The following is a 144,179-nucleotide window of genomic DNA, read 5'->3' as shown; positions in this document are numbered from 1 at the left end:
GAAGTCTTAATGTTTGACCTAGGCTTGATACCGAGCTTAATAAGCTTTAGAGGATGTGTTCTAGACCCTCTTGGTGACTGATTAGTCTAGATTTAGTGTAGATATCTTTTATTGAGCTCGGTCATCTTGTTTTTGTTTGGTATTTTTTTTATGGATGTTCTTTCTCTTAATAACGCTTAGAGTATATGGGAGTTGGTTAACCTAAATTGCCCATTTGTCACAAAAGTGAAATCGTAAAGCATGTTTTCTGGTACTGCCAAATTAGCCTTGACTCAAGTTTCTAACTTTTGTGGTTAGTTCCTCCCCGATCAAATTACTTAGCAATTTTCCTTCCTTGGTGACCAACAACCATGGGCCACCAAGTTTCATGCAACATGGAAATTTGCTTGAATCAACATGGAATTTTGCTTGAATATAAAAGTTATCGTTTACTTTCTTAAAAACAAAACAGACATGTCTTTAAAAGTCGAAAATCCACTCATTTCACCTAGTATGATGGCAATCTAATATGTAATATTTTATAATTGTAAATTTAGATTTAGGTTGAGAAGGTTGCTTTGGAGCTAACATGTCTCTAGTGGTTGGTGGAGTCTTAAGGCTGAGGCCTTTACACCATGAGTCTTGAACCACCTCACGATGCAGGTGGATAGGAAAATTTATAGAAACCATATAAGCCCATAGTAAACTATCACTGTATACAGAACCAAAACACTTACTTAATGAGAAGATCAAACACGACAATCAATCTCCCTTGTTCATTTTGAGCTTTAGAACTTCTCCTTCTTTCCAGGCCAATGGATACAGCATTAGCGGGAAACATATTAAATTGAAACGAAATGGAATGAGAAAAAACTATACTAGATTAAATAGTTGTGTTCTCTTAAAGTAGTTGAACAGGTTGGGAATACCATATTCGAAAGTAGGTAGAGTTTGTAGTCGAAGGTAGTTAGGAACATGCATTATGGACTTAGGTACGCCAGCTAGGGTGGAGTTGTCAATGTTGATTAGGACAAGTAGAATATAGATAAAATGATGGGTTAGAGGAATAGTTTGTGAGAAATTGGGGAGCATCTTAGGTATAGGTAGAAAAAGTAGGCATACCTAAACCAAAATTTTGATCTTAAAGCCTACCTATAATATGTTCCAAGAAATTGATTGGAATTCACTTGCTTCACCCCCATAACTTGCTCACCTTCCCCTCGTCTAGCTACTTGATGTGCTTAAGTTCGCTAATGCGATGAGTAGCTCTGAACAAACGTCAATATGCTGCACCAGAAGTAGTTCACTCTACCCACATTGTTGTTGATCATCTGTCATGAATCCAATCCATCCCCTCTTGAATATAACAAGTTGAATGCTCCTCCCATATGCAAAAATAGATCCATGTTATATACATCACAACACCTTGAATAACCAAATGAACAAGAATGTTTAAAAGGGGAGGAATACAAAAACTAGAAAACTTGGGGTGGTGATCGAAAACACATGCTTGGTATTAGTACCACTATGAAGGATCAACTTAATCTTAAGAAGCTCCTGTTGGAGACATGCTACGAGTAAGATTAGAACGTATCGAGAAGAAGAAGCCCCCTCGCCATACTGGTTTGGCAATAGCATAAGCTCAGACCATATACCAAATGCCAAATCTCGGATACCAGATCGACAGATGGGTGATTATTTTGTCTAAGGGCCCTATCTCTCTATCTATCTAACATTGGACATTGATACCAACCCACTCATTCGGTTACTGGACAGTGGAATGTGGACACAACCAAGAAGGTGTTATCTATATAACTAGTTTCCTACCAAACACCAGAAAGATATAGCCGATAGGGTACCCCATATATATAGAAATCACATCCTTTACTTGCTCAGTCTCCTCGTAGCCAGTAACTCATAATGGCTCTAGTGCCAGCGTAATTACATATATAATATCAACATTATCATTTGAAGAAGCATGTTTTCAATTTATCTCTCTTTACCAAAATTAACTAGTATTTAATGGGCACTCGTACGATTTTGGATTTATAAAACAAGCCCCATTTTATAAAGAAAAATGAGTTATATGACATTCAGAAGAAGAAAACAGTGAACAGGTAAAAAAAAGAGATAATAAGAAGGTGCTTAATGAATAATATTGAAGAGAAAATATAGAAAGATAAGCTACAACTTAAGCTAAGGAGAGAAGGTAGAACCACAACTAAGGAAGGGTTGAATGACAACTTGAAATAAGCAAATGAAGGCAGGCTATAAAGTGCTTATTCTTGTTTACTGAAGGAAGAGAAATTATATGTGCTGCAAGGTTTAAAAACAAGGTAGCTAGCTAGTTCAATGGGCACCACTACTTGTAGTTGTTCTACATCCACTTGTACTTGTGTCGGTTCTGGCCCGTATGGATCTATTTTTGTAGGGTATGATCCTGCTATTGAATCTACTATTGCACTTGTCTTTGCTTATATATATGCACCTGCCCTTGCTTATAGTTTTACATGCATTTGATTATGGGTAAACAACTAAAACTACTCCTGGGTATGGAACTACTTGTTATGGAATTGCTCGTGCTATAACTACCTCTACTTCTCCTGTTGGTGGATCTAGTACTAGACTTGGAACTCAATTGAGTGAAATTGTTCTATATGTATATATTTACTAAACCTATGCCTCTAGATATGCTTACTCTTTTACTGGATATGCTATGTGGTATGCTACTGAATCACTTAGATCATTGTTTAGAAAATCTTCGGCAAAATCACATAACCAATCTTTTGTCGACGCGTTTCGAACCAACTAGTGTGGTTCATCGTCAGGACAAGTTGAAGAACCAATCCGGCTTAAAGAACCAATCTAGATGTTCTGAAAATGAGACATCTAGATCATATGTAATGGCATAATCAATTGGACCAATAGAATACATGGCTTAAGCGTAGTCAACAAAAGTGATTGCCTCATCTGCTTCATCAACAAGATCTACTTTTGTACCGACTGCTCTATCTTGATCTGGTGGATTTGTACCTGGATGAGATGTTGTCTTCTTTGCTAGATAAGTTGCTAGTGGGTCTCTCCTCGTACTTCTCTAGCTACTTTTGCTTCTTTAATTGTCTCCATGTTTGGAACTGCTCCTACACCTGGTACCTCTTCCTTAGTTGTTGGATCATGAACAAGCTTAGCTTTATGCCTTGGGCTTGCTGGCTCTCTGAACCTGGTCCTAGCTGGCTAGGTGGTGTGTGTGGTAGTATTGTTGTTGGATCATAAACATCAAACTTTGGCTTAGATGGGGGTAGCTAACTGGATGGGATTAGATGGCTATGTGTTTTGTTACTTTCTTGTTTATGGTTAATAGTATGAGGATCAACCTATATTTCTTTCTCTGTCATGAATTGTAAGTCTCTCAACATAGCATCCCCTGGATGTAAGGATTTATCCTACTCAAGCTCTTTTTCATTGTTGGATTCAAGCCATTTTTAGGAAGCATATAACCAACCCCTGTGAGTAAGGAAGCATTCAATCCGTAGGTTGTTAGTAAGGTTGGATGTAAAGGTGTGATTCAAAGCCTTCCAATCATGGTAGGAGTGAAATTTTTGTGTGAGTTGAAGGTAGCATTGAATGGCTATTGTTGGCCCGTGTAGTGGGAGAAATTATCCCAATGCAGGGTTCGGTAATAACTCCTCGCATGTGTGTTTGTCGCATATGTGGGAGGAAGGCCCCATCCCATGGGTGGGATGTGTGTGTGTGTTTGTGGGGTGTCCCCTCCCCAATGATTTCCTTATATATATTGCTTCGCATACATACATAAATTTCCCAATCAAACCTAGGTTGACAAAGTTTGTTGTGTATGGGATAAAGTGTGTGTTTGTTTGTCCTTCCATCAATTAATAGAATAAATCGGAATACAACTGTATTTTTGTGCATAGTTGATTAGATAAATCAATCAGTCAACCCTAAGAAATATTATATTGCTGGAGAAATATTATTTCTAGTATACCCTGGGGAAGAGTTGATGCCACCTTCATGAGCATCAGCCTATCCCAGGAGTATGTCAATAACTGACACAACTAATTTCCCTCCAAGTTGAAAAACTCTATCTTGGGGAATATATATATATATATATATAACCTCAATATCTAATTTTCTATTTATGGTATATGACTTTACATTATCATAAATAGAAAAATATATATTGAGGTTACTTTTGAAGAAGGAGGAACCTATAAATGGTATTACTATGATGGAGGTAAGAGAGCATATTATACCGCATCGCCACGAAGGTAAGGTTACAACACATGTAGATAAATGGATAGGTATTGTGACTAGCTCAAATCTTGAACTACTTATGCTTCTTTAACTATCTCCTTGTTTGGAACTGCTCCTGCTCCTAGTACCTCTGCCTTATTTGTTGGATCATGAACAAGCTTAGATTTATGCCTTAGGCTTGCTGGATATCTGAACCTGGTCCTAAATGGCTAGGTGGCGTGTGTGGTAGTATTGTTGTGGGTCACAAACCATCAAACTTTGGCTTAAATTGGGGTAGCTAACTAGATGGGCTTAGATGGCTATGTGTTTTCTTTCTTTCTTGTTTATGGTTAGCAGTATGAGGATCAATCTGTATTTCTTACTCTATCGTGAATTATAAATCTCTCAACATAGCATCCCCTGGATGTAAGGTTTTATCCTACTCAAGCTCTCTTTTCATTGTTGGATTCAAGCCGTTTTAGGAAGCATATAACCAACCCCTGTGAGTATGGAAGCATTCAATCCCTAGGTTGTTAGTAATTCTATATGTAAAGGTGTGATTAAAATCCCTCGAATCATGGTATGAGTGAATGTCTTGTTTGGGTTGAAGGTAGCATTGAATGGCTATTGTTGGTCGGTGTAGTGGGAGAAATCATCCCAATGCAGGACTCAGTAGTATCTCCTTGCATGCGTGTTTGTCACGTGTGTGGGAGGAAGGCCTCATCCTATGGGTGGGATGTGTGTGTGTGTTTGTGGGGTGTCCCCCCCGGTGATTTCATTATATATATTGTCTAGCATACACACATAAATTTCCCAATCAATCCTAGGTTGACAAAGTTTGTTATGTGTGGCATAAAGTGTGTTTGTTTATCCTTCCATTAGTTAAAAGAATAAACCATAATACAGTTATATTCGATGTTGTATCACTCCCTGAAGTTAAGGATCTAAATCGTGCTATTCTAAGCACCAAACCTCGAGGAGTTTCTTCACGGGGTTTAACACTTATATGCCATATGATCAAGTGGCGTATAAACCAACCTTAGGTGTTAAGACTCATCTAGGTCTTTGTAAGCATAAAAATACATATAAAGGAAAGCTCTTAAAGGATAGTGGTTATAAAATGGTTTGGATGGATCCTCATTTTCCTGATGAGATCTCAAACATCACTCGTCCTAGTTGTTGGTATCATAAGAATCCTGACCTTGCTATGTGAAATCGTCTTCCGCCATATGTACCGAGTTCAAATAGCTCGAAACACATGGTCAAAAGCCTTACAGTGGAAGTGGTAGCTAGTTAGATTATAAAGTGTTTGCTAGTTATAATAGTGGAAGCTAACTGGTAGAAACAAAACATCGTGATTCTCCATATACGATAGACATATATCGTGATCTATGTGCCATCTATTACTACATTTTGCTTACTTGATCAGTCTTCTAGTCTTATATGTGGTGTTATTGTTTTTCGATCTTACACGTGGTGCTATGGTTGAGCAGGGGACAAGACACTCTTAATCTTCATCCCCTACCCTACCCATCATTCTTTTTACTACCGACCAACTTTCATTTTACACCATCAGCATAGATGGGATTAGCCAACATATATGAGTTTGATTAATAATGTAGTTATCATAGGAAGTCAGAGCTCTTCTAGGTAAGTCATAGCAAATCATAATACTAAACATGGGTGTAAAGGGTATCAAGCTATCTAAGAATGGTATCAAGTTATCTAAGAATATCTCTTCGTTGGTTGTAGCTAGTAGTCATACTTAGATTAGGAGGGATTGTTTTCCCAGTAAGAAACCTTTCAAAGGACAAGCTAGCAATCTCTTGATCAATTGACAAGCTATTATAAAGGAAGAATCAAACTAGCAATACAAACTCTTCTCCTTTGCAAACTTGTCATTCTCCTCCTTCGTTCATAGCGTAATAAATCTCAATAGTGATACTTGGGTTGAAGTGTGATAAATTTTAATAGTCATACTTAGTTTTTCATGCTCATACTTATTCCTTCATGATTGACCAACCCATTAGCTGTTCCTACCAACCAACTATGATAATTCCAATGTTGTATATAAATGCGATGATTAAAAAGAATTTCCATGTGTATCAATCACTTCTCCTTCTCTTCTCATGCTACACCCCACTCTTCTCTTCCACCGTGTTAATAAATATCTATTGTTCTTCATTGTTCATAGCATAATAAATATATAGTGCTCATAATTTCATAACATAACATATAACTAAGTATTTAATTACTAGTATTAATCTCATGAGGATCCAATATTAATATCATAAGGCTATCAAAAGTTCATTGAAGAAGACTAGTAGTCTCGAATGATGAGGGAAGTGAACGTTGATAATCTATTGGTTGCGCTTACTTGGTAAAGTTACTGATCTCTTGCATCGACTTATTGATCTCTTGCTTGGTCAACTTACTGATCTATGGTGATGATCTTTGCTTTAGGCTCTTTATCCAAGAAAGAATCTTGGTTATCCAATAAATAACTTATGGCCATGTTCCTGGGTTAGTATAGGCTATCGAATAAATAATCCATAGTAGTAATCTCCACTACTGACTTTTGATAGGCCACCCTACAAGCTACTAGAAATTATCATGGTTCATAAACTAAATGTATCATGGTTCATAAACTAAATGTATCATGGCTCATCACAAGGCGCATATATCATAGTGCTTTCAGTAATGATGGATAGTCAATTCGATATTTCATATATTGTTGAGGAATGAAATCTCATTTGAGGCAAAACAAATTTTAGAGACATGACATAGACGAAAGAACTCCAACCTTAGGGAGGATGGTTGAGCCCACCTAGAGTGAGGTGAAAGGGACTATAACTAAGAATATCATAAACTACTACTGAGGAGATATAGAGAATCATGGCGATGTATATGTCATTAATAATCTTATGAAAGGTGGGGATCACCTTTTTAGGTGCATACAAAAACCAAAATATCACCATACCGACGATCCTCTTATGAGATGGAAAAGAGTGCTCATTACTCCTAAGAGTTAGAAATATTGAGTTGAGAAAAGGCCAGTGCATGAATTACTAAAGAAATGGGTAGTGACATCTCCATAACCAACTTTGATAGTTCGGTCGCAATACAAGTGCAAGGGAAACAAACTCTAATTTGACCTGACTCGGGCTAGGGTTTTTCCTCTCTCTGCGACTAACCTAATATGAAAATGAAAGTCCCTATGTTTGGTTGAAAGGATGTGACAATTGAAAGTCCCTCTGGTAGGTAGGATGTGAGCGGGAAAGCACTAATAGTAATTTGAGCAGTGACCATAATTACCAAGGACAAGGAGAATACATAATCTATGTCGAGTTAAGAAAGTTATTTGTCCCATAACAGTAATTGGGCTTGTCAGATGGTTAGTTTAGTGAGCTATTAGGTGAGTCTAGTGAGAATAGTAAAATATTAATTGATGCTTCATTCTCCCGTCTCTCTCCAGGTAAATTCGTGTTGTACACCTATAATGAGATATAAAATGGTAACCCAATTTCCCTGTAAAAGCTCACTGCCCTTATAGATTGGTTTCTTTTCATCGACCTAGTATTAGTTCATGCTTAGGATAGGGGCCTAGTTTGGGAGCACAATAAATAATGGAGTTAGAGCTCAAGTTGAGAGCACCATAATTCACCACCTATTATGTAACCCTTAAATGCATGTTTATCCAATTGGACATCCATTTTGATAGAGAAGTGACTAGAATCGTAGATGGCCGATGGATGATATGTCACCAAGGCCATCAAGGGTCCACCATTTAATGGGTGGACCCCAAAACTCAATGATCACCACCTACCATCTCTTAATCCTAGGTCCACTACAACCATCTTATTTTGTGTTGATCTTTATTGTGGCCATTTGGCTCCAATAGTTGTCGTTGTGTTTATGTTGTCTAGTCTAAGGCCATAGAATTATGTACTCTGATAGCCCTTTGCAACTTAGATTCTTATTTTTTGTGATATTATTGTGGGGTGATCTTGGGTTTTGTAAGGCCCATAAAGCAATATTAGTTTTTTTGCGAGATAACAATGATTACGACCCATTTTTTTAATAATAAAATGCATGTAAATATGGTTTATTACTAGAGTTTATTTGTTTGTTTTTTATTTTTACAATCATGATAATATTTGTATTAATTGCAAAATTTGTGCACATATCGTAACTGCACATCGAGAGTTACATTATGATTTTTTTCCATCTTTAATATCATTTACATACTCCTTAACCAAAAATATCCTCCAAAGAGGAATACAATTGATACTATGCATATATAGGTCTTTGGAGGTGAATACCTTCCAATAGATCCCCAAAATTAAACTCAAATTTCAATACATATAGACTACTTGAAAATATAATCCTTGACTTCAACACATTTCTCTGGATCGACGTTGACTAGAAGACGCCCTGGTTTTTTTTTTTATATTTGAACATATGGTTCATGCTTAATCCACTAAGAGATGCAAGATGGTCTTAATTGACCATTAACCATCAACTCTCCAAACTTTAAATTGCAACCCTAGTTGTCACATTGATATACTTCCCGGTTATTATCCCTTAAAATGTGCTTGAAACTCATCTTTGGGATACCTTTTGATACCTTCTTAATATGATTAAAGAGATTATCTTGAACTTTGACTATAGGGGAAGATGCTTTGACCAAATGTTCAATTATTAAAAGGGAGTTACCCAACATAATGAGGGAAGAGACTTGAAATTCTTTGGTGAGAAGAATACCTTGGAGTAAACCATAGGCTTTTGCTTGATTACCTGTCATCTTCCCGAAGCCACATTAATACTCTAAAACTTTGATTTCTCTGGGGCCATAAAGGACCCCCCTCTTACCACCCCTCATTTATTACTAGAGTCGAAGGAAGCATTTTTTTTTAACAAAGTTGGATATTTGATATTCATTCCAAAAAAAGGGGGAAGCAACACTTCCCATTACAAAAGTGTTGAAGAGGCCAAGGAAGAAGAGGAAAACAAAATCCTTGAACCTTCTTTTCCAACTTTTGAGTTAACTTCAAAAGTTCCTAATTTGCCTACATCATCTAACTTATAGATCTTAACAAACAAACTGTCATAGCAACAATTTACATTTACAACTCATAACTAGATATGAAGATCATATAGGTGTCTAAAGTAGAAAATTCCTTTTGGTTGGCAGCAAAAATGGTTCTGTTGCACCAGATTTTGGATTCTTGTTATTCCTAGTTGACTGTATTCTTCTCTTTTAGTTGATTTCGCAGCTATGATCCAAGGTGTTGAAGCTTTCCCCAGGCTTCTTTTCAATGAGATCTCACAGAAAGGTGACAATGTTCTCCAGATGAGCACATTTTTTATTGACCTTTTCAAATTCTTCACGATGTTTGTTGAGTTGTTGTAGAATGAAAATGTTCTCCGACCTGGTCTGGATTCACAGTTGTTCATGCATGGATAGGAAATGATCCAACACAACTTTGTGCGACTTACAATGAGATCAGGGCTGAATCTTTTAGAAGCTTTCCAAAGGATCCTTTTGGGAAGAAGGATGAGGGTAGAGGGAGAACACCCAACAAGTACGACGAAGGAGAAGAGAACATGGGATGAGGGACACAACACAAGGGGAAGAGGAGTAAGGGAGCACAGAGCAGGGGAAAGCACCACACAAAAGGAAAGTGCAACACAAGAGGAGAGGGACGAAGCACCGGGGGGAAGATCAGCATGAAAGGAGGATACACAACACTGGGAGATGAGAGGAGGCAGGATAAAATAGAGAGGAGGGTCAAACGAGAAGCCCAAGGTTGGGAAGCAGCGGGAGGAGAGGAATACAAACAAGAATAAAAGTTGATCGATTTGGAGAAGAGAGCTAAGGCAAAAAGAGATTGCATTGGGGTAATGGAGATGATAGAGGCAAGGAGGTACAAGTTTATGAGGGATATTTCCCATAACACAAGGAAGATAATCAGGGGAAGATAAAGACTGGAGGATTTAGGGAATTATTTGATCGGAGACTTCATTATCTATTTTTATTTCTCCCTAGGGACGAGTTGTTGCATTGCTTGCATATCTATTAGCAACCTTATTGTTTTCTCTCAGTAGGTGATAAAAGGTGACATTTCCCAGATTTTTTACTTGGAGATGGATTCTGGATGTAATTTGTCCAAGGCCAACATTTTTCAGCCTTGAATTCTTTATCATTTATTGGATAAGGATTGAGGAGTCTCAAAAGATGACAAGATTCAAATAATTTTTTCTATTTAGGATTTGAGATACCAAAAGAAAGTGAAAAGCTTCAACTTTGTTGTTGGATTCTGCAACAAGACCCCATTCAAAGACTGTCACATTTTTCTTTTCTTGATCCATTACATAGCCACCAACACTTGCTCTGCCAAGATTAGATTTTGAAGCACCATAAAAAAATAAGCATGGCCTCTTTAGAGTACTTAACCATAACAAAAACTCCTTTTTCTTTTAGGGGAATTTTCCAATCTTTGAATTTAATTGGTGCTATTCTGAGAGGACTTCTAAGGATCTGATGCCTATTAGAGACGAATCTCATCCACGTTTTTTCTTCATGTTGGAGGAGATTGTAATCTATATTTTTCGCTCCTTTTGCAAAAAGGAATTTAGCTGCTAGCCCCATAGTTTTGGTAAGAACTTTTCTAACCTCTAATTTGATATTTTGAAAATTTTGATTATTTTTGGCAAGCCAAATTTGCCAACATAAAAAAGAGGCAAGGCTGATCCATAACCTCTTTATCAAGTTCTTGTTTTTTAAGGAGTACAAGTAATTGTCTTTCCAATTTAAATAGAATTCAATGATGGTGAGATTGAGATTAATGGTTGCTTCAATTGGGAAGACCAACAAGGACCATCATTCTTCAACAACTTTGTAGCCTAAAAAGATTTTGAATACTTTCTTCTTCTTCTCGGCATAAGGAGCAACGAGAGGGATCGAGAATGCCTTTTTTCTTAAGATTTTATATTGTAAGAATGTTCCCTTTTAGCATGGTCAAAATGAATATTTTAATCTTTGGAAGACTCTCTATCTTCCATACTTCTTTCCAAATAGGCCAATCCCGATGATCTTGTTGTTCCCGAAGCTTCGTATACCTTGATTTTACAGTAAACTTTCCTCTTGTTGGATTCCATTTGAAGGAGTCCTGCTAACCATAACTAATAGGAGCCACACCTTTGAGATGAGACAAGGGAATGTCCCATTGAGGTTTGAGATGAGACAAGGGAATGTCCCATTGAGTTTTGAGATCTTGGGAGAAATCTGAAAGAAGCCAACATTCCCAAGAATTATCATTCTGATTCCATTATGATATTTGTTCCAAGGAGAAAATTCCCCTATTAATCATCCAAGCTTTAAGATCCTGAATTCCATGGAGATTTAAGAGAGGAGGACTGCCTGATGAGCCCCAATTTTTGGTACAATTTGGGCTCATTTGGCCTACTTGCTTTGCTCAAACCATTCATCTTTTATTGCTTATGCATTCATTTCTTGGTTTATTCGTGTTGTTTGTAGGAAGAAGGGTAGGCATTCTACCTACGTGACTAATACATGATGATTTCAGGTTTTTGGCATTAAAAGGGAGCAAAGACCACGAAAAAGGAGACAAGGAGACAGTAAGGTGGCACTGCTGGTTTTTAGGAGAGGATGTCCACAGTCTTGGGGACCTTCCTCGTGATTCCCACCATAGCTCTGAGCTCCAACCAATCTCCCCACCGAGCTTAGAGGCAGCCAACCGTTCTACAGGAACAGCAGTTACAACTGTTCTACAGGATCAGCAGTTTAACCTTCAGTTGGACAGTCGAGCTCCACAAATCAAGGAAACCTGTTGGATTATCATTTTGCATAAATACTAAGGCCGTAGCCTTTGATAGAAGCTTTTTGAACTTTTGCATTACTATTGTAATTTCGAAGTACGAGCTACAACTCGATGTTGGTTCTTTTTGTAAGCCAGTTTTGGCATGACATCAAATTTTTGGTTATGAATCAAGGCAGGCAGATTTTGATCTCATTCTGAGTTTCCAAGGGAGCTATAGCTCTCAGGTTAGGGCCCAACCTGAGAGCAATAGACCTCCTCTGTGTTGTAATGTTATTTGCCTTTCGTTCCAGCACTTCGTTTCTTTACTTTGACATGCAATTCGAATTTACAGTCTGCTGATTTAGTTTTTATGAGATTGAATAGGATTAGTTTATGGTGAGTTTGCTTCCAATTGCTTAGGTTAGAAGATGATAGTTATAATTCATTGGAGCTCCAGAAAAAGGTTGAAAGGACCTCACTGCCATCTCTGTTAGGGATTGGGGTGTAGTCTGAACCAACCACCAAAACCAAACGCAGTTCTTTTCACGTCCATGCAAGCTGCAACAGTTACTTTAGTCGTAGATCCATCCATGCACTTTGGTCTTGATCATTACTTCTTCATTCCACTTCCATGCACGAGTTTCTTTCACAAATTGCACTGCTGTTCATTGGTTCAAAATAGCACAGTTAACATAGGTTAAAGAGTTCTCGTTTTTGGTGACATTCATAGACAATTTGTTTCATCTACACTGCTCCACACCATTCCATTACCTTCCTCTTCTTGTCAACCACACCTAAAGCCACTCAACCGACCTCTGTTCAGCTCGTTTACCTTCCAGCTCTTCCATTACTCACGTAGCTCCATTTACTTAACCTTTCGTTGATCCCATCCTTCCAGCCATCAACCCACTGCATGCACTCTTTCTCCATCTGACTTCTCTGCTCCTGAGCCATCACCAGTTCCATCTCCACCTTACCTATCCACCCAAGCCGTTCCATCACTTCACCAACACACAAAACTTCCACCTACAGCACATCCTGTAGAAGGTAGCAGACTTCCTGTAGAAATTCCTTAGTTTCCTGTAGGATCCCCTGCAGACATCCTGTAGGAGCCTGCAAACTTGGTTGCCGAGCATCCGAACGTTGTAGACTTCTGTGGACCAATGCTAGGGACCCTCTGGGACCTCTCCTAGCCATCCTGACCTTGCCCATGCTTTCCTTCCATTCGAACCGCTCCTGCACAGTCAAACCCTAATCAAAAGCATTATCACAATAAATCCAACCACTTAATGAAAAAATAAAAAAAACATGTCTTTTCAGATGCAAGTAGCTTAGATGCATGTATTTCAGCTCACTGCAAGTAATGGCATCATTGGTAGAAGTTTCATTCACAGTTTTGCATTGTAAGGGCCTAGCTAGTCAAAGTAGGGTTTGCTAGGGTTTGTATTTCTTTTTGGCTTTCAGTTTCTTTTTGCAATTAGATTAGCTTCCTTCGAGTTAGCTTTCATCCATCAATTAAAAAGCTTCTTCTAAGAGCTCATAGAAGTTGGCTTGAGCCCCTAGCGGACTTGTGCCAACTGACCAAGTGACAGCTGCGGCAAGAGCTAGTACTTGTGCATACAGCACCGTCGCTTCCAAGTTTGTTACGAACTACCGGGTTGATAAAATTAAAGAAGGGAGTTCTAGGAGTTGTAGCATTATTGCTACAATACTGGAGCCCACCACTGCCCATGATACTATCACTCCAAAGGTTTATGTCCTGTCCACCCCCTAGGATTTGAGATGTGTTTTCTATGACAAGGGGGAGGGTTTTTGTTATTAATTTCCAAATTTGAGAGCAAGGTCTGGTGGGCATTTTCCTAGTGAAAAAGGATTGGTGAGGAGAGTTAAGAAATTTTGCTTCCAAAACTTGCTTCCACCAAGTGGAATCTCCTATTATAAATCTCCAAATGACCTTAGCTCTTAAGGCTATATTCATTAATCCAGGAAGGCGAATGGAGATTCCTCCTTTTTCAAATGGAGCAATTACTTGGTTCCATTTTACCAAACTGATTTTTTTTGTCTCATTCTTGCCTCCCTGCCATAAGAAGTTTATGATAATAAGTTCTATTTTCTTATGGACTCTAGAAGGGGCATGAATTGTAGCAAATTGGTAGAGAGGAAGAGCAGCTAATACATATTTGATCAACATTATCCTCCCAGAAAGGTTAATCCAAAGGATGCCCCAATTTTGAATTTTCTTCTTCATTTTTTCTATATAATTATACCATATTTCTGACTTCATAATTTCTTTTGTGATGGGCAATCCCAAGTACTTAAAATGATCCCAGTTTGCTTGGAAAGGAACTCCTAAGATTTTGGATATACACTGAAGAGTTCTTGCAGGAACATTCCAGCCATATATACTACTTTTTGAGTTGTTTAGGAGGCAACCAGAGACCTCCAAAAAACTATCTAGGATGCTTTTGAACCTTCTAGCCACAATACATGAAGCACCTCCTAAGAATAAGGTGTCATCAACAAATAAAGAGTGATTAATACTCTTGACACCTTTGCTGAAGAATAGTCCAGTGATAGAGCCATTCCTCCTACAATGTTCCAAGTTCCTGTTGAGAGATTCAACCATTAATATGTAGAGGAAAGGGGAGAGAGGGCAACCTTGTCTTAAGCCTCTTGAGCTTTAAAAAAGCATCCAGGACTTCCATGGATGAGGGGGGAAATGCAGGGGCCTATAATGTAAGCTTTTATAAGGTCTACGAATTCAGGAGCAAAGCCAGTTTTTTGTAGGACAACTGAGAGAAAGGAGAGATTGACTCTATCAAAAGCATTGGCCATATTAAGTTTCATTATGAAGCCTTGTTCTTTTTTGGCTAAGCTTGAATGGATAACTTCTTTAACGACCATTATATTAAACAAAGTCTTTCAGTAGAAATCACATGAGAGAATTTTTTAGGTCCTAGTGCTAAGAAAGATACCAAGGATCAATTTTCTGGTGTTCATCTTCCTTTTATCCAAGGGACCACTGACAAGATTGCAAAGATCCTAAGGAAACATAAGGTGGCTTCAACCTTTCGGCCTTTAAATACCATCCGGAGCTCCCTTAGATCTGTAAAAGGCCTAGTGGACCCAAGAATATGAAGGGTGTTTATGTTATCCCATGCTCTTGTGGGACTCCATACATTGGTGAGACTGGTCGCTCAATTAATCAAAGGATTCGTGAGCATCCTGCTAACATCAAGCATGGCAGGACCCACTCCTCTACTTTGGCGGAGCAAACAGATAAATCTAAGCATCACATCTGCATTGAGGAGGCCCAAGTCGTCGCTAAGGTTAGTTCTTTCCATCATCGTAAATTGAGGGAGGCCCTAGAAATTGAAAAAATACCCAATAATTTGAATAGAGATGATGGTTGGAATATTAGTAGAAGTTGAGTCACTGTCTTGTCCTCCTAGGGGTTTTTTTTTTTTAATCTATGTACGAATTGGCATCCTTTTTATAGTATTTGTTGTTGGTTTATTCTTCATTAGAGTTTATTTTTATGTATTTTATCATCATATTCGTTCTTAACTCCTTTTAGTATTTTTGTTATTTGTTTAATGGGCCTTAGCCCCATATTTTATTGTTGACCCCGTTTTATTTATTGATTATTTTTTCTTTGGATATATATATATATATATATGTTTTTGTTTTTATTTATTTATTTTTAATTTTATTTATTTATTTATAGATATATATTTATTTTGACTTGTGTATATTTTTGTTTTGTTTGATTTATTTTTCCATTAATTATTTTTAATTTATTTTATTCTATTTTCATTAGTTATTTTATTTATGAAATGATCTTGTCTCGATTAGGGTCTTCAATTGTTTTTATAACTTTTGACTCCCCTCCTTTAAAGTTTGGCTTTGATTATTTATTTATTTATTTTAAAAACTCGTTGTTTAATATAGCGATTACTTATTAATATTTGTTTTTAGTAAATTAATAAACTAATATCACGGTTTAAATATTATTTTTCAAAAACTAGCCGTTTAATATAGTCGTTACATATTAATATTTTAATAAATTAATAAACTAATATCATTATTTAAATATTATTTTAAAAAACTAGTAATATTTGGTTTTAATAAATTAATTTAAATAGTATTTTTCAAAAACTAGCCGTTTAATATAGCTGTTACCTATTAATATTTTTAATAAATTAATGAAATAATATCATTATTTAAATATTTTTTTCAAAAATTAGCCGTTTAATATAGTCGTTGCATATTAATATTTTAATAAATTAATAAACTAATATCATTATTTAAATATTATTTTTCAAGAACTAATAATATTTGGTTTTAATAAATTAATTTAAATATTATTTTTCAAAAACTAGTCGTTTAATATAGCCGTTACTTATTAATATTTTTAATAAATTAATGAAATAATATCATTATTTAAATATTTTTTCAAAAACTAGCCGTTTAATATAGTCGTTACTTAATAATATTTATTTTTAATATATTAATAAATTAATATTATAATTTAAACATTATTGTTCAAATATAGCCGTTACTTGAAATTATGTCTCTACATTGCTCTCTATTTAAGCCTTTGCCATGGTCTGCCTCTTCATCTGGTCCTGATGATGAACCACACTTGTTGGTTCGAAACGTGTCGGCCAAAAAAATATTTCATGTGATTTCTATTGAAAGACTTTGTTTAATTCATTATGGATCACAAAAGCTTGAATACAGAGACCGTTATATCGTCGATAATTTACTTGTTAGGGACAAAGCCTGCTTGATTTTTGGAAATCAAGTTGGGGAGAAGAGGTTTAATTCGATTGGATAAGATCTTGGATATAATTCTGTATGAGGAGTTGCAAAGAGATATGGGTCAAAAGCAGTGAAAGGAGGAGGGCTTCAATTCTTTAGGGATAAGGGCCAAATAGGTGGAGTTAGTGAAGCCACCTAATTTTTTTTTGTTTGAATACCCACTTGATCATCTTAAGAAGGTCTTTTTTAATAATTAACTAGAAGGATCGGTACAAAGCTATGGAAAACCCATTAGGACACAGAGCTTTATCTCATTGGAGATTCCATATAGCTGACTATAGTTCTTCTTCTTCCACTTCTTTTAAGATTTCTGAATTTGTCTCTTCAAAGATCTTTTTGGGAATATAACTTATAAATTCTTCATAACTTGGATTTACAGGATCAACTGATAGCAAACTTTTGTAATGCTGATGAACTTATTTTTTTTAGCTCCTATTGTCCCTTGATTTCTATCTCTCCTTCTCCTTTTATTGGTTCTATATGGTTTTTTATTTTTCTCATTTTTGTGGTGTTACGAAAAACGGTGTTTTAATCACCGGCATGAATGCACAAATTTCTGGATTTTAACCTCCATGTATCTTCCTATTTTCTGTTGTTTTTTATATATTTCCCAATGTAGTTCTTTCTCTTACAATTGATTTTCTTTTGTTACTCATCCTTCCTCTAAATTTTTTGCATTTGTTCAATCTCTCTCTACAACTCGATTTTCTTTTGATGAGGTTCTTTGTAGTGTGCTCTCGGCCAGATTTGTAAGTTTTTTTTGACATTTTTTTAGCTTTGTCTCACATACAAAATTTGAAGAACCATTTATACTTTGTTTCCATACTGATGTGACCATTAATATGACTTCTTCATGGGTGGCCCAAAGAGGACTATATCAGAAGGGAAGGGGACCCAAATTTTTACTTTCCCCAAGTTTGATTGCTATAGGCTTATGATCTAAATTTGTTGAAGAGATAATCTTTGAAATTATGGTGTTATTGTCTGATATGACACTATATTGGATAAGAAATCTATCTAGTCACTCTTTGATGTTTCCCGATCCTAACCCTTTGTTTTTTTTTTTTTTTTTACAGAAACGGATAGTGGATATATTAGATACTTGGCCTTAATGCCAAAGAACGGATTACAATAGGTGGATTTAATTCCAGAAGTATCGTACAACCTTGTAAGGCCGTGACATTTATGTTTATCTCACATCTCTTTTTAGCTGCTACTATGTGGTCAATATCAATGATTTTCCCAAGATAGTGGATACAAACAAACTGATTTAACAGTAGGCAATAAAACATGACAGCTTTCTAAATTAAGGAATTGGTTCCCATATTTCCTGTCCGCCTCTGAGCAGAGCTCCAGCCATAAGAAGGGCTGCTTTGTTAGCTTCAATGTCCGCCTCCTTATTATTGGCTCTCAACACATGGTAGAAATTCAAATTCTGGAAAGAGTCTCCAAGGTCTGTAATTCTGTGGATCAGCCTTGCAAGCTTTAGATCCGTTGGCTTAGAATGTGTCACCATAGTGTTAATGATAACCTGAGAGTCCCCGATAACATTAGCCTCCCTGATGTTCAACACTTTCAAAATCTTGAGTCCTTGAAAAAGAGCCAAAGCCTCAACTTGAATACTAGAAGCGATGCCCAAACCCCAGGCGAAACTGTGGATCCTAAAGCTAGCTGGATTCAAAATGACTCCTCCAGCACCAGCTCTTCCAAGATTGCCCTTTGCAGCCCCATCAAAAAATAGAAAGTGTCTCTGGTGGTTTGCAATCCATTGTTGGAACTCTTTTGTTGTAGCCCTTATTTGCCAAACTTTTGGGAGGGAGATACTCTTTGCGAATTTTTGGAACTGAAGATCGAGAGAAGAGCCCCAAATTATATCTTGCTGGCTGAGACTTAAGTCATCTTTATGGTCTCTCAAACACTCTTTTAATTGGCATTTTATTTTAACTACCACAAGCTTGGCATCCTGTTCGCAGTTTCTGAACATCCTTTTATTTTGCTCAAACCAAACCTGCCAACAAATTTTAGGGAGGGTAGCCCAAGTGGCTCTGATAATTTTGTTTTTTAGAGGAGGACCAGGAGACCTTTGCAGCCATTTATCAAAGAAATCATGAATGAAGGAAGGCAACACGAAGTTGGAACTCAAAGTTCCCAGCAGCTCGGCCCAAATCTACAATGTGAAGGTACATTCAAGCATCAGATGAGATACGGTTTCTTGGTTTACCTTACAAAGGTTGCACCTTGAAGGGCCATGGAAGCCTCGCTTCTAAAGATTATCATCTGTCAGGATTTTAGAGTGGCATAACAGTCAGTTGAAGAAGTCAATTTTTGGCAAGGAGGGATAATGCCATATCCCTTTCCACGGCTCTAGATTCGTGGCCACATGAGGGCACTTACACAGCTTGGCATATCCTTGAGCGACGATATATCCACTAGCCTGCACACCCCAACCTCTTGAGTCCCGCTTTCGAATTAGCATTGGAGCCAGTCTATGGAGCTTGGAGAGCAGGACCTCGCGCTCCATAAATAAATCTGGGGGCATTTCAAGATTCCAGCCAGCCCAGCGTGAATCCTGCCAGATGGATATGTCCCACAAGGACCGCAAACCGGCCTCATTCATCCATCTGCGCAGAGCTTGAAGAGAGCGACAGTCACCCAGCGGATCATTGTTCATAATTCTGTCTGTCCAAAGATTGATCCTTTTTCCATTTCCAGGGACCCAATAGGCATGAGCGTTAATAAGCGGACAGGTTTTGGTACATGTTATAGACATATTTGGGCACTGCAACCCCAATCACATATGTCCATAAACCAAGGGCTCCTAAACCCCTGAAAGTGTTGTTTCATACCCTAAAAGAACAAGGTCAATTGATTACATCATCTCCCAGAAGTTCTCCATGAAAAACTACTCAGAACTAGTCAAAACAGGACCATACAGACTACTCCATGCATAGGGTGCGATGCATCTCACCTATTACACATGGGGGGTGCAATGCATATTGGAATGCCCTTCTATAGGGTGCGATGAGCGAGAGCAGACAAATGGCAGAAGTAGTTTGCTAGGTGGAAACCCAGAGAATCTTCTGGAAACTGCTCATATGACACTTGCCTCTCTGAATTCGCCCAGGGATGAGTAAGAGATTTGAAATCTCCAAGTGGAACCAAGAACTATCAGTGAAATGACACTAATCAAAATCCCAGACGCTGACTCACTCTCCTGTAAACATATATATATTGATCCCTCATCCAAAAGATCCAGAGGTTGGAATTTTGTAATTTGCAAGGAAGTGTTGTTAGTTTCTCTTTGAAGACATTGTTGGGTGATCTTGCTTTGTATGAGGTGAAGAGGGTTTTCATGCTGGGAGGATGATGCTGGATGAGACAGCTTGGTTGTAATCCTCTCTTCTACTACTTCTATCAATAAAGCTATTTGAGTTTTCCTCCATATGTTTGTATATCTCTGAATCTTGTATTTGTATATGCATTTATATGGTTAATGTACATCTGATCCTACATTATTTATGGTTATAGATCTCTATGCTTTGATGGTATTTTGTTGCTTTGATTCTACAGGTGTTCTTTGAAGCGGGACAAGTGAGAAAGGAGTGGCTAAAGCTCTATCAAAGGAGAGAGAAAACAAGCAAGGAGACTAGCGAAATACTGAGGTTAGTACTCTCTGCTTCTCTCTCATCTATCTCTCATAAAGGAAAACACAAGTGACTTTAGTTTGTTTGTTTCTAAGATAGCTACCCTTCTTAGTGGGACTAGAAGCTCTGAATGGACACTAGTTTCCCTGATCACAAAATGGCGACTCCACTGGGGAGCGAATAGTTTTTTTGTTTTTTTACTGTTGTTTGTTTATAAACCACAGACGGAGCCTGACGTTAAGCTTGCTAGCCTTCGAATTGCTTTTGTTATGCAACTGCAAAGTAGATCAACGTTGCTTCAGTCAATCTCTGGGTTGGTTTATGAATTGAACATCTAGCTTGCAAACATCCTAAGTGCCCTGGTGGTAGCTCAAATAACCTCATTAGATCAGCCCTTATAACTTGTGTTTATTGACTATCATTAAATAAGCTTAAACCCCTGAACTTAGCTGCAAACTGTGAGTGAAAACCAAGCACAGTCTCGTCCCTGGACCATCGCACTGTCTCTTCTTGGCAACCTGGATGCATCGCACCTCCCGTGTGTTGCAGGTGAGATGCATCCCTGTTTCCCTGTGTTACAGGTGCGATGATTGACTACCACTGTTTCTACCTCCAGATTTTGGTTTTTTCTTCATTGTCTTTAGCTTTATTCAGTAGTTTTGTTGTCTGTGATCAATATATCTTTGTTGAAACCATCTTCCTTTGCATTATTCAGCCTCCATCAAAAGGAATTGTGAATGTTTTTTTTATGTATTTTTCATCATTTACAGTTCTCCTTTGCAAATAGTAGCTTAATCGAACTGTCGTCTTTTGATTTGAAAGTGTCGCAAGTGTTGTTTTCAGTCAAGAAAAAGAGTGTCACAAAGCATTCCTCTTTTAGATAGTTGATTACACTTTTTCCATTGTATTTGATTTGAATCATTAGTATTTCAAGTGTCGAAAGCAGTTTAAAATTCAAAATCGCAAAGTGTCGTCTTGACCTTACTTTCGTTTTTTGAAAAGAAAATTGTTAGTACTGTCGCTTTGAAAAAGACAGTTCAGATCTATACTTTGTTTTGTTTTTGTCATTCTCACATTAAGGAAACTGAAAAACAATACATGCATGTGCATTTGCATTAAGACTGCATGCTGAATTTCATTTAGGAAAAGTGCATCTAGTGTGTGCTCTCTGCTCTATGTTGAAAGAATTTCATTTCTCTTTCCCTAGTAGCTAGGATTTTCATTGTAAAAAGACAGTAAACAACTATTTATCATCTTAGATTGCATATTTAGGAATTGTATATCTACATCACGCGGTGAACCTTAAAGGCAAACTTCTTAAGAAAGGTCAACTATAAAATAAACTTCAATGAACATAAAAACACTTTGGAACCTAATGCACAACATTTAGAAGTCTAGGCTAGAGACGTGTTCTGACGTTGTAAAGCCTGGTAACTATCGCTTTCATTGTAGGTTGGGTGATTCCTCTTCTTTGAGACAACAAGTGCCAGTACGGACTTGTGCTCCCACGTATCGTCAAGTATATATTCGGAGATCACAATAGGCTACATCCTTTATCCTTAGGAAGCCATGTATGCCGCCCTATCGATCGCAATGCACTGAACACAGCGTTCGGGAAGATTGACTGTCGTACCGTAAAAAGTATTATGCAGTTTTGTGATTGGTTTGGTAATCCCTCTGTCTAGATTTCCAGAGTAATCACTTTCGTTCCTTTTCAGACTCCTTAAAAGAAAAGGTCCATCTGAGCACTTGTCACTTCAGGCTCATTAAAAATCGAAGGCGACTAGAGTCATCTTTAGCTTTTTCTCGACTCTTAAAAATTGAAAAAGCAAGTTGTGTCAAAGCGTCATAAAATTTATTTTAATCGGAATAACGTCACTATTCCCTCGTTGGTATTTAGGTTGAGAAATGGAGTCTACCAATCAAGGATTTCCCCTTGGAGGAAATCCTAGTCCTTTCTCTTCTTGGGGAGATGTTGGTGCTCCACATATGGCTACATTGTCCCTTCCAGGACTCACAATTGGCCTGCCCGTATGGCTTTTCTCGACCTCTGTCGTTCAAAACACCGCAATTCCTCAGCAATCCAATCAGCAACCAGATGAAGTTTCTCCCCAACCTTCTACTTCGTTTGTTTCTCCCTTTCCTTCTTCCTCTTCTCTTGGTGAATCTAGTAACGCTAAAAACCAAGTAACTGAGAAGAAGAAGAAAGGGAAGGAGAAGAAGAAGAAGAATCCAACCACGAAAGGGGGCAACCGTGCATCATCTGGCGAAAATCCACACACAGCACCTTCCAAACCTAAATCTCCATGTGTCATTTGCAAGGGAGACCACTATCATCGAGATTGTCCTTGCATCCCATGGATCTTAAGGGATTGGTCTCCCTGCTTGCACAATCCGGTGTCCTCAACCTCTGATGATCATGTTGAAAGTACACCGTCAACTAGTGAAAACAAAGTCAATGGACAAAAAGGAAGATCTAAATTTCCTTGCAAACTGTGTGAAGGCGATCATGCCCTCCACCGTTGTCCCTTCCTAGATGAAGCTAAAAGAGTCTTGGATAACCGTCCTGCGTCACCACAGCGACTTCCTCCTAGATACAAGAAACTCTTACCAAGTCCATCGCTAGTTGAAAATCCGACTGACACACCGTTGTTGTCGATCAAAGCACCTATAAATAAAGATAAACCCTCTGAGTCCATACCAGACCAAAGTCAACAAGTCAAGATGGCAGTCGACCCAATCTTGTCTTCAGAGGGTCCACCTTCAGATGATACTATCACCAAAGAGAATGAGAATGACATCGTTCAAATTTTCTTCGTAAACACAGACTCCGATGAACATGGGGGCAATCTACCTATTCCTTTACCGTAGGAAGGAAGTTCGTCAGAGATTTATCCGGTGTTTATTCGGTCCCACCTCCAAGCAACCTAGTCGTTTCCTTTGATTGGATTCTACTAGGCAGACCCCGCCTACCATCTAATGTACCATTCCAAATCATAGTACAGGCTTACAGAATGATTATGGTTGGTACTATTATAGATGAAGGGGCTTCTGTGAGCATCCTTTCCTCAACTACTTGGAAAGCGCTTGGTTCGCCATCGCTTCTACCTGAGATTCGAAATCTGACAGGCTTCAACAAAGGAACCAGTCGACCGTTAGGGATCCTTCCAAATTTTCTTATAACTTTGAGAAGGAAAATCGTTCATCTAAACGTGATGGTAGTCCAAGGACCTCTAGATTACAATCTACTCCTTGGGTGTGACTACATTTATAGCATGGGAGCTATTGTTTCCTCACTCTTTCGAGTGATGTGTTTTCCGCATGAAGGCAAAGTGGTCCAGCTCGTAGACCAGCTTTCACTCCCTAGTTCAAACACAGTTATTAGTCAAATGCCATCCCTAACTGGTCTTTTTGCACAAGAAATGTCTCATCAATCTCCAATTCGTCCACTTGATTGATCACAAGTGATTCAGTGATTGTGACTGAAACCCAGGAGGCATGCGCCCTGGTCTGCGTCGGCAGGAAAACCCCAATTATAAGGTAGGTTTCCGCGTAGGAATATGACTAGTCTGACTATCCTGTCTGTTTAGGAAAATGGATCAGACTGGAAAAGGATTCCCCCGTCAAAGGTTAGGTGATTGGAACTGGAATCACCTTTGTCCATCTTGATGGACAAAGCCAAGGAAGTGTTTTGTCTGCTACGCGGATGGAACAATCTTTCTAATGCAAGAACTTCCATATGGTAACCTGGAAACTCTACTTCGTTATACCGGGGGGCATGTAAACCTTTTTGCATGTAAGTGAAAAAGGACCATTTATTTTCTTAGTTTGTAGGCTCTTAACCCTTTAAACTCGTAGGTTGGTCATTCCTAGCTTGCATAACAAAAGGCTCTGAAGCAAAGTTTCGAATAGTGCAAGCTCCCTAAAAATGAACCTATTGATGAGGCATCCTTATTATATGACTGGCACGAGTAGTTTTACACAAAGTTCAAGCTCGTTAAAAAATAAACCTTGCCATGAGCAGTTTTACGTGAAGTTCAAGCTCGTCAAAAAAATAAACCTAGCAATGAGCAAGTGTTTCCATTGAGTTTAAGCTCATTAAAAAATGAACCTCGCCTCTAGTAAATAACCATTTTGATCACATGACTATCAGCTTTTGAACCTTGGTCGTGTTCTTACCATCACCTCCACTCTTTTTTAGCCGATCATACGCCTCCATTTGATTGTTTACCCTTTTGAGGAACAACTATGACGAGTGATTCTATTAGCCACCTTCTTTACACTGCCGTGATTGAAAAGTTCCAAACCTTACCTGGAACCAGTTGCTATCCAAAAACATCACTCATTCCTCAAAAAACGAGTCTCCTTTAAGCTCTTTTCATCTTACTCATAAAATATGAAAATATTGCCGAGCAATTGGCCTCTCCATCTCGTTAAAGCAACCAGAAGTGCCATCCCTCCTCTAGATTTTAATCTTTTTGGACCTGAGGGATTATTACACAAAAAGATCGAGCGCTTGTCTTGTTCAGCTCATTAAAACTATTGAAAAGTCATCCCTTTCATATTATTTTACACTTTTTTGGACTTAAGGGATTACATTACGAAAAAGGACCACTAGAGTTGCCTTTACGTCCCTTTTTAGACTCTCTAAAATTGAAAAGGACCGAGTTATCTTTGTCGTTAAACTCGTTAAAACAATAGCGACAAACTTGTCCATGCAGACAAGAGCGAGTTTCACTGTCGCTAGGCTCGTTAAAACATAGCGACAGGGTTGCCCGAAAGGAAAATTATAGAACAAGCATATGTCCTCCTCAAGCTTGACAAAAATAAAGAGGTACTGGTCAACAATGACTGAGGAAAAAGGGAAGAAAAATTGAATAGCTTCATTGGTAGCAGGTCGCTCTTGAACATGACACTTTCACTCCATCACCATGATTGAGTCGGGTTGGGTTATTCCGTTCACCGGTCATATCACCATTGGTCCACCGTACCATCCACCTTGGGGTTAACACTACAAATCCATTTCAGTATCGCCGATATGTTCAAGAGGAGTCGCTCAGAGAATTCACCAACCTAGCTAACGTCTCATTCGCTGCAATACCTTCACTCTCCATTTTTCGTGACCACCACCCTGAACCTTATATCATCAGATCATTTTCACCTCCACAAAATCATTTGCTCCATTCCATGTCGTAGATGTGGGATTCATTAAGGCCCTCCTACGACGGGTCACTTCTTGTCGACATCAACTCATTATCCAAGAAGTTGACTTAGGAACAACCTTTTCAGTACTTTGAAGTTTGCATGCCTCAATGGCAAGTTTCTCACTTCTGGCGACAGGTTTACGTCAATGGCCTTTGACAAAAAGATTTTACGTGGTGTTCGACATCAACTCATGTATTCACACCACGTGAATTGTACTGCAGTACCCTCGGGGTCATCATCATTATCGATGATTCCTCTTGCGCCTGTTAATAGCTCACATCATTCGCTAGTAATTAGGCGATGTCTTTCCATGTTCGACATCAGAACATCTTTTCACATGGATCGACTTGTACTTCGGGTGAAGATTGAACGAGTTTGAAGACCCCGGATCTAGTTTCATCCATCCGGGCTGCGATATATTCAGGAAAATAAAGACATCAAATGTACATCACAGCTGCACAGATAATTCATCAGTCTGCCACATAGATGATTGTCTGTCTTATGTACATAAGTATGAATTTATAAAGCTGAGCATGGGAATGCCTGCCTCAACTAGATCATGAAAATATTATGAAGATAATGTATTGTATTGTATCTTATTACAGGTCACCCTCCAGTTCGAAAAACCTCAGATCCTCATTATAAAGCATTTCACCCGACATCAAAAGGATATACGACCTCATGCTTTAGTGGGCAACTGTTATAGACATATTTGGGCACTGCAACCCCAATCACATATGTCCATAAACCAATGGCTCCTAAACCCCTAAAAGTTTTGTTTCATACCCTAAAGGAACAAGGTCAGCTAATTACATCATCTCCCAGAAGTTCTCCATGAAAAACTACTCAAAACTGGTCAAAACAAGACCATACAGACTGCTCCATGCATAGGGTGTGATGCATCTCACCTATTACATATGGGGGGTGCAATGCATACTGGAAAGCCCTTCTGTAGGATGCGATGAGCGAGAGCAGACAAATGGCAGAAGCAGTTTTCTAGGTGGAAACCCAGAGAATCTTCTAGAAACTGCTCATATGACACTTGCCTCTCTGAATTCGCCTAGGGATGAGTAAGAGATCTGAAATCTCCAAGTGGAACCAAGAACTATCAGTGAAATGACACTAATCAAAATCCCAGAAGCTGACTCACTCTCCTGCAAACATCTATATGTGTATCCCTCATCCCCTCTGGAATTTTGTAATTTGCAAGGAAGTGTTGTTGGTTTCTCTTTGAAGACATTGTTGGGTGATCTTGATTTGTATGAGGTGAAGAGGGATTTCATGCTGGGAGGATGATGCTGGATCAGACAACGTGGTTGTAATCCTCTCTTCTACTACTTCTATCAATAAAGCTATTTGAGTTTTCCTCCATATGTTTGTATATCTCTGAATCTTGTATTTGTATATGCATTTCTATGGTTAATGTACATTTGATCCTACATTATTTATGGTTATAGATCTCTATGCTTTTATGGTATTTTTCTGCTTTGATTCTACAGGTGTTCTTTGAAGCGGGACAAGTGAGAAAGGAGTGGCAAAAGCTCTATCAAAGGAGAGAGGAAACAAGCAAGGAGACTAGCGAAAGACTGAGGTTAGTACTCTCTGCTTCTCTCTCATCTATCTCTCATAAAGGAAAACACAAGTGACTTTAGTTTGTTTGTTTCTAAGATAGCTACCCATCTTAGTGGGACTAGTAGCTCTGAATGGACACTAGTTTTCCCGATAACAGTACAGAGCTTCAAAAAGGGTGAATATGGATGTGTTAGAGGGTGGTTGAGATAGCGGGAGCACCAACGTTTGAAGTATTTTTTTCCAGAGAACTAATTGCGCCCAGCCAAGATTATGTGCAATAATTCTCTAGATAAGCTTGGCTCCCGTTGCAATATTATGATAGCGAAGATTTTTGAAGTTCAAGCCTCCTTCCAATAGCGGTTTGGAGGTGGATTCCTAATTGACTAGCGGAATCTTTTTCTCATTTTGCTTGCCCCCCTTCCAAATTTTATTTCGAATGATCTCCTCCATTTTTCTAAGAATGCTAGTGGGAGCAAGTAGGATAGAAAATTGAAATAAGGGAAGACTGTTAAGGAGAACAAACTTACCAACAATGTTAAGCCAGGAAAAGCCCCAGGCAAGCAACTTGTTCTTGAATTTCTCCAATTGAGGGAGCTAATCTCTGCTGTAGGCTCTTTTGAGAAATACAGGAAGGCCTAAGTACTTGAAGGAAGACCAGTTTGAAGAGGCAGCGAAACCAAAGGTTCTGGAAATGGAGTTGAGCAAGCTGAAAGTGGTGTTCCAACAATAGATATGTAATTTTCCAATGTTTAGACTGCTTCCTGAAACCATACAAAATTCATCCAGAACTCCTTTAAATCAGGAGGCCACAAGCACAGAAGCAGCTCCCAGTAACAAGATATCATCCGCAAAGAGGGCATGATTTATATTTTTTACACCTCTAGCTATACAAAGCCCAACAATTTCCTGATCTGTCATTTTTTTTCTAAATAAAAACTGAGGACAGAGGCTTGAAGAACAAATAGACGGGGTGAGAGAGGGCACCCCTGCCTGAGACTTCTCGTGGCTTTGAAAAAATCAGTAGCTCTACCATTTACTAAAGGAGCTATCCAAGGTTCCGAAATGCAATCCCGAATCCAATTTATAATTTTCTCACCAAAACCAAGCTCATGTAAGACTTTCAGCAGAAAACTGTGCTTACCTCTATCGAAGGCATTTGCTAAATCAAGTTTGACAACCATACCTTTCTCATTTCGACGCAGACTTGAATGTATTGCCTCTCGGACCAGGATGAAATTGTCCACTATCTATCTACCTTCAATGAATCCTCCTTGGCTTTCCGAAATGATTTTGGGGAGGATGAGCTTCAGTCTGTTAGCGATGACTTTGGTAATCAGTTTGTAACCAATATTACACAGCGAGATTGGGCGAAACCTATTGAAGGAGTTGGCACCTTTCTCTTTAGGGATGAGAGAAAGAAAAGTAGAGTTCGTGCTGCCTCCAATTTTCTGGCAAGCTTGGGACTTAATAACCATTTTGTAAAGGTATTTTTCCACAATTTACCAGTAATTTTGGAGAAATCTAGCTGAGAATCCATCCGGCCCAGTGGCTTTGTCTGGGTCCATGGCAAAGAGGGCATCCTTGACTTCATTCTTGGTGACTTTAGCTTCAAGAAGATGGTTCATTTCAACAGTAATCAAGGAGGGGACCACATCCATCATATTTGGGTTTTGGTCCGAGTTAATATCTTCACTATATAGGCTTTTAAAATGAAGGGAGGCTGCTTTTTTGATGCTTGCATTGTTCTTGTGAATGACAGTGCCATCTTTGATTTCGGAAATGGAGTTGGTACATTTCCTTGCCCGAGCTTGTTTGTGAAAGAAGGAAGAGTTTTTGTCCCCTGCTTTAAGCCAAAGACTGCATGACTTAAGTCTCCAGTACTCTTCCTCAACTAGACAAGCCTAGTGATAGTTTTGTTGGAGCTGGGCTTCTTTATCTAGAATCTCTTTTGTTATGTCTGTTGTTTCAGCTTGGAGGTGATGAATTTCCAGAATGCGTTGGAGTTTTTTTCCTTTCATTGGCTGGATTGGGCAGAGATTTGGCCCAACTTTTCAAAGCCCTTTTCACTCTTCTGAGCTTCTCCTCCCAGACGAAAAAGGGGGAGCCTTTGACCGGCTGCATCCAGATGCCCTTAACTAATTGCATAAAGTTCGAATCCTTAGCCCAGAGCAGGCTAAATCTGAAGGGAATTGCTCCGAGGTCATGCTGAAACACCAGTTCCAGCTTGATGGGTTTATGATCAGAAGTACTGCATGGGAGAATATGGACTCTAGCCTCTAATCCAAGCAGAAGAAAGGAGCTTTGAAGAAAAAATCTGTCCAACCTGGCAGCAATGTGGCCAGGGCCAATTCTTTTATTAGTCCAAGTGTACTTACCAGAGATTGGCTTGATGTCCAGCAGATCCCAATCCTGCATAAGGTCCTCTGCCCATTCCCTTGCCAGATCTCAAACAATGCTGCCTCCTCTCTTGTTTGTTGATAAGAGAGTGAGGTTTAAGTCTCCTGCAATGATGATATTCTCAAGATTAACGCAGTCTGCTTGATATCTTATGGATTCCCAGCAGACCTTCTTTTCCCCAGCGTTCACAGGGACATACACGTTGAAGAGACTAATAATCTCTTTTGAATCTAAATGCTGCAATTTTAAGAACAGCCAGTGAGTGTTGAGGGTCTCAGAAATGACTGAGAATTTGCTAGCGTTCCAGAGAGTGCCCAGCCCCCTGGATGCCCCTCGGGCTAAGATTGCTTTCGCCTCACATTTGTTCCAAAGTTTCTTACTTGCCTGAAGGAAGACAGAATCTTCCAGTTTGGTCTCCTGGATGAGGAGTATGTCAGGAGCTTCTATTCTTATTAAACTTCTGATAGCTTCTTCTTTGATTTTTCTCCCCATACCTCTATGGTTCCAAGAGACAATCTTCATCATTTGTATTTCTGGTTGGCTCCCTTGGAGCCTTGGGGCTAGTTTCTTGCCATCTTAGGTTTTGTCGCTAATAGCTTCTCAAGAGTTGGTTGGCTGCCTTGGAGCTTGTCTTTGAAAGTTTCCAGCTCCCTTTTTTCCTGATCTGTTTTGCGGCCTCTTGTGGATCTCCTTGTCGAGGCTTGGGATTCTCCTATTTCACCTTCTTCCTCCGAGCCTTCAGATTCTTGCTCAACTTCCTCGACTTCTACAGTGTTTCCTTTGGAACTCTCAGCAAGGCTTGCCCCCTTGGGAGAAGAGGGGGTACCTTTTGTGAGGGGGGTTGATTTTTGGATGTCTGCTTCTTGAGTTTCCTCTATTTGTGAGCTTAGAGGGGCGAATTTATTTTCTTGCTCCATTCTGGAAGGGGGTTGCTGAGGAGGGGCCTGTTGAGGGCCTCTTTCAGTTGTACCAACATGCTTTTGGGTTTTCTTGGCACGCTTGACCTGATTCCAGCCTTCTTCTTTACCCTTGTCTGGTTCGGCATTGGTTGGGCATCCTCTAGAGAAGTGACCGTAGACATGGAATTTTCGGCACTTGAAGGGCAACTGCTCATAGTCAAGCTTCTGTAAATGAGTCCAGCTTCCTACTTTGATTTTGATAGCTTATGGGAGTCCCACCTCTAGATCTACTTCTACGCAGATTCGGGCATAGTCATATTGATCTTTATTGTTTCCCCGGTCTATGAATTTCCCAAGGGCGTTGCCAATGTGTTTCAACGAGTCCCAATTCCAACAATGCACTGGGAGATTTGGAAGCTTGACCCACACTGGAATAGTTGTAGGAACGTCGATTGTAGGGTCAAAATCCAGCGACCATTTGTTGAGATAGAGGCCCCGGGGGCCCGTGAAATAGGGGCCATTCTGGAAGATCAAATCCTTGTCTTCCTTAGAGGTGAATTTGAAGAGAAAAAATCCTCGTCCTAAGAAATAAGATGTGATGTTATTCTTGATCAAAGGAGCCCAGTTCTTATTGACCTAGTTCTTAGTGGACTTAGGAGAAGGCCATAGTCCGGTGAACTGACCTACAAGTGCCCGCTCAGCCAGGGATAGGGTGACTTGGAATGGAGTTTCTGGTGGCAGGGAGATTTCAGGGATATCTTCGAGCCTCTTGACGAATTTGGCAGCTTCATTCTTTTTCTTTTGCGGCAGACTAGCCAAGAGCCAAGAGAAGGCTTCGAAAGAAGAAGAAGGCAGAGGAGGGGAGAGGGGGGCTGCCTGGGGCGAGCCCGGGGCCTCCATGAACGCGAGCTCCTCCCAGCGGCAAACGAGCCACACAACAGGCTCAGCTGAAGAGCGTAGGTAGATAGAGGGCCCAGGGCCATGGGGTCGCAGGGTAGGGGGACCTAGGGCACAGGCGCCGAAGCGCAGGCTAGGGTTCAAGGGCGCTCGCAAGAGGTCGTTGTCCTATGTCGTTTTTTTTCAACCCCCTAACCCTTTGTTGCTCCAGGTAAATTTCCCATTTTTTGGGACTATGTCCATAAGATTGTGATTGTCTATGATATTTTCGAGAATATCCCTGAAAGGATATGCCTGGTAGCAACCACCTTTCTTTTCATCAACATTTAGAATCAAGTTTAGATCACCTCCTATTATAATATTATTGTTCGATTCCAGGTTTAAACTATCAGTCAAGGAGCACCAACAATGCTCCTTATCTCGATAGTGAGAGGGGGCATAGATGTTGTAGAGGTAGATTTGATACCCTATGTTTTTATTTCTTAGATCAGTTTTGATCCAATGTAGCTCTTTGAGATGGGATAATAATTCCCAAGTGGACTGGTTCCACATTGTGCAAATTCCACCTGAAGCTCCTATAGCTTTTATTGATGTTCCTCCATAATATTTTGTTTTTTGAATAATTTGAGTCATTTCTTGTTCGGTGGACTTGGTCTCTCGAATTAGAAAGAGATCTGGACATTCTGATTTTAGAAGATCTTTCGCTGCATTGATTTTCGAGGGATGCTCGAGGTGATCCGAATAGAAAATGGCATCAAACCATGGTATTCATCCACCCATGGAATTTACCCATGGTATTGTAAGTGACATCCACCCATGGTATTGTGACATCCACCCATGGTATTCATTCACCCATGGAATTGACCCGTGGTATTGTGACATCCACCCATGGTATTCATTCACCCAGGGAATTGACCCGTGGTATTGTGACATCCACCCATGGGATTCATTCACCAATGGAATTGACCCGTGATATTGTAACTGAAAAAAAACTATAAGTAACAAGTCACATTTTGTAAAAGGATAGATGGTCCGCTACAATGTAGCCTTTATAGTTATTATTGGCTTTAATAAAAAGTTTCTTTGTGGTTTCATTTACTATGTGTTCTCTCATTTTCTTTTTGGCACTGCAATTTTTCAGATCTTGGGGGCCTCCCCCAAGATACATTTCAATTTTTTAGACCTTGGGGGCCTCCCCCCAAGATCCGGATCAGTGGTATCAAAGCAGGTTATGATTCCATGGGAATGAGGGTTTGATGCATATTTCAGTTTCAAATTTTGCAACAATATTCAACAAACTTCTGGCATGTGCTACGTCCTCCACAGAACATTTTCTTGGGCCAAACGAGAATTCTTTTTCTTTTCTTTTCTTTTTTTAATTTTTTTAACAGGAATGTTTTTGGGTGGACAGTTTGCAGATCAAATATGAATTTTTTGCTGCAAAATTTACAAAAACAGATAACAGATCTGGATTCCATGCAAAAAATGCCCAGATTCAAAAAAACAATTGGCCGAATTAGAGTCCCGATGAGGGAGATATTGCTAATTTAAAATCAGCTATGTTGTAGAAATGTTTCTGACGGCAATTCGTGGACGGCGACTCTCCTATCTTTCTTTTTTTTTGGAAATTTTGGTGCAAAATTGCAGAAAACTGATTGTAGATCTGAGCTTCTCTCGAAAAATTGCTCCATTTCAAAAAAGAATGGGTCGAATCGGAGTTCGGATGTGGGAGATATTGCTGATTTAAAATCAGTGATTTTTTCGAAACTTTTGTGATGGCGGAAAAGTTGCAACATGAATATGAGATTTAAGAGTGCCCAGATAAGGATTTACAACACATGGGAAGATGCAAAATGGTCATTATGTTTACAAAAACAGGTTATAATAAATATTCTGACTTATATTGACTGAGTTATGTCCATTTTAATTCTGGAGCAGCATTCAGAGCGGGCTCCCTTTGGAGATGTGCCCTACCACCCCGCTTTAGTAGGCACCTGCTTCACATTCATCAGTTTCAGCATAGAAGCATTCGGCTTGGGTTCTTTGGAGACGTTCCCTCCCACCCGAGGCTATGTAGGCACCTGCTACTTCATCAACAACCAACATCACGGTTATGGGTCATCTGCACAAAATCCTTGTCATCGAAGTCCATTTGCTAGGCCGCACACTGTTAGCATCACAGTTGGTCATAAGCATTACAGGGTATCTCTATCCTCGGATCTTCGTTTGTCATGGTTATGGGTCATCCACAAACCCACACTTCATCGAAGTCCATTTACTAGGCCGCACATTGTTAGTGTCACAGTTGGTCACAAGAATTACAAGGTATCTCTATGCTCGGATCTTCGTTCATCATGGTTATGGATCATCCACAAACCCACACTTCATCAAAGTCCATTTGCTAGGCTGCACACTGTCAGTATCACAGTTGGTCACAAGCATTACAGGGTATCTCTATCCTCGAATCTTCGTTCATCATGGTTATGGGTTAACCACATAAAACCCTTCTCTTCAGTGGCTCTTCATATTCAACAAAAGCATTGCAGGAGGGAACTTCATGCAATGGGGACCATTGCTTCTTCAGGAGGGAGGAATGATCCGGATAGAAAATGACATCAAGCCATGGTATTCATCCACCCATGTTATTCATCCACCCATGGAATTTACCCATGGTATTGTAAGTGACATCCACCCATGGTATTCATTCACCCATGGAATTGACCTGTGGTATCGTGACATCCACCCATGGTATTCATTCATCCATGGAATTGACCCGTGGTATTGTAACTGAAAAAGACTATAAGTAACAAGTCACATTTTGTAAAAGGACAGATGGACCGCCACAATGTAGCATTTATAGTTATTATCGGTTTTAATAAAAAGTTTCTTTGTGGTTTTATTTACTATGTGTTCTCTCATTTTCTTTTTGGCATTGCAATTTTTCATTCAATTTTTTAGATCTTGGGGGCCTCCCCCCAAGATCCAGATCACGAGACCCCTCCATTTCCAAGAGACCATATACATTATTTACTTTGATTCGAGGCAGAGGGACCCTTCCCTCGAACTACTTGTTGATTTTTTTCATTATTTCCAATCCTTTTTTCAATATATGTTTTCGTTGGTTGTTGGGTTCCCATTTCCATTTCTTTTATTGTTGCTTCATCCCTTAATTTTTTGTTGGACTTCCTTCAAGGCTTCTTTTGGCCATTAGAGAGAATAAGAGAGTCTTTAGATTGATTATAGTCAGAATCCTTTCAAATGGAGGAGGAAGAGGACACAAGGGGGGCAAGAGGAGTCGGGCTGAGGAGAAGGGGAGGAAGAGGACACAAGGGGGGCAAGAGGAGTCGGGCTGAGGAGCAGGGGAGGAAGAGAGGAAGGAGCCAAGGGGAGGGAGGAGGAGAGGGCGAGGTGATCCGGATTTAAACAGGAATGCAACAAAATATAGAGATAACCATAAACATAGAGATGCAACGGAAATAATACTTTATTTCATTAATGTAAAATACTGAGATATGCTTACAAACAGAAATGGAAACAAATCAGCTAGGGCAATGTTAGCTTATCTCTGAGAAGAGATGTGGCGGCTACATGCCTTTGAACTGTGTTACGATGAGGCTCGAAGGCCTATTTATTGTTGAGAAACAATGAAAAACCCTTAACATCCCAAAACCTAACCCTAGAAAATGAAACGCCAAATTGTGGGCCTCATTCGAGTAAATTGGTACATCAATTTACCGGGGTCGTAACTTTGGCACCCGATCTCCGTTTGACGCGTACAATAGCTCGTTATAAAGGTCTATCTGAGAACTATAACTTTTGGAAGAGCAACATCAGCCCATGGATCCATGTTGCTCCCAAGTTTTCCCAGAAAACGTCGTTTAGGGCCTTAAAACGGCTCCGGAAGTTCAGGACCCGAAAAGACTACTAAAAATAATAAACTGGGCTACAATTACGGAAACTGAAAAACTGAAGAGATAGTTGTGGGGGTCCAAATGGGATAGGTGGGTGGCCACCAACATCCACCTGGATCATTCCTCCCCCCTTAGGAAGCAATGGTCCCCATTGCGTTGAGTTCCTCCATCTGCTAAACTTGGTCCCTGGTGAGCTGTTCTGCAATCTCAGATGTGTCCAGTAATGGCGGGAAGCATGATCGAAGGGGGTACACATTGAACACTTGGTGCAGGCAAAGGAATGGAGGAATGTTGTGCTTTAAAGCATTATTTTCCATAGCCTTAGTAATGGTGTAAAGACCATGTCGGTGTGCTCGGAGCTTCTGATGGGCTCTTGTAAGGCATTCTTTCTGCCGATGCAACTAGACTTTGTTGCCCACCTGAAGCTTGTATGGTACCCCTGTGGGTGAGGGGAAGTTGTTCCTATGTTCTGCCATGACCGTATTCCTTTGTTGCTGCTACTGCGTGGAGGAACCCTTCACGGGGGTCATGGATGTGGTGACGATCTTCCCCTTACTTTTGGAGCGAACTGGACAGAAAATGAATTTCCTAGTCTGGGAGATGAGCTTGCTGCCTTTCTTAATAGAGATCAAAGAGGTGGCGGTAGGTGGGGCTACCTCCGGTATCCTGTATAATGAATTATCCAAAGAAATAATGACAGTGCGAGGCCTTAACTCATACACAGCATGTCACCTCCACAAGTATGGCTGGCCTAATAATACATCACAAACATCCAGAGGTGTAACATCACACAATATCTCGTCTGTGAAGGGCTTGATGCTGTAGGGAAGGCGACACTACTAGAGAACTTTGAGATCTCATCCTTCATGAAGCCACTCGATACTGTACGATTGCGGGTGTGGTGTAGTCGATAGGCCCAACCACTTCACGACCTATGCTGAAATGAGGTTCTTTTGGCTGCCACTGTTGACAATGAATTGCAGCGGCGAACCCTTCACCCACATCTGTGAGTGGAAAATATGCTCCCTCTCCTTTAGATCTTTGGGCTCATTCTTCTAGATCTTGATGGTGGCAACAATGACGCTGGGCTCCGCATCAATGATCTGCTTCCCTTTGCCATTCCCCTTGTCGGGTTCTAACTCAAGGTCGGAACATGCATCTGATTTTGAAGCCTTCAACTCAGCCACCAGCGATTTCTTGGTCTGGCACTCACTTGTGTTGTGAGTGGGGCTCTTGTGGAACTCACACCACTTTCCTATGTCCTTCTTCGACTTCGTGGTGTTGTTCTTTTCTTGTGGCTTCAACGGGCTGTCTTAGGTCACCTCGCCTTGGCTTTGTCCTTTGGTCTTCGGATTCGCAGATCCAAAGTCTCGCTTCTTTTGTTTAAGCTTATGCTCGATCTTGACGGCATATCTGTATGCCGTGCCGAGAGAGGAGATGTTCAGGAACTCCATCTCTTCCTGGATGTATCTGTGTAGGCAGCCATGGTATTTGAGTACCAGATGTAGCTCAGAATCTTTGATACCCAATTGTGTGTGAAGGGTATGAAAAATGTTTCTGAACTCTAGCACATCTTGGTCCCTTCCCTGCCGCAGCGTGGTCCACTTTATGTATTTGTCCTCGCAGCTTTTGACAGGGTAATACTGCTCCTTAATGGCATCTCGGAATGAATTCCAAGTGGGTGCGGCTGAGAACAGTGAGTCTGCACTTCCATCCTTCTGCTCGCAGTAGGTTTCCCACCAGTCGTTGACGTGGGGGGCTGCTTTGAGAAGAATGAAAACAATCTTTTCCGACTCGAAAATTCATGAACAGAAAAATAACCCTCTAGTAGATTTAACCATTTATCTACGACATCTGCGTCTATTTGACCCTCGAATATGAGGATTTCAAAATTAACTTGTACCTTAAAGGGCGTGGCGTTTCCAGAGTAGCTGGTGGAAGCCGAATTGTCGCCTCTGGGTAGCCGCTGAAGGATCTGGGCAAAGCTGTCCATCATCGCGCTCCTTTGTCGCTCGAGGGCTTCTTCGAGAAAGGTTTTGATAGGATCTCCTACCCCCTCGTCTTTCTTCTCATCCGCCATGGGAGGTCATCAGGATTTGCGAGGTTGGTCTTGCAAAGGTTCGACCAGTTCAAGCCCTAACTCCTTATATCCTGACCTCGTTGGGGACATGCAAAGAAAAATAGAGAAAAAGCAGACCGCTCTGATACCACTGATTCGGTTTTAAACAGGAATGCAACAAATTATAGAGATAACCATAAACACAGAGATGCAGCAGAAATAATACTTCATTTCATTAATGTAAAATACTGAAATATGCTTACAAACAGAAATGGAAACAAATCAACTAGGGCGATGGTAGCTTATCTCTCAGAAGAGATGTGGCACCTACATGCCTCTGAACTGTGTTACAATGAGGCTCGAAAGCCTATTTATTGTTGAGAAACATTGAAAAACCCTTAACATCCCAAAACCTAACCCTAGCAGATGAAACGCCAAATTGTGGGCCCCGTTTGGGTAAATTGGTACATCAATTTCTCGGGGTCATAACTTTAGCACCCAATCTCTGTTTGACGTGTACAATAGCTCGTTAGAAAGATCTATCCGAGAACTATAACTTTGGGATGAGAAACATCAATCTATGGACCCATGTTGCTCCTAGATTTCCCAAAAAAACGTCGTTTAGGGTCTCAAAACAGCTCCAAAAGTTCAGGACCCGAAAAACTGCTAAAAATAGTAAACTGGGCTATAATTACGGAACTGAAAAACTAAAGAGACAGTTGTGGGGGTCCAAATGGGATAGGTGGGTGGCCACCAACATCCACCTGGATCACGAGTGATCATCGGGGAGAGGGGGAACATCCAATGTAGCTAGGGAAGGATCGGGAGTGGGAGCTAGAGAGGCAAAAAGATTGGAATCAGAGGGGAAGATGGGAGGGGAGGAGGAAGGAGGGGCATCCCTAGGAATGGGAACTGAGGAGGAGGGCGCAGAAGGCTTGGAAGACTTGTGTCCTAACTTTTTCTTTTTGACTGGTTCCCATTGAGGGTCTTAAGATTCTATTGTTTCCTCTACTTCTTTCTTTGAACATTTATTTGCAAAATGACCATATTAATGACATACCTTACATTTGAACAAAATCTGCTCGTAGTCCAACTGTTGTATGTGAGTCCATTTATTTACATTTATTTTCACTACTTCTGGAAGCCCTTTTCCCAGCTCTACTTTCACACAGATTCTAGCACAGGCATGCATGTTTTCTTTTGGTTCACTTCAGTCAATATATTTCCCGACAACATTTCCTATTACTTTCACAGATTCATCTCCCCAACAATGAAGAGGGAGGTGGGGAAGACGAACCCAAACAGGAACAACATTTGGGACATCAAGCTTTGGATTGAAATCTGGGGTCCATCTGTTTAAATATAGACCTCTGGTATCCATGGAGTAGGGACCATTTCTGAATATTAAACCTTTGTCTTTTTTGGATTAAAATAGAAGATGAAGAAGCCTCTTCCACAAAATTGAATAGATATTTTTCCTTGAGTTAAGGGAGACCAATTTCACTCAACCCATTTTTGCATTATTTAAGGAGAAGGCCAAAGACCATTAAAATGCCCAACCGGGCCCTTCTTAGATAATGAGAGAGTAGCCCTACAAGGCAGACAAGGAGGAAGAAAAATTTATGGGATATCCATGAGTTTTTTTAACAAATTTTGAGACAACAGGATGGTCTCGAGGGGGACCAAGGGAGGAGACGAGGCTAGAAAAAGCAAAGGCAACCTCATCGGGGGGGTTGGGTAGCAGAGGAGCGAACCCTCTCTAGGTCAAACTTTGGAAGGGCCATGAGGAAAATTGACAGGGAGAGAGGGAGACCACAACTTCAACAAAGCGCAGCATAACGCAGGCAGCTAGGTCATTCTGATGAAGCATTTTATTAATATTAAGAAAAAAAGAAAGAAGAAGAAGAAGAAAAAACTCAATTCTTCATAGGTGTTGGAATTTGGACAAAAATACCCATTATAGGGCATTTTAGTTGTCAAATATAGTTAAAATCTTCAATTTCCATCATGAATGATTAACAACTTAATAGATATATTTTCATATTGAGAAAAACATCCAAAATGCCAATACAAAAGTGACGTGACTAGTTCTTTCCATGATACACATCCGTCCCAAACCCACCAAAACTCAAAATATATATGCCCTCATTAAAATTTAAACTCATTCCTTCCTACCCTCTTCATGTTCTTCAAACCCCTAGTCTTATTCTCATCCATTCCATTGTTATATCTTCTTCATCTCAATTGAATAACATTCGTGCTCAATCAATCTTTATCTTTGCTCCATTTTATACCAAACAATCAACAATAATGCATAAACTACAGAAAAGAGAATGATCAATTATTTTTTTCTTAAAACACCACTCACGAATCCTTCATCTCCTCAATCCTCTTATACGGTTTATTAATGGTAGATCTTTGAATCTCAAATCCTAGAGAAATACAACCAAAGATTTATGTAATTAGCTATAAACATCTATGTGATTTATTATTATACTTATCGCAGTAGGTATAACACATTAGTTTTTCATTGACTGTATACTAATTTAACTTTGACCAATTTTATTTTATTATATGTGTATGTATGTGTGTTTATATGTAGACAAAATGGTCAAAGAATATATTTTTTTGGTCTGCAAAAAGTTTTCATACTACTGGTAACAAGGTTAATCCAAATGAGCGGGGGCGAGGAGGCTGAACCCTAGCTACCTCTACCCCTGGTTCATGCCTCTGCTTCATGGATGGGACCCGGTGGCTTTCGCTGATGCAAACGGTGCACGTTGGCGGCATGTTGGCTTGTCGTTTACTGGGAGTTAGAGTGTTGAAGGAATAGGGGTGTGGAGGTTACCCTAGCCGACATTGTTCTTGTTTCGTGCCGTTGCAAGTTGGCTACGTCTCCTAGGGCTTCCGATGGCTGTTGTGGATGCTCGGTGATGGGTTTCTTCGCAAGGTTTCTCTGGTTCGCCTATTACGGGAGGAGAGTTTGAGGGGGTGGGGGAGGGGCGGCTATCCTGGCTACTCTTCCCCCTATTTTGTGCCTTTCTTCCTTGTCCGGGCTTCTAGGGTTTGTGCACACTTGTTGCTGAATCTTTTACAGGAGTTTTCGTGTTTCGCCTGTGGTGGTTCAACGCCGGGTAATAGCTGCTCAGTGGTCCAGTTGGTGTAGCATTTGCTATCTCTGCCATGGGCGCTTTCCTGGGGTTGCTCCACTGTTTTTGTGTTTGTAGTGGGTATGGGGTTCTTTACTCTGTTACCCTCTACATGCCTACTCTGGGGCATTTCGAATTAGATTGTGACCAGTTTATCTAGGTTTTTGGCTTTTTGGCCTTGGCGGGCATATGTGCCTATCACGATTTTTCCGGATATTGTATTTTCCCCTTTGGGGTTTTTGGGCACCTGATCTGCAGGATTGTTGGGGTTTTCATACCCCTTTATTGTATTGCTCTGAAGCCTATTCTTCGGGCTTTTCACAGATACTCCATTTGGAGTTTTGAACTGTAAGTGGCTCAACCCACTATTCTACATATGCTTTTTGCATCTACAACATGTAATTTTCTGATCAATCAATGAAAATTATGATTTTTCCATGGGAATATATATATATATATATATATATATATATATATATATATATATATATATATATATATATATATATATATATATATATATATATATATATATATATATATATTGCAATAGTTTAACTTCAATATTTTATTATTATTATTTAAATATATTTCACTGATATTTGATTTGTTGAAATTGCTCACATCTTATTTCCAAATGATGATGGTCTGTGAACCATCGTACTCTTGCAATGATACCTGATTGCTCATGTCAACTCTTTGCACGAGAAAAGGGTGTGTGTATAACGCATGACGTTTATCTAAACTTTTTCATGACATTGTTGTTCACTTGATAGTAGGTGCATTAATGGCAGGAGTAGTGGAGGGCACTAAACGATACCACCAAATGCTTTTTGCTCCCAAACAAATAATTCTAGAGGATGTTTTCTGTGGACAGATGGCGATATACCTATGATTCTGAGTACTAACATTTGGATTTTATTGGCTACTTGTGCGGGGAATTGAATTATTGGGAAAGTCATTATGGTTTCAGTGAATCCGCGGTTTATGGTTTGCATCATCACTCTCCCTTTTAATTCATGTTTTTGGGTTGAAGTTTTGCAATGTAACATGGACAACCTGCATCTTGCACCCCTTTTACCAAGAATGAGTGTCTTGCTAATCAAAATTATAAGAAACTACTAGGATTGAATATTATTAATGGCTTCACTCCTTTCTTGGGAATAAATAAATATGGTTGTTTGTGCCTTTCTCACCCAATTTTTGCTAATGACTTTTTATTACTATATTGTTAGGTACATAATAAATACAAATATAATGCATAAGTGTAATATGGATCTAGAGTGAAGAAAATAAATTATAAAAATGATAGAGATAAAATTGTTTTACAAATGATTTTTTATTACTATATTATTATGTACATAATAAATACAAATATAATAGATAAGTATTGATGATAAATAAATTATGGGTAATTTGTTAGCCAGATTTCTTAATATATTATATTTTTTTTCCGAAGAAAAAAGCCGAACTTTTCTATTAGTAAAATAAAAAAGTTACAATCAGATGAGTGAACATTCAGCAGAATTCTGCTTGAGGCAGAGAGATAAGAATCCTCCTCTGTGATGCCATCAAACATGTCTTTGACAAAAACTAAAAGTTCTCCTGAACTCGGCCTGAACAGCCATACCAAAATATAGTCAAATCAGTCTCAGAGTATCTGGGTCTCCTTTTTTAAAGGAAAACAACCCTTTGAGTATGCATAATAACAAGTATGTCTCTCGTGCTTCTTCATATTGAAAAGAGATGAACAGAAAAAGGAAAGGACACAAGCTTTCATGTGCTGCCAGTACCAAATAAAAGTCCATTTGTACCTGGAGCATTTACAGACATATTCAAAAAAAAATATTATGTGTAAGGGGGGAGATCCGACACACGGATCTGGTCCTGAAACTGCTCTGTTATCCTCCACGAACCCAAAACCTGTTGTAAACCTGCTTTAGAATACCTGTCTGCCTCTTCATTTTTGTCCCTGTAAATATGTTCAATGGAGAAAACATTAAAATAAAACTTTAGATTTTGAATTTCTTCTAACAGTGGCATCAACATATAATTCCGGCATCTATATTTCCCATTGACCCAGTTTACAACATTTAAAGAGTCTCCAAAAATCTGAACTGTGAGGATATTTCTATGAATGAGCCAGCAAAGGAGAAGTTTTAAGGCTGATAATTCTGCAAAATTGTTTGTGCCCATCCCAAGACCCACTGAGGCTTTTAGCGAGTGTAAGGGGCTTAGATGAATAATAATTCCGGCTCCAGTGGAGTTGTTTTGGGCTGCCCCGTCAAAGAAAGCCCAGGGGATGCCTTCTCTGATAAGGATTTCCTTCCGCTGGTTCAAGGTTGAAGGACCTTCCGGCTCAGGAATGCTGGCAAGAATGGCTGAACTTTGTATTGCAATTACTTCCGCTGGAGTGGCTTTATCTTTAAAGATGCTTCGATTCCGGGCAATCCAAATGCCCCAGCAAAGTATAGGAGGGAGGTTCCTCAGGTTCTTCTCAGGGTAGTGGGTCCACCAGTATTCCCAAGCAGAAGAGAGATCTTCCCCTTCCCATCTTACGTTAATGTTCAATAGCTTTTTTGTTTCATCCCAGACTTGTCTTGTAAAGGAGCAGGCCAAAAATAAGTGAGGGATGGATTCAGAGGCTGCAAAACATAATGGGCATCTACTCGGTCCCTGCTTGAAGCGAGCTTGAAGAATTTCCCAAGAAGGAATCTTGTTTTTTAAGGCACACCAGAGAAAGATTCTGGCTTTTTTGGGGCACTTCAGTTTAAACAAAAGCTTTGCCCACCAAGCAGGAGGATCCCATCCCTTTCTCTTCATCAGGAAGTTATAACCAGCCTTTGGGGAGTAGTGACCTGACTCAGCATGAGCCCAAACCAGGGAGTCTGGTTTGTCCTTTAATCTGACATTTGATCGTTTGAGTTCCTGAATGAAAACCCGCCACTCGATTCTCCAAATGGGATCAATGCCCAGGTCCTCTTCTGATTTCCATGCCTGTCCCCAGATGGAAGATAGCTCCATGTTTGCTATCTGATTTAAACTTTTGATTCCTTTTGCATCTAGATGAGCGAGAAGACCAGGTGATAAGGCAAAAAGGTCGTTGCACCCTACCCACGGATCCTTGCCAATCCGCAGATTTTCTCCATTCCCCACCTGCCATGCTAAACCTTGTTCAATTATTTTAAAAGCCTCTGTAGTGGCCTTCCAAATAACAGAGCAATTTCTACCTTTTTTGTTTGGACTCCTAATCCAGTCTTCAAGCGGAACTGGATCAATATATTTTCTTTTGACAACTCTAGTCCAAAGGTTCTCCGCATTTATAATTCGCCATCCTGATTTTGCTGCCAAAGATTGACTGAAATCAACGAGATGCTTAACTCCCCAACCTCCCCACTCCTTTGGTCTAGCAATCTTATCCCAAGCTACCCAGGGAAGCACTGAGTCCTCCTTAGATCCAGACCACAGAAATCTGCTACATATCTGCTTGATTTTATGAAGGATCCCTTTGGGAATCCAAGTCAGAGCAGCCCAAAAAACCGGAATGGCCTGAAGAACAGAATTTACCAGAGTCAGTCTTCCAGCCCTTGATAACCACTTGAAGCTCCAATGGGATATCCTTTGTTCAATTTTTGCCACCAACCAATTCCAATCCTGCTTTCGGTATGAAGACGGTTTTAGCCAAAACCCAAGATACTTGAAAGGCCGTTCCATATTGCAGATTTCAAAAGGCAAGTAGGATGTGATCAAAGTCTCCTCTTGCCTGTTGAAGCCTTCCATGATTAAATGAGACTTCCTGGGATTGATTTGAAGCCCTGTAGCTTTCAGAAACAGATCAAGAATGTCTTTAAGCTCTTTTATTTCATTTATATTCCCATTTGTGAATAACAATATATCATCAACAAATAGGAGATGAGTTATGAAAAGATTTACAGCAACTTCCAAACCTGTGATCAAACCTGATCTCTTGGCTTTTGAAATCAATCTACTGAGTCCTTCAGCAGCCAGGAGGAAGAGTAAAGGAGAAAGAGGGCATCCTTGTCTCAAACCTCGTTGGCTTTTGAAAAATTGGGAGGCAGCCCCATTTATCAAAACAGCAAAACTTACATTTGAAATGCACCCCATGATCCAATTTATAAACTCCACCTTAAAACCAAGGTGAGTCAATAAAAGTCTGAGATACGACCAGCTGATCCTGTCATAGGCTTTGGAAAGATCAATTTTTAGCACCGCCCCTTTCTTTTTTTCTTGTCTGATACTGTGGATGGTTTCCTGGGCCACCCCTATAGCTTCATGAATTTGCCGACCATCCAGGAAGCCAAATTGTTCGCTGGAAATACATACAGATAGAATAGGTTTCAGGCGAACCGCAATGATTTTTGCTATAATCTTGTATATGGTATTGCAAAGAGAAATAGGTCTGAAATCTTCAAAAGATTCCGGGTCCTCTTTTTTCGGGATGAGGGCAATGAAAGTTGAATTAAAAGGGCCATAGATTTCTCCTTTCTTCCTTGACTCCTCCACAACTTCTGTAAGCTCTTCACCAATAAATTCAAAAAAGTGAGAAAACAGCTCTATGGTCCAGCCATCTGGTCCCGGGCTTTTGTCTTTTGGCATTGATTTTATAATACATTCTACTTCCTCCTTATTCACTTCCCTAAAGAGATTTTCGGCTTCCTCCCCCTCCACGAACCGAGGGAAAGCTTGGGTTGTTCTGATAATTTCAGCTAATGAGATCCCCCCAGGGTCAGCAAAAAGGGATTGAAAGTGGTTCTTTCCCAGGGTAGATATAGCCTCAAAAGAAGAAAACTCCCTTCCTTCAGGGTCCTTCAACTTCCATATAGTATTTTCACTTTTCCGGCCCTTTGCATAATTATGGAAAAATTTTGTATTTTCATCCCCCGCTTTCAACCAAATAGCCCTACTTTTCAACCTCCACTCCTCTTCTCTGTCCAGCAGAATCTTTGCTCTACTCTTTTCTAAAGCCAGGATTCTTTCTTTCGACTCCTGGGTTACATAAGCATCAGCTTCAGGATCTTCTAACACACTTAGGGCCTCGTCAATTTTGACCAGCTCCTCGTTTTGTTTTCTCCTTCTGGCTGAGGCCCATTCAATGGTTGCTCTCTTAAGCCTTTTTAAATTCTCCATAAAGTGAGCTCCTTTGTTTTCCGGAGGATTAGGGCCCGGATGCCTCCAGGTATTCCTGAAAAGCTGATGAAAAGACTCCTCCTGAAGCCAAGTGGCATTGAATTTGAAAGGTGAAGCCGGCTTTGGAGGGGGCTTTGAGAATTCAAGGAATATGGGAAAATGGTCCGAATTTCCCCCTTCACCCACCCATTGTCTGAACAGAGGAATATATGAAGCCCACGATTCATTGATGAGAAAGCGGTCCAATCTCTTTGCAATTCTCTCCTCTCCCGTTATTCTGTTTCTCCAAGTCGGTTTAGCCTTTATGATATTTACATCAATCAGATTATGAGTCTGAAGAGCTTTTGAGAAAAAATCTGACAAAGGGTCTTCCCTCGCAGAGGGCCCCCAAGCTTCCGCGATCCCCAAAGAGAAATTTAAATCTCCCCCTATTATCAGATTTTTGTTTTTTAACAGTTCTTTTGAAAGAAAGTCATTCCAAAAAGTGACCCTACCCTGACAGGGTCCATACACATTGATAAACAGAAAAGGTTGATCAAACTCAGGTGAAAGGATCTCCATACCTAGAACATGGGGTAGACCCCAGAAATTTAAAACCTTAAATCTTCCTTCCTTAAAACCAATAGCAAGACCGCCAGAGTGACCAGAAGCATCTAGTGCTGTGAATACCCAACCCGGAAAAAAAGAGCGAAGGATGGATTCGACTTCAGCACTTTTGCCCAGAGTTTCCTGGAGGAAGACTAAATCCGGGTTATGACGAGAGATTAAATCTTTCAGAGCTAGTTTTTTGGGTTTACTAGCTAAACCCCTACAATTCCAATAAAGACAGATCATTTGATAACCGTCTCAGGGGTTTTAGCTGCTCTAAGCGCCCCAGGAATCGACATTTGTTTTCCATCAGCCACATCAAATTTTGCCTTAACTTGGGCTTTAGATAAGAGAGATTTCCGCCCTCTACCTTTCTTTAAGAGATCCTTAGACGTCTCAGTACTAAGACCACCCACTGTTTCCAGGACATCATGAGAGCAAGCAGGTCTCTTATTGTGAGATCTGAGGTTGTAGTGACGGACAGGAGAAGAACTACCCATATCCTGACTCATCTTAGGGATATCCTCACAGTTCAGGTTTAAAGAAGGAATAGCTTCTGAAAGGGATTCAATGTTTTGCAGAGTATCATCATAGTTTGAAGCCATAGGGAAATCCGAAGATATACCACCGATAAATGATTCGGAATTTAAAGAGAAATTGAGTGGAGAAGACTGCATACCTGTTGGAACGTCCTCAGGAGGGACGGCCGGAACTTCCAAGGTATTTTCCTTGAGGGACTGGTCATCTGCATCACGAGCCGGAATCCCTTCCTCCCGCAACACGCCCTCTTCCGACTGGGGAGCATGTTCTTCTTTCTGATGTTCTGCTTCTGTGTTGTTCGCCTCCACCGGTTCCTCGGTTTTCCCCAGAAAACCCTCCCATTCCTCTTCTTTACTCTTCGTCTTCCTTCTTCTTTTTCCCAATGGGCAGTCCCTTGCCAAATGCCCGTACTCATGACAACGGTGGCATCTGAAGGGAAGGAGTTCATAATCCAAGGTCTGCTTGTAAACATAATCCTTATACTGCAACGTGACCGATTCTGCAAGTCCTTCCTTCGGATTAAGCCTTACAAGAATCCTCGCCACTGCTCTTTCAAAAGTATGAAGGAAGGATCTATCAACATCCAGATAAGTGCCCAAATGGTTTCCAATAGACATAAAGACTGAATCCACCCATAAGAAAGGAGGTAAATTTGGAGCCCTAACCCATACGGGGATTTCGTCTACCTTCTCCTTTGAAGCATCGAACAGAGGAGACCATCTTTTAAAGAAGACAGGCCGATTCCCGAACGCCCAGTTTCTCCCTTCGACCCATTCCATTGCTTCCTTGCTGCGAATTTTACCATGAATCAACCCTTTACCAACATGGCGGTCCTGAAAGAATTTGCTGGGGTCTCCAGCCACTGACTCTCTGCCCACTGCTTTAAGAATTTACCAGATACATACCTCCCTCTCGCTCTACCCACGAGGGTACACTCTGCCACTTCCAGAGCATCCTCAACCTGGACGTCCATGCCTAGAACCAAGTTTGTGACCCGCTTTTTTTTCCACGGTTTGGCCTTCTTCCTTTTTTCCCCTACCTTTTCTGATTCCGGCTCTGATTCTCTGCCTCCTGAGTCAGGGCTCGTATTTCCTGCATCTCTTTGATGGCCGCTTCCATCTTCCGCGTCTTTCTGAAACTCATTGCCGGAAGGGGTTTCAATCAATCCTTCCACCGGACTCCCCGCTTCTCCTGCTGCCGAAAAACCGCCTGCCTCCGCCTTTCCAGAATCAAGAGGGTTAGCAAATACCCCCGGATTCGATGTCTTTCTGAAACCTGCTAAAGCCCCCTCCGCCCTTGAAATACTCTGCAAGGATTCCTTTGAAAAAAGGGGTCTATTTACAGCCGGATGGCTGTTCCTATCACCCAATTCTTTCCCAGCACACTGAACACCCCCCACAGACCTCCACACCCCTTTATTTTGGGAAAAATTGATAATATCCTCAAGGCCACCCGACGAAACGAAAATTTTTGAAGGGGAAAAGGACTTACTATCTGGTGAGGCAGTATTCTTGTCTTTCAGCGAACCTGACCTTGCATGAGGGTTTGCTTCCTCCGAAACCCTGCCTCCATTTTCGAAGCCGCTTGCGAGCTCCAAACTCTCGTCCAGTAACCCTTTAGCAGTATTTGAGCGCCACGAACCTCCACCCGAGAACAATGCGGACGCATGGCTGACAGAATGCCCAAAAAACTCGTCGATATTTTTCTCTGTGACCTCCTTTCCCCAGACCGAGAGAATATCTTCCGGAGCTGGGTCAAGTTCAACCGTTTCGCTTTGTTTAACCATGGTAAAACAGCCCCGTAAAACCCTGACACCGCCTCTCAACCGCTACCCGGAGAAAAACTGCAGAAACCGCCTGTGCTTTGACCTCTCCAAAAGAAACAGAAAAGGAAATACCGCCTAACGGGTTTCCACCACAAAGAAAAACGCTAAGGACAAGTCCCAAACAACCGCAACCCGAAACCCGTTCTCCAGTATCAAAAACCGTTTGCAGTCTTTTTCCCAGCTGTCACCCTCTCCGTTTGTCCGCCTAGATCGCCCTCGGTGTATCCGCCAGCTACTACAACGCCCCGTACCGACGAGGCCTTCCCTGCGCCACCTGCATCACCTAGGCCTATGGCCTAGGGTTCCCGGATCGAACCCTACTCCGTGCATCCTCCCGTCTTCTTAATATATTGTATATTATTTCAATTTATTTTATTTTGAAATATATATATTAAATTTGGATATTAAATAAAAATATATTATATTAAAATTGGATATTATAAATTATTAGTATATTTGCTAGATCTAAGACTTTTGTGATCCTTAATGTTGATATCAGTCTTTCGCATTAATCACATCGTTAGGATTTGGTCGACGTTTCGAACCAGCTAATGTGGTTCAGAGGAAACACATTAGCTGGTTCGAAACGTCGACCAAATCCTAACGATGTGATTAATGTGAAAGACTGATATCAATATCAGTATACCTATTAATTATAAAATTCATTATAGATATATAATTATATTTAATACTATAATGGTATAATATTAAGGTACATAATATAATATCTTTAAGAATATAATATTCTTATTATTCTTATTTATTGACTATATTAGTCTTAATATTAACTTTAACTATATTTATTTATTGACTATATTAATCTTTCTTTTTTTAAACTGAAACGGGTGTAAGATTTTATTTATTTGAATGAGAGAGATGGGGTCTTTGCTGAGGCAGCCCCGTTTACAAAGAAAGCAGCCAACATATTCTGCTTGTGAGTTACAGACTTTTTAGGGAATCTGGTAGAAGTTTTCATCATTGATAAACAATTGTCCTTTCATGAGCGGGCATCCTTTGTTCGCCAATTGATCTGCTTCGCCATTCAGGTTTCTAAGGATGTGATAGAATTTATAGGAGGTGAAGTCTTGGAGGATTATTTTCAATCTTCCCAGCAGTTTATTGAGGCTTGCATTGTTGAAAAGATCTTCAACATTTAATTTTTTGATAAGGATCTCTGAATCACCGAAAACTTGGAGGTCTTTAACTCCCTTTTCTCTTGCTATTTGACAAGCTTTGAGGAGTCCATAGATCTCTGCCTGATTATTGGATTTCTGGCCTAGTCCCCAATAGAAGCTGTCTCTTGAGGTGCCATCCGAAGAGTAAATGACCCCACCAGCACCAGCGTTCCCAGGATTTCCTTTGGAGGCTCCGTCAAAAAAGATGGTGGTGAGTTTTTTGGATTTCCACCAATTTGTGAAACTTTCCTCAGTTTCTCTTATTCTCCACTTCGGATTAACTGTTTGAGGGGCGAGATGAAGCTTACGAGGAGAAGGCTCAAGTGGGCGAAGCCATCTCCTTTCTTCAGGAAGGAGCAGTGGATCTTCTTTATGAAACTATTGTTGGGTTGCTTCCAAGAGTAATGCTTTAGCTTTGGCTGCAACTTGTAGAGGAGTGTATCTATTTCCATTGAAAATTTGATCATTACGAGCCAACCATATCTGCCAACAAACGAATTTTGGAATTGCTGTCCAAATTTTTTTCCAAAAAGATTTGGTGGGGATGCTGTGGGGGTAGATATTATTCCAGGAGGCAAACAGTTCCGCTACTGTATTCTGGGGGAAGGCTGGAATCTGCAGGTCCAAAAGAGCATGCTCCCATACTTCCTTGGCAAATTTGCACTCAAGGAATAAGTGTTGGGTTGTTTCAGAGTAGCTTTTGCATAACTCGCACCTATGAGGTCCTGCAATATTCCTTTTCTCTAGATTGTCTCCAGTGAGTAGTTTGTTGTGCACCAGTGTCCAGAAGAAGAAGTTCACTTTGGGAAGGGCTAGGTTGTCCCAAACTGACTTCCAGAAGGCCGGTGCGTGACTGTTGTTCCTTGAACTCTGGAGTGCTTTATATCCTGCTGCTGTGGTATATGTTCCAGTCGTTCCCCAAGCCCAGCTGTCTCTTGTGTGGCGATGTTCAGGAGAGGATCCTTCCAGCAAATCAATAAGACAGTTTTTTTGTGGTATTAGCCAATCAGGGATACCATTGAGATCCCAACCGACCTATTCACCTCTGCTATCCCAATTCGAAATATCATAGAGTCTGGTTTTTCCTGCGCGCAACAACCACTCTCTAACATCCACTATATCTTCATTTTCTTCCAATGGGTCGTTCCCCATTATTCTATCATGCCACATATTGATTTGTTTGCCGTTTCCAGGCACTCTGTACAGGTTTTGGTTAAAGAATTTGCTGCTTTTACAGCAAAGCTTCCATACCTGCGTGCTATTAGCAGAGGAATCGAATTGCACACTTTTGTATGTAGAATTTCGGGCGTATTTGGACATCAACGTGATGTTGGTCTGATGATTGGGTTCATGGACCATTTTCCAGAGTAGTTTCCCACCCATAGCCAGATTTACAAGGGAGGGATCTCGGATTTGAAGACCCCCCTCTGCTGTCGGCCGTCTGACCAGTTCCCAGCTTACTAAGTGCATTTTGTTTTCATTCCCTCTCCCGCCTTGCCATAAGAAATCCCTTAACAGTTTTGAAATCTGCTCCGTGACATTCCTGGGGGCCAGCAAGAAGGCGGCTTGATAGATTGGGAGCGCAGATAGCTGGGTCTTAATTAGGATAGTTTTTCCTCCTTTGGTTAGCCAATAGCCTCCCATCGCTTCTATCTTTGATTTAATTTTGCATATTATCTCTGTCCAGAGCGTTCTCCTGTTGGCACCATTGATAATTGGAAGGCCAAGATATTTAATTCGATCCCAGTTGGCATGACCTCTAAATCCCAGAACTGCCGCGATGCTGTTGGTCTCTTGTTGACCTGTGTTCCAACTATAAATTTCGCTCTTTCTTTCGTTGATGAGAGCACCTGTGACCCTGCAATAGCTTTTCAAGACTGAATCAAAGCCTTTGGCGATTCTGGGGGACGCACCTCCGAGGAGAAGTGAGTCATCAGCAAAGAGAGCATGGTTCAGGGGTACTGCATCTGAGGAGGATTTGAGACCAGGGAGAGTGCCAAGAATTCTTTCAGCTGTGAGTTTTATGCTGAGGGTATCTGCCATTAAAATGTACAGGAAAGGGGAAAGGGGTCATCCCTGCCTGATGCCTCTCCAGGCTTGGAAGAACTTGGAGGGGCAGCCATTGACCAGGGGGGCGATCCAGGGGTTATTTATGCAAGCATTAATACGCTGAACAAAATGAGGCGAGAAACCAAAGGTGAGAAGTACCTTAATGAGAAAAGATCGATTGACTCTATCAAATGCATTTGCCATGTCTAATTTAATCAACATACCTTTCTCATTTCGCTTCATGCTGGTTTGGATTGTCTCCTGGACTTGGATGACATTGTCGAGAATGTGTCTACCCTTAACGAAGCCACCTTGAGGACTAGAGATCAGCTTCTTGAGCAAGGGCTTGATCCTGCTTGCTAACAATTTTGCCAGAATTTTATAGGATGCATTACACAAAGATATGGTTCTGAATCTGGAGAATGTTTCTGGATTAGATTCTTTGGGGATTAGTGCTAGATACGTAGAGTTGATTCCTCCACCGATCTTAGCTTTTCTCATGAAGCCCTTTATCATTTTTTGGAGGTCTCTTTTGATTATGTTCCAACAAACTTTGTAGAAGTGTATCGTAAATCCGTCTGGGCCCGGTGCCTTATCTGATTCCATGGACCATATAATTTTTATAATTTCCTCCTCTGTTACTTCTCTAGTGAGGGCAGCGTTTTCTTCTGGACTGATTAGATGAGGGATATTGGAGAGGAATTCTGCTATTTCCCCCTCGGTAGCCTGTGCTCCATCACTAAAAAGATTTTTAAAATGGTTGTCTGCAGCAGCTTTGACTTGGGTAAAGCCTTTGCTGACATGGCCCTCTGTTGTCCTTATTTCATAGATGTGATTCATGTTCAGCCGAGCTCTATATTGTCTGTGGAAGAAGGAGGTGTTTCGATTGCCTGCCTTTAACCACAGACTCCTGGATTTGATTCGCCAGTATTCTTCTTCTTTTTTGAATAATCGATATGTAGCATCTTGAGCCTTAATTTCTTGTTCCAAGAGTTCAGCTGTGATCTCTTTGCTCTCCAATTCCGTTTGTAAAGTCTCCGATGTGTATACTGCCTCTTTCCTTGTGCTGATTGGAGTAGGGACTGGTTTCCTTATCCACTCCTTCAGCGCTTGTTTTGTGACTTTTAGTTTTTGTTCCCAAACAAAGCTTGGGGACCCTAAGAATGACTTGGCCCAGGCTTCTTTAACAGTTTCAAAAAGTCCTTCTCTCTCAATCCATAAAGGGCTGAAGCGGAATGGTAGAGGACCTAGATCTTCTTCATCTTCAAGAAGCAGCTGGATCGGCTTGTGGTCAGAAGCTAACTTGGGTAAAATTTTTGTTTTGATTATCTTTTTATCCATAATCTGGGAACCTTGTACCAAAAATCGGTCCAATCAAGCAGAGATATGTTTTGTCCTAGATCTGTTGTTGGACCAGGTATAAAGACCGTGAATGGGCTTGAAGTCTAATAGGTCCCATTGCTGCACTAGCTCTTCCACAAAGGCCAACATAAGGTCTCTGTTGTTGGAGCCGCCCCTGTTCTCTTTTGATTTTAGTACTATATTGAGGTCACCTGCTAGAATTATGTTGCTTGGGGTATGCTTGTCTAAAAATGTTGAGAGAGAGGTCCAGCATTGTCTTTTTTCAGTATAAGTAACAGGAACATAAAGATTAAATAGCGAGAAAGACAACTTACTTGCACATTGTGTTAGCTCCGTGAATATCCAGTGCTGAGTTTCATGAGATTTTTTGAGTAAAAAAGAGTCTTCTGACTAGAGGGTTGCCAGCCCTCCGGAGGAGCCCCTTGAGTTTACTGCTTTGCCTGCACTTTTCTTCCACTTTGACTTGCTGATGTCTAGAAGCGCTCGGGCTTCTATCTTCGTCTCTTAGAGCATGAGAATATCTGTGGGTTCTATTTTTAGGAGATCCATGACTGCTTCAGCTTTGGAGGCATTCCCCAATCCTCTACAGTTCCAAGAGACGAGCTTCATGCTTTACTTGAGAGGGGGACTAGGGCCTCCCTTTGAAGGCCTTGGTCTGGTGTTTCTTCCAATGGACATTTCTATGGTGCCCTGGCTGCCTTGGACTTTGAGTCTCTCAGCTTCCTCTTCCCTTATTTCTTTGCGGGATTTCCTTCCTGCTCTTCTAGAGGGGCGTTCAAAGGCTTCATCCTCTGCAGAACCCGCACTATCTACTGGTTTTTTTCTTGTTACTTCTGCATAAGATGGATTAGAGGGGCTACCTTGCAATGCCTCAGCCTGTGTAGCTTCTCCCCCTTCTTGGTTTAATGGTGGATCTTTTGTATCTGCCTTTTTTTCCTGTGTCGTGCCTGCTATGGCGGTATGATCCTTTTCAGTGTCGTTCAGGGTTGCATCCATTTCTTGATTGTCGATCTGGTCTTTTTCAATGTCATTCGGAGTTGCATCCATTTCTTGGTTGCTCTTGGAGCTGCCTTGATCTCCAGAGTTATGCCCTTTTCCATTTCCTTTTTTTTGATGAGCAGTGTTTCGAACTACCGTCCATTGGTCCTCATTTGTTTTGTCTGTTTGGTCTTCTGCTTTTTTCTTGCAATGTTTCGCAAAATGGTCGTGCTCGTGGCAGTGTCTGCATTTGAAAGGGAGCTGTTCGTAATCCAGTTCCTGGATGTGAGTCCACCCAACGACAGAGAACTTTATTGCTTCAGGCAAACCCTCTTCTAGATCAACCTCTACACAAATTCGGGCGCATGTGTACTGGTCTTTCCTTGCTGCCTGGTCTATGTATTTTCTGAGTGCATTACCAATGATCTGAAAGGTTTTTTGATTCCAATAGTGCATGGGCAGATGGGGGAGTCTCACCCACATCGGGACGGCGGAGGGGACATCCTGAGAGGGGTCAAAGTCCAGAGACCATTTGTTTAAATACAGGCCTTGTGGTCCCATGAAGTAAGGGCCATTTCTGAAGATGAGACTTCTATCTTCCGGGTTCTCAAAGACAAATACGAAGAACCCTTTGCCAACAAAATAGCTCTTGACTCCGTCTTTAATCAGAGGAGACCAGTTTCTTTGGGTCCAGTTCTCGACCGATTTTGGAGAAGGCCAGAGGCCCGTAAACTGGTCTATTAATCCTCTTTCCGCAAGGTTCAGTGCTGCCTTGCATGTTTCTTCTTCAAGAAGGGCAACCGTAGGGATCGATCCAAGTTTCTTGACGAACTTCTGCTGGCTAGCCGTGGGAGGGTGTTTCAAGCTTGCGGCTATTAATGCTTTGAATGCAGAAATCTCTGGAGGTGGGTTGAGAGGAGGGGCAGAGCCCCCGCTAGATTCCATGGGGTCCTCTGCATCCGCGGGGCCGTACTAGCTTGTCCCCAACAACCCAGTCTTTCCAATCTTTCAAATCAGCAGATTTTACCAATATTCCAGTTGCAATGACCTCTGTTTCAACGTGAAGGCCAGTACAGGGAGTCAAAGCTCCTCTCTTGCAGCGAGGGAGGCAGAGGCTGGCTTGCGGCCAGAGGCAGTCGGGGGCTAGGTCTTCAGTCTTCGGCGGCTCGATCGTCTGAGGGGGCAAAAATTAAGAATTGACTATATTAATCTTAATATTAACTTTAACTATATTTGTCAAATAAACTATAAAACCAATAGCTCTAACATAATAATATTTTTATTAATAGTTATTATCCTATTTTAACTATAACATATAAGTAAGATACTAACATTATACTTTAATGTATCTTATTTATTATTTTTTTTTTTCTAAGTAAATCTATTCTATTAATATGAAACAAAATATGATTACAATGAGGCATAGGCCTCAGCAGTACTGAACATCATCTATCAAAAATAACTTGACTGCCCCATCGATGGGGAAACCAGTCCATGAAGGCAAAAAAGAACCCACATATGGGTTATCAGTCTTGAAACAGAAAATATCAAAACATGGCAAAAAAACCTAGGAAAGTTTAATTAGAACAATCATTTCAGAAAAGAACCAGTCAGCAGAAGAGACACCCAGCTGGCATAAGGGTGACATGTGGCTACCACGTGTCATCACTTGAGGTCATCTGGGGCGGGCACCTCTTCGATGAGGCACACATACTGATACCATTCATCTTCCTCCTCCGACACGCCGGTTTGAGGCCCACGAGCCGATTGAGCGCCACCAGAGCTGCCAGCAGCTGCATGCGGCCTTGATGTGTCGACCACTGTACCACCAGGTGTTTGTGTGTCTCCAGATTTTCCTTCCGCAGCATGCTGACCGCCACCTAGTGCCTTTCCATGCAGGGTGACCATCTCCTCGTCCATCGGTTGCTTGCTTGAGTCTCGGTCACTCCTGAGCCTGAGAGCATCCCGTTGTTGCGCCCCAGTGTTTCCTGACGGAGCATCCTATGGATTGTTTTCCTCAGAGAAAACGATGGTGACAGTGGCTGTAATGACAGGTCTGTTCAGGGTGCTGCGGAAGCGAAATTGTGTCGAGTGGGGAGCAGGGTGAGGGGGGAGAGGAAAATTGGCTGTATGGACAACAACGTCTCTTCGGCTAGCACCTTGAAGCTGTGTGCGTCCACGACCACTGCGGGTATCAGGATACCTGCCTGAGAAGGAGCCATAAGGGTTGGGAATGTCAGGGGAAGGAGAGGGGGAGGCAGAGTCAGGGCTAGGCGTCGTAGGAGGGCAGACACTACCACCACGACATCCCCCTCTTCTGCTACGCATTCGGTGATGAATGCGTGCCATGGCAGAATGCAAAGCCGAGCTATCAGTGGGGGAGTTGGCTAAAGGATTGAGCAGAGAATGAGCAAGGGAAGGCTGGGCTGATGTCAAATTGCAGAGCCTGGTTTGGGAGAAGTGATGCCCATTACCAAGGTCTACACAGCTTAACAACCAGCAACGGCTCCCGGTAACAGTGCGAGAACAGGGTTCAGCAGCCTGAGGCGGACATATGCTATGGAGCAGGGGGGGAAGAGCAGCATTATGGCGAGTTGAATCCATTGCTGTGCGCATGATGGGTAAATCTCGGCCAGAGTACCCATTTAATGAAACTTGCAGGCTGCCATGAATTCGTTTCAGGCTGGCATGGGAGGGAATGCAGACGACCATGTGGCCTGTCCTCTCACCACCCATCAGTCTAATCATTATAAATGGCTTGATTATCCCCCACATCTAGGTTATCTTAATTATTATTTTATAATTAAATACTTATACTAATATTACAACTACATGTAAATTAAAATTATTATTAAAATAACCTAATAATTGAAATCATTATTAAATTACAATATTATTATATTTAAACTAAATATCGATTACTAACTACTACTTAACACTTGTTTCCTCTCATCTTTTATATCTATACTAAAAATCTTCTACTCATAATTTTCTACTCACTGCTATGTAACTCTTATTTCCTCTCATCTTTTATATCCATACTCAACTCTTCTACTCATAATTTTCTAAATGTTATAGTTAAACTAATTTTTTATTTTTCATGGTTTTTGTATTAAATAAATAATATGTTTGTAATACCTATTTATCACCGATGATAAAAATATAAAAGCTAACCATTCAAAGATAGCACTCAAAGAAATGCTGGTAACGCGTACCAGTTTAGATGTTAAATGCGAAAAGGTGCAAAGTCTTTAATTCACAATTAAAGTCAACAACTCTAAGCTTAGATTATGCCATTTCATATTTACCTCGTGTTTTATTTATTTAATTTAAAATCATTTACGAGTTTTTTATGCAGTTTGAAATATTTTTCTTATAATGGCATAAGAATATTATTATTATTTTGTTGATTAAAGTGAGTTATTTCAGGTCGTTTTCCTTACCACTAATTCACCATTAAATTTTGATTTTGTTTCTTTAAATGTTTATTAAATTTAAACCCATTTATATGGAAATTTTGTAGTCAAGCAGGTAAAACTGAAAGTAGCAGGTAAAACTGAAAGTAGGATGACATCATCTTAGCGAATGCCACCACAGACAAACACGAACGCGGAATATATGAAAGAAGCCCAACGCTGCTGCTACAGTTGCCTCGCCCTCGACTGTTTTTCTACGAGAAATCCTCCCTTCTTTCCTTCCACATACCGATATTTCTTCCTCTGTTACTCCGGTTTATTGTGTAAATAATATATTCTTCCACATTCTGCGCTGAAAATGGTGTCAAACGACAAGGCCTCCGTCACGAAGGAGCTCAACGATAAGCACAGAAAGGTAAAGCTTCAAGGTCTCATGTTTTTTCTTTGAATAGTTCCGAAAATGTAGTGTGGATTTTGATTTATCTGTAAATGGGCCGAAAGCCCTGGAATTTGCCATCTTATGAAGGATTAATCGGCTGGGTTTCTTAGAAATCAAGTATTTTATTGTCGCCGACCGTAATTTTGAACGGTCTTTGTCGAATTTCGATAATTTAGGCCATAGATCTTCTCTTAGATTCCCGGTCTCGACGATCCTGGGCTCGAATTCTTCTTTTTTGGGAGGATTTCTGTTATCTAGGGCCTGAAATTGTGTTGTTAGGGTTTCTTCTCATTTAGGTTTGTTTCTGTCGATACGCGCACTTCCACGGAGATTGCTTTTGTGCCAAAGTAATCCGAATAATATTTCATTGGAATATTAGGTGGTCGTCATCTTTTTAATTGTTGGTTTTGGGGTATGCATTTCCGCCATGAGTTGTCCCTTTGATCACCCGCGTGATCCGTCTCTCTTATAACTTTCTTTTTGGTTAGTTGGACGAGGATCAATTTAAGTCATAAACTTAATTGCAAGTGCAAGCGTGGTTGGGAAATTGGCAACTTTTGACTGGAAAATTTGTTGGTCAAAATGTTGAGTTTATCGGAACGATTTCATGGAAAAAAATGTGGCTGGAGAGCGGGTTAAGTATACATCTCAGAAGCTGTGCCCTGACAGGATTTTTACACATTTTGGAATCTGATTCCTTTGGACAAAGCATGAAGAATTGTAAAGTTCCATTTTAAAGAAACGCTTCAGGTCATTTTTTTTTCTTTCAATGGAATCAATCAATTTTTTATTACGTATACAAGTATGTTTGTATTTTACCGTGTGGAAAACGAACAAGGTATTTTTTTTTCCTTTATGAAATTTTCTCCATGTTCCATATATCTTATACGTGGTAGCTCTGGGCAGAATTCTTCTGTCATTTCTATTTTAAATGCTATTCAATTCTAGTGAACCATGCATCAAATTTTAAAACACTTGTCTTTCTGTTTCATACGCCGAATACATTTATCAAATTGAAGTTTCTTTTCATAAGTTTGTTGACAGTTTATAGCATATGACAAAGAAATTGAATCCGGACCGATGATATATGCAGTCCAACGCTGTCCATCATGAGTCTAATATATTATTTTGATGTTTTTAAGTACTGTTTCCAACTGTTGTATGCTTCGGTTTTGTCATTAACATATAGGCTAAGGATCTATCACTTTCTGCGCAATCATTTTAACTTTTGTGATTAGTCTGCTGAAATGTTAAGCATTTAACTTCTCCTATGCATTTCTGGTAAAAAAGGAATTTTAATATTTTGTGAAAGTTTTGCAACTGTGATCTACAGTAAGTCTTTTGTGTGGTACATAAGTACATGATTTCAGTAGAAGAATTGATAGAATTCAAGTATTGATGCTTTACAACTGTTATTGCAATTTTTTAACAGAGAATTTTATTTTAGATCAAATGAAAATGAATGAGAATCTGTTTCAGTTTCTAGCCTCAGCAGTTTTGTTAATTTTCCCCTCTTTAAGTGTTCGTTTTGTTCTTTCTGCAGATACTAGAAGGACTTCTAAGGCTACCCGAAAATAGAGAGTGTGCGGATTGCAAAAGCAGGTAGTTCAATGAAGCGTGGATATGTTCGAATTTCAAGATAGTTTCCATCGTTCATAATCAAATGCTATAATTACACTAAGTTTAAGTAATTTTTTGGAGTTAAAAAAAAGTAGTACCTGCTAATGCAAGTGAGCATTATGTGCATAACATCCATTTTATCCTACATCCTCAATTCCAAGTAGTTTCGGGGGCTCCGAGATAAGATTAAGATAATCCCAGAGGGCTAGTTCAGCCAGTTGTTCCCAATGTTGCTGGGCATTTGGCTAATTCTGTGGCAGCAGGTTCCTAGTTTGGATCCCTCTGGGCAAGGCACACTAGTCTACTCTGACATGCCTTTCACAATGGGGAAGCATCCCTTGGGTTTCCCTATGAGGTTTTCCTTGGAAAAAGAGATAAGATCCAATTTTATTAATTTCCAACAAATGATCATGGCAGAAACTTAATGCTGTTTCTCTCATGGTTTTCATTTTTCCAAAATATTATTTTACATTAACGCATCTTTAGACTGTGGTTTATGCGCTTGATTAAACAGATCCCCTAAAATTTGAATACTTTGTTTTATTGGGTTTTTTGACACGTATTGCTGATTGTGCTAAGTGTTAGTTTATACAAGGGGGAACATAATCTAAAATTATATGTGGAAGCTCATGCAATTAGAGTGATTGATATTGCCATATGAAGGGCTTTTATTAATTTTTATATTGTCTACGTTGTAGTTGAAATTTGACGGAGCAAGAATACTCAGACTATATAAATTTTGTGCTTATTCATGTTTCTTTTTGTAAATTATTTTCTGTTTCTAAAGTTTGGGAACACATTATTTTTGTTGTTGTGTTAATTAATCATACAGTTGGTCTAATATCTTTGATGGTAGTTTTGTTTATTGGTGCAGATTATTCGTGTAATTAAGTAATGCTATAGTTTTAACTCCAGGGCTATATGGAAGCAATATCTATGATACCTCAAATTTTCATAAGAAAATACTTGATTTTTATTTTGTTATGCAGAGGACCACGATGGGCAAGTGTGAACTTGGGTATCTTTGTGTGCATTCAATGTTCAGGAATACATCGGAGCCTTGGGGTGCATATTTCGAAGGTTTGGATATTTTAGTCTTTGTCATTCATTTCCCCCTTTTCCATTGCTTCTACCATTTTTTTTATTTTTTTATTTTTTTTATTTTTATATTTCCATATCTTAGGTTTTTCCTTTATTGTTATACATGTTTTGGTTTTCTTTTCTTCTTCTTTTTCCCTTGCTCATTATTGTCAAAGTGCAAGGCCAAAATCATAAGATGCAAATGCAAAGGAATAAAGCAAAACAAGCCATAGCTTGCATTGGTTGGAGACATTTTATAGGAATACGTCTACATTTAAAGGCCTACCATTTGATTCGTGGTATTCGTTATTCTTCCCATCCATTGTTGTTAAGACTTAAGAGTGCTAGGCCAAAATAATAACATGCAAACACAAGTGACAAAGGAATAAAGCAAAACAAGCTATAGCTTGCATTGGTCAGACGTTTTTCATAGGTATGCATCCCACATATAAAGGCATACTATTTGGCTCTTGTAATTCCTTATTTTTCTTCTGTTACATTTATTAATATGACACCACACACATATTACCTAATTTAAGTATTGTCAGATGTGACATGTCACACACACTACCTAATTTAAGTGATGACAATTAGTTCCAAGTTCCAACAGACATTTGTGGTCATAAAGATAAACATACAATTCTCACCAATGTCAAAATAGAACATGTTGATTCTTCTACCAAGCTGATCCTGCTGTGCCAAGATAGCCTGCTTGTATGCTGCACACATTCCCCATTCATGCTGCATGTGCCCTGTATATGCTATTATGCCCTGAACACCATAAACGTTTGTTTGACATCTGTATCTTGTAAGTGATGCCCACGCTTTGTTTTGTTCACACTACTCTACTAAGCTTAACATTTTTGATGTATCCCACAAATATCCATGCTCTGTACGTTGGCACTTTTCTCCTATAAGACAATCAGTCATAATACAGCCAGAATTCAATATATCCCCAGATGGACTGAACTACGACTGTTCCTCCTATGGTTTATAGTATTATACACCATCCTCAGACCATTGTTATCCTTATCATCCTGACACTTTCACTTTATCCTCTTTCTTCTTCATCAACCTCATGAGCAACACAAAACAATGTTGTCATCACCATCACATCTCCTACGTGGGTCATCAAATTTTGCAGCCCCTATGTTTGCTGCTTGTCTTCTGTCAATTTTTTCTCCTACTGATCAATGTCTAGGTTACCTTTCACAGTGCACAGAAAATATTACCTAATGCTTTTTAACTTGCACAGTTACTTTATGTGAATCAATGAATAATATTGATGCCATTTTTTCAGCAAGAATTTGGTCAGTAAACCCCTGTGATAGCCCTATTTTGAAAAGTATGAAAGGCTCCAGATTCACTACAGGACAACCCAACACAATGCTACCGACTTAACCATCCAACATTTGTCCACAAACATCCTTGTATACTACATAAAAAATGCGTTTAACGAGTTTAAGATAAACCTTGATGGTAAAATGCTATCTCTGGTTGTTAAAAATGAAAGAAAATGGGGCACAGGGCCCAAAATTATAACAGTTATTCCTTAAAATATTGATAAGCTCCTTAAAAAAGTACCATATAACTCTTGGTCAATTTTAAGTTCCTCATATACATGTATACACAGTTTAGTACACTTTAAAATACATGTATACATAGTTTAGTACACTTTAAAATAAGCAGTGTTCTACGGGGACACATCCGCCAGGGTAGGAGGCATACACCTCTCGCACCCCATGCACTTGGGATGGGGGACACCTGGGGAAATGTTTTCCCACATCCCCCTTTTGGGGAGATGCGGGGTGGGGAGGGGGGGATCAATCTAGCCCTCAACTAGGCCTCTTGGTCTCTCGGTTTGCTTCTTTCTCTCTCATTTTTTTCTCTCTGTTTTGCTACAACCATTTGATGCAGTCATATAAACACAATAAAATCGTCAAAATTGACTGAAGATCATTTAATAATCAGTCATCCTAATTAGCTGTTCATTAGCGCTATTGTGGCATTAATAATTTGGCACCTTGTGGGTTTGGTAAAGACTGAAGCACTGATTTTCTGAGTTGTTTAAAGCCTGATATACATCATTTTGAGGTCTGATCTGAAAACAATAAATCTGATTTATAGTGTTTAAGCCGTCTTATAATCAAGTAAATATCATTGGAAGTTGAATGCATTGATTTTATAGCTTATCTTGGGCATATTGCATAACTTTTTGACTGCTGATATAAAATTGCAGACCTCTGAAAACAAGGTTGCGGCAGGAATAAAATACATATAAGTCCAAAATTGGCTAATAGGCTCTTGTAATTCATAATCATTTGTGGTTGAATTGATTTGGGCTAAGATTTGGTCATTGGCATCTAGTTCCACTCTTGCATTTATGCACATAAGTGCTCTAATTTAATTGGTAATTTTGATGAAATTTGCTTTAAGTGACATTGTGGATTAATGCTCTAAATTTCTCGCTGCCATTGGATAAGTAGATTCATTATCAAATTGGATATCTCTTGTGGATGCTATTCTAATCATAATTGTGATAAGCAATCTAATTTTCTCTCTTGTGTATCTAATTGGCATAAGTGGTGATTTATTGGTTACTATCTCCAAGATTGCTAATTGTGTTAAGAAGCATAAATCTGGTCTTTGAGCATTTCTCTACTTGTCACGTTTTCGAGCACCATTGAGTTTAAACACTTTCTCTTGTGGTTGAGATTGTCTATTGTTTAAGTATTTCATTGTTCATAATTGAAGATCATTGTAATTAAGTAATTAAGTGATCTCACCTTAAGAGCACTCATTCATCTCTTGCACTTGCGTTCTAGAATTAGTACCTTGCATTAATCAATTTACTTCCAAGCTTAATCTTGGTCGATAGAGACATAGGCCCACCTTTCTCATCTAGCTTGAGGAGTTTAGCACCTCTTTAGTAGTTAACACGGTGACCTTGCAGTCGTCAGAGCCACAATCTTTGCAGTGCCGGGGGCATCGGGTCGTTAGAACTTAAGGGGACGTATCGTTAACCAGGCCCTAGCCTGCTTCCCCTTGGCTTCTCTCTCACAACCTACTCTAGAGAATAGCTTCAAAATAGTTAAGAGAAAGGACACATTTATTAAACAACATTCTACATCTCACCTAGTTTGTAGGACTTGCATCTCATTTAGAATAGTGAAGCATCCTTAAACAACAACTGTTCATCTGGTAACTTGGTAATAATATGTTTTAAGCTAAGTTGCATGAAACGGGGAAACGGGTACGAGTTTCCAAAACGGGAAGCGATACGAAACGCGACCTCCCCAAATTTTGGAAACGGGGAAACGCGAATATATATATATATATATATGTGCAATCATAAAGCATAAATGATACATTATAATTTATTACACTTAAACATTAAGATTTAATTTACATCACATTTACTCATGAATGATCACATAATGAAAATAAAAATATATCCAAAAGCAACCTTTATTATATATCCAAATCTCAAAATCAGCCTTTATTTATATTAATATATGAGGCTGCAAGTACAATAAAGACTATAAGGCTGCAAGAGAGAGATCCAAATCAGGAATTTCTGCATCCACATCCCGTTCTTTAGAATGACCATTGTTGTATTGGGAGTCTCCTCCTACATAGTCGAACGACCTTAGTGCTTTTGATTAAATACACATTTCATACCCTAGTACCCTACATGATCTTGATTATTGGGAGTTTCCCCTGCATAGAGGGCTTGGTTCTCTTGATTAAATACAAGTTCCATACCCTAGTACATGATAAAATCCAATGGAAACATTGCAATCCCTCCAATCTTGAAATCCTGAAAAACAAATAAGTCTGCTGGATTTTGAGTGAGATCTAAAATTCTACTTTCTCCATATGAAATCCAATGAGGGCGAAACCACTCTCAAACATCCTGAGTCATTTCATGGTAATGTTAAAAATTTAAGTAAAAGGATGAAAATGAAAAATAAACGAGAATATCACTTTTACTTTAAGAATTTAACATTACCATGCACTGCATATCCCTCAAACTTCTTGATGAACTGCATATCAACACTAGGGCAAAAACTTTTATAACTTTAGACATGCATCTAGAAGCAACAAGAAGTCACTAACATACCCTAAAAGTAAATTAAAAAACAAATTAAAAACAAAATAAAAAATAAATAAAAAAAAACACAAGTTAATGAGGAAACGTGGGTCGTACGGCCCTGAAACGCGTTTCCGGCCGTATTGGCCACGTTTCCGTTTCGGGAAACGTGGCAGTACGCCCGGAAACACGTTTCACGGCCGTACCAAACGCGTTTCCGCGTTTCGTATTTCCTGCAACATAGGTTTTAAGCAAGTAGCTGAATCCATTCAAGGCACTAGTCTTCATAATAAATCTAATCAAATCACGTAAATTGTTGAATCAACCAAGATGCTAAGCCATTCAGTTGTGTCTCTTGGACTTGTTGGTTGCCAACAAGTCTCCCATCTTGACATTTCATGGGGACTACCCCCCATAACTTGTTGTAGGGAGACATCCAGAACAAAGACGACAGGGATCGGAGTGACAACCCCTGCCCTGAGTCGTTGTCGCATTTGAGATGTACAATTCGGGTGACAACATTTTCTGGCGCCATTGTCAGGGACCAATTTATTTGACCTCGGCGTTACAACACTTATCATCATTCTTTCCAATTTCATCACCTTTTTATCCTCTCATTTATTTCTTCACTAATCTTCTCATCACTTTGTTCACCTTTCTATTTGCACCTTAGCACCTGGACATTTGGGTTAGTTTCCTATTTGGGTGGCGACTCCACTTATTCATTCATTCACAAGAGCTTATACTAGAAAAAATCTTGGTAGCTTGGTTAACCCCGCTCCCGACTCTGAAAAGGATTCAAGAGCTCGGTTAAACAAATTACATTCTAGTAAGCATTTAATATTTCTCGGACAAGAAGACCTCCTTGATGTCAACTTGCTTTTTCCCGATCCCGTTAGTCAAGACTTCATGGATTTCTACAGGCCTTGCAATTTTGCTAATATCCAGGGGTAGCCTCATAATCTTCCAAATGCCTTTTTGCATAAGATACCTACCTTTCAAGGGAACAATGCAATCATTGTTGATGCTCACATCAGGAAGTTCACAACTTTTCTGCTAAAACATGTTCATGTTGCCGCGTACAATCATGAAGATGTTAAGATGAAGCTCTTTGTCCTTTCATTAGAAGATGATGCATTACAGTGGTACTTAGACAAGCATGATAACTCCTTTGATTCTTTGCAAGCACTCAATGCATTCAGAGGAAAATATGGGGACAAAAGGGAAGGAAGATATTTGTTTAAAGACATCAATAGCATAAAGAAGAAAGAGAACAAAATGATTAAAGAATTTAATCAGAGATTCAATGGTACCTACCTAAAATACCTTCCAAATGCCTTTTTGGATAAGATACCTACCTTTCAAGGGAACAATGCAATCATTGTTGATGCTAACATTAGGAAGTTCACAACTTTTCTGCTAAAACATGTTCATGTTGCCGCGTACAATCATGAAAATGTTAAGATGAAGCTCTTTGTCCTTTCATTAGAAGATGATGCATTACATTGGTACTTAGACAAGCATGATAACTCCTTTGATTCTTTGCAAGCACTCAATGCATTCAGAGGAAAATACGGGGACAAAAGGGAAGGAAGATATTTGTTTAAAGCCATCATAAGCATAAAGAAGAAAGAGAACGAAACGATTAAAGAATTTAATCAGAGATTCAATGGTATCATCAAAGAAATGACTCAAGATTATAAACCTCCAGACAAGTCTTTGTTAGAGCAGTATTTTGAAGCATTTTGTGTTGAGACATCTTCCGAAATAAGACGCCCAAAACCAACTGATCCGGCTTTTGCTCAAGCTATAGCTAAAGAGTTAGAAAAATATAAGAAGGCTTCTGGTAAGTCTGAAATTCCTGGTTTTGAAAGAGGTCCGATAAAAAATAAAGGAGGTAGAACACGATCCAATTAAGGAACTCACTCAAATGATTAAGGAAATGAGAGTTGAGCATGCTAGAGAAATGAGTGCCATGCAATTTAGGCTAATCCAGTTGGAACGAAATCAAGCTTGGAATGTCCAACCTATAAATAATAATAACAATCGAGGTAACAACAATCCATGGCCAAGAAGAAATCATCCAAATGATCAAAGGCCATATACTCCTCTTGAGTCTGCTAATGTCGTCGATCAACTTATTCCGTTTTGTAAACCCCGTGAAAGTTTTCATGAAGAAAGTTCATGTGCTTTTGCTAGAAAACTCCTAGAGGAAGGAACCAATGAACAGATAAATAATGTTAATTCTTCAAAGGAAGGTCGTTGCATGGACATGATCCCTTCATCTTTCACCATCAACAACTTCAGTGATGAGAAGGATCCTATCACACAGATGTATGGTGAAACTCCATCTCAGGAATAGATTCTGGAAATTGCTAGAAACAAAGGTTATACTTATCAAAAGAAAGGCAAGGATCAGAATCAGAATAAATAGATTGCATCTAAAAGCTATCAATCAGGATTGAAAATTGATTGGGCCGCATGGATAAACAATGTTAAGATTTCTGTCCTAGTGCTAGAACTTCTAAAGATTCCTTCTCAAAGAGCAACATTCTTCAAAGCTCTAGGCATGGCTCAACAGGATAAGATTGATACACATCCAAAAGACGAAGAAATTAAGTTAAAGGATTTAAATTGTTATATGACTAATGAAGATAATCAACCTTTCTTCCTTACTTTAGAAGTTAATGATCGCTTGCTTCACAATTGTATGTTGGATTCAGGGGCCTCAACTAATGTCATGACTAAGAAAGTTATGGATCAACTGAATCTAAGAATCTCAAGGCCTTATCACAACATTTGCTCTATGGACTCTAAGAAAATTGAAGTCCTTGGTGTGGTTAAAGATTTGCAGGTTGCCTTGGCAAATTATCCATATAAAATCATCACCATGGACATAGCAATCATTGATGTATCGGATGTATGGGGAATGCTCTTATCAAGAAAGTTTGCAGCTGACTTGGGTGGATGTATTCAGATGGACTTATCATATGCTACTATTCCCACAACAATAGGTGGTATGGTCAGATTATACAAGGAAGTTGAAAGAAGATATCACCTTGAAAATCCAAAGAGGCCAGACGATGATCAGGAGATTGAGCCACAGGGTCATCCTTCAGAACATAGTGCAGTTGTGACTGAGTTCTTCCAACCTGTATATCATTTTTCTTCATCTCATCTTTCGAGAAGGAAAAGAAGACGACTAGATTTTGACAAGGATATGCAATGCAGTGATGAAATCTCAAATCAACCAAAAAGGGTCAAGATTCAACAAGGGACATTTGGCAAACAACCTATCTTGGCATGGCTCAACAGGATAATATTGATACGCATCCAAAAGACGAAGAAATTAAGTTAAAGGATTTAAATTGTTATATGACTAATGAAGATAATCAACCTTTCTTCCTTACTTTAGAAGTTAATTATCGCTTGCTTCACAATTGTATGCTGGATTCAGGGGCCTCAATTAATGTCATGATTAAGAAAGTTATGGATCAAATCATCAACTGAATCTGAGAATCTCAAGGCCTTATCACAACATTTGCTTTATGGAATATAAGAAAATTGAAGTCCTTGGTGTGGTTAAATATTTGTAGGTTGTCTTGGCAAATTATCCATATAAAATCATCACCATGGACATAGCAATCATTGATGTGCCGGATGTATGGGGAATGCTCTTATCAAGAAAGTTTGCTGCTGACTTGGGTGGATGTATTTAGATGGACTTATCATATACTACTATTCCCATAACAACAGGTGGTATGGTCAGATTATATAAGGAAGTTGAAAGAAGATATCACCTTGAAAATCCAAAGAGGCCAGATGATGATCAGGAGATTGAGCCACAAGGTCATCCTTCAGAACATAATGCAGTTGTGACTGAGTTCTTCCAACTTGTATATCATTTTTCTTCATGTCATCTTCCGAGCAAGAAAAGAAGAAGACTAGATTTTGACAAGGATATGCAATGCAGTGATGAAAGTTCACATCAACCAAAAAGGGTCAAGATTCAACAAGGGACATTTGGCAAACAACCTATCTTGACATGGCTCAACAGGATAATATTGATACACATCCAAAAGACGAAGAAATTAAGTTAGAGGATTTAAATTGTTATATGACTAATGAAGATAATCAACCTTTCTTCCTTACTTTAGAAGTTAATTATCGCTTGTTTCACAATTGTATGCTGGATTCAAGGGCCTCAACTAATGTCATGATTAAGAAAGTTATGGATCAACTAAATCTGAGAATCTCAAGGCCTTATCACAACATTTGCTCTATGGATTCTAAGAAAATTGAAGTCCTTAGTGTGGTTAAAGATTTGTAGGTTGCCTTGGCAAATTATCCATATAAAATCATCACCATGGAGATAGCAATCATTGATGTGCCGATGTATGGGGAATGCTCTTATCAAGAAATTTTGCAGCGGACTTGGGTGGATGTATTCAAATGGACTTATCATGTGCTACTATTCCCACAACAACAGGTGGTATGGTCAGATTATACAAGGAAGTTGAAAGAAGATATCACGTTGAAAATCCAAAGAGGCCAGACGATGATCAGGAGATTGAGCCACAGGGTCATCCTTCAGAACATAATGCAGTTGTGACTGAGTTCTTCCAACCTATATATCATTTTTCTTCATCTCATCTTCCGAGCAAGAAAAGAAGAAGGCTAGATTTTGACAAGGATATGCAGCGCAGTGATGAAAGTTCACATCAACCAAAAAGGGTCAAGATTCAACAAGGGACATTTGACAAACAACCTATTGACTTACCTGTATGCAAACAAATGTTCCAGATTGTGCCACAGGGATGACATCTGATGCCATAGGGCATCCTTTGTATTGTATTTCTAACCCTACACTCTTAGTTAGGATTTCATTTATGTCATTAGTTAGTTTTCTTTCCTGCATTTATATTTTATGTCTTTTCATTTTAATATGTTAAGAGTAGATTTTTCTATTCCAGCAGATGTTCTATATATACATGATGATTTGGATTTTGAATGGATATCTATTTGATGGACTTTTATTTTCTTGGATACAAGATTATGGATTCTCACATTCCTTCAACGAAGCAACGTGTCCCCAAGTAGAGCCAGATGTTGAACACACTTTGTCAACAATTAAGGAAGCAGAATGCGAAGACATGAAGATTTTTTTGTTTTTTTGTTTGTTCTGAATTCAAAGTTATAAGCCAACACAGTTTTATCATTGTAAACCCAATTTCTGCAAATTGTATTGTAAATGATGCTAGTATGATCGTTTAGTTATGTAACAACACCTAAGTAAGCCATGATCTTCCCCTTGCTTACAATGAGTTGCTTTCTAGTTTACTGGAATGGTCATCAAGTTTGCATGCGTAGTGTTTGAGCTTTGGTTCATTGGTGTTTTATTAGTTAGACTACAGGATGAGGAGGCAACCTAATCCATTTGCTCAAAGAACGATTAATAAAATACCACAACAAAGAAAGCAGGTTTTCCTGTTTGGGTTTCTTGGGAAAAACAAGTGTGTCAATTTTGTGTGGATGTGTTTTTATCTCGATTATTTTCCTCTGCATGTTGAATGTTAAGAATTTGTATCTTGGTGAAAGTTAAACTTGGTTTCAGTTGCCTTGATTTTCCGTTGATTCATCTAAGTAGTTGCAGATTTTCAAGAAAGTTAACATGGTATTAGAGCCATGCTTTGTATAAAAAAACAAGCATCTGGATTATTTAGTCACTGGAGGGCGCAACTCAGTTAGTAGGCATGCGTTTGAGTTTGAAGAGCAATATTTTTGGATAGCAATATGTCGTTTCTAAGACTAAGGGCAAATCACTGTTTAGAGTGAGCGTTTAACTTCAGCTCATGGAGGGAGCGGATTTCAGTAGTGTTGGAAAATAATGGGGTGTTGGATTTTGGGAAGAACCCACAAATTGCGCCCACAGATGCCCAACAGTTGATCGAACATAACAAGAATGACACCAAGGCCAGGGGAATCATTCTTAAGGGGGTAAATGACCACAATATCTCTCATCTCCATGGGAAGATGACAACAAACGATATGTGGAAAGCTATCTTGGCTTTGTATCAGGGATCTAGTGATGCTGAGATGCTTGCCTTGAAAGACAGGTTAAGAAATATTCGGATGAGCAAAGGAGAGCCCATCATTGTGTACCTTGCCAAGTTCACCTAGGTTCAAGATGAGTTCGCTGAGTGGGAAAGACTGTAGCAAGCAAAGACCTTGTGAGTCTTGCCCTACTGTGACTTCATAAGTCTTGGGAAAATTTCCTGGATGCAGTCAATTGCAGAGGGAATCTTCCCACCTGGGAAAGGCTGTGGGAGATTACGTCCAAGAAGAAATATGGTGGGGGACAAGAGCTAGTGTTTCAGTGAACACAAATGACAAAGAGTACTTTGACTTGGCAGACAAAGGAAGCAAGGCCAAGGGCAAGAAGAGCCAAGGCAATGCCAAGTCCAGTAAGAAGGGTGAGAAGAAGAAGAAAGATCTGAGCAAGATGAGATGCTTCTCTTGGCACTAGTTCAGACACTATGCTAGTAAGTATCCTAATCGAAAGAAGGGGTCTAATAGGACCATGTGGTAGCCTCAACTGAGGTAGATGTGTTTAATTCTCAATTTGAGAAGGATTTCTCATTGATAGCTTGCATGGCAAGCTCAGTGGGCAACAGTGTATGGGACATTGATTCTAGAGCATCCTTTCACATGACTAGGAACAAGGATTATTTCAACAAGTTGAAAGAGAAGGACTTGCAGTTGCATATTGAGCTAGGAGATGATGGTAGGTACTTGACCAAGGGCGTGGGCACTGTCAGTTTTGAGAGGGAGTCTGGTAACTCTCTCCATCTCAAGGATGTCCTTTATGTTCCAGATCTTAAAAAAAACCTTGCTTCTGTTTCCACCCTAGAGGATAAGGGTTATGATGTCATTTTTAGCAGAGGAAAGGCCTACCTCAAGCACTTAGCATCTGGAGCCATGAAGCAGATTGGTGTGAGGGTGAAGAATCTTTACAAGCTGTAGGTTGAAACAGACGCAACCATGAGCAGTAAGATAGGGCATGTGCATGGCAAAGATGTAGGAGAGATTTGGCACAGGCGCATGGGGCATTTGCATCATGGGGCGCTGAAGATCCTTCAATAGATAGCCATCGGGCTACCACTGTGCAATATTGACGAAGGGCTTAGTCAAAGGCAAGTTCGTGTTTTTTAGAGATAAGTTGGGAGTTGTGCAAAATCCCTTCTTGGCTAAGAGGGAGTGTTGAAAATGTAGCGATAGAAAGTATTTTTGCTTGTGCCTTAGCTAATGGAGATCTCAAATTAGTCTTTCTTTAGCATGAATGCCAGTTCATGAGATAGACTTTAGTTACAATGTGTTGATTTCAATTTACTGGAATGGTCATCAAGTTTGCATGCTAGTGTTTGAGCTCAATTTGTTGGAGTTTCTTCAATTAGACTACAGGATGAGGTGGCTGTGACAAGTCCAGTTAGGACGAGTCAAGCCTTTAGTGACGAGTTCAATTAGGCCAAGTTAAGACTTCAAAGATAAGTGAAGAGAGGATGAGTTGAGTCCTCAGTTAATTGGAATCACAACTATAGGAGATCAAGGAGCTACTCGAGCTAGTTAATTGAGAGCTAGACCAAGTGTAATTAGGACTTGCTCTAGTTAACTAGCAAAGGAAACTCGTGACACTAGTGTGAACTGGTATTTGACTAGGCCTCCTTGCATGCATCAAATTCTATTGTGAAAGAGAAGGACGAAGGCACAAAATAATTGATCATTCTTTGTTGTGGAGTGCACATTAGTTGAGGAGCAAGAGTGCGCATTGATTGAGGAGCAAGGATCAGGATTTGTAGAGCAAGTCGAAACTACCTTCAACAAAGAACAATTGTGTGCAGGGTTGAGATCAAGAGCAGGGCGAGAACAATTGTAGAGCGTAGAATAGTTGGGAGAAGCCTAGCGCTTTCTCAATGGCAAATCACTGGTTGGAGTAGCAGCGCATTGAATTGTAATAGATCCATTTGCTCAAAGAACAATCAATAAGAGACCACAACAAAGAAAGCAAGTTTTCCTGTTTGGGTTTCCTGGGTAAAACAAGTGCATCAATTGTGTGCATGTGTTTTTATCTCGATTATTTTCTATTGCACGTTGAATGTTAAGAAACTATCTCGGTGAAAGTTAAACTTGGTTTCAGTTTTCAGTTACCTTGATTTTCAGTTGATTCATTTAATTAGTTGCAGAGTTTCAAGAAAATTAACACCTGGAATGCTACACCAAACTCCTTCTCGATCATCGAGACTAAGTGGAAACTCCACTTGAATAACAACACCTGAAGCACGTCCTTCACTTCTATCCTGCCTCTTGACTCAAGTTGGAATAACACTGTTCCAACCCTTCTAACTGCATGCTTCGTATTAACACTTAACTTCACATCCAATTCTTAGTCCCACTCGGTTAGGGTGCTGAACTGCTTGAGGTAAGGTAGGAAACAAGTGTGCATTTTGTCTCAAACTTCCTAGCAAACGCCTCCTAAGCTTCTACCTACACAGCTACAACTAGCTAAATGCCCTTTCCTCCTTTTTTCCTTTCTAGACACTATGAAGCATAGTGTCTTGTCTTATGACAGGATAAACACTTGACCTTAGTCAAGTCCTTCTTATTCTTTGGCTCTGAGGTTGATTGCTCACCCCTACTACTCGAACCTTTGCTCCTCATTGGCTAATTTGCAAGAGCAAGGTTCTCATAATCCATACTCTTTTGTTGTCCTCCAGACAAGGATTTCTCCCAGAGGTCCTTCTAGGTGAAGTCATCCCACAACCTATTACAATCTGGTAGATGTTCTCTTACCAAAACACATATTACAAATGGAGCTAGCCCAGGGCTTTGAAAATCCACTCAGGGTTGTCCTTATAAGCTCATCATCTAGCAAGGTTACTCTAACACCTCCAAGCTCATCTTGAACTTGCTAGATTCTTGTGAGTTTTGATGCCATAGTATCTGATTCTGTCATCATGGTGTTCCTGAGCTTCTCCCTCAACATAATTTTTCGGATTTGATTGTCACTCTATTATAAGCCCATCAGAGCAGTCCACATCTCATTGGCACTATTCTTCCTTGATATTTGAGGGATCACATGATCCTTCACCCCTCCCTTGATGATGCGTTTAGCCTTCACATCTTTCAATACATGGGTTGCCAAAGCTATAGTGTTTGAAGGAGCTGTAATCTTGGTGTTTGCGAAGACCCATAGGATTTCTTCTTGAGAACTAGTGCTATCGTCTCTTTCCATGGATTGAAGCTATAGGCCCCATCCAACCTGTTCTTGAACCTCAGACCAATTGCTACCATCTTGAAACTGAAAAATTAATTGAAAGGTTATGCTATCACAACTCTGATTGTTATGGTCTCCCTCTCTTCCTCTGAGGGCTAACCTCTGCCAATCTTGCTGGCAAACCTCATACACTGTACGACCTTTGTTTACTAGCCCTGTTGGTTGTTGCTATCTCTGTTGGATGTTTCCATCTTTATCGGCTTTTGTGTCAACTCCTCAACCTAGTGTGGCCACTATTGGCTACGACTAATCCCTGCTTCTGGCTTTGTGCCCTTCATTAACACACTTAGTGTAGCCTGTGCACTTTGATGCTAGTCATGTCCGTTGGTGTAGTTAGTTGCAGCTCTATGTTTCTTAGGCAATTGCTCGATACTACCTATGCACAACCCTCAATCTCCCATTTGCCCGCTAGATCATGCTGCCTAGTTTGTTTTTTACTGTCATGCAACCACCTCTCGATTGTTTCAGCATATTGTGTTTCCTATTGGCCTTGTTGTGGCCGACCTTCCTTGAGCTGCTTCACTATTCTCTATAGCAACTCCTTCATGCTGATAGGTCCCTTGTAGGCGACTTGTTTGCAGATCTTTGCACTAATGGTTTTGATTGTCAGTTGTAGCTCCTATGGCGTGCCTTTGTTTGACAGCTTTGCCCACATGATCGTGTCGACGCCATGTTGCTGCGTTTTGCATTTGGTGCACCTCCCTCGACCACTTTGATGTTGATCATCCTGAGCACTGTCCTTGTTGGGCCTGACGGTGGTTCCCGTGCATAGTCTCTCCTATTAGCGAGCTCCAAGCGTGCATGAGTTGTGTTGTAGCGCCCTCTATTGTTGACTCCCTGTGTTGCCGCCTTTTTCTCGTTGTCCATGGTGCCTCTACCAACAGTCTGTAGGACTCACTTCCTCTCGTCCTATGTTCGATCTTTTGCAACCTGCAACGAGCCTTGACTTGCTGGCCTCCTTGCTCGTTACCGGTTTGACTACTGCTGTCTGCCTTTCCTCGGCTTTTTGCATAGTGTGTGGTGGCTGGGTGTGGCAGTTAGGTGGGCCATTAGGTTTGTTGGCACCCATTCGACCGCCACACTAACTCCTTTTTTTGTTATTTAAAATTTTTCCCTTAATTTTTTTTTTGCTTGGGTCAATGTATGATTCATGCAGTTGATTTTGGCCTCCCCTCCTTAAAAAATTTCCTTTGTACGATCGTGGCCAAACCTAGGCCCGACAACCCCGTATGAATCTGGCACGTGATTTCAAGGTTGGTTCAGAGTTCACGTACTGATATCATGTTAGTTTTCCTGCAAACCTACCACCTGGTGCTTAATTCCTCACCGAAAAATGATCTATTGATTAATTACATAGCTAGGTTCCTAACACAAGTTTAACAAAAGCCAATTTTAAATAATCTATCTCATAAAACAACACAAAGATTTTTCCCAACAAAGTTTTTCATTAATGATCAAAACTTACATGAGCTCCTGTCCTGGGATAATGGCCCAATTGAGATAATACAAAATACAAATAAACCTGGATTTGATCCTATTGATTTTCCCTAGATCGGTGATCGATCTTCCTAGCAAATCTAGATCTCTAGCCTCTCTGCCCTCCCTTGAAACCATCATAGTTGCTCACTGAGATGCCTCTCTCAATCTTGTGTTGCTGTAATGTCTTCCCCTTTCCTTATCCTTGCTTTTATAACTTTACATTAATTTTAATCCCTAATCCTAACATTAATCTTAAAATGGTTAATGATTGAGATTACATCTCACCTCACTTGAGATCAACGACTAAGATTAAAGCATAATCACTAAAGTAAATTATTTACTTTTCTTAAGTTTCTTAGCTCAGTAAGCCAACATAATAATGTACTTTTTCCTAAGTTAGACTTAGCCTAAGTGCTTTTTCCTAACTTAGACTTAGCCTAAGTTACATTAGCAATCTTGGTCACACTTGAGCAAGTGTTCCAAGGAGAATGTAGATGACTTTTGCACACCGAGACACCAGGCTTGTGCAAAAGTACTTGCTTGAGCTACAAACATCAACAAAGTGCTTGTGTGATTTTAAATTGGTGAGCCTATTTGCTAAAAGACTTGCAAGCCCAACTATGTAAATATGTAATCACTCTATTATTAATAAAATATATTGATACTGTAGACCAAGTTAGACAAGAGAGTGGGAAAGGGGGCTAAGGGTGAAGCGATGAGGGCGTTAAGCTTAGGGGGTCAATCCATTATTAAAATGAGCCTAAAGTCTAAAGTATAGATGTTTAATCTTAAGTTGTTAAATTGACTTTCTTGAGTGCCACTTGTCAAAAGAGGCACATGCACATAAAAGTGAGACTTTTAGTGTATTCCATCATTCCATTCCATCATTCGCACCTGGTTTGGTTACTGGACTCCCTAGAAGGGAAAAGTGTGTGACCCCATGACATTGCTACCTTATTGATCCTAGGTGGATTTGGGGTAGGGGAATAGGTTTCCCCTACAGGGTACCTAGAGACTCTTGAGGGTAGTTAGAACTCTTGGAAGCTACAAGGCTCTGAGACTCCTTGGTTAGCCTAAGTTGGAAGCCTTGGAAGGGTAGTGGCATAGCTTGATGGACTGTGGGTGTTGATCCAGATTGGATTATTATATTGTTTGTCATCCATATCGATGCATTCATAGTGGAAAAAGTGGAGGAATCAGCGCATGGGACCGTTTTTACTAGTGGGACCCAGTTTGGCGAAACAGGGTCTGAAACCTTCCGGGAGCATTTTGATGCATCAAACAATGTTTTTTGGAACAACGTGTTTTGGGGGTGAAACTTTGCTGCGTTTTGAGGCATCAAACAAAGTTTTTTGGAACAACGTTTTTTGGCTGTAAAACTTTGCTGCTTTAGTGCAACACCATTTCATGTTATTCTACACAGAAAGATCTTTCCAACAGTGCAAGAAGCACGTCAATCGGAGTCCGTATGCAAAAGTTATGCCACTCAAAAGTTGACCTTCCTGTTTTCACCACCATGGTTTGAGAGGATGTCGTGTCAGCCCCCATTATTCATGGAAAAGGGGCTAGCCACGTGATTGTGATGTAAAAGATTCTAGAAGAGTCTATATTGTAACTCTAGTTAAGTGTTGATGTAGTCAAAATTTAACCACTAGTAGGCTATCGGGCTGTGTTATAACCAAGCCACTAGAAGGAAGAGGCATTCCATTCTTTTGAGAGCATTTTGTTCCATAGCTGAGCAAAGATAGCCAAGAGATGTAGGAGGTAGATCACATAGAGAGGATTTGTGCACTGTAGCAGCCCACGGGCCACAGGGATTACTTCTTTGTACCTGCAGCCATATTTTCTAGACAGAGAAAGAGAGCGAAGTGAACTCACCTTCCAGCTGGGTTTTCTCCTGAAAGTGTTTCCCAGAGCATATTTTGTGTCTTATGTGTGTGTGCGAGCTTATTTGTTGTTCTCTATTTTTATGCATAATTCCTAGTCGCATGCATGCTCTAATTACACTTTAATCTACAGATCTTAAAGTTTTAATAAAACTGAAATAGTGTAGAAATTCAGAATTTTAATATAATATTATTAGATCTGTTGTGACGAACTGTCCCGTGGATAAGGTCCAGAGAATGGGGTGCACTACCTTGGTTGTGTAAGCTGATGGGGGATGACGGACTGTTAGTTGGATGGTGTTGGAGTCAAGTACTTTGGCCTGTTGCCGTTTTGGTGTCTCTGGAGTCTGGACCTTAGTGGCTTGAGGAAGCCTTTTCCCTTGGTGGAGTCGTAGCCCTATCTCAAGGGTGACCTGCTGCTGAAAGAGTATGAGTAATGCGGCCTATGGTTTGGTGAAATGTCTGAGGTCTGCAATGAGTTTGTGCTTCATTTAGAAGAGAAGTGTTCTTATTAATGTTTATATGTTTTCCGCTGATGGGGGATGAGGGACTGTTAGTTGGATGGTGTTGGAGTCAAGTACTTTGGCCTGTTGCCGTTTTGGTGTCTGTGGACCTTAGTGGCTTGAGGAAGCCTTTTCCCTTGGTGGAGTCGTAGCCCTATCTCAAGGGTGACCTGCTGCTGAAAGAGTATGAGTAATGCGGCCTATGGTTGGGTGAAATGTCTGAGGTCTGCAACGAGTTTGTGCTTCATTTAAAAGAGAAGTGTTCTTATTAATGTTTATATGTTTTCTGCTTTGTTTACCTAATGTATTTACACTTGTTGTGCATAGTTAATAAGTTTGTATATGTTTAACGTGCTTTTATGGATATGTATGTCTGCATTGCATAGTAGAATGCACTGGGAATGCATGAAAGAACAAATAAATAGTGCTTTGGTTACTGTTAGAGGCTATTCGGCATTTTTAGTCATGGTATCTGAGATGTATGAATTGAATTTGAGGAAAATTTCCAGAGTACAGGATTGCAGAGATAGTAATATTCCCAGTGGGTTACTGGGGTGTATTGTAATATGTCTTTCTGTCTTACTCTCTCTCTCTATGCACACATCTACTAACTGAAATGTTTGTTGTATGCTCATGTTTTATTTCTTCTGATTTGTTTTAATACATCTGTCTCTCGCTCTCTCTACGTAGTAGGCACGCATGCACTCATGCATCCGTTTGCCAATCTTGCACAAGAACTACTCATGATTGTCAGGAAACCTGATCACATGGTACCATTGTTGATGGGTGTTGGGGAGTAGGAGCTAAATGTTCCAAACTTCAAAATGACCATAATAAAAAATGGATTCTGTGTTTTTCATTGTTGAAAATTAAAATGCCGATAATAATACAAGACCCATGATGGAAATGGCTAGTGCCAATTCTTAGATTATGGGAATTACAAAGTAAAGACTTCAAGATTAATATGTTACAAACTGACTCCTTTTTCTTTTTCCCGCTCTATTTTCCCTTTTTTTTTCCTAAATAAAAAAATATTTTAATACATATTTATCCCATTCCCACATTGTTGTTCTCTACAAATTTGGGGGAGCTTCTAGCAGTTTTGCACACCCTTTATTGCATCCGTATCCTGCATTTTGGAAATTTGTGCAACATAAATACGCACATTAGAGTCATTGGTTGAATTTTAAGGACCTAGTGGTGATGAAATCTAACACATATTGGAGATATAATAAGAGATTTGTTATTTCAGCACCAGGCCTCATTTCACCAGTATCGGGCCTCATGGATTTTATCAGGGCCTTGTTATGCATCAATTTTGCCCAGAAAACATTATATGCCAAGGTCGATTATGCTAGTGTCTCATAAAATTTGTGTAATCTCTTGCATCATCATGATAGATATACTTTTTACATGATTTAAGGGGGACAAACTTGATGATGAACTTTATCATTTCTTTGGCACTGGTGAATTGGACTTTTCAATTTCAATTGCTTTTGAATTTGAACACTAACATGAACTAGGCATCTTAGCAGGTATTTGAATGTGGTGTTTCTGATGTTTGTACCCTTTTTCTGAACTGTTTCCGTGACTCAGTTTTAAGGGACGTGGGTATGAATAAATCACCAAATGTTTGTGTGTTTGTTATGAAATTTAGAATGTAGATGCATCATTGTTTGAGATATGAAATCTTTTAAACATGACAATAATTGGAATTTGGGATACTTAGTGAACATAAAGAAAATTCACACCAAAGCCTTAAATTGACAGGCCTTATTGTAGATAGTCCTTAAAATATTGTACCACATGAATCATAATAGGTATAAACGAAGTGAAGTTGAGAGATGGAGAGACTCTAGAGGTCATGGAATGTGATTGAAAAGTGTAAACTTCACAAAGTTTCTAAATCACTACATTTAAGGGATCCTTTCGTCTAGATTCGTAAGAGAGTAAAGGTATCAAATGGAACCAACCCATAAACCCTAATTCCTGTAAATAGCAAAGAGAAATCCGACAATAGGGTAGCACATCATAAAATGCTAAAAGGTGCATACTAGTGCTAATCCACAAATGCACTAGAGAGAAAAAAAATACAACCCAAGAACAAGAGAGCAAATAGCTGGTATGCTGCTGTTAGGCTAAAAAATGGATCACTTGATAGTTTAATGATTGATTTACAAACAACTTTTGAGTGTGTCTTATACACACATCGAGAGGTAAGGCACCTTCCCTAGAGGGGTTATGGGTTCACATGATGACTAGTCAGTCTTAACTACCTAGTTATATTGTGTGTGTTGAGTAGGTCAGCTTTAAGCCAAAATCCTGAAGCATACTTGAAACATACTAATACCCATTTCTATATGTGAAGATTACGCCATGATTTCAACCCCAAACCCATGCCCCCTCTCTTGAAGCTAAGAAAGAATCATTGGAGAATTATGACGTATAGATGGGAGAGTTGGTTTACATATACACAACTTAAATAGAGGTTTAACCTTGGTTGAAATACAAAAGAAAATGAGTTCATGTATACCCAACTCGTATACATATTAGAGGGCTTGAATAGCACCGAGAAACTTGAATGCAGTAGTAGAGTGGGTTTATGAATAGGCAAATGAGTACACTAGAGCGAGCTTTAATACAATTGAGAGGGCTCGAATATAGTGTTAAGAGTGGGTTTATGGATACGCAATTTGAGTATATGTTTAGGGAGTGGGTTTATGGATACCCAACTTGAGTGTAGGTTTAGGGAGTGGGTTTATGGATACCCAACTTGAGTATAGGTTCAATTGTGGCCACAATAATAAAACGACTGGGTTTATGGATAACTAGTGCAAAAATAGGGTTGGCCATATTGCCGACACTCCCCTTAAATTTCCAAAGAGGGCCTTTGAGTGAATGTATGATATCATAACTACCCCCCTCAATGTTCAACGTGGGTCATATAGTGAAGATATAACCCCCCTTGAATGCCATATCTACCACATCAACATGGTTCTACAACCTCTTGAGGGTGGCCTCTTCTAGAGGAATAGGAGGATCCATTGAAACATGGTGGTTGGCTGAAGGTAAAGAAGTGGCACTCACTATTCTTGAAAATGAAGCTACGAAAAGGACTAACATTATAATGTGAGAAGAAGATATCCACTAAAGTATGCAGAGATTCATCTATAAAACTGGTGAGACAAATCTTGTGGACCTGTGAGTATAAAATCCATCAAAGAATGCGAGAATCCACTTAGCTATCCCCCTAAAGCAAGTGGCCACAGGCCTTTAAATGTCGCTATGAACCAATTCCAAACACTGAGAATCATGCCATGCATTGTAATAAACTAAGGCATTCACTTTATAACTACCAACTCCTAGAACATAAAGCACATCTGCAAATGTGGCTGGGTTAGAAAGGATTTTATTAAAGGTAAAATGTGCTATCAATTACAGCATGAGTAGAAGGATCGGATAGACAATATCCTAGAAGAAGGGTCCATGTACATGATCTAAAAATGCTGAAATGCGAAATTGATGAAGTCATGCCTTGAATATTAGTGGAAATGATTTTTATTGGGTACATACACACACAAATCCTTGCTTCGAAGAAACATAGTCATGTGCTTTGCCAAGATATTAGAATCAACCCCACTTAACTGGGCAAATACATAGTGTGAATCCATGGGTTCAACACTAAAAAAGAGACCTTTAAAGAGTCTGTTTACCTTCCTAGAATCCAGTTAAAGAGAGGTAATAACATCTTCTATGAAGTCCACATAAAAGCTACTTGTGGAAGAGAAGAAGAAAGCGCTGGATTTAGGGTTTTAAATCCTAGGTAATCCTATAGAAGAGGCATTGGCCTCGAGGGAAGGTTTAAAGTTTAAACCCAAGGAAAACCTAAATCGAAAGCATTTGCCTAAAAAATTCAGATTAGCTACAAAATTTTTGAAACTGTGGTTCTGCAGTCACAAAACAAAAAATGATGTGACCAGACAAAATTTTCAAATCTGCTGCTAAAATTATGGAAATAAATCAGTGGGCAAACTTTCAAGTTGGGTGCTCCAACTGTATGCACAAGACCTTGAAAACAAGATAAAACAGCCTCAAACAAGGTTCATTTCTCCAACCAATAAAATCACCATCAAAAGCACCAAAGACTCCTTTAGGTTAGGCAATCTTCGATTGCATTGACTGATTAGTGGCATAAAGTTTAAACAACCAAGGAAATCACCCTAAGTAGCAGCAAAATGAGTGAAGCAGGTTCACACCTGCTTTGTGATGCCTGGTTGAGATTCATAACGGGAGTCAAGGGATTGAATGGAACCAACATGCCAACCCTAATTCCTGTGATAAATAAGGAGGAAAACAACACTAACACAGTGCAACCCAAGAACAAGAGACTAAATGCTTAATATGGTGCTTGTAGGCTAAAGAATGAATCACTTGATATTAAAATGATTCACTGTACAAATGACTCTTGAGTGATACACAAATCAAGAGGTAGGGAACCCTCAAAGAGGATTTATGGGCCCACATAATGACTATGTCAGTTTTGACCACCTAGGTATATAACAAATGTGTGTTAGCTAGGTTGATGTTAGGCAAAGCCCTAGAAACACAGTAACGCACAAGTACAAATTGAGGGCAACCATAGCTGTATGTGAAGATTATACCATAATTTCAAGATCTTTCAGGAATGGATCAATGCTTGAGATCATGTTAGGAATGGGGTTCGTTACAACAAAATCTAGCACCCACAAAGTGTAAAGTCCCAAGCAACAAGCGACTAGTCTTTTTCAACCCAGCAAAAGCTACTCATTGTCACCATAGTAGCTCTTCATATCTTTTTGGTTGGCTCTTCTCCAAGTCAAGTGGGGCTTCCCAAAGGATAGAATTATCAAGGCTATGGAGTAGGGGCTCAAGGTGAAAAATGAAGATTAAAAAGGGGCCTTGATAAAACAAAAGTGGTTGTAGTAATGGTATGTGGTAATGGAAATGGAAAAGAGAGTATGGAAAGGAATTAGTTCAATTCAATTTACGCCAAAGTGTTTGCTGCAAATTAGCTATAGAATCAAGTGTTGGAGGGCTAAGGGTGCCATTTATCAATACAAATGTGATTGTGTTGTTTTATGGTTGAAATGCACTTCCAAATCTGCAACTTAGTTTTATAGAAAAATGGAGAACAAGGGAAGAACTCAAACATCAAATAAACAAGAGGGAGAACCTCCTTACATTTCTTATTCCAAAATGAATATGGAGTTCATTATTAAGTCTTCACATAAGTATGATAACAAGAAGATTCTATAACATATAAACAACAACTGAAAAGCAAAACTTAACCATATAACGAAGTTGATCAATACATCAACGATTCATTAGTCCTTGGCCTCTGATACACAAGGGAACTTTAACATCATCTCCAAGTTCCCACAATTTTTCTTCATTCCTTCATTTCTCTCTAACACCAAATTCTCCAATTTCCAATTACTAATGAAATGGAGAAAAGCTCCTTTTTAAATAGAATGAGTTAAGTCTCTCATAATAAATATATTATCTTTCTAACCCCATGACAAGGCAACAAATTATAAAATATTTGTATTTGGATCCATCATCGATAATATCAAGAAATGTGGATGCTAGCCTTTTCAAAGAGGCTGTCCTCATCCAAAAATAGGCAATGATATGCAACAAAAACCACATAGAGAGTATGCACCATCCAGAAATTGGTATTATACCAAGTCAAAATGCTAAATAGGTCCACACAGAATTGATCTCCAAGAATGAATGCATGTAAAATATAATAAAACACTATTCAATCTAGGAGGATGTGCCCAAGAGTCCACCACCAAGAAGAGCTCACAAAGTACGTCCTCCAAGGTGCATGAGAGATATAACAGTAACATATTCTTCCTAGGAGAGTGTTCCATAACCAACCTCCAAAAATAGAAAGTGGTCCACAAGATGCTTGCAAGCAATCGACATGTGCAAATCCCAAGTTCACCAACTCAATGGATTAATGTGCAAGATGAAGTAGTCAAACCCCAAAGTAGTAGGTGGACCATTTCCGCAAGATAAATACTAGGATATAATGTAGAATTGACAATTTGGCCATGCCAAGGCCTAAAACTTCATGAAATAATATAATATATATCTCTAAGAATAGCAAGAAGCATCTCCATATGCATGCCCTCCAAGGATATGCTCAAAAATAGTAATAGGACCAAGAAAATGCATGCAAAAGCCTCTCCATAAAACTCCTCCATAACCATCTCCATTAAAATAATATATATGCCAAGTCAAAAACGTGAGGGTGGTCTCTACTGAAAGTCAAATGACGACAAGTGTAGCTGAAATATCCATGGAATAAAAATGAGAGAGCACCTATGAGAGTTATGCCCTGAGAAAGTGTGCCCTGTAGCTACATCAGCCACCCAGAAATAATAAAATATTCACCTATGAAGTGTGACATAGGAGAATGTGCCAAGACTCATTAGATCTCAATAAGAAAATCTTACTTCATATGTGATGTCATAAAGAAGTCTAACGAACCAAAGATAGTGTGCCCTAGAGAAACGTGCTAGCCTCTCAAAGCAACAATAAAATAATGCATGCCTTGGTAACTGTGCCCAAAGGGGGGGGGTCCACCACTAGAAAGCCTCAATCAACTCCAACAGATAGCTTCAAATGTGAAAATGAAGTCAATGAAGTAGGGTGCCCTGGCTATTAGTCTTAATCTAGATAAATTAAATTAGTTTAACCATTGAACAGTTAAATCAGCCTCAACGTGTGTGCACAAAGGTTAATATTGAAATAAAATCACAGCCCCCCTCCAAATAGTCACCAACTTGTTAAATTGCCATGAACATGTGTGCCAATGAAGGGTGCACTCTAATAAAGTGTTGTACTAAAAGATGTTCTCCCTAGCAAAACCTCATCATGATAACAACAAATCATAAATTCCAACCTAGGGTGCACCATCACCAAGGGATTATTACATCGAATTCATCATCCATCCTTAGGAAAAGTTTACATCACCATCAATCACATGTAATGCCCCCTTTCTAACTCATCTTAGGAAATAAAATATCAACGAGGGTGCTAGCATCATGAAACACATTCCCCCAAGTGATGTCTAGCAACTATTACATCATAAAGTTGAATGACCTAGGAAAATTCTAAAAGGGCAACATGAATCATCCCAACATAACAAAATCATAAGAGAGGGTGTTGATATTTGTAGCTTGAACATGTATTTCCACATAGGCTTAAGTGTCAAGACGTATGGAAGCCGGCCAAAGTCTTCACTTTAATTGAAGGAATTATTGAGTGAAATGCTTTTTATAGAAGTGAGTTTAATCTAATGAAATGTAAAGGCATTTTTTTTAACATTAGTGAATTAGATGAATCTTGACTGTTGATTGGGACTTAATGTCAACCATCAATCTCATTGAGAGATTAGGGTTATGGAGACTTAGTCATCGATGGTTAATTGATTCGGTCAATAACTCAAGATTATAAACGCAAGACTAGGTGGAGGAGAAAGACATACAAGAGACACATTTAGTGATTGAGACACAAAGGACAGAGATTCAAAGAGAACTCAGCAAAAGACAAGAAGCAAGAAATTGCAGCAAAGGAACCAGCCTACACAGCAGACTGTATCGGGCAGCCGGGTTGCAGGTTGAAGGCCTGCACATGTGGGCTGTACAGTAGCTGCAGCAGACCGCATGTGCAGGTGCTGTACAGGATCCGTACAGTAGGTTGTATGCATGGCCATACAATAGGTACAACAGGCCGCACAGGTCTGTACAGTAAGCCATCAGGTTGGGGGTTTGGCTTTAGAAATTCTGGAGGGCCGTGCAGACCCTACAGGCACCCAATAAATTCCGAAATTTTTGCTGTAGCCTGTATTGGTTCTTAGTGGATAATTTAATTTCCCAGTAAGGGAGGCCTTGTAAGCTTTGATATTATTTTAATGAGAAGCTGATTTGAAGGGCAGAAAGCCCTTGTAAGCTTTGATATTATTTTAATGAGAAGCTGATTTGAAGGGCAGAAAGCCCTTGTAAGCTTTGATATTATTTTAATGAGAAGCTGATTTGGAGGGCAGAAATATTTCTGTGTGCATGTGTGGAAATCGGTTTCATTTGCTTCTACTATAATTTTATTTGGTCAGTTAAAAATTCTACTGGGTGCATTTTATTCAATAAGCTAAATTAAAATTTATTTTTAGCAATATAATTAGGAGGAAGTAATTTGCCAATTTACTAGGGTTAGAAAAATTTAACAAAAGGGACCTAAAGAAATGCTAACCCCATTCAATCATCAAGTGTGTTCCCATCCCACATTCAACACATGAGAACCATTCTAGTGACACTGTAAATTTTAGATAACAACAGTATGTTCTATGCTTTAGCACAATTTACTTCAATATTCCTTTAGTAGCCCAATGACAATTTCCAATTATATGTAGTAGCAATCACATTAACTTAAACACATTGACGGTAAATGCAGATAGAACATAAAAACAAGTGCAAAAGACAAGCCAAGACAAGAGGACACAAGATATGGCGGATGCCAGGGATAAAATCCAATGTGGGGAAACCCTTTGATCAAATCTTCTTATTATTCTTCAATAGTTCAGCAGAGAGAGAGAGTACAAATATCAAATTAACTTACCCAAAAAAACAGTCCTGTCAAATCAGCAGTCAACAGCAGTGCTAACCAGAAAGTCAACGGTGGTCAAAGTAGCTCCAAAATGTCTTCTTAGCAGCTCGGTCAACAGCAGAAGAATTTGGCCTTCCAAGAGGGTCAAAGTCAGCCCAAAACAGATCAGTCAAAAGAGAGAAAAAACCCTGCTGTAATTCTGCAGTCAAATGAGAAAGTCAACACTGAAGTCAACTCGGTCAAACTGTCCCAATCACCTCGAAAATCGTGCCAATCAATGCGGCCTTCAAAAATCGGAATTCTGCCCTCCATATCGAAGTCAAATGATGGTCAAACAGTCCAAGTCAACACTGCCCTGTTTGAAAATTTCGGCCTCCAAAATAGTCCAAAAATTCGGCCTCCTACCACACGTGCGAAGAAGAGAGAGGCTGTCCTTGAGCTGTACGAACCAATCAAGAGAGGAGAGAGATGATGATGTGATGTGTTGAGATGATGTCCAAATGAGAGAGAGGTCAGTCCTATTTATACACTTTGTTGAAGGTGAGAAGACACATCCATTGGGCTTCACGAGCCTACATTTCACTGAGGCTGACCTTGACAATTTGTCCATGAGAAAGAATAAATTCAAAATTCCAGTTCTGTTTGTCAGAATAAGATGATCTTTATATCAAAATTGAACCTCTTTAAAAGAGGAATCCAATGCAATAATCATCTTCATCATATGAGCTGTCCTAAGGTGGAATTTGGCCCTAGTTGCCAATTTTAACACTCCCTCTCAACTAGGGAGAATTCCACTTGCCAATCCAACTGTCATCATGCCATCCTACCATCCTGTACCATCCTTGTCATCATTGCCTTGCTCTGCTCTGCTGAACCATGAAGTAATAATGAAGAAGAAGTGCTTGAGAGTGAGTTATAAGAGCATACCACTCTCCACTGTCTAAAGTCAGTCTTTGTTCCCAGATCAAGTTGTTGAACACCATGCATCCTAGGCATAGGGAGTACGGTAGTACACGATGCATCCATCAGTAGTGCTATGGTCCCTAACCATCTTTTCCCAACTCATTGGCTAGATGAGAGGTACTTCCCATGAGTCCTGGACTCTATGGGTAGGATATGTGCTGGGGCATCAACAGGAGAAGGTGAATCACTCATCCTGCTCATATGCCATAGGAGAAGGTGAACCACTCATCCTATGCATATGTTAATTGTAGGGGAAGGTGAACCACTCACCCTACATGCATGTGTCCGGGTAGGGGAAGGTGAACCACTCACCTTACACACATGTCAACCATAATGGGTATCACAGGGGAAGGTGAATCACTCACCCTGTATCCAGCATACCACTAGGGGAAGGTGAACCACTCACCCTATGGTCGCTCATAGCTCCAATAAGTATCCCAAGCCCCCAGGAGCTCCCAAAGCTCTATGTCCAACTCATATAGGACCCTCATAAGAGGGTCGTTCCACGACTCCAAGTCTCTCTCGAAAAGTTAAGAATTTGACCTTCCCCAAAGGCTTCATGAGAATGTTTGCGACTTGCTCATCTGTTCTAATGTGTTGGAGCCTTATTGCTCCCCGTTGTACCATATCCCCGATAAAGTGGTACCTAATATCAATGCACTTGGAGTAGTTGTGGAACACAGGATTCTTTGATAGGTGAATCCCACTGTGGTTCTTGCAGAAAATCATGGTGGTATCTTGCACATGCTCAAATAGCTGACTGAAGAGCTTCCTCAACCAAACAGCTTCACAACAGGCCACACTTGCAACAATGTATTTGGCCTCGACAGTGCTTAGTGCAATTGATTTCTGCTTCCTGCTCATCCAAGATATAGAAGCAGACCCCAAAGAGAAGCAACACCTAGACGTGCTCTTACGATCCACCACACTGCCAGCCCAGTCAACATCTTGATCTGAATATCCATGTAGCCTCAAGTTCTCGACAGTGTATCTTAGATCATAGTGGATTGTGCTCCGGAGATATATCAAGAGATTCTTAGCAGCAATCCAATGAATGTGATGAGGCTCGACCATTTATTGACTTGACGTATTCACAGCGAAGCATATGTTAGGACAAGAGTTGACCAAGAACATCAGGGCCCCCACAAGTTGATGATGCTTGGTAGGGTTTGCTAATCTGGGTTCAATAGCACTTCGACATAGCTTCCTAAAGTTGAGTTCCATTGGAGTAGTCACGGACTTGCAATCCACCATCCACCATCCCACATCTCTCAAGTAGCTTCACGATGTATTTTCCTTGAGAAAGGAAAATCACACCTAGCTTTTGCCAGATCTCCAGCCCTAGGAAATAATTCATTAGTCCTAGGTCCTTCATCTCAAACTCGGAAGCCAACTCCCTCTTGCATTGATGAATGAGAGGGTCATCACATGTTAGAAAGAGATCATCCACATAAAGGACCAGAATGAGAGGTTTTCCCTTTTCAACCTTGAAGTATAGGTTTGGGTCAACATCACTCCTTGTAAATCCCAACTTCATAAGAAAGCTATCAATCCTCTCATACGAAGCCCCAAGGGCTTGCTTCAACCCATAGAGGGCTTTCTTCCACCTGAATACATGTGTCTCACGATCTTGAACCTCTGAACCCCTTGGGGTATTCCACATAGACTGCCTCCTTAAGCGAACCATGCAAGAATGCAATTTTGACATCCATCTGGTGTAGGTTCCATCCTGGCGAAGCAACAAGGGCTATAATCGAACAGATGGTGGTATATCGGGCAGCCGGTGCAAATATCTCATCGTAGTCTATCCCTTCCTTTTGAGAGAAGCCTCGAGCAACAAATCTGGCCTTGAAATTTTCAACACTCCCACAAGATCCATGTTTGATCTTGTAGAGCCATTTTGAAGTGACCACATACTTGTCCTTAGGTCTAGGAACCACATCTCAGACATCATTCTTCATGATCGACTGATTCTCCTTGTTCATCACATCCTTCCAAACTTGTTGCTTCACGGCTTCTTCGAATGTGCAAGGATCAGATTGTACAATGGTACTCATGGCAGCTAAGTACCCTTGGTACCTATTCAGCTTCTTGCTTTCACGAAATGTCCCTCTCGGTGCAATATGTTTCTCAACATCTTGAAGAGTATATTTGAGCCACAAAGGTCTTTTTCTTGAAGTAGAGGGCTCACTAGGAGATGGATCAATGGGATCCATTAGACCTTCCACATCGAGCGTCGGTTCATTAGATGGAGGTTCATCCTGCTTTTTTGCATTAGCATCATCATTGTCCTTCCTAGGGATAGGAAGATCTCAGATCTTTCTAGGAGCAGAATATTCATCGAAAGTGACATCTTGACTTAATTCCACTTCCCTCTGACTAGGCACATAGATTCTATATGCCTTTGAAGTTTCACTGTAGCCCACAAATATTCCTTTCTTCCCAGACAACCAAGAATTCTAAAATGAGAAACATCAAGTTTCTTATCAGTGAAAACTTCTTCGGATGTCTTGAAGTCCAAAGCTTGATGTGGGCATCTGTTTTGGACATACATAACGGTGTTGGCAACTTCTCCCCATAAGAACTTTGAAAGACCTTGACCATGTAGGATAGCACGGGTGGCTTCTATGATAGTACAATTCTTCCTTTCGACAACACCATTTTGTTCAGGAGTAAATGTAGTAGTGGTCTCCCTCTTAATGCCAGCTTCTCTACAATAGTCTTTGAATTCATTTGACTCATATTCGGTCCCATTATTGGTCCTCAATATTTTGATCTTCTTCCCTGTTTGATTCTCGACCAAGGCTTTGAAAGAACAAAACCATTTCAATACTTCATCCTTCTTCTTTAAGAAATAGATCCATGTTTTACGAGAGAAGTCATCCACAAAAATAGCATAGTACAAATATCCACCCAAAGATGTCACAGGCAACATACCTGATAGATCAGAATGGACCAATTGAAGAATATCGGTGGTTTGAGTTTCACTTGAGGGGAATGGTCCCCTTGTATGTTTTCCAACTTCACATCCCTGACAAACACCTTCATGATTTAAGTTGAATTTGGGCATACTTGTGACCATCTTCCTTACATCAGGTAAGGCTTTCAAATGAAGGTGAGCAAATCTCTGATGCCATAGTTCAGATTGAAGAGAAGTATCACAAGTCATTGCTCTCAACAAACTTCCTCCAACTTGATAAAGACCTTCAATCCTAAATCCAAGAGTGAATGCATCTCTTGGGTTCCTTTTCCAAACACGAACCTTCCCATCAATAAATGTTACCTTAAAACCTTTATCTTCCATCGCAGAAATAGAAGCCAAGTTCTTTTTCAGATCAGGTACATATAGCACTTCTTGTTAATGGAGGGTTTGACCTTGATTTAAGTGAAGAGTACAGTGCCAATACCTTTCATGGGATAAGTGGCATTATCCCCAAGCATAATCTCCATATTAGGGCCTCCTTGTACCCAATGAAGTGCCTTGAGGCACTACTATCAATTAACCAATGATCCAATGTATCCGGAGAGATAGAATTCTTTTTTTAACTTCTTCATACCTGGAGTTTCTCGACTTCTTGGGAGGATGAACATTTCCATTTCAAGCAGTGGGAACATTCCTCTTTCCTTTGTTGTTGAACTTGTTGTTCCTTTGATTGCCATTTCCCTTGAAGTTGTTGTTATTGTTGTCATCATTTCTTGGAGTATCCTTCTTGTGAGAACACTCTCTAGAGAAGTGGCCAAACCTGTAGCAATTGAAGCATCTTCCTTTTCTTCCTTCTTTGAATCCCGGATTGAACTCTTGTCTTTGATTCCTTCGACCAACATTGTTCCTCCTCTTAGAATGAGCAAAGAAGGCAGTAGGATTGTTTCCATTTGAGGGTTTGTCTCTTTGCATCATCTTTATTTCTTCTTGAGTGCATCTAGCCAATAATTCATAAAAACCTATAATCCTGTCATTATTGAGGATGGTAGTGTTGAACACATCCCATTCTCTTGTCCCATTCTCTTGTAAGGCCTCCAAGTGCAATAAGTGTGAGCTCCCTGTCACCAATGACTTCTCCAATAGATAGGAGATCATTCTTGATCTTGGTAATCCTCATGAAGCAGGATTGGATGGATTCTCCTCTATGCATCTTGATGTTTTTCAACTTGTTCTTGAGAAAGAGAACTTGATTTGCATTATTTACTTTGAACACCCCAACCAATTTGTCATACATCTCCTTAAATGTTTCCAAATCAGAAATATAGGCAACCAAAAGCTTGCGAATAGAATCAACAATAATTTTCTTAGCTTTAACCTCACCTTTCTTGTACTTTGTTTTTGCAGCTGCGGATGCATTTGAAGGAGGCTCTGCTATTCTTCCGTTGACATGGTCCATAGCATCATTTTCTTCCAATGTCAAATCTAGAGTCATCCTCCATGCATGATAGTCATATTTGTCCTTAAGCTTGTCCTTGGATTTGAAGAAAGATGTAGTCGTCATTGGGACTAGTTCCAAGTCTTTGTCCAACAACTTCTCTTAGTGATTGCTTTGCTTCACTCTTGCTTGGGCTTTGTCTTAACTTGACTCTGATACCATGTTAATTTTAGATAACAATGGTATGTTCTATGCTCTAGCACAATTTACTTCTATGTTCCTTTAGTAGTCCAATGACAATTTCCAATTATATCCAGTAGCAATCACATAAACTTAAACACATTTGACGGTAAATGCAGATAGAACATAAAAACAAGTGCAGAATACAAGCCAAGACAAGAGGACACAAGATATGGCAGATACCAGGGACAAGCCCCAATGTGGGGAAAGTTGGAAACCCTTTGATCAAATCTTCTTATTATTCTTCAATAGTTCAGCAGAGAGAGAGCACAAATATCAAATTAACTTGCCCAAAAAAAAATCCTGTCAAATCAGCAGTCAAATGCAGCCCTAACCAGAAAGTCAATGGTGGTCAAAGCAGCTCCAAAATGTCCTCCAACCAGCTCGGTCAACAGCAGAAGAATTCGACCTTCCAAGAGGGTCAAAATCAGCCAAAAATAGATCGGTCAAACCAGTTAAAAGAAAGAGAAAACTCTGCTGTAATTCTACAGTCAAATCAGAAAGTCAATGCTGAAGTCAACTTGGTCAAACTGTCCCAATCACCTCAAAAACTGTGCCAATCAATGCGGCCTTCAGAAATCGGAATTCTGGCCTCCAGATTGAAGTCAAAGCATGGTCAAACAGTCCAAGTCAACGCTGCCCTGTTCCCTGAAAATTTCAGCCTCTAAAACAGTCCAGAAATTCGGCCTCCTGACACATGTACAAAGAAGAGAGAGGCTGTCCTTGAGCTGTATGAACCAATCAAGAGAGGAGAGAGATGATGATTGTGATGTTTTAGGAAATATTGAAGTTGTTTATTCTAAGAATTAAATATATATTTAATTTTTTATAGGATTGTGGTTGAATCAGCCACATTTCTTTTATAACCTTATAACCATATCCAAAACAATTATTCAATTCAACGAGATGGAACAATTTCGAAAATAGATGGCCAATCTATTTTCCAAATGCTTACCTGCATGCTTAAGTTATAAAGATTGCTTTCCAATGTAGTTAGTTAATTTTGGCTGCCATGATATGAAAATAAAACACAACATAATGAACAGCAGCAGAGTAAAACAACTATTGTCATTGACATGAATGACACTCACGTGGATTAATCATTCTTCAGAAAGTGATTTTAGAAAGTTTGAGAAATATCTGAACATAATGTTTTGGAAACTGTTAGAGAGTTGATAGCCTTGCTTCTAGTTCTCTATTTGCTTATTCTGTGCTTCTCTAAAAAGACTGGATGCTTAAAATATTATACTCATTTGATTTTAAAAAGAAGTTAACTGTGAATGGATTAAATAATTTCTATGTGCTTTGATGAGTCTTCTTCCCACTATGTTCTCAGTGGTCTACAACCCAAATAAGCAGCCCAACTGATGAGTATTCTTCTGTTTGTGAACACGGATATTTCTGATTCTGTTAATTTACGTCTAAGTCAGCAAACTTATGTGAGCATTTATTGATTGCTCATTTTTTCTTATGCAAGGTATAAGCTGGTTCTGAAGAATTTGGCCCTTTTTATTGATCTTTTTTTGGTTCTGCTGAGACTTGCAGTGTAATAATCCGAGTGCCATTGTAGAGTGTGTTTCTTCAACGTGCATCATTTTAAGGTTTTTATGTTTGTTTTGTTACTGTTATATACAGTATACAAATTGCACTTGCCTCCCTATTGCTTATCGTAAACATCCTTATTTTGCCTCCCTACAGCTTGTCCTAAACATTATTACTTTGCCTCTGATTTAATGTTTCTGAGTGATTTGATGTAATGAAAATTTGTAGCAACTTATCATACTCTCTTGGGAATAGAGTGGTATATCCTTCTTTGTGTTGAAGAACATTCTGTCCAAAATGTTCCTTGTGGAGTGTCCTAAGAAGCCATTGTGGAAGATGACTTTGAGGTCAGAACTGCAGTTTCTTTGGACTAATATATCACCCTTAGCAAACTGGTGAAAGTTGTTATGGACTCGATGCCAGGATTTTATGTCAAAGTGGAATGTCTATCCTTAGGATATTAGGACACCATGCATGTTTGATTGACATTATTAATTCCCTTGTCTTTGTGATGCTGGATAATGAAATTGGATTGTTTTTCTTGTAGGTACGCTCTGCCACATTGGATACATGGCTTCCAGAGCAAGTTGCCTTCATCCAAAGTATATCTTTTTAGCAGTCTTTTTACTTATTTCTATATTTTGATTTAATTCAGCCATTCGGGTAAATTTGCTTGGCCAATGTGTATGCACGACTTCATAAGAAATAAGTTTATTGGGCATGCTATGTTCAGGTGTCATTAAGTGGTTTGTTTGGTTGCAGGCATGGGTAATGCCAAGGCAAATAGTTATTGGGAGGCAGAACTACCTCCAAATTATGATCGAGTTGGTCTAGAAAACTTCATTCGTGCCAAGTATGTTTCATGCTAATTGTGGAAATTTTCTGTTTCATTTCCCATGGTTTTGAAGAAACTTGATATATGGTGTCTTGCAATTTTTTTTTTTGTGCTTTTTTTTGTTCTTTATATTAAATGTAACTTACATGATTCACAATGTCCATTTCTAATTGCAAGATCTGGTTGCTGAATTATGTTTCTATTTTTATGAACTTATGATACTATGGATATATGTTAGGTATGAGGAGAAAAGATGGATTCCAAGCAGCTCGAGATCACCTTCAAGACTGAGAGATGAGAAACACTTTTCTGCAGATAAGCAAAGGACCACAAGTGGTTACAAGGATAATAGAGGTCATGACCATGAGTGGAACAAAAATGTTAACCATGAGTCCTCAGAAGACTTGGGGGCTTCTCGTGGAGACAAAAGTGGTGACCATTTTGATAGAACAAACACCACTGAGCAGGAGCAGAAACACAAAAGCCCTCCATCAGAAGATCATGGAAGATTGCAACGGGTAAGTTTTCCTAGTTCTAATGCATATGTTCCATTGTAATATATATATCTTTTTGGTGAGACTTTATATCTTATGATCTAAGCCTCAGCTCTCTTTATGTTGTTCAATCACCATCTTAATTTCTTATAAAATAGTTTCAACAGACATTCTTTTGGTATCTTTTGGGCTACGATATTTCATGCCACAAACAAGCTTCAGAATAGGTTGACTTGGCCTTTAATATCACTCTAACCCAAACAAAGGATGCACTGTGACCCCATCCAGGCATGGCATATTTTCTACCTTAATTATTTATGTATGACCAATCCTTTCTTTTAGCCAGAATGCATACAATTTTAAAAAGCATCACCTGGGGGAAAATTTTCAAAATATCATCTTTCCCTCAATAATTAATTAGTATAAAAATCAATTAGCTCGATCAGCCCTATAACATGTGATGCAGGAGCATCTACACACTATAATTATAGAGGAAAGCACAGGGGATGAGAGTTCACGAATGGAGATAGGTGTGATGATCGATAAGGCATAGGTGCAAAGAAAAGGAAGCATGCTGAAGTACATTGGAGTGAATGTGGATGACAGTGATGTGCATGGCAATCATAACAGTTATGAAATGGTTGAGGAAGATGAAGTCACATGAGGACGCAGAAGCAGTTACAGTGACAATCATAAGGGAAGATAAAGATTCACGGAGGAAGATGAATAATTATATAGTGTAAGAATAAATAGGATGGTGAACAAGAGGATCAGGTTAGATAGCCAGTTCTGCTGTAGAGTTTGGAAACCCTTGTAAAATCGTAGTGTGTTTGCCATTGAGTCAGAATATTAATATATCTCTGAGGTTCATGACTGTAGAATCAGATATGTACATGTATTGATATTTGATCATGAGAATGACTAGACAACTCAGCTCATGACTGTGTTCTGTGGTTATGCTGTTCGTTTGTTAGATTGCCGATGTTTTAACACTATAAATTGTGTCCTTGATTGTTAACATTTGGGGTTACTCTATAAGTGTTTACACTATGTGTGGAGGTGCTTCGTTTGATGTGTAGTGAATGGTGTGATGCCTTTTATCCACCAAAAAGTAGGTAACCCATAGGAGAAAATTTTCTCCTCCTTGGACAGCCAACCAGCAGCCTTATTGATCATCACATGACATGATGCCATAGATCATCCACCTATTGATATTGTCAAATTTCATTCTCCCATTCGACATTCTTTCTTGAAGGAATGTGGGTCATCCATCGGCAAGTACTTTAACCATTTTGTAATCATGAGTTTTTTCTTAAAGTTTTGGGGCATACTGATATGAATCAAGGGGTGACTTGGATGATTGACTGATCTTGACTATATTCTTGTTCCGTAACTTCACTTGGGAGGCTAGTCTTTGACTTTAGTCTAGTGGGACCTCCTCTAAGGCCTCAGGGTTATTGGAAGGGCACCAATGGGGAGGCTTCGATTGAAGTAATGTGTCCATGATATTCCATAATTACCACTTTTCATTCTTACCATTATTCGATCTCCATTTTTTGGGCTGGTGGTCATTGGGGATTGGCACCTTCTCATCCACATCCTTTAGTTCAGGCCCATGAAACTTTGCCCTAGAGGTTGATGCAGCTGAAAGAAGGGTAAAAGCAAAAGAAAGCCACAATAAAAGAAAAAGATAAAATGCAAAAGATGGTTGGACAAAAATTAGCGCGTGGGCAAAAGTCTAGCATGAGCTCAACTCCCTTCATTAGCGATCACTCGAATCTTAGAGCACATGATTTTCCATCCGTAAAAAGATACTCTTGTATTATCCACCTTGATGAGCAATAATTGCTTCATCATTAAGGGGTATAAATGCTATATCTCAAAAAGCAAGCTTGGGCTCTTGAGCTATGCACCCAAATCAAAGCATTATCATAAAGAAGTAAAAGGCACACTAGAGGGGGGAAAAAACAAGCCGAGGAAAGGGGTAACTCATGTCTCCACGATTGCTCCCTCCATATGTCTATACACTCAGGATGTTGGGCCGCCATTAGCTAGTCACTTGGTTATGGCACCTAGCCCTCAAATCATGCCCACTCCATTGCCACCAATTTCACATGCATTTGTGGATTGATGGGCTAACTTGGGACCTATCACCTCCCCTTGGGGGTTGGAAACACTTAATAGGGTTATCCATCTAGCCATCCCTAACATAAGAGGGGGAACATTTATACGTGACTTGGACTAGTTATATCTTTGAAGGTGATCTTTGTGTGAAATATTAATTGTATCGCTAACATTAAGTATGGTCCACTATGATGCATCCATGGTTTTTGTTATCTAATGTTTATTGATTTACGCTTGATCTTGAGAGGGTTTTGTTAGGTGGTTCTCATCCCATCAATGTATGGATTCTTGAGGTGATTGCCTTACCTCCTCAACAGAGTAGCAGAGGCCATATTATCCATTGTAGCGAGAGAGATTGATCGTGATGATGCAACATTTCTTATCCAAAGCAAAGTGTTGGGCTATTTGATGACCCCACGTAATGCTTGACACCTAGAGGGACCCATAGATGCTGAAATGTTGAGCCCATGAAGCTTGGGGTTGGAGATATTGATGATTTTCCTAGTGGACCTAGGTTGACCTTGACATTGTTTGATGGGCATCACTTGTTCCAGAGCCCGAATTATGATGGTCATCCTTGAGATGGCAAGTGAAGGTTTGTAGATCACCTTGGAGCTCCAATGCTTGAGTTATTGATTTCCATGTCATCCCTCTTGCTCCTTTGGGGGTGACGTAGAGCACCATGGACATGATATGTTGGCATTGAGTGACTTTAAAGGCTTGCACATGATCCTCGAGATGCATCTTGGAGTTTGGAGCACTCATTAACCATTATCACACCTTTTGGTGGCTTATTGAGCTCATTTGGAGGATGACTTCATGCTTAAGGAGCATTTTCTCCCAAACTTGTGGTCTTTTATGGCACGTTTTTATGTTTTTGAGCTATGAGGTTGGCTTGTGACCTCTTTACTGTGGAACACTTAAAGTAAGCTTGTCAGCAGGGCTTCCTTAGTTGTTTTATTGGAAAAATTAGTCGGAGAAAGCTCATATAAATAGAGTCTCCCCTCATTTTTATCCTTTTATCATATAATTTTGCCTCTCTGCAAGAGAGTGTGACTTGTCTCTGTTTTGCTACAATGGGAAAAATGTAGTCTTTTATGGTGCGACTTTCTCATGGATGTAATTTTTGCATGGAGATGTTGCTCTGGGATTGAAAGAAGTGCTTTTGTGGAAGATTGTTGCAAGTTTAATGCCTATCATTGATATTGTGCATGCTCTATTTTTATAGAAGGGTTTGATTTGTTCCATGATTAAATGCTTATTATTGCTAAAATTCTACTTCATAATGACATGTAAAATTGTCTTCTTTAAAGCTTATAAGGAAATTCTATTTGCAGACCTAAGTCGCATGAAACGTTGAAACGTTTCAGAGTTTTCGAAACGGGTACGTTTAGAAATGTCACCTCCCAAAAATGGAAACGTCAAGAAAAAAGGGATAGACCCATAGATGACAATTTAGAAGGAAAACCAAGTCTATGCTAAGTTTTAACTCTCATACATGATTACATGATGGTTGAGTTTCAGTTAAGTTTCGACCAAGTTTCTGAGTTTCAGGTATGGGTATGGCCCAAAACGCCGGGTTCCTAGAAGTTACGTGCAACATAGTTGCAGACTTTATACTTGGTTTCTTCCCTTACATGAACAATAGCTAGGTTTTAAGAATTGGATGCCATAGAGCATCCCCCCTTAATCCTTCCATATCCTTCCTTGGAATTTTGTGCCATACACAATTCATTAGCCTTTGTAGGATAAGGTGTTGGTCCAAAAGTGTTGATCACATTAAAACTCAACAAAATTCCTTTTTGTAGAGTTGAGGCTTCTGTGATCCATATCAAGTTTACAAAAGATTTTTCGGCGAAGATCACATGAAATACCATTTGTCGACGTGTTTCGAACCAACCAATGAGCCACACTGGTTGGTTCGAAACGCGTCGAGAAATGGTATTTCATGTGATCTTCACCGAAAAATCTTTTGTAAAATTCCTTTTTATATCTCTCCAAGATAGCAAGGTCAATCACTATAATTTAGGAGTTGATTTGTGCATAAGGTTGTTGTTTTATTGCATGAGGGTGGCTTATAATTGGAGGTTAGTCTCTATAAATTATATACAAGAAAAATATAGCATAGTGGATAGCCTCACATGCCCTGGAAGGGCTGAAGTCGCCCTTTATTTTTGTTGTGTATGCATATCTAACATCCCTAAAATTGTTTGCCTTAGTTTAAACTTTAGCCCTAGTCTCTTTTTGAAGCCCTTGTTACATTCTTGTTGAATATCATTTGGAACGTTTTTCTTAGGTTGCTATATGCCATTGCATGCCCTATTATTGAATATCATTCAAGCCCTATCCTGTAGTAGACCCATTTAATGGTCTAACTCTAGAGTGCTTGAACCCTAGCATTGAATACCTTGGTCATCATTGGCCCTGCCAAGCTCTCTTTCGAGCTATAGACCTTTAAAACAAATCACCTTGAGCTCTAGTATTAGAATGCCCTTATAGGTGATTTAGGGAATCCTCCCTTATGGTTTAAATCCCACTAAAGAGCAGGAGGAAGTTTGTTGAGATGACAGTGGCAACCCTTCCTCATTGTTGCCATAAGGTTTGACCTCTTTCCCAGTGAGGCTTTGCACTAGGATTACTAGATTTTGTGGCAACAATGCCTAGCCTTGGTTGTTTCTTGGTGGATAGACACATTAGAGATTATTTAATTATGGATTTCTATGCCTTGACTTCATGCATTTGCTGCACACTTCCTTAGGATGTTGGAATACTATGTGGCATAGTGACATTCTTCTTGAGGTGTAGATGGAGGACTTGGTTGCTTGCTTGCGAGGAGCACCTATTGGGATGAGTGCTGAGGAATTTAGGAGGCATTGTGCCTTGGGTAGCATGGGGCCACTTGGTTGCTTACATGTAGGCTTGTGCTTGACTTAAGGAGTGTCAACACAGTGGAGCACATCGCTTAGGAGGTAGCATTGGAGTGTTGGAGACCTTTGGAGGAGAGCTTTGGGCCTTGAGATACATGCTTGATGGAAGTGCCTATTTTGGACCTTGACATGAATCACCTTAGAGTTGGAGTTCGCATGTGGATCTACCAAGCTATTAGTTGGGTTGCTTGAGATAATTGTCTCTTGATCCTTTCCACTTTACTATCATTGACTTCCCTCACTCTTTCCTTATAAAGGTAGGAGAGTCTTTACTTTTCATTCGTTATGTTTGTGTCATTCTTGTCATAGAGATGTGAGAGTTCATTAGTTTTTTTGTTTCGTGAAGACGAACTTAAGTCTTTTGTACTTACCTTTATGCAAGGGAGGAAAGTGCTAGTGTTTGTGAGAGACAATTCCTAGAGAAGACTTAAAGTGCTAGGGTTTGTGAGAGACAATTCCTAGAGAAGACTTAAAGTGCTAGGGTTTGTGAGAGAATTCCTAGAGAAGGCTTAAAGTGCTAAGGAAGGTGCTAGGGTTTGTGAGAGAGAATTCCTAGAGAAGAATTAAAGATCTAGGGTTTAAGTCCTTGTGTGAGAAGGACTTAGTGTTTGTGGCAATGAAAGCCTAGAGAAGGGCTGGAGTGTTTTGCTCGGAGAGCTTGTGTGAGGAAAGCTTGGTGAAAGATCAATGGACTTGTCAATATTGATGCTAGCTTGTTTTGAAGTCTTTGGTATGGCTAGATAGCTTGGTGCCGTGCCTTTCTAGGCCTTTATATTGCTAATTAGCGTTTTCTATTTATGGCAGATGCCTTGCTTAGGGTTGGGAGAGCAATCAAGATTCCTTGCTTGCGATTAGCTTGAAGTGATATCTTGTACCACCTTGGAATAATCTGTTGATATGTATTGTTAACTTCATCTTGTGTGTATATGAAGAGTGTTTGGCTGTCCAAACATGTACTTGCAGATCTAGTTTTCATCATATAATCTCATTGTGGATGGGTGGTTTTTAGGGTCCTTTGGTATGTGTATTTATCATGAACAACTAGATGACTTTTTCAAGTGATTTGACAAAAATATAGAAGCTACGTGGGCAGATATATGGTTCCAATAAATTTGCTATAATTAAGTAATTTTCAGATTTGCTATATGTTGGGATTTTTGCCATATGCATTGAAAAGATTGTTCCCTTGACGTATAATTATTTGGTGTATATATTCTTGTGTTGGCTTGTGTATTTTGTTTGATAGAAGTAAAATATGTACTGTTGTAATTTATATTTCAGATTCATCCCCAAGGCTGAAAGTTCTCGGGAAATAGATTTGGTGAGCCTCAAGGTTGATGTGAAACTTTAGAATTAACATTGAGCTACATTTCTTGAAAATTCCACATGATACCACACTGCTTTGGCTGAGATTTCTCTATTGTTGAATAGGGAGTTGGGTATTTTAGTTATTCTGTACTGGAAAGAGGTGCTTGACATATTACAACTTTACAAGTGGTTGGGCATGAAACCCTAATGCATTTTGAAGAAGTGCTTGTACCCTAAAAGGGTAATCTACTTGATTTGTTGTTGATTTTGCATCAAGGTTGATTCATAATTATAGGGATGACTACTCTTGGTCTTAGAAATTGTGATGGGTTCAATTTTACACCTTGAAAGTGTAGCTTGCAAATGATAATGGAAGAGGCTGAGCTTTGGGAGCATATTGATAATGAGATGCTGCACCTATCGATGTAACAATGTTGGTCCTCCATTAGAAGGAGGCCCAAGGCATAGAGAATCATTGTTGATTCTATGAAGTATCATTTGATTACTCACATTGTGGAGAAGAAGATAGACAAGGAAACTTATGATGCTTTGGTTGCATAATACTTGAGTGTGAGCATCTCTAGGGAGATGCTCTTCAGAAACAAGCTTTCAACTATCTGCATAAGTGTCATAGATATGATGGTTAGCTCTACTTGGATGTGATTCGAGTTGAGAGACACATTGTTTTCCATAGGGACAAAATCGATGATGTGTAGTTGGTGCTCATTGCCTTGAATTAGTTGTCTTCTCTTGGAAACCCTTTGTCTAAGGTGTTTGTGCTCGTAAAGCTTTACCTAGTTTTGATGAGCTTTGGGATGACTTTATGTCGAGAGTGATAAGGTTAGTGGGAGCAAAAGGATGTAGAATACCTACCTTCATTAGGAGGATGAGGTGTTGAGAAATCAAGGGTATTGAAGATTAGGGTTTGATTCCTCTTAACTTGATAATTACTTGTGAAATTTGTTGGCGTTTAATTATTTTGTTGTTTTTTTTCATCAAGCAATTACCAAAACCATAAAGTACATGAAGATCACAAGAACAAAAAGGAACACAAGATATAGGCTCTAAGCCAGAGGAAAACCCTTCATGGGGAAAACCCAAAAAAATTCTTCTCCTCTTATAGGATCAACTCAAAGTGAGACATTCATGACCCAAAGACCAAGATCAAGACCTCCTCAAGCACCAAATCAAGCCTCCAAAGAAACCTTCCTCAGACAAGTCAAAGTCCACGAGATCAACAACTTTAAAACTAGCCCAGCTTCAGAATTTCGGCCTAGCTTCACTGCAACTTTGGCCCTGCAGCTTCATAGAATTTTGGCCCTGCAACTTCAGAGATTTCCGGCCCTGAAACTCGAATAGGTGCCCCAAAAACTTCGCACGTGAGCTAGAGATGTCAAAAATAAAAATCCTTTTTCCTGCTTGCCTTTCTCTTCTTCTTCTTGACCTTCGCACTTGATTCTACTTCTCTTGCTTGGAAATTGAACTTGAGTGAATCTGTCCAAATGAGGTCGAAGTCTCTTCCTTATATAGCCTTTCATGTGGTCGAATTAGGCCTCCTTTAGGCCGATTCTTTGGTATGGCAAACTTGTTCATGGGGTCAAATAAACTCTTCTAGACTCAAAAATTGTTGGAAATATTGAGAGCGGGGTGAATCAATATTTCTTAGCAATTAGTATTTTATTAATCTTTTTAGAGCATTAGTTAATTTCCAGCAGTGATTCACAACATAAATAAACAGTAGAAAAAAGACACAAAAGTTTTAGGTGGAAAACCCCCCGGGGTCAAAAACCACCAAATGCTTTTCTAATAAGTTCTTTTAATCTTCAGCTCTAACTGAAAAGAAAGCTACAATTCCCTAGAACTCTAGAAAAACATTCTTCTCCAGCTCCCACTGGAAGGATGCCCCAATGCTCCGGGTCTTATCAGCAGTCAACTGAAAGGATGCTTCAACACCCTAGCAAACTCCAACTTGCACTAGCACCACCCTATCACCCTAAAGTGTTTCAGGCTCCAACTTGAAGGTGACTTCAACCACCTCCCTAGCACCACCCTACCACCCTAAAAAGATAAAATTTAATACAATATTGTGGATTCCAGTATTAGGGACAATGGTCCATTTACAATGATATACAATGATTTTCCTTCAACTGACCAAAACCCTAGACCTAAAACCCTTGTCCCAACAACAAACCCTAAACCCCAAACCCTTGTACCAACAACAAGCACAAGTGACCTGTACAAATCCCTGCACAAAAATGTCCTTACAAAATTTTCACAAGACTCTGACTGTACAACGTTTGCTGATGATGAGACCTTGAGTGCTTTTCTGCCTCTGTAGCAAATGATGAAGTTACTCTTCCTTTACTGCTGTAAAAAGATGCTTGTCATACTCTGCTGCTGTAGTAAAATCATCCCTGAAGTTATTTCTGAAGAAATGCTTTCAACTCAACATAGGCTACAGTCCTTTCATACTGTACTTGATGTCACTGCAGTCAATAGTGAAGCTATTGTAGATTCCCTTCCTTCCGAACTGATGTGCCTTGATGAATGTTACCTTGAGAGTGTTCTGAGATAGTTTGTCAAAACTTCAGTTACAGGTATTCAGCACCTAGTGTAGAGGCTGTGTAACCATATCTGGAAGAGGTTCTCAACACTGCTCTTACTGTCATAGGTTGAACTCTTGCACTATCCTGTAATGTACCCTCAACAATCTGCCTTCAATGGTGAAATGATGAAGTGAATATTCCTAACTGGAGATGAATTAATAAAGTATTGTCCTGTAGATTAATTTTTAAAACAATGTACTGGCTTCAACTTTGCTGTAGGGTTCACTGCTTTTTGTATAGAATACTTTAGGCCTCAGATTCTAGATCCAATGCTTCAGTTGAAAGATTTTGGATTTTGAATAAACAGTGATGCTACACAATGCTGTATACCTTGATTTTGCACACAGTGATCTTGCACACAGTGACACGGTGAATGGGACTTATACTTTAGCTGTCGTGATTTTGAGTAGATTAATTTAGGCCTTTTCACTGCCCAGGAGGATGCACTGTTGTGTTAGGCGGCAAGAAAATCTGTTCCTTCTTCACTGGACTTGAGCTACTCCTGTGCCTTGGATGAGGGCCGAATGAGCCAAAATCAAACCCTTATTTTACAGTCCTTATACCATTGCTTCCTATTCTCAGTCCTGTAATATATATGTGCCTTACCTTTCAAATAAACTTCACTGATTGAGGGCCGACATCTTCGCTGTTCTGGTTTCTAGGTCAGCCTTTGCTATTCTGAGACGTCCAAAATGAGGCTCCAATAGAGCCAAATTTTAGAGAATTTGAATTCTAGAGATTAGACCTGCAAAAATCGAAACCCGAAATCCAAAACAAAAGGCAATCAAACCCTGAACCCAATATGTATGCCCCTTCAAACAGTTTCCTGCACTTGCAACAAGAGAATGCCAAAGAGAATCCCAGAATGAAGAAGAAAATACAACAAAACAACCCTTGTTCTGAAACTTTTACACAGGACCAAAATTATTATGAGGTTTCTGCAACAGGACTTTTGGAGATAAGCCTCGATCTTCCTCTGATAAGTCAAATGAACCTTCAAACCAACAGAATTTCTGAAACGAACCTCCCAAACCTAGCTAATTAATAACATAATTGCCCTCTCATATGATTTCTGTGTTTCTCCTCAGGGGGTTGAAAATTTCAGAGCTATTTGCTAAGGATTTTTCATTTGCAATTGCATACCTTGAGGAGGATACTAGGTCTCCCTTCTAAAGAACAAAGGCTTGGGCTTTGGAGGGGCTTCAAGAAGACCACAAGCCCTATATTGGAGGAGGAATTTTATAATAAACACCATTGAATTGATTACTCTAAGCCCTAATCAAGAAGGCCGCTTGTGTTTTGGTGAAAGGATTAGGCTTTTTAATTAATGAGGGACACCTCTTGTGGGTGCAAAACAGTTTGATGCCCTGCAGAAGATGATTGTTCCAAAAAAATGATAAAGAATCCTTATGCTTGATGTCTAATGATAAACAACCAATGAAAGAGTGCCATGTCACCACTCCTTGGGGTTTTTGCCCACTCATTGGGGTCTTTAACTTCAAACGCAAATAACTCTCAAACCGTGAAGAATTACGTGGCGTGCCACATAGCACCGGAAACATATCGACTAGGAGAATCCATTAAGGATGATCCTGACATGATAATCCATGAATTGCCATGTCATATTGAGTGACAACAGGCGGGGCAACTCATGGTGCTGCTTGGGTTGACATCAATGACAACTACCTATCAACAAAAATAATATTTTCTTTTGATTACAAATTGCCCGAAAGGGACTTTGAGTCATGAAAAAAATTCTTATTGACTCAAGAAACCCTAGAAGCATGAAGAACATGCTTTATCTGGAAAAATAATAATAATAATAATAAATTTTCCTTTTTTCTTTTTCTTTTTTCATAAAATTTACATTGATACAAGTACAAATACAATTATGAAGACCGAATCTAGTTACATTTTCCAACACTCCCTCATAACTAGGGAGGTATTCATAATTTCACAACAAGGTACATGAATTCTCAAATTGAAAAGTTCCCATAAGAAGAGTTGGATTGATAAGTGTTCTAACAAGCATCACAACCAACATCATTAATCTCAAGGATAGCAAGTCCTTAGACTAACAAGCTTTAACTTTCCACTAGGTTAGAGCACAATGCTTGGAGGCATACATATGGATACCAGCCTCTCAAGGCACATACCCCAAGGTTCACAAGGTATATCCTTCCAGAACTATTCTATCTTGGATTCCCAATCCTCAAAGAATATCATTCCTCTTCAACTACTCTTATCTTGGATGCCCTACCACATCCTCAAAGAGTATCGGTCCACAGGACTACTTCCTTTCTTGGATTCCCAATCCTCAAGGAGTACCAGTCCCAGATGCTTATCAATCCTCCATTCTCCCTCCTAGTGTGATACACTAGACATACGATAATTAGTCCTGGCCTAGTGCATGACACCTATGGAGAATATAGTGTCCCATATCACTCCCTCTCAATCAGGGAGGAGATGTCAACAAGTCCAAGCTTGTTTCTCAAGTATTCAAACTTCTTATTTGGAAGAGAGTCGAGACTTTGTCAAAATATCAACTACTTGTTTGTCAGTGGAGATGTAGTGTAGCTTCATGACCCCATGTTGCACCAAACTTGTATGTAATGATACTTATTATTGATATGCTTCATCTTGGATATGGAATATTGGGTCCTCAGTCAATCTTATACTGCTTTGGTTATCACAACATATGATGGTAGGTTCCAACAGTCCTTCAAACAAATCTGATTGCAATTTCTCAACCAAACAACTTCTCTTCCAACTTCACATGCTGCAATGTATTATGCTTAATCACTAGTTAATGCAACTAAATCTTGTTTCTTGCTTATCCATGAGATATAGAGGATCCCAAAATAAAGCATCCACTAGTAGTGCTTCTTCCATTTGTCTCATTGCGACCCCAATTAGAATCTGTATAGCCTATTTGCTGTAATTCCTTACCAACGTATCTCAGGCAGTGATGTATTGTTCCACAAAGATACCTCAAAATGTGTTTAGTTGCTATCCAATGATCATGTCTTGTCACCATCTGAAATTGAATAAGAACATTTACTGCAAAGCATATATTGGACCTAGTGTTCACAAGATACATCAAGGTGCCAATCAATTGTTGGTAACATGTAAGATCAACTTGACTTGATTTTAAACTTCTTAACTTCTTCAAATTGGTGATCATCAGGGTTGTCATCAGTTTGCTGTCCATCATTGTAATGTTCCTAACTAGGTTGAACAATGATATACAAAGCAATAAACAAATCCAACACTAGAAAATGGGAAACAATCAGCAAACACGCATCAAAACATTGCAAATAAGAACCATCTGAGCCATATTATTAATTCTTCTTGGAGCAAGTACAATAGTGTTGGAATGGTGCACTTGGGCTTGCCTCAATGGACAAGCGTGACAAAACCCAGGTGAGTAAACAACAACCCAATGGCTGCACAACTGCTGCTCCAAAGATGTTCTGCGCTGCCCAGAAACTGCACTGCCTGCTGGAAAGGATGTGCGGGAAACTCCACCTCCTGTGCTTAGAAAATGTTGCAACTTTAGCTCCCGGTCCCTCAACCAAAACCCACCCAAACCCAGAAAGGGTTTGGCCTAGTTCTGATCCCCAAAATTCGTCCTCCAAGCACCACACCCTCCTCACGTTGGAAAGTACGACTTGCCTATAGTTGGCTGGAAAGGTCCTCCAAATCACCCCCAAATGATGAGATGCTACCCTCTAAGGTTCTCCAGCACGACCTGCCTATAGTTGGCTGGAAAGGTCCTCCAAATCACCCCCAAATGATGAGATGCTCCCCTCTAAGGTTCTCTCTACTTCTCCCGGCGAAATCCGTCTCTACAACTCCTTCCTCCAATTCCCATGTGTGGCCAGTGATGGTTCTCTGTGCAAGCCCAAGTGGCTGCAAATCGAACTGCTCCAAAACTCTCTCAAAAGGCTAATCCTCCACTATATCTCCAATGCCCAAACTCTCCCGGCAGTTGCTGCCCGGATGAACCCTTAAACAACACCTACGTCTTCCCCTCATGCGTCCTCCAGAAACACACACTAACTGAGAGAAAGGCTAATTGATGTGACTGTGAAACTCCACTAGCTCTCCTCCAAGATAGTATGAATTGCCTTCCTAGGGTGGCACTCAAAGTCCTTGAAGAAAGGTTGAGTCTCCTGCCTGGAAAACTCAATGCTAAACAACTGGTAACCCGGCTAAGTAGCTCGAGCAACACAAATGAGTTCGATAGGCAAATGATGGCTTGAGTTGGGGAGTTCCTCCTTATAACTTCGTGGGCCTTCCTTCCCCATGTGGGCCCCTCTCCCTAGCCATTCGACTTCCCTCCAAAGCAGTTTGAATTGCCCAAGTGCTCAGGAGTGTTTTTCCCCACGTGGGTGGACCCCACCTTCCACTAGTGATATAATTCAACCTCTTTTCTCCTAAGTCCCTAAGTCAAAAATGTATGGGTTCCACATTCACCAAAAATTATTCAAAATTGTGGGAGACTAAAACCTGTTACAAATGTTTTTGGGAAGGGACATTACAGTCCTCCCCTCCCAAATGTTGCTTGCCCTCAAGCAACTTCAATGTTGGATGCTCCAAAATGTGTTCACCCTCCCATGTGGCATCCTCATTTGGTAGATTCTTCCATTGCACCAAAAATTCCCTGATGGTTTTGCTCCTTAGCTTCCTCTCCCGAGTCTCCAGGATGGCCTCCGGTTCCAAAACCAGATGTCCCTCGTCATCCAGTGGGGGTAACTCTACAACTGTTGTCACTTGTTGTCCCAACACCTTCTTGAGGCATGAAACATGGAAGATGTTGTGAATCTTGCTCCCCTAGGGAAGCTTCGGCTCGTAGGCCACCTCTCCAATTCTCTTGACCACCATGTACGACCCATAGAAACGCAGCTGTAGTTTCTCGGCCCCTTTTGCTTCAAGGTAGATTGTCTATATGGCTGTAGCTGAAGATACACCAAGTCCCCCTCCTCAAAATGTCTCTCAGTCTGGTGCCTGTCAGCGTACATCTTCTGCTGATTTTGTGCTGTCTCTAAGTTGTCCTTGAGAGCCTTGAGAATGTCTTGGCTCTCGAGGATCCAATCTTTGGCCTTTGGGGTCCGGATGTCTCCAAAAACAATGTCAGCAAAAGACAATGCATCATAACCATACAAGACACGGAATGGGTCATACCAATAGACATGTGATGGGTGGTATTGTAGCAATATTCGCCCAAGTGAAGCCATCGAATCCAGGCCCTCTACTGCCCAGTTACGTAGTTCCTGAGATACTCCTCCAATCACTGATTAACTCGCTCGGTTTGGCCATCCGTTTGTGGGTGATAGCTTGTGCTCAGGCTGAGCTCAGTGCTCACCAATCTGAAGAGCTCCTGCCATAACCCTCCCATAAACCTGCTATCTCGGTTAAGGTTACTTGGGAGCGGGAGCAAGAGTGACATTTTCAGAAGCTCACGGTATGGGAGCATTTTTTATATAACATATATTTTATTATATTTTGATGCATATATGTCAACAAAAACATGTAGAATGATGAATTAGATATAAAAAAACATAAAACCATAGATTGAACCATATAACAACAATCATCTAGAAGTTATAATCTTCATCAACCACGTCCACAAGTTAGTAACATACAACATATTTTAGTCTCATGATTCATCAATCTTAAAAGTTTCAAGCTTTCAAAATTCAGTATATAACATTTATCATAATTGATCACCAAAGCTGTACTTGTAAGCTAAGTGTAACCATTACAACAAAGAATATCTAACATGAAATGAAATGAAATGAAACAACTTTCAACTTTCACGAAGCATAATATTCATAATTCATTACCAATGAGTTATAATTGCAAACTTCAAACTTAAATTGTCATATTGTTAAAATTGGCAACTAGGGCCAAAATCCACGTGGGTCATCTTATTTATGGCAGCTGATATTTTTCCTGGATCCCTCTCATCGAGAGGTGTAGGATTGATCTAAAGATCATTCGATTTCAATAAGTTTTCATGAAGATATGAATTTATTTGTGTTATGGGACAATTCGTCAAGGTAGGCCACCAACCAAATAACCCCCATTTGCTCAAACGTTGTAGTATAAAAGGAGGTGACTTGATAGTCATTTGAACACACACTTCACTCTTGATTTCTCTCCACTTGTTTTGGGTTTCAGTGGAAGAGAAGTCTTAGAGGAGGAAGCCATAGATGCAGGAGGAAAGGAGCGTAAGCATGAAGTCTAAACGCAGTCCTAGCACAACCCTAGCTTGTGACAACTCTACGCATGACCTAGAGGATGCAGTCATGTTGTGGAGGAGATGCCCTAGCCCTAGACACTGTCTAAAGCAGGCACTATAGATGCAGTCTTGAAGGATGATTATCATTGAAGAGAGGCACCTACGCTGCCCTAAAGGAGACCCTCCTACGCTGTCCTAGAAGAGGCCTTATCACAGATAAGGAGACATCCTAATTGCAGTCAGGAAGGAGAAACCTTATCACAGTCATAGAGACCTTACCACAGTCATAAAAGAAGACCTTAACGCTGTCTTGAAGGAGAAGCTTTAATGCTGTGAAGGAGGCTTCCATAACGCTGTATAGAGAGGCCTAAACACAAGTCTAATGTTGCTGTTCTAGAGTACCCTAGACGCAGTCATGGAAAGATAAAATCAGTCATACGCTATTCTAAATGAGGCTATTCGTCACAGCAAGGAGAGGCTTAAATACACGACCTTATGAAGACTCTATACGCTGTCCAATGAAGCTCTAAAAGAGCCCTAGCTGCAGTCAATAAGTAGAGATCAACTTACAGCTAGCCACAGTCCTAATAAACGGATTCTAGTCTCACCCTAACTGCTGGTTATGGAGAAATCTGGCTGCAGCCATTATGGGGTTGGCTTATTGACTGTGGGATAACATTAAGGCTATAACAGTGTGCCCTAACAAACAGGGTTGGAGCAGCATGGACTGCCAATGTGTGAGGGTAGGTAGGACTGTTGATGGCCTAACTTTTCCATGATGAAGGCTGCCCAATCTACTGTTTAATGTCATTCAATGCAGCAAATAGAGAATCCTCTAAACATCATGATGATGTAGTTCAGGAAGGTACAACAGTATGAGATGTGACAACATTGTGATAAGGTGCGGCATGATGTGGAATGCTGCTGCATTATAATGGGCATCATGACGAAGTGTGGCATGTTGTGTGCAACACTTGCAAAGTGTTGTACAGTGATAATAAAGGCTACAATGAGACGCAGCATGATGGGCATAGTGAGGTACAGTATGAGGCAGCACTGGTGAGTGCAGCAAGATTATAAGGTACAACAAGATGATGTAGTACAGGAAGGTGCAGCAGTATGATGTATGCAGCATGGTAATGAGGTCCAGTGTGATGATTGGGTGCAGCACAGTGAGGTTCAGCACAATGATAGGTGTAGCATGATGGAATCACCTTGGGGAATCAATTGAAGCATCATGTCTTCAACTGAGTTCAGCTACCTCATGTATCATCTTCCTAGAGATGATCTATGCTCTTATTTAGATAAGTCAAAGTGTTGACTTTTGTTGTATATGTACTCTCTCTCTCTCTCTCTTTTTGCTGAACTAGTGAAGAACAAATAAGAAGAATTGATAAAGGGTTTCCCCAAATTGGGGTTTGTCCTTGGCTAGCACCACATCTTGTGTTCTCTTGTCTTGGCTTGTCTTCTGCAATTTATGTTTATGTTCTATTTGCAGTTTACTATTATGATGATGTGATTGCTAATCTGGAAAAGATATTGAGCTAACTGTGAAAATTGAAATAAATTGCTCTAAGCGTAGAACATACCTAAAATTAACATGGTATCGTCGCTGAGATGAAGACAAAGCCTAAGCAAGAGTGAAAGAGCAATCACCGAAGACAGTTGGGAAAGGACAAAAGGATCAATGGATTCCTTATCCCTCTTCAAATTCACCAAGGGTGAAGTCGAAGCAGAGAATATTTTGGATTGCAGGTTTCTGTGGAGTGGTTTTTGAGAGATTGGATTCGGATAATCCACAGTGTTCATCTTTTTCTTTTTTGTCGACGTTTCGAGTCTAGAGCAAGACTCATCATCAGGACTTGGTGTATAGAGAAGAGGAAAAAGAGTTCGTGATAAATATGGAGAAGGATGACAGCTGGGAAGTTTTAGCCGACCATTGATCATTCAATAATTTATTAAATTTATTAAATTTTATTATTTTTAACCTATTAACTGAATAGCCCTAAACCTAGTCTTACTGCTGAATAAAGGTGAATGATGTTGTTTTATTAATATTCATTTATAATTTATAAGTTTATATTGTATAATATAAATAGATCTTGGTTGCTTAATTAGTATAGTCCTATTTTGTTTTTAATTTTGGTGCCTATTATTAACTACGATTAATAATCTAGGTTTTATATATTTGTTAGCTTAGATTTAATAGTTTAATAAACCTAGATATATATTTTTCTATGAATTGTATAATTATTACATATTTGTATGGTTATATGATGTTTAATTAATATAGTTTTATATTGTTTTCCAATTTTGAATTATATTGTTTAATAAATAAAGTTAATATATTAGCTCTTATATTGTTTTATTAATCTAGTCTATATTGTTTTATTAATCTAGTCTATAATGAATATTGTATAATTAATTAAGTTTTGTATTGTATAATTTATATAGATCTCTGTTGCTTAATTAGTATGGTCATATTTTGTTTTAATTTAGATGCTTATTGTTAAATTGACTGTGATTAATACTCTAGGTTATATATATTTGTTTTACTAGCTTAGATTCAATAGTTTAATAAACCTAGATATATATTCCTATGAATTGTATAATTATTATAGATTTGTATAGTTATATGATGTTTAATTAATATAGTTTTATATTGTTTTTTCAAATTATGAACCATATTGTTTAATTAATAAATTTAATATATTAGGTTTCATAATGTTTTATTAATCTAGCTTATATTGTTTTATTGACCTAGATATAAATTGATTTATTATTAAATTTAATTTTAAATATGAAATTTCTTGGAAGTCTTGAGTTCTAAACATTATTTAAGATTTAAAGGTAAGCCTTGGTAGCTACAGGTCGACACTTCTACCAGAAGCATGAATATTAAGGATGAGAGAGGGGGGCAAGTTAAGACAAGGAAATGTGGGAGGGAGAAGGGGGATGTGGAGGGTGGGGGGGATAACTTTTTTTAAGCAGAGAGTTCCAATTTTTACTAATGTCCCAGCCTCCATCCCTATTAAGGTTACTAGGATGTTTTATGATTTCAATAGCTTCACGAATTTTCCTCTTGAAATGGTGTTCTTCCTTAGCAACGACTTTGGTTTCTTCGAGGCATATGTGATGGTTAGTTTTTCCTACATGTTCAGCTAGGGCAGAAGAGCGAGTTCTTTCTTTACGGATGTCAGTGCTATGTTCTTTGAGTCTTATCCTTACCGACCTGCCAGTTTCCCCTATATATTGTTTTCCACATGAGCAGCTTATGACATAAACACCTTTCCCTTGAAGCTGATCCTGGCTGTCTTTAAGAGATTTCATATTTTGTTTGATAGTTGAGAGGGGTTTGAATGAAGTTTTGATGTCTTTATTCTTGAGAATTTTGGCTATCTTGTCTGTGACACCTTGAATGTATGGAAGGTAGGCGTTAGAAGTTCCAGAGTTTATTGTTTTGTTTTTATTGCTCCCAGTCTTTGCCTTATTAATGGCTTTGAGGATGTTTTTACTATTGTATCCTAGGTTGGTGAAAGTTCTTTTCAGGTATGTAATTTCTTCATCATTGTGGTTATCATCAGAAATTCTACAAGCCCTAGTGAAGAGGGTCTGCAGAACCCCCATTTTTTGAGCTGGGTGATGATGTGAGTCAGCATGGAGGTAGTTGTCGGTATGCGCTTTCTTTCTGAAAACTTTATGACCTATGGAACCATCTTTGTTTCTGATGAGAAGAATGTCCAGGAAAGGTATGCAGTTGTTCTCTTCTACTTCCATTGTAAACTTGATGTCCTCAGATATGCTATTGAGATGATTTAAAAAGTTATTGAGTTCTTTCTCCCCATGAGGCCAGTTGACACTAGTGTCATCTACAAATCTGACCCAGAACTTGGGTTTTAAGGGGTATGACTCAAGAGCCTTGGTTTCAAATTTTTCCATGAAGAGATTGGCGACAATTGGGGAGAGAGGGGATCCCATAGCAACACCCGAAGTTTGTTCAAAAATTTCACCATGGAAGGAGAAGAAGGTAGAGCGGAGACAAATTTCAGCTAACTTTGCCGTTTGGGGGTCAGCTACTTCTTTGATTACTTGAATAGCTTCATCAAGGGGGATTTTGGTGAAGAGTTGGACTACGTCAAAGCTAACCAGTTTGTCTTCAGGATCTAAGGTTGTATTTTTAATGAAATTGACAAATTGATTGGAATCTTTAATGTAAGAGCTTGTTTTGCCCACTAGTGGGGATAAGATGCTAGCAACATATTTTGCAAGTTCATAAGTGGGGGAGCCTATAGTGTTGACTATAGGTCTTAAGGGAACATCTTTTTTATGCACTTTAGGGGCTCCATAAATCCGGGGAGTGATTTCACTATCAGGGGTAAGGCGCTTTTTTAGTTTATCATCAAGATTGGTTTCTTTAATGGCTTTCTTTACTAGCCTAGTAATTTTAGAGATGGGGTTTTCTTCAAGTTTTTTGTAGCTCCCACTATTATATAAGTGGTCTTTCATCTTGTTTACATAATCCTCATGATTCATAATGACAGTGGCGCCACCCTTGTCTGCTTTTAGGATGACAATGTCCTTGTTATTTCTTAGACTCCTTATGGCTTTGAGCTGTTCAGGGTTTAGGTTTCTCTTGGGAGGTTTAGCTTTTCTAAGGATGACAGCGCATTCTTGCCTAACTAGCTCCTTGTCTTCACTGCTGAGGGTCTTGATTCCATCTTCTAAGCTGCAAATAATTTCTTCATTAGGGATTTTGCTGGGGGCCAACGCGAAATTAAGACCTTTGTTAAGGACCTCGGCTTCTTCTTTGTTTAGCTCATATGAAGAGATATTAACTACTTTCTTGTTTCTGGATTTCTTATCAATGTTTTCCGTGCTGTTAGTTATTGTATTATGGATTGCAACGCTATTCCTCAGGTCGTGAACAGTTTCCCTAAGCTCCGCTGTTGCTGAGGCTGAATCGTTGCTCCAGGGTGTTTCGATATCGAGGTTGCTCTTATCAATGAAAGGTTTTGTCTGAGGGACGTTCTGCGCAGTCAATTCTTTTGCTGAGATTGAAGCTTCATGATTTAACGTTTCAGTTTCGGTGTGAGCGATGTCAGTTCTATCAGTTAATGCTTCAGTTTCGGAGCCGTTCCTTTCCGCGAACGATATCATCAGAGGACTGCCCGGTTCATTAGCGCTGTTTCCTACATTAGTTTTAGACTCAACATCTAATTCCTGCGGTAACGCTGCTGCTTGGTTCTTAAACGCGCATGATGCTTCTCCGTGTCCAGCGTTAGCTTCTTCAGGACCGGCATCTGTTACGCAGCTGCGTATAGTAACGTAATGGATGTTTTTATCTTCTGCACCTTTCTTGTGGTTTGCATTGTAAGGTTTTTTGCTGGTGCTGCTGCGAGACTCAGAACCGAATAATCCAGATATGTGTTCACGTTGATCAATGCCCATGTCATAGTTCGATTGCCGATCCAGCTTCTGGAGCTTTTTTATATGTCTTAATTCTGCGGATTGCCTTTCTTTGCTGGCTTTAAGCGCTGCGGAGGAATCTATGATTCTCCAGAGGTCTACTTCGATTGCGGATGCTAGTCTCAAGTGGGATTTGAAGGCTGCTGTGGATAGCTTCCACAAGGAGATTCTGGTTTTGCGAATTTCTAGGCGAATAAGAGATTTACTGAGACGATCAAATATTTTGTGGTTTTTGCGGGTGTGTAATCTGTGCTTTATGCTGGCAAAGGGAGGGGTAAGGTTGGAATCGCGACATTGCTTGAGGAAGTATAGATCTGATTCCTTTCTCTGTATTTTGACCCTGGTTCTTTCGAGATTTCGTATCTCTTTCCATATATCCCCTCCGTACAGGGCAACTATTTTGGATTGCAGGTTTCTGTGGAGTGGTTTTTGAGAGATTGAATTCGGATAATCCACAGTGTTCATCTTTTTCTTTTTTGTCGACGTTTCGAGTCTAGAGCAAGACTCATCATCAGGACTTGGTATACAGAGAAGAGGAAAAAGAGTTTGTGATAAATATGGAGAAGGATGACAACGGGGAAGTTTTAGCCGACCATTGATCATTCAATAATTTATTAAATTTATTAAATTTTATTATTTTTAACCTATTAACTGAATAGCCCTAAACCTAGTCTTACTGCTGAATAAAGGTGAATGATGTTGTTTTATTAATATTCATTTATAATTTATAAGTTTATATTGTATAATATAAATAGATCTTGGTTGCTTAATTAGTATAGTCCTATTTTGTTTTTAATTTTGGTGCCTATTATTAACTACGATTAATAATCTAGGTTTTATATATTTGTTAGCTTAGATTTAATAGTTTAATAAACCTAGATATATATTTTTCTATGAATTGTATAATTATTACATATTTGTATGGTTATATGATGTTTAATTAATATAGTTTTATATTGTTTTCCAATTTTGAATTATATTGTTTAATAAATAAAGTTAATATATTAGCTCTTATATTGTTTTATTAATCTAGTCTATATTGTTTTATTAATCTAGTCCATAATGAATATTGTATAATTAATTAAGTTTTGTATTGTATAATTTATATAGATCTCTGTTGCTTAATTAGTATGGTCATATTTTGTTTTAATTTAGATGCTTATTGTTAAATTGACTGTGATTAATACTCTAGGTTATATATATTTGTTTTACTAGCTTAGATTCAATAGTTTAATAAACCTAGATATATATTCCTATGAATTGTATAATTATTATAGATTTGTATAGTTATATGATGTTTAATTAATATAGTTTTATATTGTTTTTTCAAATTATGAACCATATTGTTTAATTAATAAATTTAATATATTAGGTTTCATAATGTTTTATTAATCTAGCTTATATTGTTTTATTGACCTAGATATAAATTGATTTATTATTAAATTTAATTTTAAATATGAAATTTCTTGGAAGTCTTGAGTTCTAAACATTATTTAAGATTTAAAGGTAAGCCTTGGTAGCTACAGGTCGACACTTCTACCAGAAGCATGAATATTAAGGATGAGAGAGGGGGGCAAGTTAAGACAAGGAAATGTGGGAGGGAGAAGGGGGATGTGGAGGGTGGGGGGGATAACTTTTTTTAAGCAGAGAGTTCCAATTTTTACTAATGTCCCAGCCTCCATCCCTATTAAGGTTACTAGGATGTTTTATGATTTCAATAGCTTCACGAATTTTCCTCTTGAAATGGTGTTCTTCCTTAGCAACGACTTTGGTTTCTTCGAGGCATATGTGATGGTTAGTTTTTCCTACATGTTCAGCTAGGGCAGAAGAGCGAGTTCTTTCTTTACGGATGTCAGTGCTATGTTCTTTGAGTCTTATCCTTACCGACCTGCCAGTTTCCCCTATATATTGTTTTCCACATGAGCAGCTTATGACATAAACACCTTTCCCTTGAAGCTGATCCTGGCTGTCTTTAAGAGATTTCATATTTTGTTTGATAGTTGAGAGGGGTTTGAATGAAGTTTTGATGTCTTTATTCTTGAGAATTTTGGCTATCTTGTCTGTGACACCTTGAATGTATGGAAGGTAGGCGTTAGAAGTTCCAGAGTTTATTGTTTTGTTTTTATTGCTCCCAGTCTTTGCCTTATTAATGGCTTTGAGGATGTTTTTACTATTGTATCCTAGGTTGGTGAAAGTTCTTTTCAGGTATGTAATTTCTTCATCATTGTGGTTATCATCAGAAATTCTACAAGCCCTAGTGAATATTATCCGAGTGGCGCAGCGGAAGCATCTGATGGCCTACCTAAAGATCACTTCAATGGGAAGTCTGGATCAAAGGGTGGAAGGAAAGGCAGATGCCTTGTTTGTAATAAGTTTGGCCATTATGTGAAGGAGTGACCGATTGGTAGGGACACATCACTTGATGATGATAACAATCATTCCATGGACATCTTCAATGATCGGAGGAATGACAGGTAATGCAGGTCATCAAGGAAATAGCCGACTCTTCAAAGAAAGCAAGGAACCCCAGGTATGAAGAATCAAATGTTGTTTCTGATAAGATAAAGAAGCATTATCTTATATTGGCCATCTCCTCCAAACTCTTTGGGAATCTGGCTTATTGATTGTAGTGCTTCAAGGCACTTCATCGGATAGAAGGGTGCACTCTCTAAATTGGTAGAGATGGAAACAATTGTGGGATTATACTTGGAGTCAATGTCACTTATCCGAGAAATGTTGTAGGGAATGTTACCTCCCAATTGAATGAGGGTAACTCGATTCGTTTACAAGAATCTCTTTTATGCACCTGATCGCAAGAAGAACCTAGTGTCCATTTCGACAATGGAAATCAAAGGTTTCAGGGTGGCATTCATCGATGGAAAGGTATGTGTTTGAAACTAGAATTTTCAAAGATGCTTTTATTTAGGGTTGGCAATTTGTAGCAAGTTGCAGGAAGTCATTGGGGACCATGTCAATTGACACATCTCATCTATAGCAGCAGAGGTCTGCTTATTATGGGGCCCTACCCGATGTGAGTCAGATGGTGACAAGGATGCCTGAATTCAAGAAGAGCATGAAGGTACATGTCCAAGATGTATCAAAGGAAAATCTTACAAGGGGACCATTCCCCTCATGTAGCAAGTTCACAAGTTTGGAACAACCCGAGGGGTTTGAGATTCATGATCAAGAATCTCATGTATGCAGGTGGAAGAAAGCCCTTTATGGCTTGAAGCAAAAGACCTCGAGCTTAATATGAGAGGATTAATAGTTGTCTGATGAAGCTGAGATTCACTAGGAGTGAAGCTGATCCAAACCATTACTTGAAGGTTCTGGATGATAGACCTCTCATACTAGCACCTTATGAGGATGACCTCTCTCTCACAGGTGCAGACCCTCTCATTTGTAAAAGTAAGAGGGAGTTGGATTACGGATTTGGAATGATGAACTGCAAGCCCGTGACTACCTCGACGGATCTTAACTTTTAGAAGCGATGTGGTAGGGATGTTGGACCTGATTTGGGAAATGCCTCAGAGTTTCACAAACTCATTTTAGCATTGATGTTCTTGGTGAATTCCCGTCCGGATATATGTTTTGCAGTTAGCATGTTGAGCTCATATATGGTTGAGCCTCATTGGATTGGTGCCAAGAATCCTCTGAGATATCTTCGGGGCACAAGCTCTCATGGATTGAGATACACTGTCGGAAATGTGAAGCTACATGATTATTTGAATGTTGACTGGGCAGGCAGTGTGGAGGATCGCAAGAGCACCTCTTAGTGTTGGTTCTCTTTGGGGGTTCTGCTTCGATATCTTGGATGAGCATGAAGCAGAAGACGGTTGCTTTGAGCACCACTGAGATCAAATACATAGCTACGAGTATGACCTCATGTGAAGCTGCCTGGTTGAGGAAGCTCTTCAGTGAGTTGTTTGACATATGATGGTTACCACCGTGATCTTCTGTGACAACCAAAGGGGGATTAGACTGTTGTGGAATCCGATGTGTTATGATCGCTCCAAGCATATAGACATCAGGTACCACTTTATCTGGGATATGGTACATCGATGAGCAAGAAGGCTCCATCGCATTGGGACTGATGTGTAGGTCACGGACATTCTGTCGAAGCCCCGAGGAAAAGTCAAATTTGTGACTTTATAGAACGACTTGGAGTCGTTGAGAGACCCTCTTATGAGGGTCCTGTATGATGCATGCATTGAGCTCTGGGAGCTCCGAGGGGCTTGGGTACTTCTTGGAACAACAAGCGACCATAGGGCGACTCACCCTCCCCTAATGGTGTGTTGTGTACAGGGTGAATGGTTCAGCCTTCCCCTATGATACCCCGTGGTGATTTATGGACAGGATGAGTGGTTCTCCTGTTGAGGCATCCTACCCATGCAGTCTGGGACTCATGGGAAGTACCTCTCATTTGGCCAATGAGTAGGGAAATGGGGTTAGGGACCATAGTAGTATCGATGGATGCATCGTGTATCTACCGTACTCCCTATGCTAGGATGATCGACATTGATCTGCGATCAATTGGAACTGACTTCCGGTTAGTAAGAGTGATATAGCTCACTCTCTCTTGGAACTGATCTGAGATTAGTATGAGTGGTTTGAGACACTCTCTTGATATTGATCTGGGATCAATGAACTGACTTTGGGTCAGTATGAGTGATTCAAGACACTCTCTTTTGATATTGATCTGGGATCAATGAAACTGACTTTGGGTCAGTATGAGTGGTTTGAGACACTCTCTAGTGATATTGATTTGGAATCAATGAAACTGACTTCGGGTTAGTAAGAGTGATATAACTCACCCTCTTTTTGAATTGATCTGGGATCAGTGAGAGTGGTATGACACACTCTCTTCATATGGGACTGAATTTGGGTTAGTAGAGAATGGTATGAGACATTCTCGATCAATTCTTCTTCTTCATGGTACAATAGAGTAGAGTAGTGTAGGGCACTGATGGCAGAGATAGTACAGTCTGGCAGATGGATCAGCAGATGGAGTTCTCCCTAGTTGAGAGGGAGTGTTAAAAGTCGCAACTAGGGCCAAACTCCATGTGGGTCATTTTATTTATGGCAGCTGATATTTTTCTTGGATCCCTCTCATCGAGAGGTGTAGGATTGATCTAAAGATCAAAGATCATCCGATTCCGATAAGTTTTCATGAAGATATGAATTTATTTGTGTTAAGGGACAATTCATCAAGGTCGGCCAACAACCAAATAACCCCCATGTGTGCTCAAACGTTTTAGTATAAAAGGAGGTGACTTGATAGTCATTTGAACACACACTTCACTCTTAATTTCTCTCCACTTGTTTTGGGTTTTAGTGGAAGAGAAGTCTAAGAGGAGGAAGCCCTAGACGCAGGAGGAAAGGAGCCTAAGCATGCAGTCTAAACACAATCCTAGCACAACCCTAGCTTATGACAGCTCTACGCATGACCTATAGGACGCAGTCATGTTGTGAAGGAGATGCCCTAGCCCTAGACACTGTTTAAAGCAGGCACTATAGACGCAGTCTTGAAGGATGATTATCATTGAAGAGAGGCACCTACGCTGCCCTAAAGGAGACCCTCCTACGCTGTGTTAGAAGAGGCCTTATCATAGATAAGGAGACTTCCTAGTTGCGGTCAGGAAGGAGAAACCTTATCACAGTCATAGAGACATTAACGCAGTCATAAAAGAAGACCTTAACGCTGTCTTGAAGGAGAAGCTTTAACATTGTGAAGGAGGCTTCCATAACGCTGTATGGAGAGGCCTAAACACAGGTCTAATGCTGCTGTTCTAGAGTACCCTAGATGCAGTCATGGAAAGATAAAATCATAGGCATACGCTATTCTAAATGAGGCTATTCGTCACAGCAAGGAGAGGCTTAAATACATGGCCTTAGGAAGTCCAATGAAGCTCTAAAAGAGCCCTAGACGCAATCAATAAGTAGAGATCAACTTACAGCCAGCTGTAGTCCTAATAAATGGATTCTAGTCTCACCCTAACTATTGGTTATGGAGAAATCTGGCCGCAACCATTATGGGGTTGGCTTATTGACTGTGGGATAACATTAAGGCTACAACAGTGTGCCCTAACAAACAGGGTTGGAGCAGCATGGACTGCCGATGTGTGAGAGTAGGTAGGACTATTGATGGCCTAACCTGTCCATGATGAAGGCTACCCAATCTATTGTTTAATGTCAATCAATGCAACAAATAGAGAATCGTCTAAACATCATGATGATGCAGTTCAGGAAGGTACAACAGTGTGAGATGTGACAACATTGTGATAAGGTGCGGCATGATGTGGAATGCTGCTGCATTATAATGGGCATCATGACGAAGTGTAGCATGTTGTGTGCAACACTTGCAAAGTGTTGTACAATGATAATAAAGGCTACAATGAGATGCAACATGATGGGCACAATGAGGTACAATATGAGGCAACATTGGTGAGTGCAGCAAGATGGTAAGGTACATCAAGATGATGTAGTACAGGAAGGTGAAACAGTATGATGTATGCAACATTGTAATGAGGTCCAACATGATGATTGGGTGCAGCACAGTGAGGTGCAGCACAATGATAGGTGTAGCATGATGGAGTCACCTTGGAGAATCAGTTGAAGCAAAATATCTTCAACTGAGTTTAGCTACCTCATGTATCATCTTCTTAGAGATGATCTATGCTCTTATTTAGATAAGTCAAAGTGTTGACGTCAGTTGTATATGTACTATCTCTCTCTCTCTCTGCTGAACGATTGAAGAACAAATAAGAAGAATTGATAAAGCGTTTCCCCACATTGGGGTTTGTCCCTGGCTAGCGCCACATCTTGTGTCCTCGTCTTGGCTTGTCTTCTGCGATTTATGTTTTTGTTCTATCTGCAATTTATTATTTTTCTGATGCGATTGCTAATATGGAAAAGGTATTGAGCTAACTGTGAAAATTGAAATAAATTGCTCTAAGCATAGAACATACCTAAAATTAACACATATATTATTTACAAAAATTATCATAATAAATATGAAAGAGTCAATAGTTATTAAAAGTTAAAACTACTAGAAACTAGAAAAGACAAGTAAATCTATCATTTACAACTTCCTCTTGCCGTTGCGAATAATGTTTAATTTTTGAGAAGGTCATGGTGGGCTTCTAAGAGTCTCATCTTGCATAGTCCCACGACCAGAACCAGAAGGAAAATGCCCTCCACGATGTACATGGTGGCGGCGACATCAAAGGAACAAGACTTGGAACTCGAGCACTGCTACTGGATGGTGGGGGTGGCATGGTTGTTGCTTCATCTTCATCTCTCATAAGTTATGCTTCCAGTTCTTCAAGATGTATAATGCCATCCTCCAAATTATCATCCTCTGGGTGGTTGTCCCAAATTTTATATGTTGGATCCTCATAAGCCCGATCACAGTAATGACTCAACAACTTCAATTTGTAGTGCACATAAACCAAGCTTTCTGCCTGATTTTCATTGAGTTTGTTTCTTCTCACGTTATGTATGAAGCTGTAGGTGCTCCAACACCTCTCTGCAGAAGAAGTATTTACAACTTGTGAGAGAACTTTTTTTGCCAATTTTGGCAAAAGTCCCATGCTGCCATATGCTTCCCACCGTGTGAGAGCATCAAATCTGTCTCTATCTTTCATTGCACGCAAAGAACCAAACAAACCAGTGCAACTGAAGTATCTGCCTAATTCAAGACACAGATTAGCACACTCCTCCCTGTTAGGTACCAACTTGTCTAATGCTTCCATATATCCTGTAGATACCTCTGGATTTGTATGGGGTTTGACCCTAACCCCACCCCTAGGTGTAGGTTGGCCCAACCAAGATGGAGAGTAGTATTTTGGCATAAGGATATACGCCAAGGCATGTAGTGGAACATTAAGTTTATTCCACCGTGTACACACACAATTGTGAATCAGTGTATACAAGTTGGGATCATCTTTCTGAACAATATCTTTTATTTGCCCCAACATGGTATCCATCTGCTCATACACCTCCACAATCACTGGTTTATCTGTATCTGCAAAACGAATCATGTGATAAATGGGCTTGGTGAATTCCAATACTTGCCTCACATGTGCCCAAAATTGACCATCAAGAATGGTCTTCTCCACTTGTTCAAAACCTTGCTTGTCAGTTGCATTCGTAGCCCTTTCCTGTAATACCTGCTAGTGTGGACTTGATACCATGCTAGCCAATGATTCTCTTGCCTTCAAAAGGCACCTAAAGGTGAGGTAATAGGTAGCAAATCTAGTCTTCACAATCTTCAAAAACTCCAATCTTAAGTGACTGCGGAAAAGCCCATGGATATTGCTATGATTTGTAATAAATTTTATCATTTGTTTCCCTCTCTTGTACAAATCACCAATCCATTTGTATTGTTGGTTTTTGTTCTTAATAATATCATGCATCAAAAGGTTCATTGTGTGAACCAAACACCCAGACCAAAATATGTTGGGGTATTTATCCTCAATAATTGCTCCTGCTACCTTACGTTAGCAACATTATCAATGATGACTTGGATAACATTGTATGGCCCAATACGTTCAATTGTTTCAAGTAATGGTTCTGCATTGTTGATGTCAGTCTTGAACTTCTCTTAGTAATCATATGCTGAAAGAAAGATGGCACCACTAACAGACACAACAAAAACACTTATCAATGACTTGCCTTTTACATTTGTCCATCCATCAGATACAATGGACACCCCATGTTCAGTCCAAGAATTTGTCATTCTACTCAAAGAATGTGATATTTGTGCTTTTTCACGATAAAATCCAACGGTTGTAGCCTTGTCATACCCAGGGCTTTTGTATCCTTCAGGGGCATCATTTATGGCAGAAACCATTTCATGCCAATAAGGTGAGCGAAGAACATTGAATGGTATCCCACATGCATAGAGAAACCGGTAAACTTTTGAATCCACATCATTCCTACACCCTTCATCAAGGAAATATGATATGGTTCTACACCTTAAAGAAATGTTTGGTGACCCTGTGCCTCCATATCCAATGCCATGGGAGGATGCTGAAGGAGTTCTTTGTGCATGTTGATGTGATTGTGAGCTTGGTTCAAAGAAACCCTTTGATTTTTTAGATTTGTATTGGGTTCCTCCTTTTCCCTTGTGTATTTGGCTCTATCTGTTGTTGACACACTTGTACAAGTTTTGATTCCTATTGCTTTATCTTCATCCCATGCCCTTTTCCCACAAAGGTGCCTTCTTGCACGGGTGTATGAACCTGTGTAAGTTTTTTTTCAATGGGGGTAGTCAAATTTAGTGGTTCCACCCCCTTTCCCTGCTTCAAGCCTAGAAACTTATTTCCACAATGGGGTTTGGTTTTGTTTAGTTTTTTGGGCTGAATCATGTTCACTCTCTTCCTCCTCACCAAGGTATTCCTCTCCGAGGTTTTCATCAAATCCACTATAACCCATTTCTTCATCCTCTTCTTCATGCTCAACCCCCCTACTCTCCAACACCATAATAAGCAAAAAAGGAACCAAGAAGAAGAAAATTCCAAGCCATATAACCATGATGTTTGAAATTTGAAGTTTTGAATTTGCAAAAAATGGAGGAATGGGAATGGGAAATAGAGAAATTACTTATTTATTTATTTAGCAATGAACATAAAAAAATGCTAGATTAGAGTGTAGTTCCTACCTCTTTGGCCTTCAATCCCAAGCTCCAACCTCCCCTTACAAGCTCCTCAAGCTCCTCTCTCACCAAGCTCCTCTCTCCGAGCGTCAAACTCTCTCTTGCTCCAAACTCTCTTGCTCAAGCTTTCAATGGATGAAGTGAATAATGGGAGGGGAGAGAGTCTATTTATTTTTTTCTCCCTCCTTTTCCTCTCTTCTCTCCCCTTTCCCTCCCTTTTCTCTCTCCTCTCCCCTTTCCTTCCCTTTTACTATCTCCTCTCCATTGCCGGCGTCGCCCTCCCTCTCATCCGTGGCCCTTTTTTCTGCCAGCCAGGAGCGTATTTTTAGAGGGGGAGCGCTCGGGAGTGATCGCTCCCCCTCTAAAAAACACTCCCCGGAGTGTACGGGAGCTGTCAAAGAGCGAACACTCCTGAAAATGCTCTGGCGAAGGCAGGGTGCGGGGTTTTTTTTTTTTTTGGTTGGTTTGGGAGCGCGAATTGGGAGCAGGGGTGGGGGGCGCTCCCCTGCAACCCTATTACACCATTAAAAATGGACTGTAGCTTAGAGTAAGAGAGAGATGACATGAATGCAGTTATCTTTTGTCGCAAACATTTTGGAGTACTTCATTCTAACACCAATACATAAACTGAGTTGCTGTTTTTGGACTAATTTTCTTTTTTTTTTGTAGCAGGCATTGAAAAGTCCTGCAATGCCAGTCATTCCAGCTCCTAAGAATTCATCACAGCCTGTACAGTCTGCTTATGTAGCTTCTGCCAAGAAGGTTGATGCGGCAACAGATCTTTTTGACCTTCTAAGAATTGAGGAGCCTGCAGAAGATGTTGATGGGTCATCTTCTCAAGTAGATGATGACAATTCCTGGGCAGCATTCCAGTGTAAGAATTTCCCTTTTTAGGGTTTTTTTCTTTTATTTAAATAGTCTGGGTGGTTGTTGGAAGTGTAGATTAATGCATATTCTGGTCAGAAAGTTTCGCTAAATTATTCTGTTTACAGCTGCAGAAGCATCCGAGTTGACTGTAAAAAATGATGTTACAAGATCTTCAGAAGATAAAAATGTTATTGTGTCAGGATTGGAGGATCTATTTAAACCATCTGCTGCTATCCATGATAGCCTTGTGAAGCCTCAGCCTCAGCCTCAATCACACTCTCCGCTTCAGCCTCAGCCTCAATCACACTCTCCACTTCAACCTCTATCGCACTCTCCACTTCAACCTCAGTCACAGTCTCCACTTCAGCCTCAGTCGCATGGGCAGCTCCCACAAGCTGCAAAGAAGGATGATATTATGAGCTTGTTTGAAAAGGTGATTACTAGATTAGCATCTGTGTCTAATTTTGAGTTGAGCAATATATGACTTTTTAGCGTCTTGAGGGTTTACTCTGCTTTTCTTTGCAAGCAGTCAACCATGTCTTCCCCATATGCATTACATCAGCAACAGATGGCAGCACTTTTTGCTCAACAGCAGTCCTTGTTGATGACTGCCATTGCATCATCTGGTAAGCAAGCACCTCTGATCCCAACTCAGCAACAGCAGTTACCAAATAGTAATGCCACCAAACCAGTAAATGGTCTGGGATTAACCATTGAGCAAGCTCAGCAAAATGCCAATTTTCAGTTTCCAGGATCTATGAATAGTCTGGGAACACAGAATGGACTCCGACCATCTACTCAGGTAATTCACGGTTCTCTACCTAGTAGGATATTTTCTTCCCTCTTTGCTTTGAATCCTTTTGTCAATCTCAAACTCTGGTTGGGATTTTGTTTGTGCTGTCTCAAATCTAAGATTGTGCTTGTCAATGGATTCAATCTGAAATATGAAATTGCACTTATCTTGCTAACAGGTAGGTGGATTTGTACAAGCAAGCCTGCCACATTCTCAAATTTCCGTTGGAGCTTCAGGGTACTGCTTTACTACATATATATGAGTTTCTAGCTTTTCTTGTGTTTATTTTTTTGTTGGCATATCAGAATGCTTCTCATAAAGATGTGAAGGTTTTGGATGAAACTCTTATTATTTTTGATATTCTTTATTTGCATATTTATGAATAAATGATTCTCTTTTTACAGCATGTACAATATGCCTATTCCTGGCTTTACAACGACCTACAAGTTCCCTGATTCTTCCATGATTGGACCAACCACAAGTGTTTCTGGCCTTGCTAACACAAGTCCGTTAAAGCCTGTCTCTGAAGCTTCAAGTTCGTCGGGAGCCAATTATGACTTTTCTTCTCTAGTGGCTGGAGAATTATCAAAACGATAAATGCTCTTTGCTGGAGATTGCTCTTTGGAGAGACGAGTGGCAAATGCTCAAAAGAAAATGTCGGAGGTTGATCTTCCTGACTTGAAACATTCTTCAAGAAATCAAAGGCATGATTTTTATAGGCTGCAAAAGAAATCCAATTCACGTGAATTTTATTCATTTACAATGGCTTAGGTTCATAATAAGTGTGTATAATGTAATTGTTGAGATAGATGCAGGTAAGTTACAGCTTCATAGTCAAAGTCTTTGCTGCATTAAAAAATTGTTATATTTAGTAAAAATGAAATAAGCCATCGACTTTATACCTCAAAACCGGTCATCTTTTCTCCCATGTCAGGTGCGGTTTAGTCAAGGTCAAATGACTAAGTCTCATGGACAAGTGCTACAGCCTGTCACACGCGTCCCGTTGCTGATATTTGTTTTATGTTGGATATTGTTCTTTAGTTGACATTTAAAAGCAATATTCTCAAGCAAACTAGAAACAGTGACGGGGCATGTTCAGAGACATATTTTTAGGAGTGGATATATGTTTTGTTTGTTTTGATTCAATCTGGGGTATTTTAATTTGTATCTTGCAGTCACTGTCCATGGCAGTAATGATTGCAATTGGCACATGAAGTTGTGAACTTATGTAACTTATGTATGGAGCATGGAATGCAGATCATTAATTTACCTTGAAACTCATCTTTTGTTTGCAAATTTTGCATTTTTCTAAACTTGTATACAAAATCAATTATCACACTCTTCCTTGTTCAGGGTATATGAAAATAAGCAAGAAGTAGCAAATATTGGTGAAGGGAACAAATTATCCAACTACTTGGAAAACAATGTGTCCATCTTACTAGGTCTACATAGAAAGTGCATGTGCAAGAGCAAATTCTTTCACAGATAAATTGGCAAGAGGAATACAACCCATTCTCACCCATCTATTTGGATGCAACCTACCCAGTAACATGGGCACTTGGAAAGTTCCAAGGCATTGAAAAAACATGGAAACTCGATATACATTCAAAATTAATGTGTAGAATAAATTGGACCTGAATGTTGAGTATAAACTGGAAATACGGTGAACTGTTGTTTTCCTCGACTGTGATTGTAGATTTGTTGATATTGCTGACAACGAGTCACCTCATGGCATCCGCTTCTGCTCAATCCTTTGCAGTCGAGCATTCCCAGACAAAAACGTATTTAATTTCCACCACAAAGGTATAACTAAAGGAGACCATGATGATAAAGTTCAATATTTAATGTCCATCACAAATGTATGGTTAATGGGGAGCATAACGATAAACTTCATTTGTCTTGTCAGCAAGGCTTGGTTTGTTGTCAGCAGGCATTGGTGTGTTGTAAAGGAGGGGTGCTGTTATTTCCGATCATGTTTATGGGCGATCTCACTCAGTAATGAAGTGTATCAAAAAGGTTCATCTGAATCTAGCATTATTAGACAAAACATATTTAGTTCCTCTAAAATATCAATAGAGAGAATCCATTTGCTGGTCATGAACTTTTCTTATGGACATACATTTCCCTAAATACATGGTTCATCTTCTGGATCTTAGTGTGCACTCTGTTTTTCTATGCGTAAGAAGTTATGACTGGGCAAGTTATAATTTTTAAATTCCATTATAATGAGCAGTCAATCTGTTTTTCTATGCGTAAGAAGTTATGACTGGGCAAATTATAATTTTTAAATTCCATTATAATGAGCGGTCAATCTGTTTTTCTATGCGTAAGAAGTTATGACTGGGCAAATTATAATTTTTAAATTCCATTATAATGAGCGGTCAATCTTGTAATGATCTATTATCAGTAACAATCTTGTAATGATCTATTATCAGTGACGTTCACGAACTTGATATTGTAGCATTGTGGTTTTATGCGTTATGAATTGGAAAATTATAATAATCTTGTAATGATCTATTATCAGTGACGTTGACAAACTTGATATAGTAGCTTTGTGGTTTTATGCATTATGACTTGGAAAATTCTAATTTTTAAATTCCATCGTATTGAGTTGGGAACCTTTTAAATGATCTAATAGGAGTTATTTTTGACACGTTTTACGTTTTACTACATTCTTACTAGTGTTTGGTTTTTAATTGTAATTTTTAAATTTTATCATATCCAGCTGGGACCTTTCACTCATATAATATCAATGACGTGGACAGGCTTTACTACCATATTTTGACTAAATCTAAATTTATTTTTTTGAATTTTTTCTATATTGAGAATATTACCTTCTAAATTGTCTTATTATATTGGTTGGTTCTATCATGCTTGTGATATTATAATGCAGAGTTAATAAGATGAGTGGAATTAAATTAACATGTTAATTTCTTTTTCAATTTTTTTTCTTAGTTTTTTTTTAGAACTTTTAGTTATTTTTAGATATATTTAGAATTTTATCTTCTATATTATATATTTCTGGCTATAGTAGTTGGTTGGTTCTATCATGCTGGTGAGATTATAATGCAAATTTAATAAAATGTATGGAATACAATTGCCATGTTAATATGTTTTTTCAAATTTTCAGATTTGTTTTTTTGAACTTTTAGCCTATGATTTTGTGGGGAATTTTCTATATTTTTTTTTGTTATATTGGTTCTATCAACACCTAACACCTTGTATTCTAGAATTTTATCTTTTATATTATATTTCTTGCCATAGTGGTTGGTTCTATCAAGTTGGTGACATTATAATGCAAATTTAATAAAATGTATGGGATACAATTGCCATGTTAATATTTTTTTTCAAATTTTCAGATTTGTTCTTTTGAACTTTTAGCCTATGATTTTGTGGGGAACTTTATTTATATTTTTTTTGTTATATTGGTTCTATCAACAACTTGTATGCTTTTGACGTCATTAAATGTTTATTATGATGTTATCTGCAACATGTTTTTAAGCCGTAAAATAAACGAAATGAAATTAAATGGTCTTCATTGTGTTTGGGAAACCAACGACTAGATTTGGATATTTACATATTAATGTGTTTAAAAATATATAATTGTATACCTATCAAGGGTTATCCAAATATAACAAGACTACCTTCTAGGTTCTTAGGAGGACTAACCTTTTAGTTTGGGCTAACTTTGCAAAATCTTTTACAAAATGCTTTATGTGACTCTAGAGGGTGGACTTTTCAATGGTCCCCAACATTTTAGGACCAACTAAAGGGGTTGACTAGAGCTTTATGGGGTTGACAATCTAGTTACTTAAAGTCTTGTAAGAGCTTTGAAGAAATTCCAAAAGAATTGTAGGAGTATTTTCCTTATCATTTGCCTAACAAGACCTTTTGCTATGGTAGTATAACATAACCCTTTTAAGTTGTGGAAGACCATTCCTTTGCATCACGTAGGTAAATGTTATACTTTAAACTATTGATCAACAAATTTTCCTTGCTTAGGCAAGGTTGTGAGCTGTGTTCAAGGTATTTTGCTGAAATAGAAAGGTTACCACTTATATGAGCTAGCTCGAAGGTAAGACTAAGGCTAGCCCTTTTTTCTAAAGGTAAAGTACATTATTTGAGTTGAACTTGATAAAACAATCATACAAGAGGGGCAAAGGTAAATACATGGTAGAACCATCTATTGAAGAATAATTTTTGTTTTGATTGTGTATCTCCCTTTTTCATTAGCACATTGATTTAGGCCAATGTTTTCACTCGGATGGACCATCTGGCTTACTTTATCAGGTTAGTTGATCCCTTGCAATGAATGTATCCCCTTTTATGATGCTATTGTACATTCACATCTTTTTCCTATCAATTTTTAGCCCTTCCTTTGCTTTTGGGTAAGGGATGTATAACACTTCAAGAGAAGGGTTGGGGTATACAGGGTATCATTGTACAATGTATCAAATTTATTTAATTGAGCATAATGAAGAGAGCATATATTTGAGTTTGAAATTGTTTATACTTAATCTAACATTACTAGGCACATGAAGGTTTTAAATTTATTTGAGTTAGAATTGGTTATACAATACTACTTGAGTAAGCATAATGAAGAGTTAGGGTATGCAACTCTTCATTGGCTTACCTTGAGCATAATGAAAGGTTGGCATATACAACCCTTCATTGGAAGGGTTGGTTATGCCTACTTACCTATTGAACATGATCCTAGGCAGGAAATATGTGAACTACCTCAATGAGAATTTTCATCGCCTTACTGGTTGACCTTTTAGTTATAAGACCAAATATTACATAAGCTCAAGTAAGATCTTTTATGACCAACTTAGGTCGGCCTTTAATTCAAGACCAATATAGGTAGGAGAAATTTTTCAAAAAATGGATGAACTATGTTATAAAGTTTGATTAGGGTCTTAATAGCTTGAAAGGACAATTTATCTCAAGAAAGACTAGAACCAACTCAATAACATTGGTGTTATCGCTTTTTAGGATGACCCTTTAACAGCTTCTAGAGCCCACTTACATTAGCTTTTTAGTTAGTATCGTCTCTTTGAAGGTTGACAAATCCTTGTAACAAAAGAATGAAAACGACCTTATTAGGTTGCCCATGACCTTACTTGAAATGAGGGGGATGTTTCTCTTCCAAAGAGGTCTAGTCAAGATATCACTTGGTGGATGGGTTGACCTTTTAAGACTTTCCCTCTTGTGAAGGGATGCGAAGTTACCCTTTCCTTGAGTAGAGATTGAGGACAATCGATACAAACTTTACTTTTGCCATGTTTACCATTACCTTATGCTATTTGACTTCACACTATGTTTAGATGGGTAAGCAAGAATTTGTATTTTCTTTGTTTGCCTTGCTTGCCTACTTACTAGTAAGTGCCTTCGCCATGCTAAACAAATTGTTGTGTATATGATTTACTTCTACTACACCATAATAAACACTCTTTTATCTCTTGCATATATAGTCTACTTTTTAAAGTTGGCATTGTAACAAAAATCATTGAATAAGGATTTTTCATCTTCCAATTAGCCACCCCCATTAAGTGGTAAAGAAGGTTATCCTTGTAGGAAAGGGAAGGCTATCCAAACTTTAAGTAGTGAATAATCTAGTGAGATTGGCCTTGCCATTGTCTATGATAAACCCAATAAGACCTTTAAGGACCTTATGTTAGTGAGAAGAATGACCTTTCAACAAGGAGTGATTGTCCTTTCAAGATGAGCTTATCATACATTCAAAAAATTCGTTGTTTGAATAATAAAAAGGGCCTTAGTTGATCCTTGAAGGCCTTACTATAAACCCATCTTTGGGCCTTGGAAAATACTGATGTTTGTTAGATTATGTATCCATGCAAGTAGTTATACCTCGAACAAGAAGAATTGTGAATGATACCAAAATTATTTTGAGTCATCAAGTGATATAGCTTGAGTTTCCTGGTGGTTTCAATGAAATCATTAAACATGATGTTGATTTACTTTAAGAGAAAAAGCCCAAAGAGTTGAAAATTTATAAACAATTGTTGCTTTGATGCTTTCAAGAAGTTGACAATTTTGAAGCAATTTCATGAACATACGTTGATCACATATTAATGCAAATGGCCACATTATTGAATTTAAGTGGGAATATAGCTAAATATAAAACATTGATGAACATTCTTTTTGGATGTTTTGAACATGATCAATTGAGTTGCCTTGCAAGTAAGGAGGATTATAAGAACTATAGTGAAAAGTGCCTAAGTATGAAAAATTGGGAGATTAATTGTTTGTGGCTTTGGTCACTTAAATTATTGGATGCCTAATAAGGACTCCTTCCTTGACAAGTTAATAATGGTTATATGTTATAATGCTTGGTGCCTTAATATAGATGCAAGAGCAAGAATCCTTCAAAAGCTAGAAAAGATGTCAAGTTACCAAGTTACTTGAAAGTGTCATTATGCTTTTGATACTTAAGCAAATTTCATAGCTTGATATGAATTAGGTCAAGTATTGAGAAAAATGATATGAATATTCCACAAGAACAATCATATATTTGTTGTGCTACTCATTTTTCGCTGAAATTTATGTTGAAGGATTTGATGTTGAGCACTTATCAAGAGGTGTTACCACTTATCACATAGTATAATGGTGGCATGATGGATGTTATCACGCTAGACTTTGAATCATCTTCCAACATCAAGAAACAACTTCAACAATTAAAACATTGTGTACTTATCTCTCTCCAAAATTCATAAGAATCATTTGTAGATATCATTCTCAAAAAATCTCTACTACATGATTTAAATCCTCCATTCTCTAATCACACTTTGATAGCTAGGTACATGGTGCAAAATTGTTTGATAGTTTCTATTTTATTCATAATACTCGACGATTCAATCAACATAGTTGTCTTGCATTACCCATGGCACAATCACATATAATGTCCCTTGGAGGGATCACCTTAAACTTTAAATTTGCTTCATTTATCCCTTTCACATTTGGGTCTTTCCAATCTCTCTAATGCTAAGCTCCATGCTCAATAAGTATCTCCCATGCAACATATTCCTCCACTTTCATAGTCAAATCATTGCACAAAGTTGGGTGTCTTGTCTGACAAACAACGATGGCTCATACACCAATTTGGTTTCTAGCTTGGTCATGAGCTTAAACATATATTATTATTATTATCATTATGCTAGTCAAACATGGACAATATCTTGGATTGGGATACCGTGATGTCACACTTACATTAATGGACACATACATGGCACAAGCACTATCACCAACCTCAAATTAGACTCAACCATAGAATTGGAATCATGGACAAAGAAAAAATGTGAGATGTTTTCAATGTGGATTGTGGGGACACACTAAAATGGGTTGTCTATTCAAGTATCCAAATAAGATTATATGTGTCTTTTGGATTGTGCAACCATGATTCCTTCCATTGGTCGAAGTTGAAGGATATGAACCATGTATGAATAGTCTCTAATTACTTTTACTAATCAATCCACTAAGCACACATTCACATGCACCAACCCTTAAGAATATGAGAACATGTAGACTACTATCATGGCTATTGTTAGCACTCGGCTGGGATAGGTTGGGCTGTATCAACCTTCAACCAAATGCAACTATTTCAAACCAACTTTACACTGGAAGTTAGTCCTTCCAATCTGAGAGGGCTCTCTCAATTTTTTTATTATAAAATGACTTGTGATAAACTCAAAATTCAGATGACTAACTCTGATCTCTTTTTGTGATTTTTATAGGTGACAAAAAATGTGATAATTGCCACCATTAGGTATGGAGTCAAATTAAAACGAAAAATGAACAACAACAATGTTTAATGGAAGTTGAGGCATCTATGGCTTTAAAACTGATACAATTAAACACCCACAATGATACACAGAAAATGAAGGAAATTGGAGCTGAATGATAGATTTCCAAGTAATCAAGATACTATGTAAAACTAAAAACAACAAAATAAAAACTCATAAAAGACATAATAAGAATCTCAGGTACAAAAACAGAGTGTTGCAAATTTTCTATTACAAGAACAAAATATTACAGAAGGCTAGTTTCTCACATTCCAAATCAACCCTTCTTAGAGTCAGAAATCTACTTATTTATAGAGAAAGATCTCTTTACATAATCTTGCCACATGGGCCTGATTCAATCCATTGTTCTAGAGACCTATTCCTGTCTAATTAATAAAACTTTGAGACTTCATCGGGATTTATGTTACAATAGAATTTAAATACAAATATAAGTCATATGAATAGAGCCTATCTAACAGTTAAATTTTTCAGGGAAATAACACTGTTGTAGCGTTGGCACTGTATTTGTGGAAATTCAAAGCATTCGGTCTTTCGAATTCTGTTGTGCTGTTTGCTGTTGAAACATGTTGAAAATTCCATCACTGTTCCACCGTGTCTCGATCTTGGTTTCTTACTGTCTCTTTAATTCCCATGCTGCTGAAGAAAGGCCGAAAAACAATCTTGCTGTCTCACAGAGTGGAAGCATTCGTTGATCTGGGTTGTCAATCAATCTGGAAACCCATTGTGGTCTGCGTTTATGAAGGAAAGCAAGAGAGCCACTTCTCTCAGAACTGTTTATGCAGGATGGGCCACATGGCAGCTAGGGATTGGAGGGAATGAACACATTATCAGGATGAGAGTGGATGTCCATGGCTGAGTTGGTGCATTGTGGATGGAGGCCGGGAGTTGACGTGAAGGTGGGGTTAAGATTGTTGGTGGGAAGTGATAGGCAGAAGGAGCTACGTGGCAGTAGGGGAGTGGCAGTGAAGTGGAAGTGGAGGGTGACGTAACTGGTATTATGGGTTATGGCGGGAGTGGGGAAAACTGTTTTTGGAGGGGGGTGCGATTGATAAGAGGTATTGAGGGGGGGGGGGGGGGGGGGGCGTGGGTGCGGTGTGAAATGACGAGGGGAGGACACGTAGTAGTGGGGAAACCACCTTTTCAGACCCCCCACGCTGATAAAGATAGGATGGCAAGGGGGGGGGGGCCAAAAGGAATTATTGACCACTGGATTAAAATGAGATTGCGATCGAGAGTGGGAGACGTGCGCGGTCTAACCATGGTGGACCCGACCTCTTATAGATTGTTTTATTCCATTTCGCGTCTGGGAGTGGGTTTTGATTTATTGCATCGAGGGTACTGTAGGGTTTATGTTTGGGACTTTTAAATAAACAGTGGGAAAATTGATATAAGGCTAGAGTTAGAAAAACAAAGGGTTATCATAGATAACAATGGCTCCAATGGGGATGCTGTGCCCCTGTGGTGCAGCGAAGAACGAGTAGACCAGTTGCCTTATTGACAAATAAAAATGTCGACACGATCTCCAAGCTTTTATGGCCTTCACTTCGGGCTCAAACTTGTCAAATATATCATCCACACCTGCAAATGAGAAAAAAACAGAGAAAAACAAACGGGATATATACACTGGTATTTCTTCAACTGGATCAAGAGATATAATGTTTGAGAAACTTGCTATTAGTAGGTCCTCTTGCATATAGTTGGCCATCCATCTCTTGCAATATAAATGCATTATTCCCAAGGTAAGCTGAAATTTTATACGACCCCTTCCAGAGATTCTTGAACTTCTTGTGTTTTCCTTTATCTTCAATCTTAGCTTCCCACTTCAAAACTACGTCTTGAGGAATGAAACTTTCTCTTTTTGTCAAAAGCCTTTTTAATTAGGTTATGAGATTGCTGATGATTGCCGTAGACTTCTCTTTTTTCCTACAGAGAAATTAGTTGGTTTATCCTCCTTTGGATAACATTCGGTTCTTCTTCTAGTCCCTGCAACAGTTTCATGTCTGGAAATCCAAGAGAATTAGGAAAAATACCTTCAGTTCCATAAAATAACTCATAAGGAGAAACTCCTATAGATCTTTTAGTACAAATTCTGTCAGCCCATAGAGCAAATTTGAGCTTTAAATGCCATGACTTTTTATTTTCCTGCAAAATATTCTTAATGATTCTTACTAGACTTTTGTTTGATGATTCAGCTAAGCCATTACCTTGGGGGTAATAAGCTGTAGAATGACCAAGAGTGATATTATACTGGTTACAAAATCTTACCAACCTCTTTGATTTGAAATCTTGGGCATTATCAGTGATGATCTTCATTGGGCAGCCAAATCTTGACATGATGTTATTTTCCAGAAATTGAATAATGACTGCATCTGTAGCTTGCCTTGTGGGAATAACTTCAATCCACTTTGTGAAGTAATTAGTCGTTGTTAGGATCCATCGATGCTGGCTTAAATATGTAGGATGTGTTTCGCCAATAACATCTAGCCCCCACTGCTGGAAAGGGGCTTCAACAAAAATGGGCTTCAAAGGCAATGAGAGTAACTTCCTTTTTCCTTCAAATATTTGACATTCATGACAAGCAACAACCTTTCTGTATACATATCTGAACATTGAAGGCCAATAAAATCCTGCTTTGAGTATCTTATTCATTGTTTCTCTCCAGTAATGATGTCCTCCACAATCACCTTTATGAAACTCTTCGATCACCTTTTCAGCTTCATCTTCCAATAGACAATTAAGAAGTATTCCACCTGAATCTTTCCAATACAAACATTTATTCAAAATACAATATCTCACTGATTTCAACTTGACAAATTTGGATTTTGACTTTGTTAGTTCAGGAGGAGATCTATGATTTTGTAGTACAAAGATAACATCTTTATACCAATCTGACATTGTAAACTTTTCTTCAACAGGGATCAACTCTTCATCTTCAATTGTATCTAAATTTTCTGCTACAAAATTAATATCTAGATAGTCAAAATTTGATTGAGTCATCAACTTTGCCAACCCTTGTCCTTTTACCAATTTTGTAGGCCTGATTTCCAAATCATACTCCAACAGAGTAGCAATCCATTTACTCCTTTTACCATCTGGATCAACTTGAGTTAATATGTCCTTTATTACAACATTAGGTACATAGGCAATAATGTGTGAATGAATGACATACACTCTGAAATATTTAAGATCTTTCACTAAAGCATAAGATTTCTTCTCCAAGATATTATATTTCAATTCAGAATTTCCAAGTGTTCTACTGAAAAATGAAATAGGTAGTTCATAACCTTGCTGTCCTTTCTGCAACAATACTCTAGCAATTGTGTGTTCTGAAGCAAAAGTAAAAACCAGAAATTGCTTTGAAAAATCAAGATTTATAAGGACTGGAGCCTGAGTAAGAGCCTTTTTGATTTCTTCAAATGAATGTTTAGCCTCTGTTATCCATTTAATATCACAATCTTTCCTAAGCATCTTTGTGATGTGTTTCACAATTTCTACAAAGTTAGGAACAAATCTTCTCACAAAATTCACTTTGCCTAAAAAAGATTGAATTTCTTTTCTATTTCTAGGCAGACCAATTTTCTAGATAGCAGAAGCCCTACTTGGATCAATCTTAATTCCTTCCTTTGATATAATATGACCCAACAACTTTCCCTTTGTCAAAGAAAAAATACTCTTAGTAGGATTTAGAGAAATACCAATTTTTCTGCATTTTTGAAAGACTCTCTCCAAGTGTTTGAGATGTTCTTCTTCTTTTTTAGAAAACATAGTAATATCATCCAAATATACTACTACAAACCTGTTTATCTCATCTACAAATGCAATATCCATACCTCTCTGAAAAGTTGCTCCTGCATTCATAAGTCCAAAAGGCATCTTTGCATACATAAATGTTCCCCAGGGTGTGGTAAAAGTTGTCTTCTCTTGATCATCATGATGTACCAATATCTGATTATAGCCTGAGAAACCATCTAGCATCGACATCCTTTGTGATCCTACAATGCTTTGCAAAATATGATCCATTTTGGAAAGTGTATAATTATCTTTTAATGAAGCTTTATTCAAGTTCCTGAAATCAATACATATCCTAATTTCCCCATTCTTCTTTCTCACGGGCACTAGGTTAGCTGGCCACTTGGAAAACCTCAATGGTACTATGATCTTTGCTTCAAATAACTTTTTGATCTCCTTTTCAATCAATGGCAAGAACAATGGATTTATCCTTCTCAATTTCTGCGTGAAAGGTTTTTAATTTTCTTTTATTAGTATGGTATGTTGAATAAAATTTGGATCATAGCTTTTCAAATCAACATAACTCCATGCAAAAATATTTGCATATTTCTTCATCAAAACTAGACATTTTTGTTTTTCCTCAAGAGAAAGAAATTTGGACAACTCAACATTCTTTGGATTTTCTGCAGTACCAAGATTATAAGTCTCAACCTCATCATTAGATTTCATCTTTGGATTTTGGACCACATCATTCTGGTCAAATAACTTCTTAAGAGGAATCAGTCCCTTTGGAATACAATCGTTTTTGAGTTGAACAACTTCAGTACTGGATTTTGTTTCAACAAATATGTTTTGTTGGTCAACTTGAATAGATTCAAATTCTTCTTTCAATTCTAAGAAATTTCCAACTTACTGATCATTATCAAACACTTGCCAGTTTATTATGTTATCAGGTATAGCAGGTCTATGCCTAATTTCAACTTCATATTTATTGCTAGAATGAATTGGAATTGAAAATAAACTTGCTGAAACAACCAAAGAATCTGCAACGCTGTTTTGTTCTCTAGGCTTGATGGTGAAATTATACTCTTCAAAATTTTCCAGTAATTCAAGAATCATATTTTTGTATGCTCTCATTCTAACATCCTTGGTTTGATAGGTGTTGTTAACTTGTTTGATGATCAATTTAGAATCACCAAAAACAAAGATTTTCTTTGCACCTAAATTCTTCAAGACTTCTAAACCCAAAACCAATGCTTCATATTCTGCCATATTATTTGTGCAATCAAAATTGAGTTTATAAGAGCAAAACTTACTTTCATCTCCTGGGCTAATTATCCATATGCCTGCACCAACTCCATCTCTTCCTGCAACACCATCAAAGCTCATGTGCCACCACCCTTTCCTATCAATTTCTTCAACTTTCTTCTCCTTTTCTGCATGCTGATTTTCTGTGTTGTTGGTGATTTCATTGAAGAGTATAGATGAGCCCAATTCAGTCTCGATTGCATATAATGGAAAGTTTTGAGGTTTGTCTTTGCTGCTAACCATATTTTCCATCCTAGACTCCCTGTGTAATCTCCTTTGTTCACAAAAAATCGGGATAGTAGCATAGGACATATCCATCTGAATGGTTCCTTTGACTTTGGCAACCCATGATCTTGATAGCGACATGCCAAACTTTGGTGGAATATCAGCCACAATAATATCCATCAATATAGTCTTAGCAGGAATTTGACTTAAAGCAACAACCACATCTTTGATTAGACCTATACATTTCACCCTTTTTGAATCAAATGAAAACAAATCTTTGTATGGTCTGGTTATGTCTAAACCCAATCTTTCCATGATGACCTTAGGCATTAAATTGTGTGATGCCCATGAATCTAACATAGCATTATGTACTGTCATGTCATGGATGTTTAAACTCACATAGAAAGGTGGTACCTCTTCATTCTGCTCATCTTCTGCTCTAGGCCCTAGGAACACAGTAGGATGATCTTCATGCAAATTCAAAATATCAGATGATCCAACTTTAGCATTAAGCATTCTAACAATTTGCTTTCTGTATTCTGTAACTCTTATTATTTCTCCAAAGGGGACAACAATCTTTATCTTTGAGATTTCATTCTCCAAGTTGAAAATTGGTTGTGTCTTCTCAACTTCCTTTGCAGGGGTTTCTTTCTTTTGTTTTGCAACCTTTGGAGCATCTTTCTTAGGCTGATTTTTATTTGCAACTATAGGAACATTTCTGTTTCTCAAATTATACTGATTTTTCATCTCTAGAATAACATGCTGATAGCCTTCTAAGTATTTTGATTATGGCTCAGTTTCATCACCATGCAAGTCATTATAAGACTCATCATGTTCTTCCCTTGTTAAAAACATTCATTTCTCATTTTCATTGAGACAATGAATGGTATCTTCTCAGACTTCTAGTGGCATTTCCTCATCATCTACTAGGTTTTGATGGAAAGGAGGCCTAACTTGTTGGTCAGGATGATTTCTTTGTTCTCTTTGCCTCTGTTGAATTTGAACCCTTCTGAAGTTTGGATTTCTAACTTGTGTCTCAGGTTGTGCAACAGGAGGATTATTTCCAAGGGCTAATCTATCCATGAGTCTTTCCATTGTTCTCATCATGGTATCAAATTTAACATCAGAAGAGGTGGAAGGCTGTTCTTCCTCCTTTAACTTTCCTTTAGCCACTTTAGATCTTTTTGCTGCAACCATATTAACTTCCACTTTCACAACATCATTTTGCATGTCAGCTAAGGTAACATTTTTTCTCTCTCTCTTAGTAGGATGGGAAACTCATAATCAAAGACTTCACCATAGTGTAACTGAGAAACTCCTCGGGGAGGCTTAATGCGAGCAGGAATGGAATTGTAGACTTTATTGAATCTTTTTGAAAAATCTTGCCTTCATTCATGGCTGGCCTTCTTCAAATTATATCTAGTCAAGGCTTGTACGCGATTAATTTTACTTCCCCATTTCCTTAAGAAGGCATCTTCTAATTCATTCCAGTCATGTAAAATCCCATTGGTTAAAGCTTTGAACCATTTTTTCACCTCACTAATGAAACTTTGTACAAACAATCTCATTTTAACATCTTCATAATCTACCTCTTCTAGATCTATAAAGTCATTGCACTGGTCAACATGTTGTCCTGTAGTTATCCCCTCCTCACTTCCAAAAGTTTTTATTCTAGTGGAGTACCCTTGAGGTAAGTCATGAAGTACCACTGGTAAAACAAGAGGAACATATCTAGCAGGGGCTACCATAGCAAAAATTCCAATAGGAGGTTAAAAATGAAACTAGTATGGGTAGTGATGAAAGCATATGTACTCGAAGGGTTTTGAGTGACAAAGACTTTTTTTCAAACTAAAGGTACTTCTTTCAGGTAAAGGGAAACCAATTTATTTTCTTAACAAAAGTTCAAAAGGATCAAATTATTTTAGTTTCTCTAAAGACTCTTGTTCAAGTGACAATTCTGATGCAACAATTTCCCAAAACCTATCTTTAACTTCTTTTGGAACCTCAAAAGTAGAATCTAACCCTAGTTTTGGTAAATCATTCTCTGATTTAGATCTGAGCAATATAGGCTTATACTCTTCATCAAATCTAATACCTTCAATATCTTGAATATCTCCAGAGGGTAATGAGGTAGATCTTAAGAGAAATGAAGTACCTAATTTTGATGAGCTAGCATCTTTTTTGAGAATTTTTTCTGGATCATCAACTATTTCTGGTGGATTAGGGTCTGGATTTCTCCTCATATGAATATTCTTAGAAGCCACCTTTAATTTGAAAGTACCAGTGGATTCGCCAAGGTAGAAATGTAGCCTCGAACAATCTGATCTCTTGCTACCTTCAAGAGTTCAACTTTTGAAATGAAACATCCAGGATGATATAACTTTTGGACTCCCGACAGACGCACCAAAATGTTATCACTCGGCTGGGACAGGTTGGGCTGTATCAAAATTCAACCAAATGTAACTATTTCAAACCAAATTTAGACTGGAAGTTAGTCCTTCCAATCTGAGAGGGCTCTCTCAAAATGTTTATAAAATGACTTGTGATAAATTCAAAATTTAGATGACTAACTTTGATCTCTTTTTGTGATTTTTGTAGGTGAAGAAAAATGTGATAACTGCCACCATTCAGTATGGAGTCAAATTAAAACAAAAAATGATCAACAATAATGTTTAATGGAAGCCGAGGCATCTATGGATTTAAAATTGATGCAACTGAACACCCACAGTGATACATAATAAATGAAGGAAATTGGAGCTGAATGACAAATTTCCAAGTAATCAAGATACTATGTAAAACTAATAACAACAGAATAAAAACTCATAAAATCCATAATAAGAATATCAGGTACAAAAACAGAGTGCTGCAGATTTTCTATTTCAAGAACAAAATATTACAGAAGGCTAGTTTCTCACATTCCAAATCAACCCTTCTTAGAGTAAAAAATCTACTTATTTATAGAGAAAGATCTCTTTACACAATCTTGCCACCTGGGCCTGATTCAATCCATTGTTCTAGAGACCTGTTCCTATCTAATTAATAAAACTTTGAGACTTCATCGAGATTTCTATTACAACATAATTTGAATATAAATAGAAGTTGTATGAACATAGCCTATCTAACAATTACAAATTTTCAGGGAAATAAAACTGTTGTAGCGTTGGCGCTGTATTTGTGGAAATTCAGAGCATCCGGTCTTTCGAATTTTGTTGTGCTGTTTGCTATTGAAACGTGCTAAAAATTCCATTACTGTTCCACTCTTTCCGACCTTGTTTCCTTGCTATCTCTTTAATGTCCATGCTACTGAAGAAACGTCGAAAAACAGTCTTGCTGTCTCACAGAGCGGAAGCGGTCGTTGATATGGGCCGTCGATCAATCTGGAAACCCATTGTGGTCTGTGTTTATGAAGGAAATCAGGAAAGCCACTTCGCTCAGAATTGTTTATGCAGGATGGGCCACATGGCAGCTGGGGATTGGAGGGAATGAACACACTATTGGGACGAGAGTGGATGTCCATGGCTAAGTTGGCAATATTGTGGATGGAGGCCGGGAGTTGACGTGAAGGTGGGGTCAAGATCGCTGGTGGGAAGTGATAGGCAGAAGGAGCTACGTGGTAGCAGGGGAGTGGCGGTGAAGCGGAAGTGGAGGGTGACGTAACTGGTATTGTGGGTTATGGCGGGAATAGGGAAAACCATTTTCAGAGGGGGGTGTGAGTGGTAAGAGGTATTGAGAGGGGGGAGAGGGGTACGAAATGACAAGGGGAGGAAACATAGCGGCAGGGAAACCACCTTTTCGGACCCCCCCTGCTGATAAAGATAGGATGGAAAGGGAGGGCCAAAAAAATTATCGACCGTTGGATTAAAATGGGATTGCGATTGGGAGTGGGAGACGTGTC

The 144,179-nt window shown here is 39.2% G+C and overlaps 3 protein-coding genes across 5 annotated transcripts; 1 reads left to right on the top strand and 2 right to left on the bottom strand.

The window, feature by feature from the left end:
* Positions 1-18,183: 18,183 nt before the first annotated feature.
* Positions 18,184-18,861, bottom strand: LOC149263147 (uncharacterized). The gene has a single exon (XM_089386571.1). It carries the CDS (start codon positions 18,859-18,861, stop codon positions 18,184-18,186), a length of 678 nt encoding a protein of 225 aa, XP_089242697.1.
* Positions 18,862-50,921: 32,060 nt separating this feature from the next.
* LOC149263146 (uncharacterized) lies at positions 50,922-51,929 on the bottom strand. The gene has a single exon (XM_089386568.1). The coding sequence runs from the start codon at positions 51,927-51,929 to the stop codon at positions 50,922-50,924; it is 1,008 nt and encodes a 335-aa protein (XP_089242694.1).
* Positions 51,930-57,821: 5,892 nt separating this feature from the next.
* Positions 57,822-128,483, top strand: AGD5 (ARF-GAP domain 5). 3 transcript variants are annotated; one of them, XR_016259225.1, is made up of 12 exons: positions 57,822-58,106; positions 59,674-59,732; positions 60,740-60,830; positions 94,425-94,479; positions 94,640-94,730; positions 94,951-95,230; positions 126,212-126,416; positions 126,535-126,842; positions 126,939-127,211; positions 127,381-127,439; positions 127,607-127,865; positions 128,137-128,483. XR_016259225.1 is itself a non-coding variant. In XM_089425817.1 (11 exons), exons 1-11 carry the CDS (start codon positions 58,050-58,052, stop codon positions 127,797-127,799), a joined length of 1,671 nt encoding a protein of 556 aa, XP_089281943.1. In that variant the 5' UTR covers positions 57,823-58,049; the 3' UTR covers positions 127,800-128,483. The 3 variants fall into 3 exon arrangements, 2 of the variants coding, with proteins under 2 accessions (XP_089281943.1, XP_089281949.1); XM_089425817.1 differs by having other exon boundaries at positions 57,823-58,106; positions 127,607-128,483; XM_089425823.1 differs by having other exon boundaries at positions 57,826-58,106; positions 126,215-126,416; positions 127,607-128,483.
* The last annotated feature ends 15,696 nt before the right edge of the window (positions 128,484-144,179 follow it).

The sequence above is a fragment of the Pinus tabuliformis genome, chromosome 6 (assembly GCF_031772625.1).
Source record: "Pinus tabuliformis cultivar Carrire ecotype Pingquan chromosome 6, CPIR1, whole genome shotgun sequence".
In the NCBI taxonomy this organism is placed as follows: domain Eukaryota; kingdom Viridiplantae; phylum Streptophyta; class Pinopsida; order Pinales; family Pinaceae; genus Pinus; species Pinus tabuliformis.
This window is presented reverse-complemented; position numbering and strand designations above follow the sequence as displayed.

Excerpts from the sequence above, each read along its gene's own strand:
- LOC149263147 (XM_089386571.1), bottom strand. The coding sequence starts at position 18,861 with ATGTTCAGAAACTGCGAACAGGATGCCAAGCTTGTGGTAGTTAAAATA.
- AGD5 (XM_089425817.1), top strand. The coding sequence starts at position 58,050 with ATGGTGTCAAACGACAAGGCCTCCGTCACGAAGGAGCTCAACGATAAG. Across the intron at positions 59,733-60,739 it reads TGTGCGGATTGCAAAAGCAG|AGGACCACGATGGGCAAGTG; the intron begins GTAGTTCAATGA and ends TTTGTTATGCAG. Across the intron at positions 126,417-126,534 it reads TTCCTGGGCAGCATTCCAGT|CTGCAGAAGCATCCGAGTTG; the intron begins GTAAGAATTTCC and ends TTCTGTTTACAG.
- LOC149263146 (XM_089386568.1), bottom strand. The coding sequence starts at position 51,929 with ATGGCAGATACCCTCAGCATAAAACTCACAGCTGAAAGAATTCTTGGC.